Source organism: Salmo trutta, chromosome 11, assembly GCF_901001165.1.
Source record: "Salmo trutta chromosome 11, fSalTru1.1, whole genome shotgun sequence".
NCBI classification, from domain to species: Eukaryota; Metazoa; Chordata; class Actinopteri; order Salmoniformes; family Salmonidae; genus Salmo; species Salmo trutta.
Genome location: NC_042967.1, coordinates 15,905,707 through 16,008,958, shown reverse-complemented (window position 1 = coordinate 16,008,958; position 103,252 = coordinate 15,905,707). Strand labels below are relative to the sequence as shown.

General features: G+C 41.2%; 2 protein-coding genes and 1 long non-coding RNA gene across 3 annotated transcripts; all 3 read right to left on the bottom strand.

Moving 5' to 3' along the window:
- Nucleotides 1–13,229: 13,229 nt before the first annotated feature.
- LOC115202006 (hydroperoxide isomerase ALOXE3-like) lies at nucleotides 13,230–58,191 on the bottom strand. Its single transcript, XM_029765866.1, has 13 exons — nucleotides 57,937–58,191; nucleotides 34,252–34,462; nucleotides 33,944–34,025; nucleotides 31,936–32,058; nucleotides 30,808–31,039; nucleotides 30,479–30,622; nucleotides 28,459–28,662; nucleotides 28,115–28,201; nucleotides 24,793–24,962; nucleotides 23,211–23,332; nucleotides 13,878–13,978; nucleotides 13,615–13,785; nucleotides 13,230–13,443 (listed from the first exon to the last, which is right to left on the bottom strand). Exons 1-13 carry the CDS (start codon nucleotides 58,189–58,191, stop codon nucleotides 13,264–13,266), a joined length of 2,082 nt encoding a protein of 693 aa, XP_029621726.1. The 3' UTR covers nucleotides 13,230–13,263.
- A 7,097-nt stretch (nucleotides 58,192–65,288) lies between these two features.
- On the bottom strand, nucleotides 65,289–65,899 carry LOC115202305 (uncharacterized). Its single transcript, XR_003879938.1, has 2 exons — nucleotides 65,699–65,899; nucleotides 65,289–65,544 (listed from the first exon to the last, which is right to left on the bottom strand). It is a non-coding gene; the product is annotated as an uncharacterized LOC115202305 (long non-coding RNA).
- A 3,946-nt stretch (nucleotides 65,900–69,845) lies between these two features.
- On the bottom strand, nucleotides 69,846–94,946 carry LOC115202304 (hydroperoxide isomerase ALOXE3). Its single transcript, XM_029766369.1, has 15 exons — nucleotides 94,852–94,946; nucleotides 87,604–87,748; nucleotides 87,221–87,431; nucleotides 81,806–81,887; nucleotides 81,119–81,241; nucleotides 79,074–79,177; nucleotides 78,799–78,968; nucleotides 78,522–78,665; nucleotides 76,561–76,764; nucleotides 76,216–76,302; nucleotides 72,212–72,381; nucleotides 71,544–71,665; nucleotides 71,213–71,313; nucleotides 70,907–71,077; nucleotides 69,846–70,758 (listed from the first exon to the last, which is right to left on the bottom strand). Exons 2-15 carry the CDS (start codon nucleotides 87,739–87,741, stop codon nucleotides 70,579–70,581), a joined length of 2,007 nt encoding a protein of 668 aa, XP_029622229.1. The 5' UTR covers nucleotides 87,742–87,748; nucleotides 94,852–94,946; the 3' UTR covers nucleotides 69,846–70,578.
- Between the last annotated feature and the right edge of the window lie 8,306 nt (nucleotides 94,947–103,252).

The following is a 103,252-nucleotide window of genomic DNA, read 5'->3' as shown; positions in this document are numbered from 1 at the left end:
CTGGAGCAGAATTAGTGGACTGGTATCAAATACATCAAACACATGGAGTCCATGTGTTTGATGCCATTCCATTCGCTCCGTTCCGGCCATTATTATGAGCTGTCCTCCCCTCAGCAGCCTCCTGTGCTACGTTGGTTTATTGTACTTCAAACAATGTGTATGCAGGTTGCTTAGGATTCAAACCTTCTCAAAGAGCCTCATTTCTACTATTTGAGGAGGTGTGCCAACAATAATGTAATTTGTACAGCATACAAGTTCAAGTATTGGATTCTTCACACACCACACTAATCCCATTCCACTACCTTTTCAAGCTTTTTTTAAATTACATGAAAGGAAGCTTTGCTTTTATACTTACAATACCATAATGCTTGATTGACTGAGCTGTTTTGTCTTGTAGTAATGTGGTGCCTGCCTGTATTTCCATAAACCATTATTTTAGCAATACATGTAATTGAGAACCAAAATATTTTTTGGGGTCAGTAGGTTCCCAACATAAGTGGTGGTGTGTTGGACACAGTCACTCATATATAGAGGTCTATTCATGGGTTGCATGTTTGTCACAATATTGTTTTGGGTTGATGCCCGACTGAGCATTCTACTCAATGTATTGTCAATGAGCGCTGATGAAGATTTCATCCGAAGCGCATTACAGTGGCTTGGAAATACAATGACACTCAAAAGGAGGCAAATAATTAGTAGGAAAACCTTTTGTCATAATTTTGTCGATCAGGAGCTTTACCGAGGCAGTCCCGTTAGATCTCTTCTATACAGACAAGTTATATTTGCATGATTTAGCTTATTCGTTCATCATTAACGTTAGCTTCATTCATGTGACCGACCAATACTGGGTCATGCATGTGACAGACCAATACATCACAAGGCTTCTTCTCTCTAAGCTGAGACCTTGAAACTGAGATATCTTTCATCTTTCAAAACAAGAGTCTGGGAATACTCCCAAATTGAAGCTACTAATAGTGAGGATTCGTTCAACTAGTCACTTGCGTGAACACAGAAAACTGTTATTAGAAAAGCACAAACATAGAACACAAAAATGTAGAAATAGAAAAGCACCAAAATACATGTTCCATCACATGGGAAAGACAAAGCATTTGAGTGCCTTCGAATGGGGTATGGTAGTAGGTACCAGGCGCACCGGTTTGTGTCAAGAACTGCAAATCTGCTTGGTTTTTCACACTCAACCGTTTCCCGTGTGTATCAAGAATGGTCCACCACCCAAAGGACATGCAGACAACTTGAAACAACTCTGGAAAGCATTGGAGTCAGCATGGGCCAGCATCCCTGTGGAATGCTTTCCACACCTTGTAGAATCCATTCCCTGACGAATTGAGGCTATGCTGAGGGCAAAAGCGGGTGCAACTCAATGTTAGCAAGGTGTTCCTAATGTTTGGTATTCTCAGTGTGTATATATATACGGTATATACAGTACCAGTCAAAAGTTTGGACACACCTCCTCATTCCAGGGTTTTTCCTTATTTTTACTATTTTTTACATTGTAGAATAATAGTGAAGACATCAAAACTATTAAATAACTCAGAGCCCCACCTGTTTTGAGCACCACACTATTAGGTAAAAAAATATACATATATAGTATTCTGCTAGCCAGCAGAAAATACAGAGCATTGCGCCTGATTGGCTCAGTTTTCTCTCACTCATGGGACAGTACGTCATCCCCAATTCTAAGGTTAGAGCTCGAAGATTTTAGCCCCTTGGGTTCTGCGATAGAGTTATATTAGAAGTGCCCATCCAAGAAGGCTCAAGGTCATTGGCCACAGAAATAATGACATCAAGTCACGTTATATCTACAGTAGCTTTGATTGGACTGATTGGACATCATACTTTCCAAGTCTTAGCTAGCAGTCATCATCAGTTGTCATCAAGTCGACAATCTACTGGCAAATCCTTTTTAATCCTTGTCAAATGAAGAGAAATAATGAAGAGAAATTATAGATAAAACGTATCGGTGCTGATCAGCCATTGTACATAAAGATTACACAACAAGTTGGAAATCGCAAATTCAACAATGAGTCGTTTGGAAGGAATCAGTGGCTAACTGCAAACGTTGCAAAGAAACCACTAACGTTAGCCAGCTATTCAATGGAGTGGCTGTGTTTTTTTTCTTTGAATTCCCACCATAAATCTAGATAATGCCAGACTTTGATGACAAAGTTTGATGACAAAATTTGCCAACAAAGGACTGCTGCGCCACCTTCACAAGGTGAGTCCAAGAATGTCTTGTATGCTGCATAAATGATGTAAAATGCAAGGGAGAAATGTATACTGTAGCTAAGAAAGTAATACTAAGTGTATGTTGTGTAGTAATCTGTTAGTAGCCCATGTGCCTCGCCCTAATAATTTGGTCTATTTTTACCAACGCGGTATTGTAAACACATCGTTCGTGGCCTGGTGTGTGCTTGCTTGGCTACTTTATTTTGTACAGCTTTGACAGTGCTACTGATAGTAGTTGTGGTGCTTGACTTGCATGTGCAAATTCAGCACACACAACATTCTATAATATAGTTGTCTTATTTGACGTGTCAAATAAAAAGCTTATTTAACCAGTCAAATAGTGTTATATGATGTATCTTTTTTGACACGCAAAGACCCAAATGGTGTTCAATGTGCCTCACTAATAATTTGGTCTATTTTCACCTCTTAATTTCGCCTACTGTTCTAACTTGGTGGTGCACAACAGCCTATAACCTGTTTTAGAGAAATGTAATGATAGAATATTGTAAGAGCTTTCATTGTCTGTTTATATGCCCCATTTATTTATCCTACGGTTCTGACGTGTACAGGGAGTACACTGTAAGAACGGCCCATGTTCTGAATTCTGTCGCTATACATTTCAAAAGTACTGAACAAATAGTTATACTGATTATGTCCGTCGTCGCTTGCTCATTAATGTCTTAATCGAAATTACGGATTGCCTCTTATCCGCTTGTTGTCCCCTTATGCCATAGTTTGTACATTTCAATTGTCAGTGGAAACCACATTTGTTTAAGCAAGTCAGCCAAATCAGCTATGTTTTCTGTGTAGTGGCTTTGCTGGCATGCATCCCACTTTTTTATTTTTTGCCCCACCAGGATTTACATACTAAAATTGCTACTGTCTGTAATGCATTTGAATTAACAGGTGTGCCTTGTTAAAAGATCACTTGTGTAATTGCTTTCCTTCTTAATTGAGCCAATCAGTTGTGTTGTGACAAGGTAGTGGTGGTATACAGAAGAGCCCTATTTGGTAAAAGATCAAGTCCATATTATGGCAAGAACAGCTCAAATATGCAAAGAGAAATGACAGTCCATCATTACTTTACGACATGAAGGTCAGTCAATCCGGAAAATTTCAACAGCTTTGAAAGTTTCTTCAAGTACAGTCGCAAAAACCATCAAGTGCTATGATGAAACAGGCTCTAATGAGCCCCGCCAATTGAGATGGTTTGGGATGAGTTAGACCGCAGAGTGAAGGAAAAGCAGTCAACATGTGCCCAGCATATGTGCAAATTCTTTTAAGACTGTTGGAAAAGCATTCCAGGTGAAGCTGGTTGAGAGAATAACAAGAGTGTGCAAAGCTGTCATCAAGGAAAAGGGTGGCTACTTTGAAGAATCTAAAATGTAAAATATATTTGGATTTGTTGATCACTTTTTTGGTTACTACATGATTCCATATGTGTTATTTCAAAGTTTTGATGTCTTCACTATTATTCTACAATGTAGAAATAGTAAAAATCAACAAAAAAAAACTGGAATGAGTAGGTGTGTCCAAACTTTTGACTGGTGCTTTATATCTTTAAACTAGTGTATTAAAAAACAGGCTTGGTCCTTACCATGGACATTCAGGGACAAGGATGGAGATCAAAACTAAGACATTAATACATTCAATAAAAAGGCTCTTAAACATCCAGCAACTAAAATAATAACTATAAGGTAAACACACAAAGCAGAGATACAAAGTTACTATTTCTATCTTGGCTGCACTGACTGTAGTGTGACTACACTGATGCTGCATTTACGTTCTCGTTGGAATTGGCAAACTTCCCAGTAAGGATGTTCAACATGATTGTGATCAAGTACTTTTGAGGTTGGAATAATTCTTGCGTTTTAAGCTAGCTAGATAAGCTAGCTAACGTTACTAATAATAACGTTAGCTAGCGTGCTTAACATTCCCAAATTGTCAGCCACAGGGGATATTCTAGAGATATGGATATAATGATCAGATGCTTGTGTCTCTGCCCTAACAATGGGATTCATTGTCCACAGAGTGGAACAGTGAGCTGTCAAGCTCCCGCCTATTCCTCTTTTTGGTTTGGTGGATGCATCTCGTTATTTGAATACTTATTTGAATAATTGATGAGGGGTTTTGAGTCAACCGCCTGCACTCAATGGAGAGTGAGATGCTATGCTAGCCTCATGAATATGCATAGACTGTTGCAAATGTCAACAGGAACAACTCCAATAAAAAGTATTTTTTTCTCCAAGTTGCCGGGATGTCACGTGATTCACACTTATGTCACTACACTCGTAACAACCCGAGCATTACGAAACTTGTTTTGTATTGCGTCACAGGAGGTGTCTGACCTACGATGACCATCATATAGGAAACTACACGGTCCCTAACCTCCTGCTCTACAGGTCACCTGGCCTGAATTGCCTCACTATAGTTTAAATGAACAGCACCTGGGCTGCACCGGGGGATTTGGCGCACAGGTCAGAAAGAACAATGGGATTGTCCATGTTGTGGTGAGAGGAACGGCGGGAGCAGGTGCAGACATGGATCTTGTATCTGATGACGGTGGAATAGTGGACTGGACTGTTTTCCAAAGGATTGCAAAAAGGAGCAAGGTTATTTTGGAAAACAAAATGTTGAGTTCTGATAATGTACCTTTTTACATGTTAGGAATACGGTTTGTAGAAGAGGAGCAGATGACCCAAATACCAAACTTGAACCCTTTTGAGATACCTAAACAGGTGGAAAAAGTATTCGGTAAAGTTCGATCTGTGAGGATCACGAGTAGTGGGCTAGTTTTGATTTGTTCTACTTCTGCAGAGCAGAAAGAGCGTGTGTTTTGAGAAGCATGCCATGTCATGGGTAGCTCTTCGGATCATGGCACCTGTCAAGGCGGTCAAGGGGGTAATTTCGGGAAGTTGATGTGAAAGAAATTAAGTATATCCCTGGAGTGGTTGATGCATGTCGTATGAATTGAGTGGTAAATTGAGAAAAAGTGAAGAGTATCTGTTATTTCATTTTTTTAAGCGTCCCTCCCTACCCAGATGATGTTGGGATATATGAATTATCATGTAAGAGCGTTTGTCCTAAGAGGGATGCAGTGTGATCACTGCCAAGCTTTTGGGCATGTGGAAAGTGTCTGCAGAAGGGAAAAGCCAAGATGTACATGTTGTGGAGGAGACTATCTAATGTGTTGTAGAAGTGAGGAGAATGTGAAGTGTTGCAATTGTGGTGGGAACCATGAGGCGACGTCTTTGGAGTGCCCGACGAGGGTGAAGGAGGATGAGGTGGCTAGAGTCAGTGCTAATCAGAGCATCTCATATGCCTTCTGATTTGCTGGACCTGGCTCCCAAGTGGGTGGGCCTATGCCCTTCGAGGCCCACTCATGGCTGCGCCCATGCCCATAGATTAGGGCCTAATGAATTTATTTATATTTACTAATTTCCTTATGAACTAACTCAGTAAAATCGTTGAAATTGTTGCATGTTGCGTTTATATTTTTGTTCAGTATAGTTCAACATACAACCATTCTATGTAAACTTGCAAATGCAATCTACATGGAATATCCTGCTACAGTATGAAAGTTGCACAACATTTCGTGTTTTGACTTCAGATCTTATTGATTTGGTAGCGATAATAACAGTTAACTTTTATCTAAACATCATTTTTATTCCAATTTATTCCCCAAACAAAGGTTGTTTCTAAATTAATATCTTTTGAAGTTAGTGTGCAAAATAAAGCACAGGCTTGGGCCGCATGGACCATGAACATAGAGACAAGGATGAAGATAAAAACAAAGACTTTATTTAATGAAATTGAAAAGCTCTTGATCAGCCAACATATAAAATAGTTTCTTACATAAGGCAAACACACAAAGCAGAGGTACAGCTACTATCTCTATCTTGGCTGCATGGACAGTAGTTTCCTTCTGGCTCCCCACACTTTTATTGAGTGGGTTCAATTGAGAGCTACACTGCTAATAAATCAGGAACATCACTTGCTCTCAAGTAGCAAGGCACTATGGGAAGTTTACTCCCCACACTGCCATTTTAGAGGAAGAGAGCTGCAGGTGAAAGATATTACCCTTCCAAGGCTACCTGTCCCCAGGGGAACTACAATGGATCTCCTGGTCTAGCTGGAAAATGGAAGGCCATATATTACTTTGTATGCAAGGTTAGGTCAAGGACAGTACGAAGATAGGCTAAAACTGCTTCTCCAATAGAAATCCCTGATCACACTTTGAGGGGATGTCATGGTAACGTTGGCTAGCGCAGTGAATGCCAGAAACATGTCCTCGGGTCTAATGGTCGTCTCGCGCTGAACTGTGCATGTGCAGGCTGTCAAATCAAAGTCGATCATTCGATAAAAAGTAGTTAAAAACGTGTCAGTTTGTCACTCACGAGGTTGGAGTAATAACAAGTTCAGCTACTTGAGACATTGGTTCGAATCTAGGTCGTGCCTTTATATTTTGAAAAAAAAAAATATATATATATATATAAAAAAAGTGAACTTCTCGATCTTGGCCAGCTCTGGTTATGTGCCTCTCAGACACCTGTATCGAGTCTTCCTAAATCCTAACAAAGATGGTGGATACAGTGCATTCGGAAAGTATTCAAATCCCTTGACCGTTATAGCTTTACTCTAAAACTGAGTAAATATTTTTTTCTTTCATCAATCTACACACAATACCCCATAATGACAAAGCGAAAACAGGTTTTTAGAAAGTTTAGCAAATGTATTGTTTTTAAATAACAGAAATACTAGACAACATGCTTTGAGACTCTAAATTTAGCTCAGGTGCATCCTGTTTCTATTGATCATCCTTGAAATGTTTCTACAACTTGATTGGAGTCCACCTGTGGTAAATTAAATTGATTGGACGTGATTTGGAAAGGCACACACCTGTCTATATAAGGTCCCACAGTTGACAGTGCATGTCAGAGCAAAAACCAAGCCATGAGGTCAAAGGAATTGTTCGTAGTGCTCTGAGACAAGATTGTGTCGAGGCACAGATCTGGGGAAGGGTAGCAAAAAAATTCCACAGCATTGAAGGTTCCCAAGAACACAGTGGCCTCCATCTTTCTTAAATGGAAGAAGTTTGGAACCACCAAGATTCTTCCTAGAGCTGGCCACCTGGCCAAACTGAGCAATCAGGGGAGAAGGGCCTTGGTCAGGAATGTGACCAAGAACCTGATGGTCACTCTGACAGAGCTCCAGAGTTCCTCTGTGGAGATGGGAGAACCTTCCAGAAGGACAACCATCTCTGCAGCACTCCATCAATCAGCATGGTGCATGGTGAAGCATGGTGGTGGCAGCATCATGCTGTGAGGAAGTTTTTCAGCGGCAGGGATTGGGAGACTAGTCAGGATCGAGGGAAAGTTGAATGGACCAACGTAAAGAGAGAGATCCTTAATGAAAACCTGCTTCAGAGCGCTCAGGCACTCAGATTGGGGTGAAGGTTAACCTTCCAACAGGACAACGACCCTAAGCACACAGCCAAGACAAAATAGCTGTGCAATGACGCTCCCCATCCAACCTGAAAGAGCTTGAAAGGATCTGCAGAGAAGAATGGGAGAAACTCCCCAAATACAGGTGTGCCAAGCTTGTAGCATCATACCTTAGACGACTCAAAGCTGTATTCACTGCCAAAAGTGCTTCAACAAAGTAAAGAGTAAAGGGTCTGAATACTTATGTAAATGTGATATTTCAGTTGTATTTTTTTTATAGATTTGCAAATATTTCAAAAAAAACAGTTTTTACTTTGTCATTATGGGGTATGTAGATTAATGAGGGAAAAAATGATTACATCATTTAAGAATAAGGCTGTAACGTAACAAAATACCTTTCGAATACACTGTAAATGAAGACAGTTCAGTTAGGCCGTTTCCTTTATTTATTTTTGTCAGTTCCGGTCTGCTTAACTTGGACTCCAATGCAATAACTGCTGAGTCTGGTCTACTTAGTTCATTGACTTTCATTGATCCAGAAAAAAACAGCGAGTGGAGTCTCTCGCTCCCACTTGCGTCTCTGATCCTAATTGGATAGCCATGACCCTGGGGGATTGGAGTTGATGGCTATTTTAAGGTTCACTCTACTGATTGTGCCACAGTAGACCAAAGTGTATGATGATGATAAAGAAGTCATTTTTTAAAATCTTTATTTAACTAGGAAAGTCAGTTAAGAACAAATTCTTATTTACAACGACAGTGTTCAGGGGCAGAACGACAGATTTTAACCTCGTCAGCTCAGGGATTCGATCCAGCAACCTTTGGGTTACTGGCCCAATGGTCTAACCACTAGGCTACCTGCCACCACAAAAAACACAAGTTCAAACTTAAGTTGACCTGAATATTTAGATTAAAATCACACATTTTTTACACTTTGACCCTTCATCTAATTGTCTAGGTAGGGGTAATGAACTTGTAAAAATACAACCCAGTACAACAACAAAAACGAGACATCTACAATGTTCTGGGTAAATTTGACCCACACTTTGACCTTTATAACTCTTGAATGGTGTGTCCTAGAAACAAGCTGCTTCCTGCACAGAGGCTGAGCAACATTTATTTGGTTAGGTTAAATAAAACGGAGTTGCTGATGATCTGACTTTTCCCTGAACTTTTATTCTCCGGACTAAAGATCCTGAAGCTTCTGCTCATCACATTCTGTGAATGTGTTTATTCTCTACTTTACCACAGTCCTTGCTCTGCTCTTTGAGAACAGGCTACTCTGGCGAATGGTGCTGTTTAATAAAGATGGATCAAAGCTGAATCAATGTCTGCAAGATCACATAATGAACCGACTATAATAGCATAGTATTACATTACTGTAAGACAAAAACACCAGTGCATTTTTTTCTCATGTGGCCAAAACTTAACCTGTTATGGATAGGGGGCAGTATTTTCACGGCCGGATAAAAAACGTACCCGATTTAATCTGATTATTACTCCTGCCCAGAAACTAGAATATGCATATAATTATTAGCTTTGGATAGAAAACACTCCAAAGTTTCTAAAACTGTTTGAATGGTGTCTGTGAGTATAACAGAACTCATTTGGCAGGCCAAAACCTCAGAAGATTCCTTACAGGAAGTGCCCTCTCTGACCATTTCTTGGCCTTCTACACTCTCTTTATTGAAAACTGAGGATCTCTGCTGTAACGTGACACTTCCTACGGCTCCCATAGGCTCTCAGAAGGCGGCAAAACGCTGAATGATGACTTTGCAGGCCCTGGCTGAAAAACAGTAGCGCATTTGGATAGTGGTCGATCAGAGAACAGAGACTGGAAGCGCGTGCACGAGGCGACACCATGTTTTTATTCTTTCGTCTTTGAACGAAAACAACGACTCCCGGTCGGAATATTATCGCTTTTTTACGAGAAAAATCGCATAAAAATTGATTTTAAACAGCGGTTGACATGCTTCGAAGTACGGTAATGGAATATTTAGAATTTTTTTGTCACGAAACGCGTCGGGCGCGTAACCCTTCGTCACCCTTTGGATAGTGTCTTGAACGCACGAACAAAACGCCGCTATTTGGATATAACTATGGATTATTTGGAACCAAACCAACATTTGTTACTGAAGTAGAAGTCCCGGGAGTGCATTCTGACGAAGAACAGCAAAGGTAATCCAATTTTTCTTATAGTAAATCTGAGTTTGGTGAGGGTCAAACTTGGTGGGTGTCAAAATAGCTAGCCTGTGATGGCGAGCTATCTACTCAGAATATTGCAAAATGTGCTTTCACCGAAAAGCTATTTTAAAATCGGACACCTCGATTGCATAAAGGAGTTCTGTATCTATAATTCTTAAAATAATTGTTATGTTTTTTGTGAACGTTTATCGTGAGTAATGTGACGACCCTCCCGCTCTGTCTGCTGTATTTTCTCTCTTTGCTCTTGTTCCTTATTAGGATGCCAGTGGGCGGAGTTGGAAGGGTCGTCAGCTTGATGGGAAACACCTGGGCTCGGGTGTGTCCCAGGATAAATAGACCTCTTCCACAGTCATTGGGGAGACTCTCTCCATGCAGACACCTTGTTTTTGGTTGTGCTAGTTATGGTATCGAATAAATATATATTTTTGATACTTCTTGTCTCCACGTTGTCTCCCTTTTGTTGCGAACTCTGAGCCGGTTCGTAACAAGTGGGAGCTCATCCGGGATCTTGAACTTGTGTTTGGGAGAAAATGTGGAGGTATGTTAAATTGAGGTGCTTGGTTTGTTAGTTTGAGTTTGGTGCTCAGTACTGGTTGCCTTTGTTGGTTTGTTAGTTTGAGTTTGGTGCTCAGTACTGGTTGCCTTTGTTGGTTTGGTTTGTGTGCTGCGTTGGAGAGAATACATTGGTTAGTTTCCAGGCCCTGCCTAGCCTGGAAATGCTTGTTCTACTCGCTGTTGGAACATTGGTCTGAGGAGGTGAGTACAATCAGCTGTGTACCTCGGTGGGAGATTTGGATAGGGTAGTGAAACTTACTACCTGGAGCTATAGCCTTTTTCCCCTGATAGGCTTAGCGACGTGTTTCATTTTTGGAATATGTTGGGCATTGTTAATGTTTGTTATTTTTTGTGTGGTGTCTGTGGACTGAGCAGTTGTCTCGGGGGCACATCCGTGGCTTGGTGGAATCTACCAGCGTGCTGGGGGGTTACTTCCTCGCCAGCGGGCTACAGTGCATAATTACCCACCGCAAATCTGCATGAAGACTAGGGTTGAGTTATTGTAGGTTTTGGGGAAGCTCCATTTCTCATCTCTTTTCTGTGGTGCCCGGTGTGATTGTATTCTCTTGTTGTGGTCTGGTGTGCTCAGCTGAATCGTTGGAGTGACTATGAATCGTTGGAGTGACTATGAATCGTTGGAGTGACTATGAATCGTTGGAGTGACTATGAACTGTTGAGAAGTGACTATGAACCGTTGGGAGATACGGTCTCTTGTGTGCCCTGTTCCTGAGTGTTATGTGACTGACCATGTGGACTGAGCAGTTGTCTCGGGGGCACATCCGTGGCTTGGTGGAATCTACCAGCGTGCTGGGGGGGTTACTTCTTTGCCAGCGGGCTACAGTGCATAATTACCCACCGCAAATCTGCATGAAGACTAGGGTTGAGTTATTGTAGGTTTTGGGGAAGCTCCATATCTCATCTCTTTTCTGTGGTGCCCGGTGTGATTGTATTTTCTCTTGTTGTGGTCTGGTATGCTCAGCATGAATCGTTGGAGTGACTATGAACCGTTGGAGTGACTATGAACCGTTGGAGTGACTATGAACCGTTGGAGTGACTATGAACCGTTGAGAAGTGACTATGAACCGTTGGGAGATACTGTCTCTTGTGTGCCCTGTTCCTGAGTGTTATGTGACTGACCATTGGTTGGTTTTGTCATGTTCTAACTTTCCTGTCTGTTCCCTCCTGGTCTTGTGTTCTCCTTTCCTCTTAAACGTTGCTTCCTGTGCGCAAAGGTTGCTGAGGTTTGGGGAGAAGGAGGTTGGCTGGGGCAAGTGGAAGGTGAACATGTAACCTCTCGTAAATTTGGGACGCAGAGGCCTGTGTCGATTTGGGACGCAGAGGCCTGTGTCGATTTGGGACGCAGAGGCTGGTACGTTGTTCCGGGGCCCTTGTTGGTCCCCGGTTTTATGGGGGGGTGTGTGACGACCCTCCCGCTCTGTCTGCTGTATTTTTCTCTCTTTGCTCTTGTTCCTTATTAGGATGCCAGTGGGCGGAGTTGGAAGGGTCGTCAGCTTGATGGGAAACACCTGGGCTCGGGTGTGTCCCAGGATAAATAGACCTCTTCCACAGTCATTGGGGAGACTCTCTCCATGCAGACACCTTGTTTTTGGTTGTGCTAGTTATGGTATCGAATAAATATATATTTTTGATACTCCTTGTCTCCACGTTGTCTCCCTTTTGTTGCGAACTCTGAGCCGGTTCGTAAGAGTAATTTAGTAAATTCACCGGAAGTGTTCGGTGGGAATGCTAGTTCTGAACGTCACATGCTAATGTAAAAAGCTGGTTTTTGATATAAATATGAACTTGATTGAACAAAACATGCATGTATTGTATAACATAATGTCCTAGGCGTGTCATCTGATGAAGATCATCAAAGGTTAGTGCTGCATTTAGCTGTGGTTTTGTTTTTTGTGACATTATATGCTAGCTTGAAAAATGGGTGTCTGATTATTTCTGGCTGGGTACTCTGCTGACATAATCTAATGTTTTGCTTTCGCTGTAAAGCCTTTTTGAAATCGGACAGTGTGGTTAGATAAAGGAGAGTCTTGTCTTTAAAATGGTGTAAAATAGTCATATGTTTGAAAATTTGAAGTTTTGGGATTTTCGAGGAGTTTGTATTTCGCGCCACGCCTATCATTGGATATTGGAGCAGGTGTTCCGCTAGCGGAACGTCTAGATTAACAACTGTAGCATAGCCTACCTGTGTATTTTGCCTAGTGGACCTATTAACACTATCTGCTCCACAATTCACACAATGTACATCATTCAAAACGACACTGTAGGATAGTTTGAAACACTGTATAACTCAAGAAGATCAAACTGATTGAGATTAAATGGTTGGTATGCAGATACTGCATGGACGTTTTACCGGTAAAACTTGAAGAATTATCATTCTTGATTGACAGTGACAAATGTGAACTACATTGTTTTTAGAAGAAAAGGTCTGGGAAATGTCAGATCCGCAGCCACATTTTGATAAGGGAAACTGTACTTACTGTAATTTCCAAATTGGCCCAGAACATCAATCGTGTATAGTCTTTTCTAACATAATAGAAGGGTTAAGTAAAATATGATTTATAATATTTTTGTTTCAGGTCAAGTTCTAGTTCAAGTGCAACATGTATCTAACAATTGAACCAAAGTCAATTACCTAGGTTGCATTTATTAGGGCACACCATAGAAAAAGGTTGTAAAACATCCTTCAATGGAAAATGAAAACAAGTGGTTCTTATTGGAGAAGTCCAGGTAGTCTCTCCCTGTATCTGTGCATTTCTTCCATTTGGTGCCTAATAAATACGACCCCCGACTCATTTTACAGGGCCACGCTGTTCTCCACATTGTTGGGATTCAGGTAGGTATATGACAGGGGCAAAGAGACATTCCTGCCTTGGATTTCAAAGTTGAATTTCTTCAGCACATCTTGAGTTTCATGAATCAGTTCCAGAGGGATCTTCTCACTGAAGTGATCCTGATAGCCATTTCCAAGAGCAACCTAAGGAGGCAAGAGAGTTGATGAAATTTGAAATAACATGGAAACTGTTGTTTCATGAACCACTGAAGATATTTTAATTATGACTACTAAGGAAACGATTCGATTGGGATTGTTATGAAATGTTTTAAAGTCATAGAATATACTTTAATACAGTTTCTCTCATATACTCACATAGTCAGTGGACTGCGTGCTCAGAAGGTACAAAACTGCCATGCCATGGACGGTGGTACTGATGTCAGGGAAGGTCTTCAGCATGGTGCTCTCAGTACACTGCCCCTTAGTGGTGGGAGGTGGCTGTTGCAGGGAGATGGGGAAGTTGGGCATCCAGCCCCCAAAATCAAACTGGAATGACAAAATAGATCAAACTACTTTGCCATGTTTCTGATGTATTATATTGGAAAAGCAAACTAAAATCACACAATAGGTTTCATCACCTGTCCATTGCTGACTGCAGCATGTTGGACAGACACTGTGAAAATCACCATGGTGAGAAACTTGACCAGCTCTGTCACTGAACTGAAAGACTGAGGGATTCCTGCATGGAGAAGGTACAGTAAACCACTTCATTCAGACACTGTATTGACATTTTGCTAATTATCCGGGATATAGTTTTGGAATGTTAACCATGAAAGGGAAGTTGACCTAAAATCCAGAAATTCCCAAGTGATTCCATACATTGAAACTAATTTGGTGGAGATGGCCCTCTCTCCCTTTCTCTCCCAGTAGTGCCGAATGCAGACAGCTGCAAAACCTAGTCACACGATACATTATGTATCATTGTACACTGCTCGCTTTGCTTCATTGTCAGTGAATGAGTCAATCAGAAATCTATGAATTGTGGACAAATGCTTTGTTTTATTGAAACGTACAGCTGAATAAGAAATCTTTTTTTTGGAATGGTAGTTGTTATCTACCTAGCAACTACTTTGCTCTCTTCTGATTGGTCAGATGTTTGCTAATTGTTGGAAGCTAACAGGAAGTATTTTTCCATGGACGTTGTAGATACTTTCACCAGCTAGCACAAGGATGAAGGACTCATCTGGACAGCTGGTAAAAGCTAGCTACTATCTTTTTCTGAGAGATTTAGAGGATTACTGCAGTTTTTGTCACCTTTGCAAAAATGTTTAAGCTTATTTGCCAACTTTCTGCAACTTTTTTGGAACGTGTCTGAAACAGAATCTCTGAACAACAATAGTCCTGAACCTCTAGCTAATGCTAAACTAGCTGGACCATTAGACAATGCTAATCAAGCTGGACCTTTGGACAATGCTATTGACTTTGTAGCCCCCCATCACTTCTCACGGCACCTGAAAATGTACCTACCACCAGCTTTTCAGGGAGATGGCACTTGGGTTGTTTGCTTGCTAGTCTTGTCGCTTTAAGGGCTGTGCAGGCAACGGACAATCTGCCAGATATGGAGTTGGACGTGTGCTAGCCACAGTATTGCCCACCCACCTAGCTGATTCAGCATTCCTCTACTGGGACAGCCTTTCGCTAATGGTTCAGAAGACCTACTCTGTTGTCAAGACCAAACTCAAGGAAGCCCTTGGCCCCAAGCACTCTCTTCCATTCTTTCAGACACATGTGAATGCTTGCCCTAGGAAGCCTGGTGAGAGCTTGGATGTGTACATTGCTGACATCACTCGTTGCTTCTGGAGGCCTTCCCAGACTATGACCACAAGGGGAGAAGTTTCACCACTTTGCGACCGGATTGGACCCAGCCTTGCTGGCGAAGATTCATGAAAATGGAGCAGAGGACATCGGTGATGTCGTGCTCGTCGCAAGTTGCTTTGAAAGGACACGTGCAGCTCTCCAACTACATGCTGCATACCCGCCAGTTGCACATACCCCAGACTAGGTTGCTATGGTTCGTTCTAATGACACGGATGAGAAGCTCCTTCATGCTGTGAAATAGTTGACTCACTGTGAATAGCCTGAAGAGTGAAGTATGCCAGCTACAGGTGGAAAACCAGAACCTCACACAGTGTTTTGGCTTCTGGGCCGACAGGACGTCCACCCCATCCAATGATGCTGCCAGAAGAGCACTCGGCTTCTCACCAGACCATCAAACTCAACATCCATCATGAGCCTACTACTCACCTGAATGCCGTGGCCCAGAGTGTCACCGTCTGTAATGTATTGCCTCTCCAGAGTACTGCCAAGGCCAATGTGATTGGAGCTCTGATGGTGGAAGCTGTCGCTACTACTCTCTAGATTACCCACCAAGAGTTCACTACCCAGACTACAGGCACCAGTCTGATGGAAGGGACAGATGACACAACAGCCTCCAAGGATAGAGGGATAGGTGAGCCCTCATTACAGGTGCAGTGTACACTTCCAGTCCCCTGACAGACATTAGGCAGTCTAACGTGTCTGGTTCCACACAGCAGGAAAACAATCACTAGTTGTTTGTTAAGGAGTAAACTTCAGCCATTGCACCAGAGCTCCCTGTTGACACCCCACGATTCAAAATCGAAAAAGACAAGATGGCTTCCACAGAGGGTGTTTCAGCTAACATACTTGCCATCTTTGAGGGAATTGAAGTGTCTGCTCTTCTTGACGCAGGATCGACCATTTCCATCATCAGTGAGGATTTCAGAACTTCACATCCAGCTCCGAAAAAGCGCCCCATGAAGACATCCGTTGCATTTGCTCGCTTTGTCAATGGACAATGTTTGGACAATGTTTGGACATTCCCTGGACTTTGTCAGTATGCATTTCCCCTAGGGAAAGAACATCTCAAGCATGAGTTTCAAGTTGTCAGAGGGGCCCACCATTCAGTGATACTAGGCTTGGTTTCCTGCAACAGCAACATGCCCTACTGGATATCAGTTGTGGAAGACATGCTGTACCACATCACCTTCCCTGGATGTTGCTGCACCTCTAAGATAGATGACTTGTGTCCATGCTGCTGTGCTGTTTGTTGCTACTTGGCTACCTGCCAAACTTTTCAGTTTTACTTTTAATAACAGTTTCATCAAAATCTGCATTTAACACATTTAACCTCTTTGGGCTAGGGGGCAGTATTTTGACCTCCGGATGAAAAGCTTGGCCAAAGTAAACTGCCTGTTACTCAGGCCCGGAAGCTAGGATATGCACATAATTGGTAGATTTGGATAGAAAACACTCTAAAGTTTCTAAAACTGTTAAAAATAATGTCTGTGAGTATAACAGAACTGATATGGCAGGCGAAACCCCGAAGACAAACCAGTTTTTCTAGGTGGCTCCCATTTTGGCTGTAGTGTTTTCGTGCGCGTGGATGAGAACGCATTCTTTGTTGTTTATCTCCGTTAAAGACAATAACGATTCTCTGTCTTTTATTTTATCATTTATTTACGTATTAGGGTACCTGAGGTTTGATTATTAAACGTTGTTTGACTTGTTTGGAGAAGTTTATTGGTAACGTTTGGGATTCATTTTGTATGCATTTTGAAGGAGGGAAACCGGTAGATTAAACTGAGTTTTTGGGGTTATAAAGAAGGACTTTATCGAACAAAAGGACCATTTGTGATGTAGCTGGGACCTTTTGGAGTGCCAACAGAAGAAGATCTTCAAAGGTAAGGCTTTTATTATATCGCTATTTCTGACTTTCGTGGCGCACGTGCCTGGTTGAAAAATATTTTTCATGTGGGGCACTGTTCTTAGATAATCGCATGGTGTGCTTTCGCCGTGAAGCCTTTTGAAATCTGACACAGCGGCTGGATTAACAAGACGTTAAGCTTTATTTTGATGTATGACACTTGTATTTTCATGATTGTTAAATATTTCTATTTCTGTAATTTGAATTTCGCGCTCTGCAATTTCACCGGATGTTGTCGAGGTGGGTTGCTAGCGGAACACCTGCGCCAGAAAGGTTAACAACTTCTTCGTTTTTTCTTCGCTCTACTTTCTTCATTCAACTTTTTCACCCTGGATGCTTTATCGGGACATGGTTCTACAGGACCTCCACCAGCCAAAAAAGCTAAGTAATAACATCTAACTGCAGTCGCTGTACTCATAATATACAGGAGAACTATCTCCTTATGGTGAGGATAGCCGTGTTGCAAGCCCAGCTTCAGATGCAATTGTTAGGCAAGGGCAATTTTAAGTGTAGGAAAGAATGAAATAGCACCTGTGCCACCAGTAAGTATAGATAATAGTATAAATCCCTCTGCACAGTCTCCACAGCCGGACAATTTTCTCAAGGCTCCTGGAAAGAAATGCTGTCGGCATGCTCAACCGGTGTCGCTCATTCAGCCGCCAGAAACTTTTAACCGGTTCTCCCCATTAAGCAATGAGTCAGAGGCCGAGCCTTCTCAAGTCTCCCCTCCACGCGTTACGGGTTCTGAGGTGCCGAAGACTCCCACGATTAACTCTGACAAATTGAAAACCCTAGTCATTTGCGACGCCATTACCCGCAATATTAGACTTAAAAATCATCATCCAGCGATCATACACTGTTTACCAGGGAGCAGGGCTACAGACGTAAAGGCTAACCTGAAGAGGGTGCTGGCTAAGTCTAAAACTGGTGAGCATAGAGAGTATGGGGATATTGTTATCCACATTGGTACCAACGATGTTAGGATGAAACAATCAGATGTCACCAAGCGCAACATAGCTTCAGCGTGTAAATTTGCTAGAAAGATGTGTCGGCATCGAGTAATTGTCTCTGGCAGCCTCCCAGTTAGGGGGAGTGATGAGCTCTACAGCAGAGTCTCACAACTCAATCGCTGGTTGAAAACTGTTCTGCCTGCGGCTATGGAACCATGACCTGTTCACCGGACCTGATGTTTTCGACTCTCTCTCTCTCTCTCTCTACTCATCTGCTGTCTTGACCTCTGAATGATCGGCTATGAAAAGCCAACTTACATTTACTCCTGAGGTATTGAGTGGTTGCACCCTCTACAATCACTGTGATTATTATTTGACCTTGCTGGTCATCTATGAACATTTGAACATTGTGAAGAACAATCTGGCCTTAAATGGCCATGTACTCTTTTATAATTACCCAGAACAGCCAGAAGAGGACAGGCCACCCCTCAGAGCCTGGTTCCTCTCTTGGTTTCTTCCTAGGTTACTGCATTTCTAGGGAGTTTTTCCTAGCCACCATGCCTCTACATTTGCTTTGCTTGCTGTTTGAAGTTTTAGGCTGAGTTTATGTATAGTGACGTGCTGATGTAAAAAGGGCTTTATAAATACATTTGATTGAGACTAACTTGTCGTCCGCTCAAGTTCAGTCACTGAAATCGCTTCTCAAGAAGTACACAGACATCTTCAGCAAGAGTTCAGAAGACCAAGGTCGAACAGGCCTAATAAAACATTGTGTCCGCACAGGCAAAGCAATGCCTGTCAAACAGCGTGCCTACCGTGTGACATCAGACCAAAGGCAGGAAATATAGGACCAAGTTGACAAACTCTTGAAGACAGTTGTAATCGGAGGAAGCTACATTCTTTGGGCTGCGCCAGTAGTTCTGTCCCCAACAAGGACAGATTCTGCCATTTCTGTTTGGATTACAGAAAGCTAAACTGGTTAGAAAAGCTAGACTGGTTCTCAACAGTGAATCTTCAGCATGGGTACTGGCACGTGGAGCAGGAGGATCGAGAAAAGACAGTATTCACAACAGGAGGTGAGCTGTATGCCAATGAGACTGACCAATACTCCAGTGACATTCAAGAGAATAATGGAGTATGTACTGTGAGGCATCCGATGGAAAACATGTACTTGGATGATGTCCTCATCTACATCCGGTCCTTCGAGGAACACTTGCAGCACCTGGAAGTAATCCTTTCCAGATTCCAAGCCAGCAGCCTGAAGCTGAACCCTGCCAAATGTCATCTCACCCAAGACCAGGTACTATTCCTAGAGCACATCGTGTCCAAAGATGGAATTCAGCCAGAACCAAGTAATGTGCGAAATGTGAAGGACTGGCCTACTCACACATCCACAGAAGTGAGAGCCTTCCTGGGACTCTGTGGATATTACCATAACTTTATCAAGAGCTTTGCACACCATGCTGTACTGCTAAATATGCTGACTGAAAATGTTCCATTCTAGTGGACTTAAGCATGCCAAGACGCATTCGCCTACCTGAAACACTCCTTGTCAGAGCCTCCCATAGTTGTCTTCCCAGACTTCACGCAGCCGTTCTACCTTTACACAGACGCCTCCTGCTCTGTGGTGAGCGCTGTACTTGCCCCAAAAGAGGAAAGGCGTGAGACTGCTGTTGCTTATGTTAGCCATGTACAAGAAGCTTTTACAGAATAAAAATATTCTAAGACATGTATCCTGCTTGCAATAAGGCACTAAAGTAATACTGTAAAAAAAAAAATCTGGCAATAACTTTTTGTCCTGAATACAAAGTGTTATGTTTAGGGCAAATCCAATACAACACAAACTGAGTACCACTCTTCATATTTTCAAGCATAGTGGTGGCTACATCATTATATGGGTATGCTTGTAATTGTTAAGGAAGTGGGAGTTTTTCAGGATAACATTTTTACAGAATGGACATAAGCACATGCAAAATCCTGGAAAAGCTGGTTCAGTCTGCTTTCTGCCAGACACTGGTAGATTAATTTACCTTTCAGCAGGACAATAACCTAAAACACAAGGCCAAATCTACACTGAAGTTGCTAACCAAGAAGACTGTGAATGTTCCTAAGTGGCAAAGTGTTTTAATTTGCTATGGCAAGACCTGGAAATGGTTGTCTAGCAATGATCAACAAACAATTTGAGCTTTTATTTAACTAGGCAAGTCAGTTAAGAACAAATTATTATTTACAATGACAGCCTAGGAACAGTGGGTTAACTGTCTTGTTGAGGGGCAGAACAACAGATTTTTACCTTGTCAGCTCAGAGATTCAATCTGGCAACCTTTTGGTTACTGGACCAACACTCTAACCACTAGGCTACCTGCCACCCAACAAGCTTGAAGAATTTGGAAAAGAATAATGGGCAAATATTGTCCAATCCAGGTGTGCAAAGCCCTTACAGACTTACCCAGAAAGGCTCACATCTGTAATTGTTGCCAAAGGTTATTCTAACATGTATTGACTCAGGGGTGTGAATACGTATGTAAATTAGATATTTCTGCATTTCCTTTTAAATAAAATTTCCCAAAAAATTTAAAACATTTTCACATTGTCATTATGGGGTATTGTGTTTAGATGGGTGAGAAAATAATAATATTTCATCCATTTTGATTTCAGGCTGTAACACAACAAAATGTGGAATAAGCCAAGGGGTATGAATACTTTCTGAAGGCACTTTATGTGGTTGTGGTACAGGATTACTTTTCAAAGTACGTCAACCTCTGCGCCTTGAAAGACCAGCTCTGTCTCTTCAACAACTTTGTCAGCGAACATGGCATACCAGAGACCTTGAACACTGACCAAGAACATCAGTTTGAGGCAGACATCGTCCGAGACCTTTGCCAGTTGCTGGGAGTTAAGAAGACCAGAACCAGCCCCTATCATCCACAATGTGAAGGGATGGTGGAACAATTTAACTCATCAATCTCCCGACCAAGACACTGCCCCAACAGCCTGGTGACGAGTGCCTCAAACAACTTGCCCTGGTCTACCTCTACAACGGATTTCTGCCTCTTCTGTCTGACACATGGTTGAGAAGAGAAGATGTCAGCCAAGATACTGTTCCCCTCTGGACTGCAGCGGTCCGTCTCTACACCGGGATCGCAAGCAGATTATACAGCTCAACTCATCGACATGGTCCAGTCTGCCCTTTGGATCTCCCACACAGAACAGAGAACATGCTCACTTTCAACAAAAACGCAACTATGACGAATGTCATGCACATTCCCTACAACCCAGGAGACCTTGTGGCTTAAAGACCCTACAATAGCACGTCAGAAGCTTTCACATAACTGGAAAGGTCCCTTTGAGGAGTGCCTTGGATCTACAGAAGAGGACCCTGGTGTAATCTACAGGATCAGGTACCTGCTGGACCAATCTAACAAGACCCAAGTGATCCACTAAAATTGTTTAAGACCGTACACCTCACCTGTACCCCGACCTGGAACAAATGAGCCTGTGGAACACTTTCCTGCACCTCCTCAACCTCTGACCCTGACAGCCTTGTCAGGTGCCTTACCCTTCAGATCCTCAAGGCCCTGTGAGACATGGGAACAGTACTTACCTGAGACGTCCCTGGATCCCCCTGTGCCTCACCAGGCCCCTTGTCTGGACCCCTCTTGCCCAGCCCATTAGACATTGACCCACCTGACCCCTCAGTAGACCAGATGTCTACACCTTAACCAGTAGTACTGGAGCAAAGTTCGTCTGAGAACCCAGGTTGCCGCCAAGTTAGTCTCTTAAGTTACAGGGGAGTCTATGTACTGAAGTGAGAAGTCTACAGATCTTTGGACCTCCAGCAGTATTATTTTTTTCTTATCGAATGTAGAAACGGGGACGTTTCTCTAGGGGGAGGGGGGAAGAAATGTAAGATTATTGTATGAGAGTTATTTTCTAAGCCACTGTTGTTAGTTCTACAGTGTGGTGAATTGGAATGGTAATTGATTATCTACCTTGCAACTACTTTGCGCTATTCTGATTGGTCAGATGTTTGTTAATTGTTAGAAGAGAACAGGAAGAATGGCAGTTCATGAATGCTTGTAACAGTGTTCAGTTAAAGATTAAAAAAACCAAAGAGTAATCAGTCTCCATCCAGTTTGTATCCACAAAGAGAGTCATCCATCCACCATTGAAAGAACCATGAAATTACATTAGTTTCTGTAACTATGTTTCCATCCACAGCTTTTATGTAGGTCATACCGTATAAAAAAAAGTAATGACAGCTGTGATGGAAACAGGAAGTTTCGGTACAATTAGAATAAAAAGACGACAGATCATTTGTTCGTTCGACATTGTGGGATATTTGTGTGTCGTAGAAATTAATTATGAAAGAAATGGCAGTGGAAATACCTTTTGTGCAAATATTGATATAATAACCATCATATCCAAGAAAACTTGGAGCCACGCAATGATATGGTGTGTGGTTCACTACAACTTGGTTATTGTGGGAAGTTTATAGAGCTGCAACGGGCCAGGCCTCGCTTTCCGTGGTTATGGTTCGAGGAACTGACACAGCCACTCATTTTTAGCATACACATTTCAGCAACATGCTACAGATTAAATAAGTTATGATGAACTTCCCAGGGTGGTGAAAGTGCACGGTGATGAGCTTGATGCTACTTTCCAAGAAATATCGAGGGTTTTATTCTGGTGACATGATGATAGATGCTTGACTGCCGTTTGACAAATAAAAATCCATAATAATCTCATAATGTAGACTACCCCCATCCTCACTGTATCTGCCAGCTGTTGGCTAGAGCACATGTGCCAAAACCAGAGTAGGCACATTTGCTATTTAACGCAACAGTTTGTCACAAAACTATCGATAGAGTTAAAAATATGATGGAAACACATTGAACTTGAGATTTAAAAAAAACTTTTGTGAAAAAGTAAATTTTGTCATCATGCACTGATTTCTATCTGCAACAAGTCCATTTGGTGGAAACACCACTGGTGTGAAAATGTGAAAAAGATTTTAGAATATTCACATGAAAATCTGATGCCAATTGGTTTCAAACATACAGTAGATACTGTATGGAATCACTTGGAATTTTCTGGATATTACGTTTCTGGATATTACGTATTATTAGAAACATTCATCAACAAATCAGATCTGTACATTTGTATTGCACTGGTGTAGTCTTATGATTAAGAGTTGAGAAAGAGCTAGTGTGTCTTTTAAATGAGAAAAGTTCAACCTGTGCTGGTTTCTGCCAGGAACCCATGGAAGAAGATATCCTTGATCCAGTTCTGCAGTTCACAGTCCTTCTGGACGTCTGAGTCACAGGTGTAGTAGTGACCAATCATTTTCTGAACAAACCTATACAAAACCACAGGACAACATCAGGTATTAGCAAAACACTATGACAAAACACAGGGCTGTTCCACCAGTTTAATATTTTTATTTTTATTAAACCTCTGATATATTTTTTTTATTAAGTTTAACATGTGCTCTTTATGACAATGTTAAAATTAGGTGAAATTAAAATCACCAACTTACACTACTCATAAGGCAAGTGTAACTTGGTGATTTTAATTTCACCTAATTTTAACATTGTCATAAAGAGCACATGTTAAACTTAATTAAAAAAATATATCAGAGGTTTAATAAAAATACAAATATTATAGTAAATGCCTTTTAAGTGTCGAACAAAGTAACAGGGTTAACCGTAAGTATTTTGAGGATTTTCTCTTAAATCAGCCATAAATCTCATAGTGGCAGGGAATGGAAGCTTGTTCTGTGCAACAGGGAGGGGCAATTGCCTTTTTATTTAACTAGGCACAGACGACAGCACAAAGGGCAAGAAGGTAGAGACAACAATACATCACGCAAAGCAGCCACAACTGTCAGTAAGTGTCCATGATTGAGACTTTGAATGATGAGATGGAGATAAAACTGTCCTGTTCGAGTGTTTGTTGCAGCTCGTTGCAGTCGCTAGCTGCAGCGAACTGAAAAGACGAGCGACCCAGGAATGTAAGCTTCATTTAAAAATAATAATAATTGTGAAAACATTTCTAGCCTGTCTGTCTATGGGTAACTGGGTTGAAATGTTACGCTTTTGACATCTAGTCAAATTGTTACGACTTAACTAGATGTTCAATGTTTCTTTACGAAAAAAATTGTTAACAAAAAATTGTTTCACCAGTTTAAAAAGAGTTCAGTTCACTTAACAGGATTGACCTTTAAAATTAGGAAGTTTTTTTAAACTTAATTAATCACTAATCATGTGAAATATATAATAATCTTCAGAAATTACTTTGTCAAAGCAACAAAATAACTAAGCTTTAAAATGATGGTGAAATGTTGTAGAAATGTTGAGGTTAAGTGGGTTAAAATCTTCCTAGAAGTCACAGAGGATGCACAGAGGGACATGTTAAAATGCTGAATTTTTTCACTTTAGCAACACTTTATTCATATAAAAAAATGTATGGAATTTTCCATGAGGTCTATTTAATATAGCTTTAATATAACAGGCTTAAAAAATATCAAAGGTATACAAAAGGCACTCATTTCATGGAATGACCCAGCACTGATATTATGGGCTACATTGTCATAGTGCAAAAGAGCCCAAATCTTTGCAAAAAAGACCATAAGCCTCATTATAATCTGGCAGCATGATTTACTTTGGAGGAAGGAGTTAACTAGAGTTTAGTAAACTGAGCAAAAATGTAGCTGCATGAACTAGCCTCCTTATAATGCACAAATCTAATTGTGCTGTCAAATTGACAGATCTTGTATTTTTTTCACCACAAAACTCAAGAGACCTGTACACAAACTACCTGTGAACGATGGCCCACAGTTTGAGTCCATCTTCCCTGTAGAAGAAGTTGGGGATTGACTCCAGACCGCGTGCAATGATGTCCTCCGGCATACAGAGGGAGCTGTAGGTCAATGAGGCCACCGCTTTCTTCAGGAACTCCATCATCCCTGGACCTCCTACACTTGCATTCTTCAAGATGGGTTAAAGGGATAGTTCACCTTTTTTTAATCATGGCAAGTATTTTGTTTTTTTCGACAGTATTATTATTTATTTATTGCAAAAATGTGCTGTTTCCATCAAGCCTGTTGGGTAATTCAGCCACATAAAATGGTTGGATGGAAACATGGTTTATGTAACCAGTGAGAAAAACCTATCACTTCTCCCCTTGTGCCATATAATAGGACATGCAGTTGGGTTCTAATGGCAATCAGTGTTTTAAATATCAAACAGGGTTATCGATAACAGAACTTGTTAATGACAGACACCAGGGCAGCTCTGTGGTTTAAGCAACAAAGACAAAATTATGCTCACGCATCGATGGGGCAGATGGCTGTGTGTTATGAATCTGAACGGTCAGATAGCTAGCAACAATGACAAGAAGCTTACCATGTGGGAAATCGCAGGTGGCTTGTTTCAGCTAGTTTTATTTTGTCCTTGATACCATGTCTTGTTTTGAGGTGTTTTAACTTATCACGTCTATGCTAATATGGCTTTGCTAATATGGCTACAATTCTCTAACTAGCTAACCAACAACTGTAACGATATATTTGAGAGACAAGTGCTTATTGTGCAAATGTATTTATGTTTTCAATAAACATTTCGAGACAAAATATAGTTAAAGTTGTCAATAATCCTTTGGCGTTGACAGTTGTTTTGCCCTCAAATTGCACTTGCATCGGTTTTGTTGCTAAACAACCCTCCCGTTTATTAATTCAAGTTTTACGGCTGAGAGGTTCGCAGAGATGTATCACAACAACGCCTGACAGTTCAGCCTGATGATCAATTTACTCTACCGCGGTATGTGTCGCTAGGTGTACATCTCAAAACGATAACCAGCTCAGTGTTACAGGCTTTGATATTTCCATTTATGTTTTGAGGTTGGACTTTAGCACATACAGTATAGCTCGTTAGCATGTAGGGCGCACTAATTGGTGTCACCTCATTAGACAGTATGTGTTACACCTATGCTGGTTGCCATCTTGTTAGTGGGATGGTGTTTCACCGGTGCTGGCCCAGGTGCTATTTAAGAGTGGGTGGCCCAGTGCTCCAGATGTCTTGATATATGTGGAGGGTCAACGCCTTTAGGTGTGGTGCTCCCTATTTGAGTTCTAGAAAAACATTCCTTTGTCTGATTTCGTTTTGCTCCACCTTTTTGGTTTGCTTCCTGTCTGTAAGTTTGATGTGGGTTTTTCTTTTGTTTGCCTCTTCTTGGGCAAATTTTGTCGGAGCTCCCGGTGGGTGTCTTTTAGGTTCCAGTTGTTGTTGCTAGTCAACTTTCAGTGGACACCCCATGAGTGTCTTTCAGAACCCCTCCTAAAACCCCACCTGTTTTGTTTTGGTTGTTGGTCAGTGACTCTGTTAGTTCCCCCTTCTGTTTGAGTGACATTTTTGCTGGGGAACGTAACAAAAGTTACGATTGTATAATCGTATAGTGTTTAGAAGGCCTTATATTAGATGTACTTCATGTTGTTTAATCCGAACAGTTTTTAAATAAGTTTGCTGGTAATTTAAGAAGGTCCAGAATAATCATTTCTGGAGAATGTAACAATGCTAGTGGAAATGGATTGTACCAGCGGTGCATTCATAAGCATGCGGAAAGCAGGGTGCTTCTTTTTTTAAGACAGAGCTCTCTTATGCTTTTAAATCAGTTTCCACTAGCACTGTGACATTCCACAAGTATTAACATTCTCAGCCCTCTCCTGTACTCCCTCTTCACCCACGACTGCGTGGCCATGCACGCCTCCAACTCAATCATCAAGTTTGCAGACGACACTACAGTGGTAGGCTTGATTACCAACAACGACGAGACGGCCTACAGGGAGGAGGTGAGGGCCCTCGGATTGTGGTGTCAGGAAAATAACCTCACACTCTGTCAACAAAACAAAGGAGATGATCGTGGACTTCAGGAAACAGCAGAGGGAGCAGCCCCCTATCTACATTGACGGGACAGTAGTGGAGAGGGTGGAGAGTTTTAAGTTCCTCGGCATACACATCACAGACAAACTGAAATGGTCCACCCACACAGGCAGCGTGGTGAAGAAGGCGCAGCAGCGCCTCTTCAACCTCAGGAGGCTGAAGAAATTTGGCTTGTCACCAAAAACACTCATGAACTTCTACAGATGCACAATCGTGAGCATCCTGTCGGGCTGTATCACCGCCTGGTACGGCAGCTACTCCGCCCATAACCGTAAGGCTCTCCAGAGGGTAGTGAGGTCTGCACAACGCATCACCGGGTGCAAACTACCTGCCCTCCAGGACACCTACACCACCCGATGTCACAGGAAGGCCAAAAAGATCATCAAGGACAACAACCACCCGAGCCACTGCCTGTTCACCCCGCTATCATCCAGAAGATGAGGTCGGTACAGGTGCATCAAAGCGGGGACCGAGAGACTGAAAAACAGCTTCTATCTCAAGGCCATCAGACTGTTAAGCAGCCATCACTAACATTGAGTGGCTGCTGCCAACATACTGACAACTCCAGCCACTTTAATAATGGAAAAATGTATGTAATCAATTTATCACTAGCCACTTTATATTATATAATGTTTACTTACCCTACATTACTCATCTCATATGTATATACTGTACGCTATACCATCGACTGCATCCTGCCATCTTGATGTAATTCAATGGATCACTAGCCACTTTAAACAATGCCACTTTATATGTTTTCATACCCCACATTACTTATCTCATATGTATGTACTGTACTCTATACCATCTACTGCATCTTGCCATCTTGATGTAATGTATCACTAGCCACTTTAAACAATGCCACTTCATATAATGTTTACATACACTACATTATTCATCTCATATGTATATACTGTACTCCATACCATCTATTACATCTTGCCTATGCCGCTCGGCCATCACTCATTTATATATTTTTATGTACATATTCGTATTCATTCCTTTACACTTGTGTGTGTGTATAAGGTAGTTGTTGTGAAATTGTTAGGTTATATTACTTGTTAGATATTACTGCATGGTTGGAACTAGAAGCACAAGCATTTCGCTACACCTGCATTAACACCTGCAAACCATGTGTATGTGACAAATACATTTGATTTGATTTTGATTTGAATTATAGAACATAAGAATGGAATAGGCAGTACCTCTGTGATCACCCCGTTCTCTGATACGAGGGTCTGTCTAGCCAGAGTGTTGATCTGCAGAGTGTAGCGGAAGTGAGAGATCAGGAGCTATGGAGAAAGACGGAACGATCATACATGAAATTCACACTTAAAAATGCTATGTATTGTACTGTACTACAAACAACCTACTGCTTCTTTCAATTACAAAAAATACATACAATGAATACATTTATTTCCAAATACTTCAGGTTCTCTTAATCATGTTAAAGTATTGAGTTAATAGGAAAATGAGAACTCGCACAACTGTAGTGTTATAACAGTTGAAAACAAACTCAGTGTCTGCATGGACAGCAGTAAGTATGTACCTTGTAGAGAGGATGCACCATTGGTAGGTTGCGCAGTGTCGACACGGCAAACACCTCAGCCAGCAGGTGAGTCCTCAGCAGGTGAAAGTTCAGCTCGTGTTCAGCGAAGTCAGCGCTCCTCACAAAGATCTTGGCCAGGAGCCAGTCATACTCAGAGTCAGTAGGAAGGAAGATGGGGTTGTCTTCTCCAGGCTCCTGCTTCAGCTGTGAAAGGAAGCAGAACAATCATGGCTTGCTTCATTAATTGAGAATGTGTATATTGTTACAATTTAACCTCTTATGGCTAGAGGGCAGTATTTTCACGGCTGGATAAAAAACGTACCCGATTTAATCTGATTATTAGTCCTGCCCAGAAACTAGAATATGCATATAATTATTAGCTTTGGAGAGAAAACACTCCAAAGTTTCTAAAACTGTTTTAATGGTGTCTGTGAGTATAACAGAACTCCTATGGCAGGCAAAAACCTGAGATGGTTCTGTTCAGGAAGTACCCTCTCTGACCATTTATTTTCTTTCTTTGACATCTCTTCCAAAAACTAAGGATCTCTGCTGTTACGTGACAATACCCACGTCTCCAATGGCCTCTCAGAGCCCGGGAAAAACAGGAATGACGTAATTCAAAGCCCTGGCTGAAACAAAGGAGAGCAAAAGCTAATTGGTCACTCAGTGGACTAAGCCTTACGCTCGCGACCCGCCCCGCCCCCGGCTTTCGGTTTTTCCCTCAGTATACAGACAGGCAGATTCCCGGTCGGAATATTATCGCTTTTCTACGAGATAAATTGCATAAAAATTGGTTTTAAACAGCGGTTGACATGCTTCGAAGTACGGTAATGGAATATTTAGACATTTTTTGTCACATTCTGCACCATGCTCGTGGCCGAGATTTAGCGTTGGGATAGTGTCTAGAACGCACGAACAAAACGTCTTGATGGAACATAACGATGGATTATTTGGGACCAAACCTACATTTGTTATTGAAGTAGAAGACCTGGGACTGCATTCTGACGAAGAACAAGCAAGGTAAGAACATTTTTCTTATAGGAAATGTGATTTTGGTGAAGGCTAAACTGGTTGGGTGTCTAAATAGCTAGCCCGTGATGGCTGGGCTATGTACTTAGATTATTGCAAAATGTGCTTCATCCGAAAAGCTATTTTAAAATCGGACATATCGAGTGCATAGAGGAGTTCTGTATCTATAATTCTTAAAATAATTGTTATGCTTTTTGTGAACGTTTATCGTGAGTAATTTAGTAAAATCACCGGAAGTGTTCGGTGGGAATGCTAGTTCTGAACGTCACATGCTAATGTAAAAAGCTGGTTTTTGATATAAATATAAACTTGATTGAACAGACATGCATGTATTGTATAACATAATGTCCTAGGTGTGTCATCTGATGAAGATCATAAAAGGTTAGTGCTGCATTTAGCTGTGGTTTGGGTTTATGTGACATGATATGCTAGCTTGAAAAATGGGTGTCTGATTATTTCTGGCTGGGTACTCTGCTGACATAATCTAATGTTTTGCTTTCACTGTAAAGCCTTTTTGAAATCGGACAGTGTGGTTAGATAAAGGAGAGTCTTGTCTTTAAATAGCTGTAAAATAGTCATATGTTTGAAAAGTGGAAGTTTTCTGATTTTAGAGGAGTTTGTATTTCGCGCCCCGCCCATCATTGGATATTGGAGCAGACGTTCCGCTAGCGGAACGTGTAGATGTAAGAGGTTTTAAAGACATACGGATGTTTAATAGTTGTTTGCTTAAAACGAGTTTTGCATGTATGGTTCATGCAGACATAGGACATAGCATCAATCATGAAACCCCCAAATCCTTAGTTTTAGGCTAACAGTATATGCTTTTGCTCATGCTTTTTGCTTTCTGGTCAATTAGTTAATTTCTGGGCAATATTTATGTCCATTTATGGGACTCCTTTTGGTTCAAGAGAACTCCCAGTGGCAAACATTCTGTTAAGATTATTTAATTTGGGTTTTGGAAGTAAAGATCTCATTCTTATGTGAGATGTACCTGGATTGCGATGGGAATGAGCTTATCTTCTGGGGTCACATAGAGCAAGCAGAGTGGGGCAGCCAAGAAGTGCTGTTTCCCGTGGATCACGTTTGCTGTCACTCCATGTAGACGCTTGTAGTCAACCAGGAAGATGTTGCCTTTCTGTTTAGGTTAGGACATTATTGAGTTAGGGAGGCAGATGTTGCCAACAACACCACCATGCCAAAGGAAGTGTACTGACACAATGTATAGCATATTGTGTTGTACTACACACAATTTCCTGAGGAAGAAACCACTGGAGCAATAACAGAATGATGAATGACATACATTATTCCCTTTTTACAAACCTGAATTTCTGCTTCAAGATTTTTTCCAAAAAGGGAAGCCTTCACCATGTCTTCTGTGACGGGGAAGTTCTCTGGAAGCTTGGAGCAGCGATGGATCATCATGGGGTTGAGGCCGTTCAGAAGCTGGTACCCGAAAAACTCGTCCTCCTTCCAGTTCTTTTCGGCATATTCTAGAAAAAAAACAAAATGATCATGTGTAAAATGAAACTTTGTGCAAAATAATAATGAGATGCTAATGATTCCAGTGAGCTATTTGAATGCTGCCTTTTTAAAGACCGAGACCAACTTAGCATAGACGTCAGTCTTGTGTTTATTGAAAATGTGACTGAGTTCATCTAGGCTCTTCCATTGTTTCTTGTTGGTGGAATGGGTTTCTAGTTTCAGTGACACCAATCTGCCGGGATAGAGGAGGAACTTTACTTCAACATGAGAAAGATGGTGCAGTTGGTTAGAGAATGGTGCTAACAATACCAGGATGTCCCCCAGGGCTCTGTGCTAGGTCCACTACTCTTCATCATCTACATCCTCCCCCTAGGGTGATCGATTCATTCACAGGCCACATATCCTTAATATTATGTGTCAATCGGCATTTGATTTGGTGAAAAGTTGAGCTATTTGGTCATAATGTCTGCTAAATGGTTAATTGGCTTGTTATTTGATACGATTTCAGGCATGATTTGAGTGGCTAAAAACAAATTAATTTAGGAAAACCTTGCCTGAGGGTGTTATTACTGGCATCATTCCTATAATCCACGTTCCACCACAACCCTGATGGCCACATTCTCAACATCTCATAATATCACAATTACCTGAACTGGTGTAGGACAATCACATCTCATCTCACTGTAAATTAAGTATTTTTAAAGGTGTGTTGGGGATATGCCAGTAGAGATGATTAAATATCTCATGAATTTCCTGGTGCTGCGTCTTATGGTTCTCAACCTGGGTTCCATGTTCCCCTGGGGATACTTGGCCTATACTCAGGTGGTACTTGCGAAGACTCACAAGAGCATAGGCCTACGGGTAAAATGCACACAAGGGGGTATACTTCAGGGGTACTCTGGAAAGAGCAAAATGTGACTGTTTTACAGTAAGCAAACAATTTTGAAAACCAGTGCTCCAACTTACGCTTCGACTGCTGTGAAGTTGAACTCAAAGTTCTTGGTGAAAGAGAAGCGGACCTCAGCAGGGAGTTCAGAAGTGCTGTCAACTTTCATTATTTGGGGTAGACCCTCGGCATATATACTCCAGCTGAAGGGAATAGACATGGTAAATCAAGACGGGATACACAGCCTGTCGTTCACCATTACATACAAAATGGTAGCTTAGGTGACTTCACATAAATGTATCTGTGTTTAAGAGTTATTTGTTTCTTTGGAGTTTAGAGTTTATTGTTTAGAAAAAATGATGTCATTCCACAAATGCTACAACTATACACTACCGTTTTTTTTATACATTGTGGACCACTCAAATTGAGTTGAGACACTAAAAACAATCATAGTCAAACATGGCACAGTAGAGGTGTGATCTATAATACATTACATCTGTACACATGTATGCATAAACAAACATCTGTACATAAATGGACAATTAGGCACTTATAAAGAAGTCTCCATTGGAGGATAAGTTGCATTTACATAATTGTTACTTGAAGATGTCGTAATTTACTACTTTCATCTAGAAGAAACACATCCTGTCTAATGTTGTTGTATAACCCACAGTGAAGCAAGACATGAGCATCTGTTTCAATGGAACCATTGTAAAAAGTCCATAGATGTTGAAGGGAGTGTTTGTGTATCGACCAGTCTCAATAGCGAGAGGGGTCACTCCACATAAAAGATTTGCAAGAGAGCTTCGATATTGCTTGGATAAAACTGTACGTACATAGGGTTCAGTCCCAAACAAGGCTATTATAGTTCTTTTGTTTTTATTTTGGATATTTAAACAAAGAAATAATAATAACCTGTTTAGTTTCAATTCATTTTCAGACTTGATTTTCTAGTTTAGATTCATTTTTCATTTGATAAAAACGTTTCTATTTCATTTTTATATTATTTTGGTTTTAGTGTTTGTGTAAGGGACAGAAAGTAGCCTATGCGTGGGAGGCTAGAAGACATGTATGTGTTGTTGGACTATAGTTTGAGTGTTTTTGGGGGATTTCACTTCTTGCCACTGGGGGGCAGTTTTAAATAAGGTGATGGGTCAGGTCATAGTCAAGGTTAGATTTAAATTATAAAGTCAATCTCAATGTGACTTTCCCATGTTAACAGCAACCCAATGCTTTTTTTTAACCTTAGTAGTCAAATCAAATTTTATTGGTCACATCCACATATTTAGCAGATGTTATTGCGGGTGTAGCGAAATGCTTGTGTTGCTATCTCCAACAGTACAGTAGTATCTAACAACTCACAACAATACACACATCTAAAAGTAAAAGAATGGAATTAAGAAATATATAAATGTTAGGACGAGCAATGTCGGAGTTGCATTGACTAAAATACAGTAGAATAGAATACAGTATATACATGAGATGAGTAAAGCAGTATGTAAACATTATTAAATTGACTACTGTAAGAAGAATAAAGTACCTTTACCTGACAGAAAGAGGGAAAAAAACATCAAATTAAGTCATTGCACATGTGTTATCTACTAATAGCTAGTAATAGTGGTGAACTAGTTAGGCCTATTTGAAACGTCGCCATTTTCCTGGCAGCATTTACCCATCCAATTCAGAACTTTTAAAACCTATTTATATTTTTGCCCAAAGTTTAGTAGAAAAACAAACTGCAACTGAACATAATTTGATGTTTTTGTTTTAGTTTGTTTTAGAGGCTAATAGAGGCTGTTTTAGAGATAATAGTTTCAGTATAGTTTTTCAAACTGATTTCTTAATCATTTTATTTCAGTTTAGGAAATAGTTTTTTCATGATACATTTTTGTTTTAGTTTACTATAATAATTTTGGTCCCAACAGTGTGTTTTAAAAGACAGTAGGTGCACATTTTGTTACTTTCATGTTTGTACCACTTTAGTTCATTGCTCTCTAAAAGTGCTGATTCAAAAGCATTTTGATGTTGTTTTGAATTGTTTCTGCATCTTAGGAATTGAGTTACAAGATCTCAGAACCAGCCTCTCACCGGTACACCTTTTGCCGACTCTGCAGCTCCTTCTTTCTCTCTTCTATGGCCTCTGGCCAGGTCTCATTGAATATCAGTTTACCTTATCAACAAAATGCCATAAAGTGTGATTATTTTCATGTTTTGGGGGGATTGATCAACATCATAAGCCATATAAAGTATATCCACCATTATTCCATAAAAATGGCCCCTTTGACACACATTTCAAAATAAACTACAAATTACATTCAGCTAGCTGATGTATAATAGGCACAGCAGGTATACTCAGAACTTAACCTAGACAATGATCTATATACCAACATACTAACCAGTGGCCTCTCTGAACACCAGACGCTCATGGCCTGAGATCCAGTGGTAACAGGGGAAGTTGGCCATGTCTCCCTCTGGTGTGGTCACCACTACTTTAGAGCAGAACCAGTCACTGTTGAGGAAGCAGAATGGGAGGTATGGCTCTGATTCCAGCACCACAAACTCCAGATGGCCCAGGGAGGAAGGACAGGGCACATCAAGCTCAATCACCTACAGAGAGATAGATGACATGTTAGAATGATCCCAGCAAACAACTTTCTCTCAACATTGCCTAAGTTGAGCCTGTTTGTTTTGTTGTTTTTCAATCTTTTAATTTTTTAATTTCTTTTTTATTTCACCTTTATTTAACCAGGTAGGCCAGTTGAGAACAAGTTCTCATTTACAACTGCGACCTGGCCAAGATAAAGCAAAGCAGTGCGACAAAAACAACACAATAGAAAAATCTGTATACAGTGTGTGCAAATGAAGTAAGGAGGTAAGGCAAAAAATAGGCCATAGTGGCAAAGTAATTACAATTTAGCAATTAACACTGGAGTGATAGATGTGCAGATGAGGATGTGCAAGTAGAAATGCTTGTGTGCAAAAGAGCAGAAAAACAATAACAAATATTGGGATGAGGTAGGTAGTTGGTTGGATGGATGGGCTATTTATAGATGGGCTGTGTACAGCTGCAGCGATCGGTAAGCTGCTCTGACAGCTTATGCTTAAAGTTAGTGAGGGAGATATAAGTCTCCAACTTCAGTAATTTTTGCAATTCTTTCCAGCAAAGAACTGGGTGGAAAGGCGGCAAATGAGGTGTTGGCTTTGGGGATGACCAGTGAAATATACCTGCTGGAGCGTGTGCTACGGGTGGGTGTTGCTATGGTGACCAGTGATCTGAGATAAGGCGGAGCTTTACTTAGCAAAGACTTATAGATGACCTGGAGCCAGTGGGTTTGGCGACGAATATGTAGCGAGGACCAGCCAATGAGGGCGTACGGGTTGCAGTGGTGGGTAGTATATAGGGCTTTAGTGACAAAAATGGATGGCACTGTGATAGACTGCATCCAGTTTGCTGAGTAGAGTGTTGGAGGCTATTTTGTAAATGACGTCGCCGAACTCAAGGCTCGGTAGGATAGTCAGTTTTACAAGGGCATGTTTGGCAGCATGAGTGAAGGAGGCTTTGTTACGAAATAGGAAGCCGATTCTAGATTTCATTTTGGATTGGAGATGCTTAATGTGAGTCTGGAAGGAGAGTTTACAGTCTAGCCAGACACCTAACTATTTATAGTTGTCCACATATTCTAAGTCAGAACTGTCCAGAACAGTGATGCTAGTCGGGCGGGCGGGTAGCGATCGGTTGAAGAGCATGCCTTTAGTTTTACTAGCATTTAAGAGCAGTTGGGAGGCCACGGAAGGAGTGTTCTATGGCATTGAAGCTCGTCTGGAGATTTGTTCAATACCATAATGTAGTTTCAATTTGGCATTTGGAACAGTACAGGGGGTTTAATACTTTGTTCACTAGGTACAGACCACACCTTCAATATAGTTTTAAAGATTGTATTGTAAGGGAATGGGTAGTTGATGTAGCTAGGTGAAGGGGGAGCGTGATGCTTGAGGTAGGTAGAGGTGTTCTTGTTCGTAGGACAATGAAGAGCGGTTGTTCTTGAGGAGGGGCATGGTTGACCATAGGACAGTGGAGAGCGAGTCCTCTTGGTGTAGGTGCGCGGTTGTCTATAGGATATATATTTTTTACCTTTATTTAACTAAGTGAATTAAGAACAACTTATTTAAAATGATTGCCTACCAAGAGGCTAAAGGCTTCCTGTGGGGACAGGGGATAAAAAAACAACAACACCCATCACGACAAAAGAGACACCACAACACTACATAAAGAAAGACAACACAACATGACAACACAACATGGTACAGTAGCAACACAACATCAGCACAACATGGTAGGAACACACATTGGCAGCAGCACAACATGGTAGCAGCACAACCAAGGTACAAATATTGTTTGGCACAGACAACAGCACGAAGGATTAAAAGGTAGAGATAACAATACATCATGTGAAGCAGCCACAAGTGTCAGTAAGAGTGCCCATAATTGAGTCTTTGAATGTAGAGATGGAGATAAAACTGTTCAGTTTGAGTGTTTTTTGCAGCTCGTTCCAGTCGCTAGCTGCAGCCAACTGAGAAAGAGGAGGGACCCAGGGATGTACTGTGTGTGCATTGGGGACCTTTAACAGAATGTGACTGGCAGAACAGGTGCTGTATGTGGAGGTTGAGGGTTGCAGTAGGTATCTCACATAGAGGGGAGTGAGGCCTAAGAGGCTTTTATAAATAACCATCAACCAGTGTGTCTTGTGCCGGGTATACAGAGATGACCAGTTTACAGAGGAGTGTAGAGTGCAGTGATTTGTCCTATAAGGTGCATTGGTGGCAAATCTGATGGCCAAATGGTAAAGAACATCTAGCGGCTTGAACACCCTTACCTACCAATCTATAAATGATGTCTCCGTAATCTAGCATGGGTAGGATGGTCATCTGAATCAGGGTTAGTTTGGCAGCTGACGTGAAAGAAGCGATTACGATAGAGGAAACCGAGTCTAGATTTAAACTTTAGCCTGCAGCTTGGATATGTGCTGAGAGAAGGACAGTGTACTGTCTAACCATACTCCCAATTTCTTGTACGAGGTGACTACCTCAAGCTCTAAACCCTCAGAGATAATAATCAGTGACACATCCATAACCTGAGCGGAAACCAGATTGCATACCAGAGAGAATACTACAAGTGTTTCCAAAACTTTTTCTAACAGTTAGGATCAGCATGAGCTCCCACTTTAAATAAAGGACGCACTGTGGCTGCCTTCCAAGCGTCTATGACAAATCCGGACAAGTCATTTAACTGAGCAGCCGTGAAACAGTGATCACTAAGGTTATTACAGAAAACACCAGTATGATACTGTGATGGACATTTTTATAATGTGAAGAGACAGCCTTGAAAATGTTCATCTTATCTTAGTGTCATAAATAATCCTTGGTTCCTGCCTGTGCTTGGTAAAGATATGAGGTGGGGCGACATGACCCCCTCCTTAGGACCATCTGGCAGAATGCCCAGAATATGTTCTTTCAGTTAAGATAGGAGACTGCCAGACACATGCCAGAACCAACTCTATAAACTATGTAACATGTCTGTAAACAGAATATAAGGGATAACGGGACTGCCCCAGAAGAGAGAGCTCCTAATCGATCATTATACTTGGTGCATTATACTTGGTGCATTGAACCTCTCCAGTGCGCTAGTAATGAAGGATTATTCATTTAATATTGACTTCGAGTGTCCCTGAGTAGAACTTCCACTACAATACATATCAGGATTATTTGTGAGGATAACATCAAGGAGAGGAGCCTTTTCTGGGTGTTTGGAGGATGGTAATGATCTGAGAGAGATTTAGGGAGTCCCATTGTTTTAAGACTTGGTCCGGTGGTTTAATCATGTCCCAGTTTAGGTCACCTATCAGGACAAATTCATACTTACTGTAAGGGCCCAGGAGAGAGCTTAGGGCAAGTAGGTTACAGGCTGGTGCTGATGGTGGACAATAACAACCAGCAACAATCAACAAAGAGCGATTTAAAAGCTTAACGCTGAAAACCACCAAAACCAATTGTGAGACAACCGAGCACTGAAAGTGTTCTTTGGTAAAGATTGCCACTCCACCACCACTGGAAGATCTGTCTTGCGGAAAAAGGTTATATCCAGAAAGGTTATGAGTGTTCAGAACAGTCTTGTAATGCACATTTCCAGATATCATCCGCAGTAATAAAATCAGGGCATGGCAGAGGACAGGAACAGCTTTGCGGTGTTGATTTTTTATGACATTTGAATGTGCATCAGATGTCAACAAGATCATATGGTACAGCAATTCTATCAGCTAACATGAATACAAAGCCGGCGAGAGAGGGTTAGAATAGGATGGGAGGCCCAGAGTTGTGAGTGTGGGAACAAACATCTTCTGTCCGACGGTCGGGTAAATGAGCTGGAGAACGAGTGCTCTTGGTGTAGCGGCGAGGTTGTCCATAGGGCGCTGAAGAGCAGGTGCTCTTGGTGGCGGTACGTGGTTGACTGCAGGTGCTGGAGGAGCGGGTTTCCCCTGAAGTTGGAGGCATGGTGATTCCATCATGGAGGACTGATGGGATAAGGTGGGGATCGGAACTGTTTGTTTGGGAAAGGAGTCCTGTTCGGGGCATCTGGCTTGTGCAGTGCACATCCCAAAAATTCAGAGGGTATAGTGGACTCGGAGGAGATCTTGTGGGTGTAGCTGTGGTAATCCTGGGGTCCAACTGCTTAGCAGTTAAACTATGTGGTCAGACAGCTCTTGGCGAGAAGCAGTGATCAGCAGAAACCTGTTGTGTTCGGCGCATGTGACAACAAAAATGATGTGATGTGATTTATGAATGATGGAGGCCACTGTGTTCTTGGGGACCTTCAATGCTGCAGAAATGTTTTGGTACCCTTTCCTAGATCTGTGCCTCAACACATTCCTGTCTTGGAGCTCTTCGGACAATTCCTTCGACCTCATGGCTTGGTTTTTGCACTGACAGGCACAGTCAACTGTGGGACCTTACATAGACAGGTGTGTGCCTTTCCAAATCATGTCCAATCAATTGAATTTACCAAAAGGTGGACTCCAATCAAGTTGTAGAAACATCTCAAGGATGATCAATGGAGACAGGATGCACTTGAGCTCAATTTCGAGTATCATAGAAAAGGGTCTGAATAGTTATGTAAATAAGGAATGTGTTTTACATTTTTTAGACATTTGTAAATATTTTTTAACCTGTTTTCACTTTGACATTATGGGGTATTGTGTGCAGATTGCTGTGAAAAAAAAATATTTAATCCATTTTAGAATAAGGCTGTAATCTAACAAAATGTGGAAAAATCAAAATGGTCTGAATACTTTCCGATGACACAGTATATGGAAAAATACACATTTTAAAATTCCAACCAATTGATTGGAACAGACGACTCTCGGTCTACCAGCTGTTTTGGGGGACAGCCCTTCTCCATATATACTTCCACACACAGATGGATTGTGGTAATCGGTGGGGCAAACCCAAAGACAATTTGGGGGATGCATGCGAGCAAAGCCACTGCACAACACAACACTAAACAATACATTCATTGCACTAAAACGGTGACAAACAGTGCCCACAAATCGTTAGGGCCTACATAAAGATGTCCCAGCAGCACAGTCCCAACACCTTGCCACTGCTACACCTGGCTATCAACGGAGCCTTGTCTGGCAGCGAAACAGTTCATTCAGCCTCATTTGCTGCCTTTAAAAAAACATATCTGATATGGCTGGCTTGCTTAAACTAATGTGGTTTCTACTGACAATTGAGATGTACAAACTATGGCATAAGGGGACGACAAGCAAATAAGAGGCAATCAGATAATTTCGATTAAGACATTAATGAGCGAGCTAGGATGGACGTAGTCAATAACTTTTTGTTCAGCACTTTTGAAATGTACAGCGACAGAATTCAGAACATGGGCCGTCCTTACAGTGTTCTACCTGTACACCAAGTCAGAACAGTAAGATAAATAAAGGGTGCATATAAGCAGACAATGAAAGCTTTTACAATATTTGATGAATACATTTCTCTGAAACAGATTAGCGGCTAATGTGCACCACCTAGTCAGAACAGTAGGCAAAATTAAGAAGGCTAAAGAAACCAAATTATTAGTGAGGCACATGGGCCTCTAACAGCTTACTACACAACATACACTTAGTATTACTTTCTTAGCTACAGTATACATCTCTCTCTCTGGCATGTTACATTATGTATGCAGCAGCATACAATAAATGTTTGGACTCACCTTGTGCTGTGCTCACTTGAACCGGAAGGTGGTGTGGCGGTCCTTCGTGGGCAAATTTTGTCATCAAACATTGTCAAAGTCTGGCATTCTCTGGATTTACGGTGCTTTCAAGACAACTGGGAACTCTGGAAAAAAAACAAGGTTGAATCATGAGGACCTCAGTGATCTTCAGGTCGTAGCTCTAGAAAGAGACCCGAGTCCCCGACTTGGATGACCATTCAAAAATGTATTTTCCCAGTCGGAGCTAGTTTTTTCCTGAGTTCCCAGTTGTCTTGAACTCAATGAAGTCAGATTTCCCAGTTCTGAGTTGAAAGTTGTTTTGAGCACGGCAGAAATCATGCTGCGTTGACAGCATCGCCAATGTTGAATGTTTATCATTTTAAGCTTGGAAATGAAAAACAAAAACCGAGATTTGGGACCACACACCAACTCCACCTAATAGCAGGCTAGCAACTGCTTTGTAATGCTTGCAGTTAGCCACTGATTCCTTCCAAACCACACATTGATGTGTAATGCCAGTAGATTGTCGACTTGATTCATAACCGCTTGCTAAGATTTTGGAAGTATAATGTTGACATGATCAGTCCAATCAAAGCTACTGTAGATAACGTGATTTGACGTAATTTAATCTGTGGCCAATGATCTTGAGCCTTCTTGGATAGGCACTTTTAATGTAACTCTATGGCAGCACCCAATAGGTTTGAATTTTCGAGCTCTTCCCTTAGCTTTGACAGTGGCGTAGTGTCCCCATGAATGACAGAACACTGAGCCACTCACGGCACAACTAGAGAACATTACCAACCCCTATGCTCTGTATTTTCCGCTGGCTGCCCCACCACTACAGAAAGCACTGAGCTTACTCAAGAAAGCAAAAAAATAGAACATTTTTGTATGGAGGCTTTATTACCTCAATAATGTTTTATTTTATTTTGCATTGTTTTTGCTAACTAATATGTAACACGTATTAATGCCAAAATAACATGCAAAACAGGAACTCACCCCCCCCCTTTCAAAAAAAGCTATAATTTATTTAATTGGGGCTCACAACATGGGTATAATACAACTTTTTATTATTTTTTATTATTATATATTTTTTGCCCTTTTTCTCCCCAATTTCGTGGTATCGAATTGGTAGTAGTTACTGTCTTGTCTCATCGCTGCAACTCCCGTATGGACTCTGGAGAGGCGAAGGTCGAGATCCATGCGTCCTCCGAAACACAACCCAACCAAGCCGCACTGCTTCTTGACACAGCGCACATCCAACCCGGAAGCCAGCCGCACCAATGTGTCGGAGGAAACACCGTACACCTAGTGACCTGGTCAGCGTGCACTGCACCCGGCCCGCCACAGGAGACGCTAGTGCGCGATGAGACAAGGATATCCCTGCCGGTCAAACTCTTCCTAACCCGGACGACACTGGGCCAATTGTGTGTCGCCCCATGAGCCTCCCGGTCGCGGCCAGCTGCGGCAGAGCCTGGGCTCGAACCCAGAATCTCTGCTGGCACATAATACAACTTTTTGGAGAATTTGGCTGACAGTTTTTGGGATGTACTCTCTCCCCTTGTTCCAACCAGTTTAAACCCCCCTCATGTCTATGTCTGCGCCCCTGCGGAAATCGAATTAGCATAAACAAAAATCCCCATCAAACTCCATCAGTTTAAGCTAGAGATCATTTTTTGCATGGGCTGCATCTAAATCCATCGCATCCGCCGATGTCGCCCTTCAGCATCTAGGGTGAAAGATGGCAGAGCTAGAGCTGTGTTTGTCAGACCATGAGACATCCCAAAAATCGCTCTTCTCACGAAAACGTCTGTAGCGTCCGAAGGGTTTGGCCTGCAAACTATTATGACCCCTCTATGGAAAGATGAGACTATCACAAACATGTGTTTTGCTCTAGGAAGCCTGCAAGCGTCACAAGTCTAGTTTAAAGGAAGCGGGGAACCAGTTACAAAAAATGAATGGAAGTATATATGAAGATAGTTTAGTGCCAACAATAAGAGGGTTAAATACATGTAAAAACCATATATATAAATAGTTTCCTGATCTTTCTTATATCTCTCAGATATAGGACAGACACTTCAGAACAATCTTCCTTTAGATAATCTGTTCATCCATGTATGATGTTTTCTATGGGCTAAGAGCAGTAAGGCCAAACTCAATGTTTCATCAAATATTTTTGGGGATACCTTAAGGGGTCCTTATACAATTTCACATGTTAGCTTAGTATATGCTAGTCATAAGAATGAAAATGATGTGAATGGATTTAGATTTTGTCACACAAATGGACAGATGGTCAAAGGAAGAAAAGTTGTGGCAATGGGTTACTCACAGCCCCTCGGGGGTGACCCCCAATGAATCTACTTTTGGGGAGGCAGATGCGATGGCTTGAATCCATTGTGCCACGGAGTTGTATATAGATACTGTTCATTGTGCCGGCGTACAGCATTTCTCCAGTGAACACCTCTGCTTTGTAAATAAGACTGTTGTCTCTACAAAGCAAGTTCAGAAGACAGAAATATGATAAATATATGATACATTCAATATGTAATTTATACTGATGACCAATCCTTTTGTTTAGCTATTGTGTCAGAATGACGCCACAGGATGATCCGAAGGGATTGTTACCTTACCTACAACAACAGCACTGGAACATTGTTAATGTGGAAGGCAACCCGTCTGCCTAGGACCACAATTACAGCAGGGTTATTCAAATCTTCCACTACAAGGGCCAGACTGCTACTGGTTTTCTGTTACATCTAAATCAGTTCCTGATTAGAGGGGAAGAATGACAAATAAAAAGCAGTGGAACTGGCTTCGAGGTCCAGATTTGAATTTGAGGGTCATTGGCTGCATTTACACAGGCAGCCAAATTCTGATCATTCAACCAATTATAAGCAAAAAAGCTGATCTGATTAATCAAAAGACCATTTAGTGATAAAAATATCAGAATTGGGCTGCCTGTCTAAACGCAGCCTTAGAGTAAAAAATATATATATTTATGAAGCTACATGGATTAGACTCAGAGCCACAAATAGTAACTACAAGTATGAAAATGATTCAACACTTATTGCATTTTATATTCAACATTCAACAGCAAAGTCAAATGAGAAAGGAACATGGGATCAACAGTGAGAAATCAGAGTTCCACTGTACTCAGCACCTCAGACATCATGGCTCTTTTATATGGTTTATATATGTCTTGTTTGTTCAATCATTAATTAACAGAGAAGAAATGAGGAAACAAAAATCATTAACTTCTGATTCGTTATAGTCTTTTAGCAGACGCCCTCATTGTGTTCGTTACAGCTTACACACATTCAAAGTTGGCTCATATCCCGGTTAAGGTCTTATCCGGATAAGACGTTTAAGGCCTTTAAAATCAAATCTAATTTTATTTGTCACATGCTTTGTAAACAACAGGTGTAGAGAAACAGTGAAATGCTCACTTACAGCCCTTCCCAACAATGCAGAGAGAAAAATAATAACATGAGGAATAAATACACAATGAGTAACGATAACTTGGCTATATACACGGAGTACCAGTACCGACTCACTGTGCAGGGGTACAAGGTAATTGAAGTAGATATGTACAGTACATATACCTGGGGATAAATAAGAATAGATAATAAACAGTAGCAGCAGCGTATGTGATGAGTCAAGAGTTAGTGCAAAAAGGGTCAATGCAGATAGCTATTTGGTTAACTGTTTAACTATCTGGACTAACTATTTTGCAGTCTTATGGCTTAGGGGTAGAAGATGTTCAGGGTCCTGTAGGTTCCAGACTTGGTGCATCGGTACCACTTGCCGTACAGTTGCAGAGAGCACACTATGACTTTGGTGGTTGGGGTCTTTGACAATTGTTCCTCTGACTTCCTCTGACACCACCTGGTATAGAGGTCCTGGATACTCGCGAGTATCCCTGTATGCACGAATAACAGAATATTCCTAAATTGCCCAGAGACTGCAGAAATATTTTTTCCCGATTTTAATTTCTGACATTAGGTAGGCTGTTAGTAAACTTGTCTATGATTAGATACATGCAGCTTCTATTCTGTCATTACCTGGTGCTCATCTAGAACACTAAATAAAGCCTTGCTCACCAGAATGTCATAAATCAATAGAATTATCATTGCATCATCAACAATCTTGTTCAGTGGTTCAAAACAAATTTGCCCAGGGACCCCACCTAGGCAAACCGGAAACTCAGGGACCCCCATCCTATGTTAACAAAAAAAGTAGCATCTTGTCTTATCAGGTGAATGATAATGGCAAGTAGAAGTAATCAATATTTTTAAATGAATAGATTTGGATGAAACCAAGATTGAACTCTTTGGCCAGAATGCCAAACGTCACTTCTGGAGGTAACCTGGCACCATCCATACGGTGAAGCATGGTGGTGGCAGCATCATGCTGTGGGGATGTTTTTCAGCGGCAGGGACAAGGAGACTAGTCAGGATCGAGGGAAAGATGAACGGAGCAAAGTACAGAGAGATCCTTGATGAAAACCTGCTCCAGAGCGCTCAGGACCTCAGACTGGGGCGAAGGTTCACCTTCCAACAGGACAACACAGGAGTGGCTTTGGGACAAGTCTCTGAATGTCCTTGAGTGGCCCAGCCAGAGCCCGGACTTGAACCCGATCGAACATCTCTGGAGTGACCTGAAAATAGCTGTGCAGCTACGCTCCCCATCCAACCCGACAGAGCTTGAGAGGATCTGCAGAGAAGAATGGGAGAAACTCCCCAAATACAGGTGTGCCAAGCATGTAGCATTAAACTCAAGAAGACGCAAGGCTGTAATCACTGCCAAAGGTGCTTCAACAAAGTACTGAGTAAAGGGTCTGAATATTTATGTAAATGTGATAAAAACATTTTTTAAAGAAATGTGCAAAAAAAAAAAAAAAATGTTTTTGCTTTGTCTTTATGGGTATTGTGTATAGGTTGATGAGGGGGAGATTTAAAAAAAAAATCCATTTTAGAATAAGGCTTTAACGTTACAAAATATGGAAAAAGTAAAGGGGTCTGAATACTTTCCGAATGCACTGTATACAGTTCAATATCTTTTGCATGCTTTCTGTCTGGTTTTTGTTGTTGAAGTTGACACAGAAGCAGTTATTCGATCCCGTACATTACCACATAGACGGCCCGCAAAACAATCTTCTATACAGAAAAAAAATCTGCAATTTTCTCTATATTAAAGAAAACGATTTTGGGAATGAAATAATTTATCTACTTCCTCAGAGTTGGATGAACAGGAACAGCTAGCATGCTAACTGTTTCTGTAGACTTCCAGTCATTGCACTAATGCTAGTTAGCATTAACTCGTGAAACTACCTCTAATTTCCTTCATACTGGACGCAGAAACATAAAAATGGTAGATAAAATGTTTTTATGTTGCAGCTAGCGATATTAATCAAAGGACGATTTCCCGCCCCAATTTTTTTGAAATCACAGATACCGTGCAGTACCTCCCCGAACCTGTAGTGGGCCGCAGATCCCAGTTTGAAAACCAATGAATTAAATAAATAATTTCTCCGCTCCTGTTCATGAGACAAAATGTAACATTTGGTCTATAATTTTACTGCGAGAAACAGTTCATTCTGCAGGAGTTAACATTCTAATAGGCTACTGTCAGTGTGCAGACTTCAGTTACAACTTTATTACTGTTCCCATCTGAACTTCAAATGAGATACTATGTGAAACAGCCTGCGCAGACCACGAAAAACAACAGTAAACGGGATAAGATGTTTACATGCTACAGTATCCTGTCAGTATCCAGACATCTTATTCAGGTTTCCCAAAACCGGGATACGGTCTCCTGCTATTGTGCCGTTTAGCAAAGCCCTGCACTGTGCCATAGCTGACCCTGGCTTTCAACCCCTCATGGTGTGTGTGTGGTTCAAGCTTGCTTAACCTACAGTGTGTGATAGGGTGAGTGTGTTTTTTGCAGAAACATTTTTATTTCTTTTTTTAAATTTGGGGGCTGCAGTAGAACAATATGAATGGAATTACGTTTTTCTTAATTTTGAGCACCTGCCCCATCAAAGGTCTGTGCACAGCTTTCACCTGGTCAGTCTGTCATGGAGAGAGCAGGTGTCCTTAATGTTTTGTAAACTCAGTGTAAAATGTACTTTGTTGGGATAGTTCAGGGTTTATGGATTAAGGAAATGTCTTATTTCCTTTATGACTCTTGTCGGGACAGTTCAGGGGTTTCCCCTTACCATGAAATATGAACAACTTCCTTGATATACGTCTCTGGTTCAGTGGAATAAGGAAAATGTTTTATTTACTTTATGACTCATATGGTTTAACATCTTGTCGGGATAGTTCAGCGGCTTTTCCTTACTATGAAAAGTGAACAACTTAATTGACATACCTCTCTAGTTCAGTGGAATAAGGAAGACTAATGATTTAATTTAGTAACATGATTATTTCCAATTTGGGGACTAGTGTGAAAACATATAGATCCTACAATTCACGTGTTTTTATATTCTTTGTGAGAGCACACACAGGGCTCCATTGTAACGTTTTCAGTTGGTGGCACAAGCCTATGATTTGGTCACGGCAATATTGTTGCAGGGTCGGGCAACAGAAAAAATGTGTCATCTAATGATGTTATCTAAACTAGTCAAAGTGCTTCATTCTAAGTGTAGGCTGCTTGACTACTAAAATGTTATGATTGAAAAAATGTGTAAATAGCATGTCCTTGCAGGAATGCATGATTCAAGATACTTTGATGTGCAACCTTAGCCAGTGATTGTCAAACCCAAAATGCATGACAACAGGCCTACAATTCAAAATAGGGTTCCAAAATTTTTCAATATAGTGATTCATTTGTCTACATCGTTTTGGGCACTAATATCACATAAGATAATACAGAAAGCTTGGGACCCTATTTTTGTTCAACATTAACAGTGTTCAAAACAGTGTTTTGCATGCATTCACAGTTAAAAATGTTCAACAATCACTAAGCATGTTCTATCCCGCTTGTCAGAGAGAGTGAAAGTGCACTGTAAATATGCTACAAAGCAGCAAGTAGAAACTCTATGGAGTCCAGACGACAGTCTGATTGACCAGCGGGCCCGGTGTCAATGGTTTGGCAGCCTTATCTATTCATTCAATCAATTGGAATACTAAAGAAGCAATCCACCCTTGATGAGTGATCAATAGGACAATGGAATCTTTCTGAGTCGAGAGCATGTGAGAAGTCTTGAGGGTGTGCGAAAGTGTTATGAAATGTTCCTATTAATATTAGATCAGGTAATCCAAAATGTTATTAGATCAAGTAATCAGCTGTTTTTAAGAATGTAACTAATCCTGGTTACATTTTTTAAGTAATCCGGGCAGATTAGTTACTTCATTTTTATAATTCAATTATGTAATCAGTTACTACCCAACCCTGTACACAGGTATGTTTACATCATACATACCTGTTGTTCAGCAAAATGACATACCTAGTTTAACTAAATTCAAATCTTTGTAGTGTTTGCAGTAGTTACAGTTTTTCTCAATTGCTAAAACACAATTTCTGAAACCTTGCTCCATTTCCTGAAAACATTAAACACAAAACCTCATCTTCAAGCACTATTTACATAACCTCTGACTCCCCTCGCAAAATGAAACATTTGCCTCAAAACAGTTTTACCTGTGTTCAAAATCAAACACTGCTCTCAAATCATAAACAAAGCCATCAAAATGATATACACTCTCAAGCAGTCAGTAAACAATACACCGAAAAATAGAAAACACATTGTTCAAAACATACAATTCTCAGGGAGAAGTACATTTGTAATCTAAAAAAATATTCATATTTTTCCGTCACTGTCCTTTGATGAACGAAAACATGTTCTATCATAGTAGCTCAAAATTGATCAGAAATTACTACTCTGCTTTGCTCTTTGCAATTTGGTTTTTTGTTCTTCCTCCTCCTTGTACCCTATTTTTACAGTACTGTACCCTGCATCTCACAAACTTGTCCTTTGTCTCTGTGATACTGTAACTCTTGTTCTTTGTTGATATGAACCTGCAACCAGTCAAAATCTATTGAGCAGTCAGTACTGTTAATAAATGGAAAGCACAATGTTCAGGGCCATACAATTTGTTCATTGTACAGTATACAGACTACAATGCACTGTACTACAGTATACAATACTAAAAGGGACAAAAATCAAAGGAGTAAACATGTGATCAATGTGCTTCTTCTTGTCTTTGGGCTGGGTCAGGCCAGAGCACTTCGTCGACATCACAAGCAATATTGTCCCTCCTGTGGCAACGGGGGAAGAAGCCTCTTGTGTGCCGTATCCAGCCCTGACATGATTCCTCACCTATATCACCACAGGCTAAATCCATGGCTTGCAGCAGATTTACTCTGGTGTAGGGTTGTCTATCATACACTTTCCATCTCCAAGAGGAGAAAAACTCCTCAATCGGATTCAGGAAAGGCGAGTATGGAGGGAGGTACAAGTTCATAAACTGCCCATTGATGTTAAACCATTCCCTTACCTGAGCAGCTCGCTGGAAACTGACATTGTCCCACACTATCACATAGGTGGGAATGGGATTCTCATTTAGCTCTTGACCCTGCTGCTCTTGAACCTGCTGCTCAAATAAAATATCTCTTAGATTGGCAATAAATGTTAGAAGGTGCTGGGTGTTATATGGCCCGAGTGTAACATGGTGATGTAGAACACCATGGTTGCTGATAGCAGCACAGATTGTGACATTGTCACCTCGTTGACCAGGGACTTCAACAATGGCCCGCTGTCCAATCATGTTTCAGCCTCTCCTTCTCCTCTTTGTTAGATTGAAGCCTGCTTCATCGACAAAGATGAACTCATGGGGTCTGTCCAAGGATTCCAAGTCAAATATTGTCTGTGTAGAAATACAATATGTAGGATTTTGTAAGTCGTACAGAGACAGTGTTATACTGTAGAGTACAATTAGCCCTACTGTATGCACTTCTGATTCACATACATTGTATGTACTGAAGAGTAATGTCATTCACATAGTATGTGTTAGTACTGTAGACAATCTGGATTACAGTAAATGTTTCTGAATGTACACTTACTTGCACATACTGAGCTCGCAGTTCTTTCACCCTTGGTGAGTTGTGCTCAAAAGGTACTCTGTATACTTGTTTCATTCGCATCCTGTTACGATGGAGAACACAGTCAATTGTGGAAATGCTCACACTGTCGATTCCCTGGAAGTGTGTGTTGTCTTGTATCACTCGTTCCTGGATTTCTCTGAGTCGTATTGCATTATCTTGAAGGACCATGCCAACTATAACGGCCTCTTGCTCCCGAGTGAATATAGCTGTCCTTCCACCTGCATGTGGCAGCCATGCAATTCTACAAAAAGTAGTTGTACAGTTACAAAACATATTCATGCAGTACAATACATACAGTGATTAACTTTACAAATGTCTATTGAAACAGCTGCATATAGTGTAGTACAGTAAATTTGCAATTACAATTACAAAAATACAGTAGTATACTGTACCTGTTCTCTTCTCTGAATGTCCTTACTATGGTGGACACAGAAAATCGGCTCAAATTGGGTTGCACTCTAAGTCCTGCTTCCCTCATTGTCAGTCCATGGACAAGAACATGGTCTATAACTGTTGCTCGAATTTCATAATTCCTCTTCGTCCTCCTCTTCCTCTTTCTTGCCCTCCTCCTCCTCCTCCTCCTCATCGCCCACCTCGCATACGCACTCGTCCTCGTCCTCTCACATTGTTTCTTCTATCCATTCTCAGACTTTCTCCTTCCCACCTTCAACAACCTGTTTGCTCTCTGAACTGGCTTATATTGGTTGTGTCGCATCATTTGAAACAGGTTAAATACATTTTGAGTGGTTGTGTTCAATCAATGACATGTGTCCTCTGTTTGTATTTGATTGTTGCCACTTGTGTTTACCAGTATGGATGACATGTGCATTAGAGTGCAGAATGTGTTTTGAGAAAGAGAATGTGTTTAGAGTTTTGCTGAAAAGTCAAAGTGAGATCTGCAAATTGTGTTTTACCATGTGAAATGGTTTAAGGTATTGACAACAGACTGCATAATTAGCTAAATGAGTCCAGGCAACTGAGAACTTTGTTCAGCCAATGGGTTTTAGTGTTTTAGCAATTGAGAAAAACTGTAATTACTTTTTTGCCATGTAGATGTGTAGCCAACTACTGGAACGACTCAATACATTTTTCTCAACAAAGAAAATAAAAGGGAATTCATGTGTCATGTGAATGAAAGATTCTGTTCCAACAACGAAGTTGACAGGACCACTTTGAAAATGAGAGCATGAAGTTATTGGCCTAGTACACTCAAACTCAATTCTGGACCTCGAAGCCAGTTAAACACACTTCCACTGCATTTTTTCATTGTTCCCCTTTAAAATTGTGGACTGATTTAGACCTGGGACACAAGATGGGTGCTATTAATTATCAGGAAGAATAGAAAATAGTTGAATACACCTGGCCTGGTAGATAAAATGTTTAGCTCTAAAGACTTAAGTTCTGCGTCTCTTTTGAATGTTAAAAAATAACAGGGTCTCTTATTAATCACCAGGTAGTTTTGATGTAGTGAACTACATTTTCAAAGTAACAAGTTAAACCAACTACACTATATATACACAACACTATGTTGACACCTCTTCAAATTAGTGGATTCGGCTATTTCAGTCACACCCTTTGCTGACAGGTGTATAAAATCGTGCAAACAGCCATGCAATCTCCATAGACAAACATTTGCAGTAGAATGACCTTACTGAAGAGCTCAGAGACTTTCAACATGGCACTGTCATAGGATTTATTCCAGTGTCAAGTAATTGGTAGCTTGGTAAACTATATTTTCAGAGTAGCGTCCCCAGCACGGCTGGAAAGCAGGTAGTCATAACAGTATATTTGTCATAACAGTATATTTGTAATGAGTGGTCATCATATTCATCATGTTCATTACATCTTATACACGTCAAGTTCTAGTTCAAATGTATATTATCATCATCATCAAGTTGCAGAAAGAAATACTCTACTTCTAAAAAAAAAACAGCTCCAATTTACAGTTACACAATTTACTACTGGTCAGTGGAACTTATCAGTGTCATCAGTATCCTGTATGCAATCTCCTGCCATTGTGACTGACCCCTAAATCTATGTCTGTGTGCTTGTGTGTATTGAAAGCAGGAATCGAAACTCTGTTATCTGAATAAAGAAAGGACAATGAGTTACTGTAAGGTGAACCTTGCACCTGTTTTGTGAATCTAAAGTAATTGCATAAGTGGATTAACAGAAGTCAAGTACTCATGTCAAACAGACAGCTTTTATGAACGAACTCCAAAATAAATAATCCACAGAATAAACATTTTCTATTTGCATATGGAGGCAAGCTGAAATCACGGCCAGACTGTGAATGAATAAAATATTTTTGTCATCAATCCAATACAAAGCACGTTATGTTTGAGCTGGTGTTCAACAAATGCCTCTCTTTCTTTGGGTCCCTTTGGCCATAGAGAAGAACTGGGGCTGCATTTATAAACGGTGAGTATGTACAAAATGTACCCCAAAACATGTGTCCACCCGTTTTCAAGCAAAAGTTGGAAGTTATAAAAAGTGAACTTGACTTGAGCATGTGCTATCTTTCCTTTACACCATGCGTACACACAGTTTCTAGTGGGGATATGATGACACACTTATAACAAACGAAACAGATAAAATATACAGTACCAGTCAAAAGTTGACACACCTATTCATTCAAGGGGTTTTCTGTAATTGTACTATTTTCTACATTGTAGAGTAATAGTGAAGACATCAAAACTATGAAATTACACATATGGAATTATTTAATAACCAACAAATTCAAATATATTTTATATTTTAGATTCTTCAAAGTAGCTAACCTTTGCCTTGATGACAGCTTTGCACACTCTTGGCATTCTCTCAACCAGCTTCACCTGGAATGCTTTTCCATCAGTCTTGAAGGAGTTCCCATATGCTGAGCACATGTTAGCTGCTTTTCCTTTACTCTGCGGTCCAACTCATCCCAAACCTTTTCAATTGGGTTGAGGTCGGGTGATTGTGGAGGCCAGGTCATCTGATGCAGCACTCCGTCACACTCCTTCTTGGTCAAATCGCCCTTACACAGCCTGGAGGTGTGTTGGGTCATTGTCCTGTTGAAAAACAAATGATAGTCCTACTAAGCGCAAACCTGATGGGATGGCTGCAGAATGCTGTAGTAGCCATGCTGGTTAAGTGTCCCTTGAATTCTAAATAAATCACTGACAATGTCACCAGCAAAACACCCCCACACCATCACACCTCCTCCTCCATGCTTCACGGTGGGACCCACACATGCGGAGATCATCCGCTCACCTACTATGCGTCTCACAAAGACATGCGGGTTGGAACCAAAAATATATTTTTTTTGACTTTTAGAATTCCATCAAAAAAATAAAACAATTGACATCGGTCTAATGTCCCTTGATCGTGTTTCTTGGCCCAAGCAAGTCTCTTCTTCTTATTGGTGTCCTTTAGTAGTGGTTTCTTTGCAGGAATTTGACCATGAAGGACTGATTCAATCAGTCTCCTCTAAACAGTTGATGTTGAGATGTGTCTGTTAATTGAACTCTTTGAAGCATTTATTTGGGCTGCAATTTCTGAGGCTGGTAACAATAATGTACATAGACTTTTTGATTTATTTTTTTCTACTATATTATTGACTGTATGTTTTGTTTATTCCATGTGTAACTCTGAGTTGTTGTATGTGTCGAATTGCTATGCTTTATCTTGGCCAGGTCGCAGTTGCAAATGAGAACTTGTTCTCAACTAGCCTACCTGGTTAAATAAAGGTGAAATAAAAAAATATAAAAAAATGTATATCCCCTGCAGCAGAGGTAACTCTGGGTCTTCCTTTCCTGTGGCAGTTCTCATGACAGCCAGTTTCATCATAGTCCTTGATGGTTTTTGCGACTGCACTTGAAGAAACGTTCAAAGTTATTGAAATTTTCCGAATTGATTGACCTTCATGTCTTAAAGTAGTGATCGACTGTTGTTTCTCTTTGCTTATTTGATCTGTTCTTGCCATAATATGGACTTGGTCTTTTACCAAATAGGGCTATCTTCTGTATACCATCCCTACCTTGTCAGAACACAACTGATTGGTTCAAACATATTATTAAGAAGGAAAGCAATTCCACAAATGAACTTTTAACATGGCACACCTGTTAATTGAAATGCATTCCAGGTGACAACTTCATGAAGCTGGTTGAGAGAATGCCAAGATGTGCAAAGTTGTCATCAATACAAAGGGTGGCTACTTTAAAGAATCTCAAATATAAAATATATTTTGATTTGTTTAACACTTTTTTGGTTACTACATGATTCCATATGTGTTATTTTATAGTGTTGATGTATTCACTATTATTCTGAAATGTAGAAAATAGTAAAAAATAAAGAAAAACCCTTGAATTTGTAGGTGTCCAAACTTTTAACTGGTACTGTTAATTATAAGATGCAATCATTTGCCGTTAATGAGAAGAGCGAGGACCATTTTTGTTTCAAAGTTCATTCCCTGTCCATTGTTGACTGCAGCATGTTGGACAGTCACTGTGAAAATCACCATGGTGATGAGATTGTGTCTTTAAAGGTAATGGAATATTTCTAATGTTATTTATGATTTTAGATGATTCCAACATGGCGGCTATCTGTATTGCATAGTGTATTTTTCTGAGCAGAGTACTCAGATTATTGCAAAGTGTGCTTTCCCAGTAAAGTTATTTTGAAATCTGTCAATGCGGTTGCATTCAGAGATGTTAATCTATAATTCTTTGAATAACAGTTTAATACTTTAACCACGTTTTATAATGAGTATTTTTTGTAAATTCACTGGCAGTTTTGGGGGAGACACATTTTCTCAACGACACGCGCCGATGTAAAATGCTGTTTTTGGATATAAATATGAACTTGATAGAACAAAAAATGCATGTATTGTCTAACATAATGTCCTAGGAGTGTCATCTGATGAAGATTGTCAAAGGTTAGTGCATAATTTTAGCTGGTTTTCTGCTTTTGGTGACGTCTGTCCTTGAATTGAAAATGGATGTGCATACCTTTTTGGCTATGTACTCTCCTAACATAATCTAACTTTATGCTTTCACCATAAAGCCTCTTTGAAATCGGACAATGTGGTTTGATTAAGGAGATGTTTATCTTTTAATGGTGTAAAATAGTTGATTGTTTGAGAAATTGAAATTATTTGATTTTTGCTGTTTTGAATTTCCCGCCTTGCTAGCAATCCCGTCAGTGGGATTCTATCCCCAAGAGGTCCCCAAGAGAAAAGTGTAACCTGTGCTGGTTTTGGCCAGGAACCCATGGAAGAAGATATCCTTAAACCAGTTCTGCAGTTCACAGTCCTTCTTGATGTCTGAGTCACAGGTGTAGTAGTGACCAATCACTTTATGAACAAACCTATGCAAAAATAACATCAGGCATTAGCCAAAAACTATATATATATACACACACACACACACACACACACACACACACACACACACACACACACACACACACACACACTACCGAGTTCTAAACTGCCTGTGGAAGCAACGTCAGCACAAGAACTGTTCGCCGGGAGCTTCATGAAATGGGTTTCCATGGCCGAGCAGCCACAGACACACAAGCCTAAGATCACCATGCGCAATTCCAAGCGTCGCTTGGAGTGGGGTAAATCTCCCCGCTATTGGACTCTAGAGCAGTGGAAACACATTCTCTGGAGTGAATAATCATGTTTCACCATCTGGCAGTCTGACGGACGAATCTGGGTTGGGCAGATGCAAGGAGAACACTACCTGCCCCAATGCATAGTGCAAACTGTAAAGTTCGGTGGAGGAGGAATAATGGCCTGGGATAATTTCATGGTTCGGGCTAGGCCCCTTAGTTCCAGTGAAGGGAAATCTTAACGTTACAGCATACAATGACATTCTAGACAATTCTGTGCTTCCAACTTTGTCGCAACTGTTTGGGGAAGGCCCTTTCATGTTTCATCATGACAATGCCCCAGTGCACAAAGCGAGGTCCATACAGAAATCATTACGTCGGAGCACAATTTCCCGGGATTTAGATTTGTTAACCGGCTCCGGACACTTTACGGAATCCCAATAATTTTCGTACATTCTGCCTAAACTTCAGTGTGAGTAGTGCTAATCTAGTGTCACCAAATCAGATTCGCAGAACTACCGTAACACTTCCATTTCACGTGTTTAAGGACCAGACATGAAAATTAGTTTAGAATATTTGAGGAAATGGATGTGAGAATGAGGATTCAGTGGGGAAATGAGAACAGACTGGAGGAAGCTAAGGGCTGCAGGTGAAGGAGTCTGTAGGGTTTGGCTTGGAGTCTCAGGTTGACATCACCGCCAGGCCATGGTAGTTAGGCTGCTGTGGTGAAGGAAATCCCCCAAAATAAAAATCCAAGTTAGTTGGACCCTGGATAAGAAGTGAGCTGTTGTGGACTGCAGTTGCTGAATGGTTGGCTATACACTGTGTGCACAATTATTAGGCAAGTGAGTATTCTGATTTTATCATCGTTTCTATTCACATTTTAGAACTCCAAACCATATAAACTTGAGTGCTTATTGGATTTAATCATTTTCAGGTGATATGTATTTGTGTAATGAGGGAGAGTGTGGCGAAAGTGAATAACACCTTATATCAAAGTGTGCATAATTATTAGGCAGCCTCATTACCTCAGGTAAAATGGGCCAAAAAAGATATTTCACTGACACTGAAAAACCAAAAATGTAAAATGCCTTTCAGACAGATGCGACACTTAAATAGCTAAACTATTGAGGTGTGACCACCGGACATTCAAACGTTTTGTTGCGAATAGTCAACTGGGGTGCAAAAAACGCATGGGGAAGAAAAGGCGCAAATTAACTGCAAAAGACTTAAGAAGAATTAAACGTCAAACTACTAGGAACCCATTATCCTCCAGTGCCACCATATTCCAGAACTGCAACCTACCTGGAGTGTTCAGAAGTACAAGGTGTCAAGTGCTCAGAGACATGGCCAAGGTCAAGAAGACTGAAACAAGACCACCACTGAATAAGATTCACAAGTTGAAGCGTCAAGATTGGGCAAAGAAATACCTGAAGACAGATTTTTCAAAGGTTTTATGGACAGATGAAAATGACTCTTGATGGACCAAATGGATGGGCCCGTGGCTGGATCAGTAATGGACACAGGGCACCACTTTGAGTCAGGTGCCAGCAAGGTGAAGGAGGGGTACTGGTATGGGCTGCTATCATTGAGGATGAGGTAGTTGGACCTTTTCGGGTTGAAGATGGACTGAAACTCAACTCCCAAACCTACTGCCAGTTTCTGGAAGATTCTTTCGTCAAACAGTGGTACAGGAAGAAGTCCTCAGCATTCTAGAAGGCCATGATCTTTATGCAGGACAATGGTTCCTCATATGCATCCAAATACTCCACTGCTTGGCTAGCCAGCAAGGGCCTCAAAGATGCCTGAATAATGACCTGGCCCCCTTCCTCACCTGACTTAAATCCTATTGAGAACTTGTGGGCCCTTCTCAAACGTGAGATTTACAGTGATGGAAGACAATACAGCTTTTTGAACAGCATTTGGGAGGCTGTGGTTGCTGCTTCAGTGAAAATTGATCGTGAACAGATCAAGAAACTGACAGACTCCATGGATGGAAGGCTCATGGCAGTTATTGAAAATAAGGGTGGCTATATTGGTCACTGAATATTTTTGAAAGGCCAAAAATTGTAATTTTGTGTTACACTTATCTGTTACACTTACTCTAAAAATTGAGAATAAACAAGTGAGTTGAGAGAAATTATTTTTGTAATTTACTTGCCTAAAAATTCTGCACACTAATAGTTGCCTAATAATTGTGCACACTTATATATTTCCCTGAGAAAGACAAAACTCACTTTTACTTTGTTCAAAATTCAGGTTTGAGGTTCAATGACATTTTGGATTGACTGTGAGCATTGTGTTTGTTCAACAATAAAATTAATCCAGAGGAATACAATTTGCCTAATAATTGTGCACACAGTGTATAGCTGAGGTAGTACAGGCATACGGACAAGATGCCCCATGAGTGAGCCAACAGACCTCAGGAGAGCAAGCAGAAGCGACAGTGGCAAGAAAAAAAACTCCCTTGAAGGAAGAAAACCTTGAGGAACCAGGCTCAGCTGGGGAACCAATTGTCTTTTGGCTGGTTGGGTACGATATGGTCAGTGAGGTAGATGGTGTCCGTGAAATGAGGCAAAGACTGGAGGACTGTGCCCGAGTTAATGCAGGTTCTGAGAGATGAGCATGTTGTGGTCTGTCCTGATGTTGTTGATGTCAGAACAGATGTAGGAATGATAGGCTTGAGAGGACCAGCAGCCAAGGAGTTGTATGGTGTGGTCTTAGATGCCATGTCGGGATGCCATGGAAGTGGCTCCAATGCGGAAGGTGTGTCTGGAGATTTGCTCAGCAGGATACCCAAACAGGGATAGTATTTGTCTCAGGTGGAACCATTGGCGATGGGATAAGATCGGATGGAGAGGCATGTGGAGATTGTCTGAGCTGCAGGAAGTAGGTGAATGGTTTGTAAGGGCTGATGGTAGTCGTGAACAGGTAGACTGGTGTGATTCTGCCAAACTGATCGGTTTCTCTGTGTTTGATGGTGAAATATTTCGAGAATGGTGACATCTGACACGCTGAGATGACAAGAAGGGTTGTAGATAACAGATGTAAACTCTGAATATTGCAGGAATCCCAAAAATGACAAAAGAGACATTGATTCTAGTGTGGAAGAAACTGTGATGGAGATGTAGCCAGACCACAGCATCTGGATGCAGGCAGACAGGATGTCGAAGGTGATGGGCTGGCGGCAAGGGGGCTGGTTGACTTCGGTGTGTTGGAGGCCCTTGAGAAGGGAGACTTGCGGGTGAGAGGAGGAACATGAAGACCCAGTAAGCAACTTGAGAAAGAAGTTGATCCTAGCCAAGTACATCCGGATGGAGGATGTCCGCATGGAGAGGGATGAGCTGGCATGGGTGACGAAGGCAGACATGGTGACCAAGTTGTTGGAGGGAAAAGGCAGGTAATAGATTGTATGGAAAAGCTGGAAGCAGGAGGGCTGCAGGAGATGATGCAACCACTGTAGAAATCCCTGTACACGATGGAAGGGGCAGCATCAGTGAAAAGCTGTAAGTCTGTGGGACAAGAGACAGTCATCATATAAAAAAGGTGATGCTGTTCCAATGACTGAGAAGGTGCCAAGGCCTGAGCTCTGCGAGGCAGGAGGGGTCAAAAACCAGGGTGTAAAAGGAAGGCACGGAGGAGAGAAAATGAAGGCCAGGGAGAGAAAGTGGGACACGAAGAAGCGGCCTTGAGGGATGACCCTCGATGCATTATTCAGGTGGCCAAGCAATAAAAGCAGCTGACATTTAGTGCAGTGGGGAGAGTCCAATAATTGGACAGGAGAAAGGAAGTTTGTTGAGAGGCAGGGAGGACTGAAAGGAGACTGTCTCATATGATGGCGAGGAATTTGAGGCGAGTAGAGGGGCCTTCTGTCTTCTCCTCAGAGAGTGGTACACAAAGGAGAATGAAGGTGGAGACAAGGGTGGAAAGGCTCAGCGCGGCTGGGGATGAAGCGGTGCCAATAGTGAGGAAACCGTCGAGGTGATAGAGATCATAAAAGGAAGCCTGTTGACATTCAGCAAGATCCAACACAGGGCCTCAGGCTAAGGTGTTGAATATTTGAGGGCTGCTCTTGCATTCAAAAGTCAGGTAGACAGAAGTAGTACCGCCCCTCCCATCAGACTCCGAAGAGATTCCAGGTGTTGGGATAGAGGGGCTGCAACTTGAAGGTGGATATTATGTCAGCTTTGGCAAGAAAGGTTCCACGGCTAGAAAGTTTAATGAGAATCATGGCATGGTTAACCGTGGCGTACTGGAAGGAGAAGTCAGAACTCGGGATGAGGCTGTTGACTGAAGATTCATGGGGGGCAGAGAGATTGATGATGATACGCTTCTTGCTTGAATACTTTTGGGTGGCAATTCCAAGGGGACTGATGTGGTAGGTGAAGAATAGCAGGGATGAGAAGGGGCCAATCATAACCCCTGCTTCACCTTCTTGGTGAGGAGGTTGGAGCATAAGTGAGGAGTACAAGGAGTAGAGAAAAAAATTAGCTATTCATGCCATCAAATAAATATTGGACAAAGGAGGGGTCAGGGTGAAAGTCCAAGTCTGCAGCCCTGGTGGTGATGTTGATGGGGGTGGTGAGGTTGGCCAACATTCAGTAGAAGGAGGAGTGGGATTGAGGGCAGGAGGTATGGGCGCCACTGCAGCATGTGCAGGAGCTTGCATGACGAAGTGCTACAGCCATAGATGCTGAAGTTGTTGCAGATCATGCGAACTTCGGAGAAGATTACAGGATGACCATGGCGGTCCTTCCTCCCTCAGGACACGGCAAAGGCAGAACATTGAGTAGAAGGAAGAAGAAGGTAGGGCGGAACAGCAAGCAGAGGCAGGGAAGATGACACTTCAGAGGGGCAGACAGGGAGCATGGTGGCAGGGTGGGATGGGCAGCCACAGAGGTCGCAGGCGAGGGACACTTTTCCGGCAAAGATGCGACAGTGGAGCTCCACGTCGAGGGCGCCACAGTACATCACGATGTTCCACTGCAGGAGCCTGGATGCATCGGCTTCCGAGAACCGGCGATGGTAGTCATAAAAGGTTGCACCACCGAAACGGACAGCCGAATCCGTGATGATGGATTGGTAGTCGTCCAACTCTTGGTGGCGGGAAGGATGTTCTGAGATGATCTCTGTAATGGAAGAAAGCCAAGTAAAATTCTGGAACAGTGAAACCCTGGAGTGGTGAGAGTCAGTGGAGCGAAGGGGAACCTATAAGAAGTCACAGTTGATGATGCGGGGTAAGTCCTGTGTGGTAGAAGGAGTGAGGAGAGCAGCAAGATTAACGTCTGCACCCTGTACAATCTGCTGGCAGAGAGAGGAAGAGACTGGAGGCGGATTGAGGATCATGTCGTTGGGTGGAGAATGAGCTGGGGTGGCCGTAGAGACGGAGTGGTGGGCCGGAGGGTGGGGCTGGGCTGCGAAGACTGGATCAAAGAGGCAGTCTGTAACTGGCTGAGTAGGTGGGGATGTGAGAGGCCATTGAGGTCAAAGAGAAGGTGAGAGGCTGCAGTGGTGGTAGCAAGACCTGTGAGAAAGGTCGACACTGGTAGATAGAAAGGGACCTGAGATGGGGGACGGGAGCCGGAGAGAGAGAGACACAGAGAGAGATGGAAGGTGTTTGGGGGGGGGCTGGTGAGCTCCGGCGGGCAGATCGGCCTGGAACGGTGGCGGGGTACAGAGACAATGGACCGCAGCCGTCTGGTTAGCGGTGTTGTGTCCTTGATAATGGAGAAGGGAGAGTCTGGAACATGGTCTGAAAACACCTCAGAATCCGAGGCAGTGAGATCAATCTCCCTAGTAAATGAAGTAAAGAAGCTAACTTAAGTAAACTGTGTAGAACTACAATAAATCGAGGCAATTTCAGTGTCTTGTATGTGAAGCAAAACAGAGGATGAATATAATTATTGGCAGCCGAGCACCGATCATCATGTCATCGGCATACAAATAATACCCTCGATATTTATTGAAAATTCGCATCATGTTCATCACCATGCGCTTCACCAAAATGCGAAGTTCATCAAAACTTCTTTCATCTGTAGACTAATAAACTCTTCATGCTTTTCCACATTGTGGTGGGAGGACAACAACATATCATTGAGTGTCTCCAAGTTTACTTCAGCATGATAGTAAATATATAAATATCTGATCATAAAAGCATTTGCACCGCAATTGTGGCATTGTCAAAAAAATTATCCACCCTTGTCTTAAGTATTTTGTTTTGTCAATGTTAGGCTATTTTCCTGAAAATGTGCTATTTCCGTCAGGCCTGTCGGGAGTTTTGTTATGCTTCAGCTAATTAATCCACAGAAAATGGCTGGATGCAGTGTTTTCTAACGGCGGTCAGTGTTTTAAACATCAAACGGGGTTATCAATGACAGAATTTGTGAATGACAGATGCCAGGGCTGCTCCTTGGTTGAAGCGAAAAATTAAGGGCTATTAACAAACATTTTACGGCTAAGAGATTCACAGAAATGTATCACAACAGTACAAACCTGACAGAGTTCAGCCTGACGTTTGAATCACTCTACGGAGGTTTATAATGCTAGGTGTATGTTTTATAACGATAATTAGCTCATTACGATTTGGCTTGACTGACTCGTCAAATGTGAGAGGCATATCCAATGTTAATATTGTATAATCGTAAAGAATTCAGAAGGCCTTATTTTAGATTTACCTAGAGTGTTGTTGTTTCATCCATACAGTTTTTAAATATGTTAGCTGGTAATTTAGCAAATCCAAAATAACCTGGCTAGAATTTTGGGAGAATGTAGCAATGATAGTGAAAATGAATTGTATCAGTTAGCCGTACATTCAAAAGCATGGGAATGCAGGGTGGGTGGAGGGGGTGGTCCAAATCTGTGCTTATTTTTTGAAATGCTTAGCACTTTCCCTAGACTTTGAATGCACTGCTAGTGTGTACTCAGGGGTCTCCAACCCTTTCTAGCATGAAAGCTACATTAAAAAAATTAAACGTTACGAGCTACACATTTCTTTCTAGCTTTCAAATAGGCACATACATCTCCTCTCCCCTGCAACTCTTCCCTGGGTCCTTAGTGTACAAGAGAAGGTAGTGCACTGTTTTTTGTTAATATACCTCATAAAATAATGGTAAATAAACAATGCTAAGGGTGGTGCTATAAAATCTGTGGTTTCCCCCCCTAAAAAAGTATGTTTATATTTTCCCATAACATGTTTTCACCATTTTATTTGGTTCAGAATCTATAATGGAAAGGGGAGACTCTCAAGATAGTGTTCTTCTCTGTTTTGCTCTATGACCACCGGAAGTGTCACAGGACTCATCTGAAATCGGTAATGCTGATGTAGCGTTCAAACCATTTAAGCCACTATGGAAAGGGGAGACTCTCACGAACGCAATGGTGTTCTCTGTTTTGCTCTACTGGACTCGTCTGAAGATAAACCATACAAACAAATGGTAGTATGGAGGTAGTTTTGTGCCAAGAAAAATAAGGGGTTAAATAAACTCAGCAAAACAATAAACTTCCCTTTTTCAGGACCCTGTCTTTCAAAGATAATTCGTTAAATTACAAATAACTTCACAGATCTTCATTTTAAAGGGTTTAAACAATGTTTCCCATGCTTGTTCAATGAACAATTAATGAACATGCACCTGTGGAACGGTCGTTAAGACACTAACAGCTTACAGACGGTAGGCAATTAAGGTCACAGTTGTGAAAACTTAGGACAATAAAGAGGCCTTTCTACTGACTCTAAAAAACACCAAACGAAAGATGCCCAGGGTCCCTGCTCATCTGCGTGAACGTGCCTTAGGCATGCTGCAAGGAGGCATGACGACTGCAGATGTGGCCAAGGCAATAAATTGCAATGTCCATACTGTGAGACGTCTAAGACAGCGCTACAGGGAGACAGGACGGACAGCTGATCGTCCTCGCAGTGGCAGACCACGTGTAACAACACCTGCACAGGATCGGTACATCTGAACAGCACACCTGCGGGACAGGTACAGGATGGCAACAACAACTGCCCGAGTTACACCAGGAACACACAATCCCTCCATCAGTGCTCAGACTGTCCGCAATAGGCTGAGCGAGGCTGGACTGAGGGCCTGCAGGCCTGTTGTAAGGCAGGTCCTCACCAGACATCACCGGCAACAACGTCGCCTATGGGCACAATCCCACTGTCGCTGGACCAGACAGGACTGGCAAAAAGTGCTCTTCACTGACAAGTCGCGGTTTTGTCTCACCAGGGGTGATGGTCGGATTCGCGTTTATCGACAAAGGAATGAGCTTTACACTGATGTCTGTCCTCTGGAGCGGGATCAATTTGGAGGTGGAGGGTCCGTCATGGTCTGGGGCGGTGTGTCACAGCATCATTGGACTGAGCTTGTTGTCATTGCAGGCAATATCAACACTGTGCATTACAGGGAAGACATCCTCCTCCCTCATGTGGTACCCTTCCTGCTGGCTCATCCTGAATGACCCTCCAGCATGACAATGCCACCAGCCATACTGCTCGTTCTGTACGTAATTTCCTGCAAGACAGGAATGTTAGTGTTCTGCCATGGCCAGTGAAGAACCCGGATCTCAATCCCATTGAGCACGTCTGGGACCTGTTGGATCGGAGGTTGAGGGCTAGGGCCATTCCCCCCAGAAATGTCCGGGAACTTGCAGGTGCCTTGGTGGAAGAGTGGGGTAACATCTCACAGCAAGAACTGACAAATCTGGTGCAGTCCATGAGCAGGAGATGCACTGCAGTACTTAATGCAGCTGGTGGCCAGATACTGACATTTTTTTATTTATTTTGACTCCCCTTTGTTTAGGGACACATTATTCCATTTCTGTTAGTCACATGTCTGTGGAACTTGTTCAGTTTTTCTCAGTTGTTGAATCTTGTTATGTTCATACAAATATTTATACATGTTAAGTTTGCTGAAAATAAACGCAGATGACAGTGAGAGGACGTTTCTTTTTTTTCTGAGTTTATGTATTCACCCTAAAAATATATGGGGGGTTGGAAATGATGCAGACAATTACATTGATGGAAACGACAATCTGCAATATTAAAGCTGATCAACCCCCCCCCCCAAAAAAAACACTAAAGGAATAAAATATGTATATAAATAAATATATAATTATATATTTTTTTAAATGAACAATTCACTCGAAAAGCACCCTGGGAAACCCTACAGTGGTAAAACACCCCCCCCCAAAAAAATACTGTAACACTACATGTGTAATTCCCTAACGCTGGGTAAGTGTAACAGCATCAGCTCTAATAAAGTGCTAATTTAAGTCGGAATTTGAAACACCCATGGTGTTAGGGACCCAACACTCTGGGGGTGTTAGTTCATCAACATATTGAAAAATGTTAGTTTAACACCATTTCGGTGGGTCAAATAGAATTTCTAAGAAAGTATTATATTTAACACTGTGGGTGTTCAAATTCTACCGAACCAGGCCAAACCAGGCAGTACTGAGATGGCCTGGTTACGTTGCTGGAAACAGTTTGGTTCGGTATGATAAAGGTGACTTAAAAAAAACGTAAATGAGAGTTGTACTATAATTTCATAATCGTTTTATGCATGTATTTTTTTATTTAATACATGAGGATGTTAGACAGCGCTTCAACCTAAATGAGATGAGGTGCAGGCAAATATCACAAGAGACCGGTGTCATAAGCGTCGTAAGGATTGGACCAAGGCGCAGTGGGTAAAGTGCTCATCTGCTTAATTTATTAGAAATAACACTTAAACAAAAGAAACAAACAACGAAACAGTCCCATAAGGTGCACAGACTATACAGGAAATAACCACCCACAAAACACAAGTGAAACAAACCTCAACTAAATATGGCCTCCAATTAGAGACAACGACAACCAGCTGCCTCTAATTGGAGGTCCTACCAAAAACCCAACATAGAAATAGAAAACTAGATTTAAACATAGAAATAGAAAACATAGAACCTAAACCAAAAACACCAAAACACACAAAACAAACACCCCCTGCCATGCCCTGACCAAACTACAATGACAAATAATCCCTTTTACTGGTCAGGACGTGACAACCGGAGATTAAAAATTATTAGCTTTTAAATGTAAACGAGAGTCACGCCTATTGTTCTCTCATATTATTCTGATACTTGTTTAATGTTCATCAACATTTCAGTGTCACATCATTTAGCAGGAGAGCTCATTTTCACCAGCAGTCCCTGTAGTCCATAGTTATATGGCCCCAGAAATGAGTCCGTAAGAAAGACCCTGTATTTCTTAACATCCATTAACACATACAAATGTAATAATAACATCAACAAGTTTTCTTTGTCCGTGAGAGGGACACCATGTGGTGGTGTGTGTTGGCTTAACACAGTTAACACTCATGATACAACGATAACATTCAGACTGAACCCATAGTGAGATTTCCCTTTATCTGATTGAATTGGAACAGTTTAGCGAAGCTCCAAAAATGGTCATGCTCAATAAATCATTGTCTAGATTGAAGGTGTGGCATGTTTACTAGTGTATGACTCCAGAATCATTACATGGCCTGGGTCGTGTTCATCAGGGCATGCAACGTTTTTGGCTTATCTAAATGGCCACTGTGTTCTCCACCACAGAAGGTAGGTGTATGGCACTGGTAGCCCAGAGTTCCTGGCATTGATGGCCTCGCTGAAGACTTTCAGCTCTGCCTGGAATTTCTTGATCATCTTGCATATGGAGACCTTCCTCTGGGTACTGGCCAAGGGCCACCTGCATATGGAGAATAATCAAAGTTAGAGAAATATTGCTAGTTACAATATCATTAACATTAAAAAGCACACGTAAATAGGATATTTTGTACCTAAATATGGTATTTTGGGCCTAGATGATATTGATAATAGTTCATGAAAGATGGCAGACTCACAAAGTCACTGGATTGCTTGCTAAGGAGCCACATAGTGGACATGCCCTGTGCTGTTGTGCCGACATCGGGGAAGGTCTACAGCATGGTGCTCTCAGTAGACTGCCCCTTAGTGGTGGGAGGTGGCTGTTGCAGGGAGATGGGGGTGTTGGGCATCCAGCCACCATAGTCATACTGTAACATGAAGAAGAATGACTGATTATTACTGACATCCAATGTGGTGGTATTCTGAAATGATGATATGATAGTGGCATGGAATTACAGCAAAAACCTTGCAACATTTTTACAAATACAGTACCAGTCTAAAGTTTCTTTATTTTTACTATTTTCTACATTATGGAGGCAAAGGGTAGCTACTTTGAAGAATCTCAAATATAAAATATATTTTGATTTGTTTCACACTTTTTTATTTACTACATGATTCCATATATGTTATTTCATAGTTTTGATGTCTTCACTATTATTCTACAATGTAGAAAATACAAAAAAAAAAAAAAAAAACCTTTGAATGAGTAGGTGTGTCCAAACTTTTGACTGGTACTGTATGTGAATCCATTCAATTTACTTAGTTATTAAATACTTGATATTCGCATCTCATGACCATTCAAACGTTTACTAGACTTCGTATATGCAAATTACACTATCGGATTATGGGTCTTGTTGACGTTATTTTCCACTCGACTACATCATCAATCTAATACTAAGCATTGGATTCAATACCAATGTTTTTCGGAGTTGGTGTTTACCTAATCCCTCTCTTTTGTCTGGCTCCCTCTGGCCTCAAGGGAAAAAATTACTGGAAATTGATCTTGCTTTGGATAGGCAAGACCTCAAAGAGATGCTCTATGTACTCTAGGTGAGAGTGTGGAGATAGGCCATTTTGAAATGCTTGTGCTTTCTGCTAACACAAGCATTGCTCATAGGAGGGTTTTTCATACTACTTAATGGGACCATGTCATCCAAAGGGTTGACTCAAGTTTGCCAAAAAACACCTGGAAGACCTTGGATGAACATCAAGACTCTTGGAAGAATGTTCTATGGACAGATGAGTCAAAAGTATAACTTTTTGGATGACATGGGTCCCATTATGCCTGGCGAATACCAAACACTGCGTACATAGGGTCAAGCATGGTGGTGGTAGTGTGATGGTTTGGGGATGCTTTGCTGCCTCAGGAACTGGACGACTTGCCTTAATAGAAGGAACCATGAATTCTGCTCTGTATCAGAGAATTCTACAGGAGAATGTCAGGCCATCTGTCTGTGAGCTAAAGCTGAAGAGCATCTGGGTAATGCAGCAAGACAATGATCCTAAACACACAATCAAGTCTACATGAAATACCTAAAAAGCAACACATTTGAAGTTTTAATCCCACAATTGAGATGTTGTGGCAGGACTTGAAACGAGCAGCTCATGCTTGAAAACCCACAGATGGTCGCTGAGTTAAAACAGTTCTGCATGGAAGAGTGGGCCATAATTCCTCCAAAGCAACGAGAAACACTGATCGACAACTACAGGATGTGTTTGGTTGTAGTCATTGTAGCTAAAGGTGGCACAATCAGCAATTACTTTTTCACACAGGGGCATTAGGTGTTGGTTAACTTTGTTTATGAAACAAATCAAATAAGTATGCAGTTGTTGTGTTATTTGTTCACTCAGGTTCCCTTTATCTAATATTAGGTTTTGGTTGAAGAAGGGGCAAATACTTTTTCACGGCACTAGAGTGTTCCCAGGACTGATGGAAAACTGGACACTCAGGGGAACATTACAAAATTGTTCTCTCTCCCTATAATTGTTAGCTGGGTAAGCCCCCATTTACAACTTGCATAAACATGCAACATGTGATAGGAACATGTGATGCATGGATCATCCACGTTTGACCAAATCGGGGACGTATTCATTAGCAAAATGTTTCACAACAGAAAACGAAAAAAACACATTTCTTATTGGACAAATTCTGCTTGGATCGTATACGACCCTGGTGTTGTCTAGAAACATACAGGACGCATTATGATCCGAAGCGACATATTTTAATACCAAATGTACCACTAATCTAATAGTGATTCTACTGTCTTGATCTGATAACAGTTGTTAATATAGTAGCATGTGTATTGTAAACGGGACCAACTGTTTTTTTTACACTACAACAACAGGACATGATAGGTGATACATTGTGATGAAATCATCTGGGAGGCATGTTGGCACAAGTTAGATGGGTTCCAGAAGAGATGAAATCAGATTTGTTTTTTAAGATTGGGCGTGGATAAGGAAAGAAGTGGAGATCTGGTTCTCAATATGACTAAAAGAGAGGGACGGGCAGTTTAGTTTATTAATTCGACCATTTAAAAAAACAAGCATACATGAAACTTGAAAAAGCCATACATGCACATGAATAAAATCATCGAGGATAACACACAAAGTGTGGGACTTATTTCCATTGTGGTCCTCTTGAGACAAGATGGCTAAACAAGATCGAACACAGGCAACTGACTAATTCTCATTTCAGTTGTGTCAAACTTCCACTAAACCATTCAGATCACAACAACCTTCAAGTGAAGCTCAAGCATAAAAATTGAACAATAACAAGTATATTTTTTTGTTTAAAACCAAAGAGCCTTGACTGGGTTGGCATGTCACAATTTTACATTTTAATGCCACTGAGTTGGTTCCAGGCATCCTTTGTGTCAAAAATATCTCCATGTCAATTTGTGTAAAATCGTTGTATCCATTCCTGGAACTTACATGAAAGCATTTCTATGTTGAAAAGGACATTCTTTTCATGAGTGTTTGAGTTCAGGTCTGTGCTCTATCTGCATAGATTGCTTTCAAGGTAAGGCTTTGCGTTACGCAGAAAATGCATCAAAATAGATAAGACTGAATATTTTTGCAGTGTATCTCCTGAGTCGTTTTAGATGGCTACATTGTTCTCTACAGTCTCAGAGTTCAAATAGGTGTAGGGCTTCATTACAGACAGAAATACTCCTCAGTTTCATCGGCTGGTCTCAGACAATCCCGCAAGTGAAGATGCAAGATGTGGAGGTCCTTGACTGGTGGGGTTATACGTGGTCTGCGGTTCTGAGGCCAGTTGGACATACTGCCAAATTCTCTAAAACGACATTGGAGGCAGCTTATGGTAAAGAAATGAACATTAAATTCTCTGGCAACAGCTCTGGTGGACATTCCTGCAGTCAGTGTGCTGATTGCACGCTCCCTCAAAACTTGAGACATCTGTGGCATTGTGTTGTGTGACAAAACTGCACATTTTAGAATGGGCTTTTATTGTCCCCAGCACAAGGTGTGTAATAGTCATGCTGTTTAATAGGCTTCTTAATATGCCACACCTGTCAGGTGGATGGATTATCTTGGTAAAGGAGAAATAACTAACAGGGATATAAACAAATTTGTGCACAAAATTTGAGAGAAAGCTTTTAGTTAAAATTGAACATTTCTGGGATCTTTTATTTCAGCTCATGAAACATGGGACCATCACTTCACATGTCGCATTTACATTTTTGTTCAGTGTATTTGCCGCCATCTTTTCGAGGTCATTGATCGAGACAGGTGGGTGTCATTCAAAGCAACTCTTGATTTCTGAGTCAGGCTCATGACATGCAGCACTTTAGGGTGGACCATCTGTGGGGTGGACACCCATTGGTCTTGACCATGGAAGTGTAGAAGACACTAGTGCCTTCCAAGTTGAGAATTAAGTATCACCTAGTAAAGGTTAGTTGAAAAATGGTGCCCTATTCAATATCCAAAGCCATGACCCTGTTCATGGGAGGATAATCAATCACATTCCAAGTTATTTCAATAGCTGAATCATAGTGTAACATGAAGAATAATAACTGACTACTGTATTAACCACTATAGTCTTGTGGATATATACACGTTTCACCATCTGCACATTTTCTTTTTTTTATTTCACCAGGTAGGCTAGTTGAGAACAAGTTCTCATTTACAACTGTGACCTGGCCAAGCTAAAACAAAGCAGTGCAACACAAACACAGAATTACACATGGAACGAACATACAGTCTATAATATCAGTTATGTCCTTGCGCGCTACTCAGTTTAAGGCGCCGGTATGTAAGGGTCAACCAGTTGAACAAAACTGCTTGGGCCACATGGACAATGAACACTGAAAGAGACAAGGATGATGATTAACTAAGACTTTATTGCATGAAATCAAAAAGCTCTTGATCAGCCAGCAAATAGAGTTAAAGTTATAATCTCTATCTTGGCTGAATGGACAGTAGTTTCCTTTTGGCTCTCACACAATTGAGTGGGTTCAAGCTACACTGCTAATAAATCAGGAACGTCACATGCAGTTTCCTCTCAGCAGCAAGGCACTATGGGAAGTGATGTCTAAGTGTTGGCCATTTGGTAGTTTACTCGCAACACTCCCCTTTTAGAGGGAGGCAGGTATCTGAAAGAAGTTATCCTTAAAGTCACCTGTCTCTATGGGAACCATCCACCACACCTCCTGCTGGTTAGCTGAAAAATGGAAGGCCACATAATGAGTCTAGGTGAAGCAAATACAGTAGATTCCTGTTTTGCATGCAAAGTTAGGCTTTGCCAATAACAGGAAGGGGCCCGAGGCACAAACTTTCAGTTATACAAGGGTGAAGAACCCAACTAAAGACTTAGATAAAAAGGATCAGCTAGTGGCATTCACAACACAGAAGTAGAGACATTTAACTTCTCATCTTGGCTGCATGTGGCTATTAAAAATAAAACGTGGACTGAACCGCAATAGACGAAACTGCCTGGGTCTAATGATTAGGGCACACCATAAGATAAAGGTTTTAAAACAGGTTTCAACAGAAAACATTTTTTGAAACGTTTTTTTCCCCATTTGGTGCCTAATAAATACGACCCCGATTCATTTTACAGGGCCACACTGTTCTCCACATTGTTGGGATTCAGGAAGGTGTATGGCAAGGGCAAAGAGACATTCCTGCCTTGGATTTCAAAGTTGTATTTCTTCAGCACATCTTGAGTTTCTTGAATCAGTTCCAGAGGGGTCTTCTCACTGAAGTGATCCTGATAGCCATTTCCAAGAGTGACCTAAGTAGGCAAGAGTTGACAAAATTCGAAATTCATGAACCACTGATATACTAATTATGACTACTAAGGAAACGATTCGATTTGAGATTGTCATGAAATGCTTTAACGTCATTTATACATTTTTAAATACAGTTTCTCGTATACTCACAAAGTCAGTGGACTGCATGCTCAGAAGGTACACCGCTGCCATGCCATAGACCGTGGTATTGATGTCAGGGAAAGTCTTCAGCATGGTGCTCTCAGTACACTGCCCCTTAGTGGTGGGAGGAGGCTGTTGCAGGGAGATGGGGAAGTTGGGCATCCAGCCCCCAAAATCAAACTGGAATGACAATGGTGAAATAGATCAAACCACTGCTTTTCCAATATAATTCAACAGAAACGAACTAAAATCACATTTTGAATAACAGCGGAGGATACTGCACACAGGTATTTCACATGTTTCAAAGTTTATTACCTGTGCATTGTTGACTGCAGCATGTTGGACAGTCACTGTGAAGATCACCATGGTGAGAAACTTGATCAGCTCTGTCACTGAACTGAAAGACTGAGGGATTCCTGCACAGAGGAGACAGTATGCCACAATGATCCGACACCGAATTGACAAATGATCCAGAATATAGTTTGAGATTGATAAGCATAAGGGAATGGACACGTTTATTATGAGAAATAATTGAAGTCTAGTCTGTCAAATTGCACCCCTTTCCCTATATAGTACAGTAGTTTTGACAAGAGAGCTGTTGCCAGTTGTGACTCAGATTGTGTCATTTAAATGAGAAAAACGTAACCTGTGCTGGTTTTGGCCAGGAACCCATGGAAGAAGATTTCCTTGATCCAGTTCTGCAGTTCAGAGTCCTTCTGGACGTCTGAGTCACAGGTGTAGTAGTGAGCAATCATTTTCTTAACCAACCTATACAAAATATCAGGCATTAGCCAAAACACTATGACAACATGGCAAGAGCACAAATGCATTTTAGAAAACCAGGTACTAAGAGAAGTGTTTTTCCAGTTTTGCTTTGGTGAAGACATTGAGTTTACTAGCAATTCTAAATATTTTGGTATTTTTATTGATGAACATATTAACTTTCTATACGGAACATCAGCCCTAGCCGACTCAGCAAGTAGAGCTCTTGGAGTTATAGGAACAACATATTGGTTATGTTACGTATTCCAAACTGCATCAGACATGCGTGTGTCCTGTTCTGGACTATTCAGCAGGAGTGTGGGGTGCTAAGAGGTATTTTAAAAACAAACATGTCCATAACAGAGCAGTACGTTACTTTTTAGGTGTCCACAAGACTAGAGTTTAGTAAACGGATCAATGCAAAATGCAGTTGCATGAATTTATAAACGCACAAATCAAATCATTCTGCTTTATGATGTTTACAGAATTTCTTTGTGCAGATCTGGGCTTTTTTTGCACCATGGAAATCTATAGGCCTGTACAAGCATTTACCTGTGGACGATGTCCCACAGCCTGAGTCCATCATCCCTGTAGAAGAAGTTGGGGATTGACTCCAGACCGCGTGCAGTGATGTCCTCTGGCAAACAGAGGGAGCTGTAGGTCAATGAGGCCATCGCTTTCTGCAGGAACTCCACCATCCCTGGACCTCCTACACTGGCATTCTTCAAGATGGATTAAAGGGATAGTTAACCTTGTTTTGGAGGTCTAGTTTAGGGCAGACAGAGCAAAAATTGTAGTGTGTCTGGGCACTCGCGATGAGCATTTCTAAAATTGCAGATAAAGTAAACCCGAAGCAAACATTACATCGCAGCCCACTATCCTGGAATTTAGATTTTTACAGGCTCCCGGGCTCCACAGCATCCCGGTAATTTTTTGACATGTTCGAAAAATTCAGCATTATCTACAGTGTGAGTAGTACTAATCTACATTTACGTCATTTAGCAGACGCTCTTATCCAGAGCGACTTACAGTAGTGAATGCATACATTTCATACAATTTCATACATATCATACATTTTTTTTCCTGTGCTGGTCCCCCGTGGGAATCGAACCCACAACCCTGGTGTTGCAAACACCATGCTCTACCAACTGAGCTACAGGGAAGGCCAATCTAGTGTCAGCCATTAAGATACTATTAACTACCGTAAAACTTCCATTTCACAAGTTTAAAGACCAGACATGAAAATGGGTTTAGAATATTTGAGGAAATTAATGATTAAGGAGGGAAATGAGAATGGACTGGAGGAAGCTAAGGGATGCAGATGAAGGATCCGGAGAAGTTGACTGTAAGGTTTGGCTTGGAATCTCAGGTAGACATCAGTCAGGCCATGGTAGATAGGAATTGCCTTCACCACAGAAGCCTGATAAGAGAACGCCAAGTGAGTCGGACCCTGGAGTGGATGTGAGCTGCAGGTGCTGAATGGTTGGCGATATAGCGGAGGTACTACAAGATGCCCATGAGTGAGACAACAGACCCAAGGAGCAACGGTGGTAATTCCCTTCAAGTAAGGAAACCGTGAGGAACCAGGCTCAGCTGGGGAGCCATTCCTCTTTTGGCTGGTTGGGTACGATATGGTCAGTGAGGTAGATGGTGTCCGTGAAATGAGGCATAGACTGGAGAACTGTGCCAGAGTTAATGCAGGTTTTGAGAGATGAGAATTTTGTGGGCTGTCCTGATGTTGATGTAACAAGAGATGTAGGAACGATAGGCTTGAGAGGACCAGCGTTCAAGGAGTTGTACGGTGTTGTCTTAGATGCCATGGAAAAGGCTCCAATGTGGAAGGATTGTCCGGAGAATTAGTCAGCAGGATAGCCGGACAGGGATAGTATTTGTCCCAGATGGGAATGGAACCAGAATCTGTGATGAATAGTGGATCGGACGGAGAGGCATTTTTAGATTTAGCTGCAGGAAGCAGGTTCAATGGTAGACGGCAGCCAGAACAGGTAGACTGTGGTTCTGTGGTAATAGATGGTATGGAAACATCTCCAGGCTGTCCAGTAAGAGGACAGTGTCCTTGGTGCAACGGCAGATAGGATGGAGTGGCTGGGAGATTAGGAGAAGGTTCACGGGAAAGTCGTTATGGCGTAAGGAGGGATTGGGGTTGGTAGGGGTTCTCCATATGGGGCCAAGCACCTGAATCTCTGAAATTGGAGACGGGACAAAGAATCAGCGAATGAGTTACATTGACCGGGTACCTGTGCAGCTCTGAGAAGGAACTAATGGGTGACGGATGGCCAGGTTAGACGTCTTAAGAAACTCATGATAGGGAGGTAGTCAGAACAGCCCTTGTTAATGAGGTGTACCATGGAAGGTTGTCAGAATGGATGAGTATGGCCCTTTGACCATTTGTTCCTCCAGAGAGAAGCAGCTACGACAATTAGGTACAACTCGAAAGGGGCAGATGGGGCTGCAGGAAAGGTTTGGCAGGCCATGCAGCAGCAAACCAACAACCACTGTAGAAATCCCCGTAAGCAGAAAGATTGATGATACGCTTCTTGCCTGAATACTTTTGGGTGGCAATTCTGAGGGGACTGATGCGGTAGGTGGAGAATAGCGGGGAGGAAAAGGGGCCAATCAGAAATCCCTGCTTCACCTCCTTGACCAGGAGGGAGAAGACTGGCTCATCAAGAGCAGAACAGAGGTTGTAGCAGAAGTGAGGAGACCAGAACAATATTTCAGGCCGTCAAGCAAATAAATATCGGACAAAGGAGGGGTCAGGGTGAAAATCCAAGTCCACAGCCATGGCGGTGAAGTTGATGGGGGTGGTGAGGTTGGCTAACAGTCATTTATCAGTAGAAGGAGTGGGATTGAGGGCAGGATTTTAGAGTCCCACTACAGAATGTGTACGAGCTTGCATTACGAAGTGCTGCAGCCGTAGTTATTGAAATCGTTGCAGATTATGCGACCGGTGAAGAGCACAGGATGACCACAGTGGTCCTTCCTTTCACAAGACACGGCAAACACATAATATCGTCTAGCAGGAGGAAGAAGGTAGGGCGGAATAGCGAGCAGAGGCAGGTCAGATGACACTTCAGGGGCCGCTGAGTAGAAAGCGAGCATGGTGGGATGAGCAACCACAGAGGTATTTCCCTCATTAAAATGCAAATCAGTTTATAACATTTCTGACATGCGTTTTTCTGGATATTTTTGTTGTTATTCTGTCTCTCACTGTTCAAATAAACCTACCATTAAAATTATAGACTGATCCTTTCTTTGTCAGTGGGCAAATGTACAAAATGAGCAGGGGATCAAATACTTTTTCCCCCCACTGTATTTCCTTTAGGCCTGTCAGGAGTTTTTTTATGCGTCAGCTAATTCAGTGTTTTCTAACGGCGATCAGTGTTTTCAACATCAAACGGGTTATCGATTACAGAACATGTGAATGACAGATTCCAGGGCTGCTCCGTGGTTGAAGAAAAAAAAAACATTACATGTTACAATTACATGTTTATGGCTGAGAGGTTCACATAAATGTGTCACAACAATGTAAACCTGAAAGAGTTCAGCCCGATGATAGAATCACTCTACTGAGGTATGTGTTGCTAGGTGTTCATCTCATAACGATAACCAGCTCATTACGATTTGGCTTGACTGATTCGTCAAATGTGAGAGGTTCCCCAATGTTCAGATTGTATAATCGTATAGTCTTCAGAAGGCCTTATTTGAGATTTACCTAGTGTTGTTTCATCCATACAGTTTTTAACCTCTTCAGGCTCCGTGTCCCCACTGTACCTTGTCACACCACCCTGGATTACTGAGCTCTGCCTGCTATTGACCTGTCGCTTTGCCTGCCCCTGTTCTAGTAATACACTTTTGTTACTTCGACACTGTCTGCATCTGGGTCTTCCCTAAAACATGATAAGCGCTTGATGGTTTTTGACTGGTACTGTATATTTTCTGAGCTTTCTTAAATATCCTAGATATAGGACAGACAGTTAAAACTTTTATTCATTATGATTTGTCAATGCGTTTCTATGGGCTATAGTAAAGGCCAAATTCAATATTTTATCAAATAATTTGTACATATTTTGTGGGATACCTAAAGTGGTCCTACAATTCTACCACATAAGCCTACTTTGCATTTAACATTTAATTAAGAAGGTTTATGGGAAAGTATTTGTCAACCCACAATACGGTTATCACATCAACTGGCTACACACAGACGAAGTGATAGACAAACGCACGCATCACACAAACAGACGGGAGCAATATTGCTGGAAATTAACTGGCAGATATTGTTTTAGGTTTCGCTTTTTAAGGCAATAGTGGCGAACCAGCGGTGGGATAATGTTGCATTGATTAGTTGGTGTCTAATACTGAGATTTGTTGATGAATAGTTTGGCGAGCTACTCATGCGGTCTGCGAGCTACTGGTATCTCGCGATCGACCTGTAGGAGACCCCTGTACTAACTGATACAATCAGTTTCCGCTAGCATTTTGACATTCCATAAGTATTAGCGTATTATAGAACATTATAAGAATGGAATAGGCAGTACCTCTGTGATCACCCCGTTCTCTGATATGAGGGCCTGTCTAGCCAGAGTGTTGATCTGCAGAGTGTAGCGGAAGTGAGAGATCAGGAGCTATGGAGAAAGATGGAACGATCGTACATGAAATTCACACCTAAAAATGCTATGTATTGTACTGTACTACAAACAACCTACTGCTTCTTTCAATTACAAAAAATACATACAATGAATACATTTATTTCCAAATACTTCAGGTTCTCTTAATCATGTTAAAAGTATTGAGTTAATAGGAAAATGAGAACTCACACAACTGTAGTGTTATAAAAGTTGAAAACAAACTCAGTGTCTGCATGGACAGCAGTAGGTATGTACCTTGTAGAGAGGATGCACCATTGGTAGGTTGCGCAGTGTCGACACGGCAAACACCTCAGCCAGCAGGTGAGTCCTCAGCAGGTGAAAGTTCAGCTCGTGTTCAGCGAAGTCGGCGCTCCTCACAAAGATCTTGGCCAGGAGCCAGTCATACTCAGAGTCAGTAGGAAGGAAGATGGGGTTGTCTTCTCCAGGCTCCTGCTTCAGCTGTGAAATCAAATGCAAAACACAAATCATAACTTGTTTCATTAATTGAGAATGTGTATATTATTACTATAATTAATTTAAAGACAGATTACCAGTCAAAAGTTTGAACACACCTACTCATTCAAGGGTTTTATTTATTTTACTATTTTCTACATTGTAGAATAGTAGTGAAGACATCGAAACTATAAAATAACACATATGGAATCATGTTATAATGGGAATTAAAATTTTTGTGCTTTTCTTATGACTAATTTCTGTGTTCTATTCATGTGCTGTTCTATAAACCAATTTCTGTGTTCATACAATTGGCTGACTGTACAAATCCTCACTCTCAGCAGCTGCAATTTGCCCAGACCGTGTTTTGAGAACGAACTAGAGATATCCGTTTCAAGGTCTCAGCTTAGAGAGAAAGAAGCCTCGTGAGGCATTGGTCTGTCACATGTTATGAACCAGTATTGGTCTGTCACATGAATGAAACAAAATGGTAATGATTAATTAATTATGCTAAATCATGCAAATATAACTTGTCTGTGTATTGCCGTATATATATGTAAGACAACTGCTAGATCTGCCCAGGCAGACGTCCTGGTTGACATATGTACTATGATGCATTGAGTTGGTTGGAACCTCTCCAGCTCGCTGACTAATAATGATTCATTTAATATTGATTTTGAGTGTCCCTGTGAAAGAATTTCCACAACAATGTAGTAACCAAAACAGTGTGAAACAAATCAAAATATATTTCAGATTCTTCAAAGTAGCCATTGTCTCCTCAGACAAAGGAAATCTGTCCTTTGAGGAGTCAATTTTAGATTTTTGGTGCCAACTGCCGTGTCTTTATGAGACGCAGAGTAGGTGAACGAATGATCTCCGCATGTGTGGTTCCCACTGTGAAGCATGGAGGAGGTGTGGGGGTGCTTTGCTGGTGACACTGTCAGTGATTTATTTAGAATTCAAGGCCCACTTAACCAGCATGGCTACCACAACATTCTGCAGTGATACGCCATCCCATCTGGTTTGCGCTTATTGGGACTATGACCCAAAACATGGCCCAAACACACCTCCAGGCTGTGTAAGGGCTATATGACCAAGGCGGCGAGTGATGGAGTGCTGCATCAGATGACCTGGCCTCCACAATCACCCAACCTCAACCAATTGAGATGGTTTGGGATGAGTTGGACCTCAGAGTGAAGGAAAAGCAGCCAACAAGTGCTCAGCATATGTGGGAACTCCTTCAAGACAGTTGGAAAAGCATTCCTCATGAAGCTGGTTGAGAGGATGCCAAGAGTGTGCAAAGCTGTCATTAAGGCAAAGGGTGGCTACTTTGAAGAATCTAAAATATATTGTATTTTCATTTGTATTTTGACACTTTTTTGGTTACTATATGATTCCATATGTGTAATTTAATAGTTTTGATGTCTTCTCTGTCATTCTACAATGTATAAAATAGTACAAATATAGAAAATACCCTTGAATAAGTAGGTGTCCAAACTTTTGACTGGTACTGGACATAAGTTTAATTGTTTACTGAAAACTTTGTTTTGAGTGTTGTCTGTATGGTACATAAGGTCATATGATATAACATTAACCAAATTCTTAACGCTTTAGTTTTAGGCTGTTAGGTAATTTCTGGACAATATTTCTGTCCATTTAGGGGACCCCTTATGGTTCAAGAGCATCCCCAGTGGCAAATGTTCTGTAGAGCTTCTTCAATGTGGAGTTCAGAACTCTGCATTTTTCTCTCATGTGAGATGTACCTGGATTGCGATGGGCATGAGCTTATCTTCTGGAGTCATGTAGAGCAAGCAGAGCGGAGCAGCCAAGAAGTGCTGTTTCCTATTGATCACGTTTGCAGTCACTCCATGCAGGCGCTTGTAGTCAACCAGGAAGATGTTGCCTTTCTGTTTAGGTTAGGACATGAATGAGTTAGGAAGACGTCAACACCATACCAAAGAATACACACAACTTACTCAGGAGGAAACCAAAAGAGCAATAACAGAACGATGAGTGACAACAGACAGACTTTTGACAGACCTTAATTTCCGCTTCAAGGCTTTTTCCAAAAAGGGAAGCCTTCACCATTTCTTCTTTGACGGGGAAGTTCTCTGGAAGCTTGGAGCAGCGATGGATCATCATGGGGTTGAGGCCGTTCAGAAGCTGGTACCCGAAAAACTCGTCCTTCTTCCAGTTCTTTTCGACATAGTCTAATAGATAACAAAAGTATCAAATAATAATGAGATGCTAATGGTTCCAGTAAACCATTTGAATCCATGACTTATTCAAGAAAAACACCACTGACCAGACCTTACCATAAACATCAGTCTTGCGGCTATTGAAGACGTGACTGAGTTCACCTAGGCTCTTCCATTGCTCCTTGTTGGTGGACAGTCCTGCTAGATTCAACTCCACCAATCTGCCGGGTCAGAGAAGGAAATTAACTTCAACATGCAAAAGATTTCGTTGGATGGTGCAGTTGGTTAGAGAATGGTTTTAACACCACCAGAGTGTCCCCCAGGTGTCTGTGTTGGGTCCCTTACTCTTCATCCTCCCCCTTGGGTGGTTGATTCATGCACAGGCCACATATTGAATATGTGTCAATGGCGATTTGATAAATGTCTGCTCTATAGTCCTGTGTGTCCAGTTGGTAGACCATGGCTACAATGATAGTGGGTTTGATTACTGCTGGGGCCACCAATATGAAAAATGCATGCACGCACTTTAAATTGCTTTGGCTTAAAGTGTCTGCTATATGGAATATATTAATGTATTATATTTATATACAAAATAAACATACCATATACATAAAATATCAAACTTTATTTGTCACATGCGCCGAATACAACAAGTGCAGACCTTACCGTGAAATTCTTACAAACCCTTAACCAACAGTGCATTTCAAGAAGAGTTAAGTAAATATTTACCAAACAAAATAATAAATAAAATAATAAAACAAAATAAAAAAATAAGTAACACAATAACATAACAATAACGAGGCTATAAACCGGGGTAGCGGTACCGGGTGTGGCAGACCAGGGGGTTGGGTCAAAACGTTTACACAGATCAGACATGGACAAACTAGGATTAGCTCAGTTTATTAAACTAATAGTTCAAAAGAGAAGTATTGGTCTCCCTATTATTGGATATTTGCAGGAACTGGAACACGTTGTCGTACATGTCGATCCAGAGCATCCCAAATATGTTCAATGGGTGATATGTCTGGCGAGTATGCAGGCCATGGAGAAACTGGGACATTTTCAGCTTCCTGGAATTGTGTACAAATCCTTGCGACATGGGGCTATGCATGATCATACTGAAAAATGAGGTGATAGCGGCGGATAAATGGCACGACAATGGGACAATGGCATTCAAATTGGCATCTATAAAATGCAATTGTGTTTGTTGTTCGTAGCTTATGCCTGCTCATACCATAACCCCACCTAAAATGACGTTGGAGGCGGCTTATGGTAGAGAAATTAACATTAAATTCTCTGGCAACAGCTCTGGTGGACATTCTTGCAGTCAGCATGCCAATTGCACGCTCCCTCAAAACTTCAGACATCTGTGGCATTGTGTGTTGCACATTTTAGAGTGGCCTTTTATTGTCCTCAGCACAAGGTGCACCTGTGTAATGATCATGCTGTTTAATCAGCTTCTTGATATGTCACAACTATCAGGTGGATGGATGATCTTGGAAAAAGAGAGATGCTCACTAAGAGGGATGTAAACACATTTCTGAACAAAATCTGAGATAAATAAGCTTTTTTGGGTATATGGAACATTTCTGGAATCTTTTATTTCAGCTCATGAAACATGGGACCAACACTTTACATGTTGTGTTGATATTTTTGGTCAGTGTATATAACCTATATAACATTTCTGCTAAATGTCTTAATGGCTTGTTAGTTATACAATTTTAGATATGATTTGAGGAACTAAAAATATAAATAATTTAGGCAAACCTAGCCTGAGGTGTCATTCTTGGCATCGTTGCCATATTCCACGCTTCACAATCCTGGCGGCCAAATTCTCCTCTTCTCAGAATCTTGCAATTACCTGAACAGGTCTAGGAGAATCACATCTCATTGAAAAGGAAATCTTTTCACAGGTATGTTGGGGACATGCCAACATAGATTATGACAGATCGAATACATTTCCTGGTGTTGCCTCATGGTTCTCAACCTGGGGTCTATGTACCCCTGGGGGTTCTTGGCCTGTACTTGGGAAGATTCATAAGAAAATATGCCTAAAGGTGAAATTCACACAAAGGGGGTACTTCAGGTGTACTCCACACAGAGCTAAATGTGATTGGAGTACAGTAAGCAAAAGAAGGTTGAGAACCAGTGCTCTAACTTACGCTGCGGCTGCTGTGAACTTGAACTTGAAGTCCTTGGTGAAAGAGAAGCGGACCTCAGCAGGGAGTTCAGAAGTGCTGTCAACTTTCATTATTTGGGGTAGACCCTCGGCATATATACTCCAGCTGAAGGGAACAGACATGGTAAATCAAGACGGGATACCCAGCCTGTCGTTCACTATTACACAATTATTTTTTTCCAAACTACTTGACAAAAATTACACACATTATCAAATTGGAATTCTGAAACACATAATTGATTATTTTGTTTAACACCCAGACCTGGGTTGATTCTTTTTTTTAAGTGCAAACCCCGCCCACCTGCTACTCCAGGCAGGCTAAACTAAGTGCTCAAAGTATTTGAAAGATTTTCAATGGTATTTGAACCCAGGCCTAAACCATGCAAAAAGGGAGGTGGCTTATATAAAAATGATGTCGTTAAGCAGACACACTTATCCAAGCAATTAGGGTTAAGTGCCTTTCAAACAGATTTTTCAAAAACTCAGCTCAGGGATACAAACCAGCAACCTTTTCATTACTGGCTTAGCGCTCTTAACAGCTTGGCCACCCGCTGCTTTTATTACAATTGCACATCAATTTATCTGTGTGTAAGAGTTATGTTTTTATTTGGATGTTGTTTAAAGTTGTTACTGTATCTTTACAAATTAGTAATGTTTCCATAAAGCTCACCAGTACACCTCATGGCGACTCTGCAGCTCCTTCTTTCTCTCCTCTATGGCCTCTGGGCAGGTCTCATTGAATATTAGCTTACCTTATATACAAAAGACCAGAAATGTTGATCATTTTCATGTTTTTATGGATTGGTCAACATCTTAAGAAATCCACTGTACACACTACTGTTCAAGAGTTTGGGGTCACTTAGAGATGTCCTTGTTTTCCATAAAAACATACATGAAATTAGTTGCAAAATGAATAGGAAATATAGTCAAGATGTTGACAAGGTTATAAATAATGACTTTTTTGATTGAAATAATAATTGTCCTTCAAACTTTGCTTTTGTCAAAGAATCTGCCATTTGCAGCAATTACAGCCCTTTGGCATTCTAGTTGTCAATTTGTTGAGGTTATCTGAAGAGATTTCACGCCATGCTTCCTGAAGCACCTCCCACCATTTGGATTGGCAGTTAGGTACCATACGGTTAAGCTGCTCCCACAACAGCTCAATAGGGTGAGGTCCGGTGACTGTGCTGGACACTCCATTATAGACAGAATACCAGCTGACTGCTTCTTCCCTAAATAGTTATTGCATAGTTTGGAGCTGTGCTTTGGGTCATTGTCCTGTTGTAGAAGGAAATTGGCTCCAATTAAGCACCGTCCACAGGATATGGCATGGCGTTGCAAAATGGAGTGATAGCCTTCCTTCTTAAAGATCCCTTTTACACTGTATAAATCTCCCACTTTACCAACACCAAAGCACCCCCAGACAATCACATTGCCTCCATGATGCTTGACAGAAGGCGTCAAGCACTCCTCCAGCATTTTCTCTGCATCTCACGAATGTTCTTCTTTGTGATCCGAACACCTCACACTTAGATTTGTCTGTCCATAACACCTTTTTCCAATCTTCCTCTGTCCATTATCTGTGTTCTTTTGCCCATCTTAATATTTTATTTTTATTGGCCAGTCTGAGATATGGCTTTTCTTTGCAACTCTGCCTAGAAGACCAGCATCACGGAGTCGCCTCTTCACTGTTGACGTTGAGACTGGTGTTTTGCGGGTACTAATTAATGAAGCTGCCAGTTGAGGACTTGTGAGGCGTCTGTTTCTCAAACTAGACACTAATGTACTTGTCCTTTTGCTCAGTTGTGCACTGGGGCCTCCCATTCTTTCTATTCTGGTTAGAGCCAGTTTGAGCTGTTCTGTGAAGGGAGTAGTTCACAGCGTTGTACGAGATCTTCAGTTTCTTGGCAATTTCTCGCATGGAATAGCCTTCATGTTTTAGTAGAAAGTCTTTGTTTCTGGGCATTTTGAGCCTGTAATCGAACCCACAAATGCTGATGCTCCAGATACTCAACTAGTCAAAAGAAGGACAGTTTTATTGCTTCTTTAATCAGAACAACAGTTTTCAGCTGTGCTAACATAATTGCAAAAGGGTTTTCTAATGATCAAGTAGCCTTTTAAAATGATAAACTTGGATTAGCTAACGCAACGTGCCATTGGAACACAGCAGTGATGGTTGCTGATAATGGGCCTCTGTACGCCTATGTAGATACTCCATTAAAAATCAGCCGTTTCCAGCTACAATAGTCATTTACAACATTAATAATGTCTACACTGTATTTCTGATCAATTTGATGTTATTTTAAATGGACAATTGTTTTTCTTTTCTTTCAAAAACAAGGACATTTCTAAGTGACCCCAAGCTTTTGAACGGTAGTGTATATCGACCATTCTTCCATATGGCCCCTTTCATACACAATTCAAAATAAACTATGACTACCCAGACTATTTGCAATGAACCCCTCTTTATTCTTATTAGTACATTCACATATGCTGCTGATATTCTCTGGTCATTACGTATGCACTTTACACCTACCCTTCATGTACATACAGTTAAAGTCGGAAGTTTACATACACTTAGGTTGGAGTCATTAAAACTCGTTTTTCAACCACTCCACAAATTTCTTACTAACAAACTATAGTTTTGGCAAGTCGGTTACGACATCTACTCTGTGCATGACACAAGTCATTTATCCAACAACTGTTTACAGACAGATTATTTCACTTAAAATTCACTGTATGACAATTCCAGTGGGTCAGAAGTTTACATACACTAAGTTGACTGTGCCTTTAAACAGCTTGGCTTTAGAAGCTTCTGATAGGCCAATTGACATCATTTGAGTCAATTGGCGGTGTACCTGTGGATGTATTTCAAGGCCTACCTTCAAACTCAGTGCCTCTTTGCTTGACATCATGGGAAAATCAAAAGAAATCAGCCAAGACCTCAGAATTTTCTTTTGACCTCCACAAGTCTGGTTCATCCTTGAGAGAAATTTCCAAACACCTGAAGGTACCACATTAATCTGTACAAACAATAGTACGCAAGTATAAACACCATGGGACCACCTAGCCATCATACCGCTCAGGAAGGAGACGCTTTCTGTCTCCTAGAGATGAACATACTTTGGTGCGAAAAGTGCAAACCAATCCCAGAGCAACAGCAAAGGACCTTGTGAAGATGCTGGGGGAAACAGGTACAAAAGTATCTATATCCACAGTAAAACGAGTCCTATGTCGACATAACTTGAAAGGCCGCTCAGCAAGGAAGAAGCCACTGCTCCAAAACCGCCATAAAAAAGCCAGACTATGGTTTGCAAATGCACATGGGAACAAAGATCGTACTTTCTGGAGAAATGTCCTATGGTCTGATGAAACAAAACTAGAACTGTTTGGCCATAATGACTATCGTTATGTTTGGAGGAAAAAGGGGGATGCTTGCAAGCCGAAGAACACCATCGAAACCGTGAAGCACAGGGTGGCACCATAATGTTTTGGGGGTGCTTTGCTGCAGGAGGTACTTGTGCACTTCACAAAATAGATGGCTTCATGAGAGAGGAAAATTATGTGGATATATTGAAGCAACATCTCAAGACATCAGTCAGGAAGTTAACGCTTGGTCGCAAATGGGTCTTCCAAATGGACAATGACCCCAAGCATACTTCCAAAGTTGTGGCAAAATAGCTTAAGGACAACAAGTCAAAATGTTGGAGTGGCTATCACAAATCCTTGACCTCAATCCCATAGAATAATCGTGGGCAGAACTGAAAAAGCATGTTCAAGCAAGGAGGCCTAGAAACCTGACTCGGTTACATCAGCTCTGTCAGAAGGAATGGGCCAAAATTCACTCAACTTATTGTGGGAAGCTTGTGGAAGGCTACCCGAAACATTTGACCCAAGTTAAACAATTTAAAGGCAATGCTACCAAATACTAATTGAGTGTACGTAAACTTCTGACCCACTGGGAATGTGTTGAAAGAAATACAAAGCTGAAATAAATCATTCTCTCTACTATTATTCTGACATTTCACATTCTTAAAATAAAGTGGTGATCCTAACTGACCTAAGACAAGGAACTTTTACTAGGATTAAATGTCAGGAATTGTGAAAAACTGAGTTTAAATGTATTTTGCTAATGTGTATGTAAACTTCCGACTTCAACTGTCTCGACTAACCTGTACCTCTGCACATTGACTCAGTACCGGGACCCTTTGTATAGTGGCTTGCGAAAGTATTCACCCCCCTTGGCATTTTTCCTATTTTGTTGCCTTACAACCTGGAATTAAAATAGATTTATGGGGGGTTGGTATCATTTGATTTACACAACATGCCTACCACTTTGAAGATGCTAAATATTTTTTATTGTGAAAAAGAAATAAGATAAAAAAACGGAAAACTTGAGCGTGCAGAACTATTCACCCACCAAAGTCAATACTTTGCATAGCCACCTTTTGCAGCAATTAGCTGCAAGTCTCTTGGGGTATGTCTCTATAAGCTTGGCACATCTAGCCACTGGGATTTTTGCCCATTCTTCAAGGCAAAACTGCTCCAGCGCCTTCAAGTTGGATGGGTTCTGCTGGTGTACAGCAATCTTTAAGTCATACCACAGATTATCAATTGGATTGAGGTCTGGGCTTTGACTATGCCATTCCAAGACATTTAAATGTTTTCTCTTAAACCACTCGGGTGTTGCTTTAGCAGTATGCTTTGGGTCATTGTCCTACTGGAAGGTGAACCACCTTCCCAGTCTCAAATCTCTGGAAGACTGAAACCGGTTTCCCTCAAGAATTTCCCTGTATTTAGCACCATCCATCATTCCTTCAATTCTGACCAGTTTCCCAGTCCCTGCCGATGAAAAACATCCCCACAGCACAATGCTGCCCCCACCATGCTTCACGGGGGATGAAGTTCTCGGGGTGATGAGGTGCTAGGTTTGCGCCAGACATAGCGTTTTCCTTGATGGCCAAAAAGCTTAATTTTAGTCTCATCTGACCACAGTACCTTCTTCCATATGTTTGGGGAGTCTCCCACATGCTTTTGGCGAACACCTTTCTTTAAGCAATGGCTTTTTTTCTGGCCACTCTTCTGTAAAGCCCAGCTCTGTGGAGTGTACTGCTTAAAGTGGTCCCATGGACAGATGCTCCACAGCAGAGATTGCAGTTTTGCAGCTCCTTCAGGGTTATGTTTGGTCTCTTTGATTAATGCCCTCCTTGCTTGGTCTGCGAGTTTTGGTGGGCGGCCCTCTCTTGGCAGGTTTGTTGTGGTGTCATATTCTTTCCATTTTTTAATAATGGATTTAAATGGTGCTCTTTGGGATATTTAACATTTCTGATAAAAAAAATTTATAACAGAACCCTGATCTGTACTTCGCCACATCTTTGTCCCTGACCTGTTGTTTGGAGAGCTCTTTGGTCTTCATAGTGCCGCTTGCTTGGTGGTGCCCCTTGCTTAGTGGTGTTGCAGACTCTGGGGCCTTTCAGAACAGGTGTATATATACTGAGATCATGTGACACTTCAATAAAGTCCACCTGTGTGCAATTTAACTAATTATGTGACTTCTGAAGGTAATTGATTGCACCAGATCTTATTTAGGGGCTTCATCACAAAGGGGGTGAATACATATGCACACACCACTTTTCCGTTTTTTATTTATTAGAATTTTTTGAAACATGTTATTTTTTTCATTTCATCAATTTCAACTATTTGTGTATGTCCATTACATGAAATCCAAATAAAAACCCATTTAAATTACAGGTTGTAATGCAACAAAATAGGAAAAACGCCAAGGGGGATGAATACTTTTGCAAGGCACTGTACATAGCCTTGTTATTGCTATTTTATTGTGACTATTGTTTATTTCGCAAATATTTACTTTTTTAAAAACTCTGCTTTGTTGGTTAAGAGCTTGTAAGTAAGCATTTCACGGTAAGGTCTAGACCTGTTGTATTCGGCACGTGACAAATAAAATTAGATTTGAAACTACAAATGACATTCAGCTAGCTGACCAATAGCTATGTGTCATAGGCACAGCAGTTCTACCCAAAACTAAACCTAGACAATGATCTATACTGTATACCAACATACTGACCAGTGGCCTCTCTGAACACCAGACGCTCATAGCCTGAGATCCAGTGGTAACAGGGGAAGTTGGCCATGTCTCCCTCTGGTGTGGTCACCACTACTTTAGAACAGAACCAGTCATCGTTGATGTAGGCGAGCAGGGCATACGGCTCTGTTTCCAGCACCACAAACTCCAGGTGGCCCAGGGAGGAAGGACAGGGCACATCAAGCTCAATCACCTACAGAGAGATAGATGACATGTTGGAATGATCCTAGCAAACAAACAACGTTCTCTAAACGTTGACTAAGTTGAGCCTGTTTGTTATTTTTCGAATTCCAGAATTTGAGCTTTCATTTGGCATTCGCAACACCCAGAAGGATTGTGGTATAATACAACTTTTGAGAACTTACCGATCCTTGGCTGGCGGTTTTAGGGATGTACACACGTTTACTTTCTCCCTTTGTGCCGACCAGTTTAACGTAAACACTATTCAGTGTGCCGGCAAGCAGCATTTCTCCAGTAAACACTTTCACTGTGTATTTCACCATGATGATTCTGTAAGACAAATAATTGTACACATACAGCTCGACAACGTATTAGACATACAGCATTACAACTTAACGAGAACCAACATAAGACGACCAACTGCGACCAAATATTTGCTACAGTAAAGATGAAGATGTACCATACAACTTTTTCCACATTTTGTTGTGTTACAGCCTGCATTTGAAATGGATTAAATTGAGATTGTGTCACTGGCCTACACACACACACACACACACACACACACACACCACTACCCCATAATGTCAAAGTGGCATTATGTTTCAGAAATTATTACAAATTAATTCAAATTTAAAATCTGAAATGTCTTGACTCAATATTATATTCAACCCCTTTTTTAGGGCAAGCCTAAACAAGTTCAGGAGTAAAAATGTGCTTAACAAGTCACATTATAAGTGACATGGACTCACTGTGTGTGTGTAATAATAGTATTTAACATGATTTTTGAGTGACGACCTCATCTCTGTACCCCACACATATAGATAATTGTAAGGTCACCCAGTCGAGCAGTGAATTTCAAACCCAGAAATAACCACAAAGACCAGGGAGGTTTTTCAATGCCTCGCAAAGAAGTGCACCTATTGGTCGATGGGTAAAAAAAAGCTGACATTGAATATCCCTTTGAGCATGGTGAAGTTGTTAATTACACCGTGTCAATACACCCAGTCACTACACTGAAAAAAAAGCGGGATAAGGTGGGCTGTCAGATTTAAGAAAACGTGTGATTTACTGTTTTGTTTCTCCTCTCAATGCGATTTCTTTGCTTGCAATCAATGCAACATGAAGCAAAATCAGATCTACAGTACTAGTTTGAATCATGTAGGGGGACTGTGAACCAATAAAGTTAATTAATGACGAGTAAAGAGAAACGATTCAAACAGCACGAGAGAAAAATCTTCCAGAAAGAACGCTGGTGCGTTAGCGGAGAAGACAGTACCTCGAGAATTTTGGTCAAGGTAAGCATGGTGATTGATTTTATTCAACGTTTGTCTGTGTGGTTGTAGTCAATTGTAAGCAGTAACTGATTGCTCCATATCTCCATTTTATGCTCTTGAGTCTGAAACATATTGGCGTGGCAGCTAAATATGTGTTTACGGACATATTCACTCAATCCTTATCCCAGTCTGCTGTTCCCACATGCTTTAAGAGGGCCATTCCTGTTCCCAAGAAAGCGAAGGTAACTGAGCTAAATGACTATCGCCCTGTAGCACTCACTTCCGTCATAATCAGGGGCGGAAATCCCGGGGGGGACACGACCCCCCCATCCTGGGAAAAATATGATTTGTCCCCCCCAATATATCACTGAAACATAACTATGTAATTTAAATCATATTAATAATACGCAATGAAAGCAATTGTGCTGATTATAGACACTTAATAGCGTGTTTTTAAGTTTCAAAAGATTGCGACCCCCCCACCCTTTTCCTCACAATGGTTTGATCCACTGGCAAGGTAACAGAGGGGTCGTAGCCACTGTCTGAAAGGCACTCAATGAACGTAACTGACGTGAGGTTAATCCAGTCAATCGCGCACACACACTAGCTGAATATGCAGAGCTAGCGCGCAAATATTAACTATTAAGCTAGCTAGTACCTATTCCATTTATGTGGCCTCGTCAAAGATGGAATCTTTGCTATCAATTTATTCCCGAGATCAGCATGCAGATGATGTAAGTTAGTGCTTCAAAGTCCCTGTGATAAGGTTAGCGATAAACTGAAGTCCAAACTGAACAGAACTACACTCTCTTCTACCATTGTCTTAAATATATTTAATGGTCTCGTTGCAAAAGCTAAATTGTCGCAAGGGAACTTTTATTTATTTATTTATTTTATTTAACCCGGGTAGCTAAGATTATAGCAAACACCACTGAAACTGAATTGGTGCTCGCTAGCTTTGCAAATTCAGCTATTGTTGGAAGCCAGCCAATATGAAACAAACTATTAAAATTACAAAAGGTTGCAGTATATGTTGTGTAAATGGTGAACTCATACAGCTGTCAACTCTTGTCATTTTAATCCGTTTCACATTTGCTAGCTACCTTTTAGATCGAAGCCCAAATAGAATGATAAAAGATAAGATGATAGAAGCCGTCTCCTACTGTAAATAACCTACACACTGTGTGTAGCCAGCCAGCCAGGTAGAAAAATGGCAGAAAAATAAAAGACGGACATCAGAGTATTTTTCAGTACACCAAAACGCAAAGTAAGAACCCTAGTAGCCTAATATCTCAAAGACTAGTTGATAAAATGTTTATAAGAAAGAAATGAAATTCTAATGGAAATGTTTCACAATGATGTCATTAGGCAGAGCAGGCAACAGATGGCACACAGACAGCAGAGTTGGGGACAGATATGCAGGGACAGACTGGCAGAGACAGGGAGTCTCAGGTAAGTTTGTTGAGTCTTTGTTTGGCAACATTATGAAAGGTTCTCAATTTTTTTGACTTGTAAAATAGGAACATAATTGGAAAATGCCATGGATACCCCCACTCTCAACTTAAACTGGTGACTGAACTAAGATTTGTTAAAGGCAATGGTATTGCTGTTGTGAGTAGTTGTGTAGTTTTGGGTACCGGTAGTTAGGAGTACGGCAAACACCTTATTTCTTTGGTTCCTCAATATACATTTACCATATTACAATGTAGGCTATGTGTTACAGCACTACTTTTGGTGTCCCCCTCAGGAATTGCTCTTGAGAAAATTTCATTTTCGCCCCTGGTCATAATGAAGTGCTTTGAGAGACTAGTCAAGGACCATAATCACCTCCACCCTACCTGACACCCTAGACCCACTCCAATTTTCTTACCGCCCCAATAGGTCCACAGACGACGCAATCGCCATCACACTGCCCTAACCCAACTGGACAAAAGGAATACCTATGTAAGAATGCTGTTCATTGACTACAGCTCCACATTTTACACCATAGTACCTTCCAAACTCGTCATTAAGCTCAAGACCCTGGGTCTCGACCCCGCCCTGTGCAACTGGGTCCTGGACTTCCTGACGGGCCGCCCCCAGGTGGTGAGGGTAGGTAACATCTTCACCCCGCTGATCTTCAACACTGGGGCCCCACAAGGGTGCGTTCTCAGCACTCTCCTGTACTCCCTGTTCACCCATGACTGCGTGGCCATGCACGCCTCCAACTCAATCATCAAGTTTGCAGATAACACTACAGTGGTAGGCTTGATTACCAAAAACGACGAGACGGCCTACAGGGAGGAGGTGAGGGGTCTCGGAGTGTAGTGTCAGGAAAATAACCTCACCCTCAATGTCAACAAAACAAAAGGAGATGATTGTGGACTTCAGGAAACAGCAGAGGGAGCAGCCCCCAATCCACATCAACGGGACAGTAGTGGAGAAGGTGGAAAGTTAAGTTCCTCGGCGTACACATCACGGACAAACTGAAATGGTCCACCCACACAGACAGCGTGGTGAAGGTAGCGCAGCACCACCTCTTCAACCTCAGGAGGCTGAAGAAATTCGGCTTGTCACCAAAAACACTCAAACTTTTACAGATGCACAATTGAGAGCATCCTGTCGGGCTGTATCACTGCCTGGTACGGCAACTGCTCCGACCACAACTGTAAGGCTCTCCAGAGGGTAGTGAAGTCTGCACAACGCATCACCGGGGGCAAACTACCTGCCCTCCAGGACACCTACCCCGCCCGATGTCATAGGAAGGCCAAAAAGATCATCAAGGACAACAACCACCCGAGCCACTGCCTGTTCACCTCGCTATCATCCAGAAGGCGAGGTCAGTACAGGTGCATCAAAGCGGGGACCGAGAGACTGAAAAACAGCTTCTATCTCAAGGCCATCAGACTTAAACAGCCATCACTAACATTGAGTGGCTGCTGCCAACATACTGACTCATCTCTAGCCACTTTAATAATGAAAAATTGATGTAATAAATGTATCACTAGCCACTTAAACAATGCCACTTTATATAATGTTTACATACTCTACATTACTCATCTCATATGTATATACTGTACTCTATACCATCTACTGCATCTTGCCTATGCCGTTCGGCCATCGCTCATTCATTTATTTTTATGTACATATTCCTATTCATTCCTTTACACTTGTAGGTAGTTGTTGTGAAATTGTTAGGTTAGATTACTTGTTCCGACCATGCAATAATATCTAACTAGAAGCACAAGCATTTTGCTACACTCGCATTAACATCTGCTAACCATGTGTATGTGACAAATAACATTTGATTTGAAAGGTAAAAGACCATGTTGCTAGCTAGCTTCTATGAACAGTAAAACAGGACTAGGTCAAGATAAACATTTTGCAGAGGTAAAGTTAGGCAGCGAAACACCATGATATTTACCTATTGTTCAATAACTTAGAATTTACCAAGTTTTGCTGAGTGCACACCGCTTGAGCTAGCTAACTTGCTAACTAATGCTTTGGCGCTTGTGCACGACATCGTCTGCAATCACTTTGCAGCAGCATTCAGTGCACCAATTTTTTTTTGTTAGATAAAAGTTAAAAAATTTAAAAAGTTCATGTATTTGCATCAAAACAGACATTTAAAAAAAACGTTTTTCATTACATATTTAAGATATGTAATCTAATGATTATACACCGAATCCAATAAGATTGGTGCTTTCATGCAGTTTAACAGTTTTCCCATGGCTGCCTCCATGTTGTAAAACGTGGTGCAAAGGTGACATACAGACTTATTGAAATGGGATGTGGAGTTCATTTTAGCAACAGTGTTACTTTATATTATGGGTGTCCATTTATCAATACATTCAACGTATGTGCATATGAGTGGATGCATGCATAAATCAATAGATACAACTTTTCATAATGAAAAAAATATATAATTTCATGAACAAAATTTATATTTACAGGCTCATGATGTTTGCCAACTACATTTGTGCTGCTTTTTTCCCAGTGTTGTGGAAATGTAAGGGGTGTTCAGAATTGGTGTCAAGTAGGTTCCAACTTTTGCATCATTACAAGTTAAAGCACCCACATTACGGCCATACTGTCCGTTACTTATGTACATACATTGACTGTCCATGGGCATTTAAGACCTGGAATGCCTTAATTGTGCACCAAAGTAATGTACACTCAACAGAGGTTACTAAAATTCTGACTGAGAAGTGTTCCTTCACTGTATGTGGAGGATGGAAAACCAGTTTGAAATACAAGCTGGCAATCTACCGCACCCGCCTGAGAAGACTGGGATGTCCAGAGGTGATGATAAACTCCTTGAAGCACAAACCTGCAGGGAAGTCAAGTGCAGCCTATGGTGTTAAAAAGCCACAGAGAGCAGAAGTTAACTTTTGCAGAAGAGAGCCTAGAGGACATGCGGAAAGCTCTGCTGTCCGATGTGAAGAAAAGGAAAAACAGAGAGACAGTGAAGTTCAAAAATGGAGAAGACATTTGCATACAGGTGTTACGTTTGGGGCAAATCCAAGACAACACATTACTCTTCAAATGTTCACTTTATCAATGGTCTTGACTAGCCTATTTGATTACATTGGACAGGACAAAAAGAGGAGGGAAGGCAATGTTTGGTTTTTAATTAAATAAAACGAAATGGGGAAAAATCATAAGTCTTTGGTGTTTCTAAATATTAAGTATACAGGCACCAAAAGTACATCTCATTCCATACACATATGGGCAATGTGCTTCACGGCTGTATAACCTGCGTTTCCGCTGTCAAAATTCATGCCATGACCAACTGCGTTACCACTAAAACCAGCTTTGGTTGGTCTTAAATATCCCTACCAGTGCTGTCTGAAATTAGCACTTTGAATTTTTCCTGAGTTTTTCCTAGCCACTGTGCTTCTACAGCTGCATTGCTTGCTGTTTGGGGTTTTAGGCTGGGTTTCTGTACAGCACTTTGAGATATCAGCTGATGTAAGAAGGGCTATATAAATAAATTCAAATCATATTTTTAAGGACACACATCAAATATTTCCACCCCTCCCATCTGAGCGCTGATGTTAGACAGGTAAATTGCTTTTTGTCAACGTTCTTATCCCTTGCTTGCTAGCTAGCCAACTTTGGCAAACACAGTAGAGCCAGAATAACAACAAAGTAGCTTCATATGCATTTGTTCAAGCTGATTTATTTTTTGTACATCCATAACAAATCAGCTAATGATGTGCCATTTCGCATGGCATAGAACATTTGCTCTTTTGCCAGGCCACTGTTCAAAGAGATTGCCAACTACACAGCTAACACAATCACTTCAAACTGAAGCTGGAATGACAGCAAACTAGCTGCATTTTGTGTTTTTCTATTGATTTCTTTGTATATATGCATAAACCTCATGCTGATTCATGATTTCGACTGGCTGAGAAAAGCTGCCAGCCTGTCTGTCTTGTCCCGACACATTCATTACCATAGGACAGATGGAGATCGATATTTGCAACAGTGAAATTCAGAGAGACAGACAGCAAGGTTACTACGAATCTCCGCTGTTGAAAACCAAAATGTTAGTCTAAAAGAAATGGGAGATAATGTCTAGATGCTTTTTACACTGTAGATCTAGTATATACTGATGAGACAGTGGATTGCGCAGTCAGATGGAACAGAGTAAATAGGCATTTCAACATCAGATTTAGCAGGTGACTTGTATAATACACACCAGCTGGAATGCGGTTTTAACAAATGAACATCCAGGATTAGACCCACACGTTGTATAAAATAAATGGTATATTTAATTGAGAGACTGATGACCAATCATTTTGTTTAGCTATTGTGTCAGAATAAGGCCACACAATGATCCAAAAGGATTGTCATCTTAGTATTTTTTGTTTTCTAAAAACATATAGATGACAATCAGTACAGTATACTTTATACAAAGATCCACAAATATTAGGTACAAGGTCAAAATTAGAGTCAACACTTATTGCAATATAAAGTTTAAAGTTTTAAAGTCGTATGTACGGGATACGCATGGTATACACGTCCAACGAAATGCTTACTCGCAGGTTCCTTTTGACAATGTGAAACGTTATATTCAACAGCAACGTAAAATGAGAAAAGGCCATGGAATCCATCTATTACATGTCAAATAATAAAGAACGTTATGAATATATAGGTTCATAAAAGCTTTCTTACCCCGATAAGATGCAGTATATCAGCAATGAGAAATCGTAGTTCCACTGTACTCAGCACCTCAGACATCGTGGCTCTTTTATATGGTTTGCTGTCTTGTAGGGACAATGAAAAGCATTCATTGACACACCTTCCTGATTCAGTGGAAAAAGGAAATTTTTTATTTGCTTACGTCAAATGTACATTCTCTGGAACCAAGACATAACAAAAAAACATCCTGCTTGTGCAATGTATTCAGAGTAGTAAGACAAGATGTGCTCACAACCCAACCCACCCCCCCCCCCCCCCCCCCCGAGAAACAAAATGTTGCCACTTTGTATGAATCTTGTCAACCAAGCCCCTTAGTGTGAATTGTATTTGCTCAAGCTTAGAAATCAGAACATTTTATTGGTCACATACACATATTTAGCGGATGTTATTGCAGGTGTAGAAACATGCTTGTGTTCCTAGCTCCAACAGTGCAGTAGTATCTAACAATTCACACAAATCTAAAAGTAAAAGAATGCAATTAAGAAATATATAAATATTAGGATGAGCAATGTCAGAATGACATTGACTAAAATACAATAGAATACAGTATATACATATGAAATGAGTAAAGCAGTATGTAAACATTATTATAGTGGCTTCTGTTACATTATTAAAGTGACCAGTAATTCCATGTCAATGTACATAGGGAGGCAACCTCTAAGGTGCAGAGTTGAGTAACCGTGTGGTAGATGGCTGGTGATGGCTGTTTAACAGTCTGATGGCCTTGAGATAGAAGCTGTTTTTCAGTCTCTCGGTCCCAGCTTTAATGCACCTGTACTGACATCGCCGTCTGGATGATAGCGGAGTGAACAGGCAGTGGCTCGGGATGTCCTGATGATCTTTTTGGCCTTCCTGTGACATCGGGTGATGTAGGTGTCCTGGAGGGCAGGCAGTGTGCCCCCGGTGATGCATTGGGCAGACCACACCACCCTCTGAAGAGCCCTGCGGTTGTGGGCGGTGGAGTTGATTTACCAGGCAGTGAATGCCAAGCACATCTGTTAATTGAAATGCATTCCAGGTGACTACTTAATGAAGCTGGTTGAGAGAATGCCAAGAGTGTGCAAAGCTGTCATCAAGGCAAACGGTGGCTACTTTGAAGAATCTGAAATATAAAATATATTTTGATTTGCGTAACACTTTTTTGGTTTCTACATGATTCCATGTGTTTTTTCATAGTTTTGATATCTTCACTATTATTCTACATGTAGAAAATAGTAAAAATAAAGAAAAACTGCAATGAGTAGGTGTGTCCAAACTATTGACTGTTACTGTAGGTTTGGGAGTGTCAGGTATTGGCATGAAACTCTTCTGAGGAATACAATCATTACACAAACATGTCTTTCTGAGGAATTCTGCATATAACTGCTTTGCTTTATCTTGGCCAGGTCGCAATTGCAAATGAGAACTTGTTCTCAACTTGCCTACCTGGTTAAATAAAGGTGAAATAAAAAAATATCTGCATTGTTCCCACCTCTGGGGAGTAGAAGTGTTGTGATCACATCCTGTAGGTCTGGTGATCTGATTGGAAGTTAACTTTTACAGGATTCTATTGGTCAACAACTCATAGTTTGAATACCAGCAGAACAAATGGTTTTAAAAGGTTCTCAGATCTCTTTTTGATGCTGTCCTGAGGTTTTCTCTCTCTAAATGATCATTCATTTAAACGCATGCTTTTGCGTTGTATAATGGAATTAATTCATTTTACAATGTTGTTAAATGCCTTTGATTTAACCAATTCAGACCAATTTTTTATAGTCAACTATAACTCATAGCCTAATACTTTATTGCTCATGTCACTAATTAATTCATTTTACAATGTTGTTAAATGCCTTTGATTTAACCAATTCAGACCAATTTTTTATAGTCAACTATAACTCATAGCCTAATACTTTATTGCTCATGTCACGGGAGTGGTGGTAGGAGTCAGGCGCAGAGAGCAGAGGTAAAGTATAACACACTTTATTTTTTCTGGCACAAACCGGTCACGCCAAAACAGACGGGCTCGTAAAACAAACGACCAACTCAGAACAACGGGCAAACAGTCCGGAGAGAGATAACAAGGCGTAAGCCAGCACATCCAAAATACACAACAGCAAAAGTAATCCTGCACAAACCTGGGCGGGCTAAACAGGCTTATATAAACACAAATCAAGAAACACAATAGGGAACAGGTGCAACCAATAAGACATTACAAACAGAAAAGGAAAAAGGGATCAGCGGTGGCTAGTAGGCCGGCGACGACGACCGCCGAGCGCCGCTCGAGCAGGCAGACTCCAGCCACCCTAGTCATAGACTGTTCTCTCGGTTACCACACGGCAAGCGGTACCGGAGAGCGAAGTCTAGGTCCAAAAGACTTCTTAATCTTAGAGCGGAGATCCCGCTAGCGGGATCAAATTCGACAACATCCCGTGAAATCGGAGCGCGCCAAATTGAAAATACAAAATCATAATATTAAACATTCATGAAAATACAAGTGTCATACATGATTCTTTAGCTTAGAATCTTGCATTAGAACTGCGTTGTCAGATTTAAAAAAGGCTTTACTGTAACGGCTGTCTGAAGTAGTAGACCAAGGTGCAGCGTGGAATTTGTTCATCATTTATTTTAGATGAAAAAAGGCACTTCACAAAGAAACACAGACGACAGCCAAACAGTCCTGTCAGGTATCCTAACACACTAAACAGAAAACATCTACCCACAAAACCCAAAGGAAAAACATGCTGCCTAAGTATGACTCCCAATCAGCAACAACGATGTACAGCTGTTCCTGATTGGGAGCCAAAACAAAGCAATCCCCAACATAGAAATACAGACATAGAATGCCCACCCAAATCACACCCTGACCAAACCTAAATAGAGACATAAAAAGGCTCTCTTAGGTCAGGGCATGACAGTACCCCCCCCCCCCCCCCCCCCCCAAAGGTGCGCGGACTCCGGCTGCAAAACCTGAACCTATAGGGGAGGGTCTGGGTGGGCATTTCTCCGCGGTGGAGGCTCTGGAGCGGGACGCAGACCCCGCCGGGTGCGCGCTAACAGCGTTTCAAACGTCACTCGCTCTGAGACTTGGAGTAGTTGTTTCCCCTTCCTCTACATGGGTAACGCTGCTTCGAGGGTGGCTGTTGTTGATGTGTTCCTGGTTCGAGTCCAGGTAGGAGCGAGGAGAGGGACGGAAGCTATACTGTTACACTGGCAATACTAAAGTGCCTATAGTCCAATAGTCAAAGGTATATGAAATACAAATCGTATAGAGAGAAATAGTCCTATAATTCCTATGATAACTACAACCTAAAACATCTTACCTGGGAATATTGAAGACTCATGTTAAAAGGAACCACCAGCTTTCATATGTTCTCATGTTCTGAACAAGGAACTTAAACATTAGCTTTTTTACATGGCACATATTGCACTTTTACTTTCTTCTCCAACACTTTGTTTTTGCATTATTAAAACCAAATTGAACATGTTTCATTATTTATTTGAGGCTAAATTGATTTTATTGATGTATTGTATTAAGTTAAAATAAGTGTTCATTCAGTATTGTTGTAATTGTCATGATTACAAATAAATAAAATAAAAAAATAAAATAAGAAAACAATGTCAAAAAAATCGGCCGATTAACCGGTATCGGCTTTTTTGGCCCCCAATGATCGGTATCGGCGTTGAAAAATAATAATTGGTCGACCTCTAGTTCACACCCTCTTAAGCCTTAGCCCCACCGATCTCTTCAAGGGTTGAGCCAACCATTCTGTACTAACTTGCCAGCTACTTCCAGATGAGAGAGCGAGCACAGCTCACTGAACATTACTCGCCCTATCGCTCTGTGTTTTCGCATTCAGTGCACACACTGGACGCTCTGGCCAATAAGTAGGGTTGTCCCGAATGCTCTGACCTCACAACTACAGTCAAGCACCCAAGCTAACTGGCTAACAATTGCTAGCTACTACCAGACACATAATGAGAGAACACCACACTCTGACCATTTTACTCACCCTAGCAGAGCTGGTTAAGCTTTTTTTTCATGTTATGCAGAGCATTGGTGACTGTAATGTGCTGCTGGCAACAATTTAATTACGCTTTGTTGCCGAAGTTTACTGACACCGGACATATTCAACGGGTGTTGAGCGTTCAAAAACGCATCAGTTATTCTGCGCTCCGGCACACTGAGAGTCTTTTGTTAAGAAACTTAGCTAGATAGCTAGCTAGGTAAACAATGAATCCCAATGCATAACGTAACGTTAGTTAGCAAGCCAGCCAGCTAACGTTAGCTAGCTAGCTAACAGTACACTAACTTGAAATTAAAATACTTTGTCAAAATTAGAGTGGAGTCTTTTGTTAAGACATGTAGCTAGCTAGCTAAACAATGGACCATAATCACAACTCAGGACATTCCTACCCTGCATGAATATGCAGGTAGCTAACCAACCAGGTTCTATGGCTATAACTAGTCAAGCAAATGTTTCTGAGATACGAAAAATAAGATCATACACATAACATTAGCTATCAACCCAGCCAGCTAACGTTAGCTAGTTAACAGTACAAAATTACAAACGTGTAATATCTGAAAATCTTACCAGTATACATCATGGCTGGACGGGTCTCCTGTCTGATGACATGCATGGTTGCCTTAGTTTGACGATGTAATCCAGACTGGTGTTTTTTCCATCTCCTTAGCTATCATACTCGAATTCCACTGATTTCAAAACTCGGTCCTCCAGAAAGTGGAAAGCATACACATAACGTAACAGTACACTTTAAATTTACATTAGGTTTATGCAGTTTTACGTGATATATATATTTTTTAAAGCCGCGTTCCTAAACATACTGACCAATAGACAGACGCGTGCTATATGGTAGACCAATCCAAACGCATCTCTCAGCATATCCAGCCCACTCATTATCTCAACCAATCATAGCTAGCGGGAAGGCTACTTGTAATTTAACCATTTTATTTGTATTTACAGATGGCTTACAAGTTTGATATTAAGGCACATGAAAATTAACATGTTCGAGAAGGCATTTCTGCCAAAAAAACTCATTTTAATTAAAAAAAAAATTATGTTCAAACACCTCTGCTGTGAATTCGGGACTTGCCACATACTTCTAGTTTCCTTAATCGGGTCACAAATGATCTGACATGATTGTTCTTTAAGTCCCTCCTGACCCTTTCCCACACTCTTGGTGTTTCATTATCCACTTTTGGATGTTGGTGTTTTGGCGGGAAGAATCTCTTTGTGACAAATAGTTCTTTCCCCTCAATACCGCATGGCAAGGGTTCCTGCAAGGCATTTAAGACCTTCATAAAACTGGCCAACTCTCCCAGGAGAGGGGGGTCTTGAAGCCTTTAATTAGCCGGCACTTTTGATCTCCATCCAGGAGGGCAGGTCATGACACAGATTATGCAGCCTGTTTTCCACTCAACTACATCAATCCAATACTAATTACTTTTTCGGAGTTGGTGTTTACCGAATGCCTCTCTTTTGTCTGGTTCCCTCTGGCTTCAAGGGAAAAATGTAGTGGATAGGCTTTGGATAGGCAAGATCTCAAAGAGAGTGTGGAGACGGGTCATTTTGAAATGCTTGTGCTTTGTGCTAACACAAGCATTGGTCATAGGAGGGGTGTTCATACTACTTAATGGGACCCATGTTATCCAAAAATGAAAATCAAGTTTCCCAAAAAGCACCTGGATGATCATCAAGACTCTTGGAAGAATGTTCTATTGACATATGAGTCAAAAGTATAAATTTTTTCACGACATGGGTCCCATTATGCCTGGCGAAAACCAAACACAGCATTTCACATGAAGAACCTCATACGAACGATCAAGCATGGTGGTGGTAGTGTGATGGTTTGGGGATGCTTTGCTGCCTCAGGACCAGGACGACTTGACCTTAATAGAAGGAACCATGAATTCTGCTCTGTATCAGAGAATTCTACAGGAGAATGTCAGACCATCTGTCTGTGAGCTAAAGCCGAAGTGCAGCTGGGTCATGCATCAAGACAATGATCCGAAACACACAATCAAGTCTACATGAAATGCCTAAAAAGCAACAAATAATTTGAAGTTTTGGAATGGCCTAGTCAAAGTCCAGACCTAATCCCAATTCAGATGTTGTGGTAGGACTTGAAACGAGCAGTTAGTTCATGCTTGAAATCCCGCAAATGCTGCTGAGCAGTTCTGCATGTAAGTGTGGGCCAAAATTCCTCCAAAGCAACGAGAAAGACTGATCGACGACTACAGGAAGTGTTTGGTTGGAGTCATTGTAGCTAAAGGTGGCACAACCAGTTATTGAGTATAAGGGGGCAATTACTTTTTCACACAGGGGCATTGGGTGTTGCATAACTTTGTTTATGAAATAAATAAAATAAGTATGCAGTTGTTGTGTTACTTGTTCACTCAGGTTCCCTTTATCTAATATTAGGTTTTGGTTGAAGATCTGATAACATTCAGCATCAAAAATATGCATAAGTTGAGAAAATTAGGGCAAATACTTTTTCACGGCACTGTAGAATGTTCCTAGGACTAACGGGAAACTGGGCATTCAAACATCAGGGGAACATTACAAAAATTTTCTCTCTCCCTATAATTGTTAGCTGGGTAAGCCCCCATTTACAACTTGCATAAACATGCAACATGTGATAGGAACATGTGGTGCATGGATCATGGCCACATTGGACCAAATCGGGGACGTATTCATTAGCAAAATGTTTCACAACGGAAAACGAAAAACACGCATTTCTTTTGGACAAATTCCGCTTGGATCGTATACGACCCTGGTGTTGTCTAGAAACATACAGGACGCATTATGATCTGAAGCGACATATTTTAATTCCAAATGTAGACACTTAAATGTGATCTAATAGTGATTCTACTGTCTTGATCTGATAACAGTTGTTAATATAGTAGCATGTGCATTGTAAACGGGACCACCAGTTTTTTTTACACTACAACAACAGGACATGATAGGTGATACATTGTGATGAAATCATCTGGGAGGCATGTTGACACAAGTTAGATGTGTTCCAGAGAACAGGTGAAATCAGAAAAAAAGATTGGGCGTGGATAAGGAAAGAAGGGGAGATCTGGTTCTCAATATGACTATAAGAGAGGGACAGGCAACTGACTAATTCTCATTTCAGTTGTGTCAAACTTCCACTAAACCATTCAGATCACAACAACCTTCAAGTGAAGCTCAAGCATAAAAATTGAACAATAACAAGTATAGTTTTTTGTTTAAAACCAAAGAGCCTTGATTGGGTTGGCATGTCACAATTTTACATTTTAATGCCACTGAGTTGGTTCCAGGCATCCTTTGTGTCAAAAATATCTCCATGTCAATTTGTGTAAAATCTTTGTATCCATTCCTAGAACTTATATGAAAGCATTTCTATGTTGAAAAGGACAAAAATATTATCAACGTAAAGGAACATTTGGATTTTGTTTTTTGTCACTCAACTTTTATCCTAAATCCAATTACAAGGTTCACATTTTGTGAGGTTTCATGTTGAATTCTCACAACTCAATCAAATGTAACTAAACGTTGAACTGACGTCTGTGTTTTTTGGAGCTGTTTTTTTTTGGAGCTGGTGTTCACCAAATGTCTCTTTCTTCCCTCTGGCCTCAGAGAAGAACTGGACATTTGGTCAAGCAAGAATATTACATTGGATAATATTTGGAAGAGCAAGATTTCAAAGTGGTGCTCAAAATACTAGAGAGTGAGTGAGTGAGTGAGTTATTTTATATTAAAATACAGGACATACGGTGGCTTTAGAGCAGGAATGAGAGTGGCGTAACAGATACATCTAACAAAAACGTCTGGAATTTATCTAAGCTCATGATTTTCTTTGAGGGAGGTAGACAGCAATTCAACCAACATGAGACATGTTGGAGGCAAAAATCACAAGACCTGAGAGAAATATATTAGCTTTTAATTGTAAGGGAGAGTTGGGTCTATTTTTCTCTTCCACTTTACTAAAATGTTTCATCGTCTCTCGGGAAGGTTTGTAGAAAACATAGTAAGAGGGACAAGGATGGAGATCAAAACTAAGACATTAATATATTCAATAAAAAGGCTCTTAAACTAAAATAATAACTATAAGCAACTAAAATAATAACTATAAGGTAAACACACAAAGCAGAGATACAAAGTTACTATTTTTATCTTGGCTGCACTGACTGTAGTGTGACTACACTGATGCTGCATTTACGTTCTCGTTGGAATTGGCAAACTTCCCAGTAAGGATGTTCAACATGATTGTGATCAAGTACTTTTGAGGTTGGAATAATTCTTGCGTTTTAAGCTAGCTAGATAAGCTAGCTAACGTTACTAATAATAACGTTAGCTAGCGTGCTTAACATTCCCAAATTGTCAGCCAC

Coding starts and splice junctions, on each gene's coding strand:
- LOC115202006 (XM_029765866.1), bottom strand. CDS start 58,191: ATGTCTGCCTTCGTCACCCATGCCAGCTCATCCCTCTCCATGCGGACA. Junction 32,059..33,943: donor AGTCGGCAAAAGGTGTACCG/GTGAGAGGCTGG, acceptor TATTCCCTTCAG/CTGGAGTATATATGCCGAGG. Junction 31,040..31,935: donor AACTTCACAGCAGTCGAAGC/GTAAGTTGGAGC, acceptor TGGAATCATTAG/CATCTCATTATTATTTTGCA.
- LOC115202304 (XM_029766369.1), bottom strand. CDS start 87,741: ATGGTGAAATACACAGTGAAAGTGTTTACTGGAGAAATGCTGCTTGCC. Junction 71,314..71,543: donor CCTGGCCAAAACCAGCACAG/GTTACGTTTTTC, acceptor TCCTCTGTGCAG/GAATCCCTCAGTCTTTCAGT. Junction 70,759..70,906: donor GCATGCAGTCCACTGACTTT/GTGAGTATACGA, acceptor TTGCCTACTTAG/GTCACTCTTGGAAATGGCTA.